We start from the raw sequence: 113,257 nt of genomic DNA, 5'->3' as shown, positions 1-113,257 counted from the left end.
ATCTTGATACTTATGGAACACAGCTTTTCCCTTGGAGTCCTGTGTTTTTCCTTGTAGTTTTTCAAAACTGTCTTAGACATCTTTGGCGCTTTTCCCTAAGATTTTTAGTGTTAAGTTTGTCCAAGTCCCTTAAAAGTAGTTTGCAAAAAAAAAAAAAAAAAGTAGTTTGCTTCTCTATGCCTCCATTTCCTTTACTATACAGTGGTGATCACAGGTCCTGTGCATCACAGGACTGCAGACTAAATGTAAGGCAGTGAACACACTGCTTGACATTAAGGCCTGAATCACAAGGACCACTCAGTAGATAGTACCATCTTCCCCTGATGCAGTCACTGCTCTTTTAAAACCTTTGTTGGCTTCCCAGTTATGTGGAGTAAAGTTCAAACAGCCTGCCAAGCCATCTGACCCCAGCTGACCTTTCCCATGGCACTTCCTGCTTCTCCGTCCCACCTGCCCACTGTTGTGGTCATGTTCCAGCCCCAGAAAATTTGCTGTTACCCGAGCACAGTGCCCTGTGTGTGCACGTGCTGCTCCCTTAGCAAGCATTCCTCCATCCCTCATGAATCCTCCTGTGATGGCTGCTCTGAGCATTAGTCAAGCCCTCAATGTCCCTTATTGCAGTTGATGCTTTGCATTGATTATTTGTGTCTATTGTGACTTGTCTTATCTGGTGAACTCAACACAGTCCTTGGTATTTCCCAAACAGGTGCTCACTCACAGTTACCATTTAATGATCACACACCAACTCGGCATCACATATGTCCTTCACTTACTTTTAACATGCACAATCCCGAGGTAGACTTCTCCCCCATTGACTAGGTGGTGGGAACAAGGACGGTAACCTGTTCAAGATCAGAGCTTGTCCACAGCTGAGCTGAGACCTTAACACTGCTCTAATTTCAATGTCCACACCTTCTACTGTCGCAGGCAGCCTTTTGATGGATGACCGTTTTCTCCCTTACCCCATCCCACTTTCCTGCCCAAGCTCTCTCCATTGACCCTTCCATCCCACCCCCAATAGCATACCTCCCCAGGTTGTCATCTCTCCCATTTCATGCCATCTGTCACTCAAGCAGGTGCCCCTGTGAGGACTGTTTGACCTAAATTTAGCACACTGCTGGTGTCAGGACATAGAATGTGGAGCCTCATGGCTGCATCCCCAGTTGCTGAGATATTAGCTGGGTGTCACAAAACCAAGATAAACCTCTCACACCACAAATGTGTCTGAAACTAGAAAGCAAACAAGTCTATGGTTTATAACACCAGGCTTTCTTGGGCATGATTATCAGATCTCTGGAGCGGATAGAAGCCAGCCTGGCTTGGGGATGAGCAAAGGAATTCTGCAACTCAAACTGTCTTGGATAGTGAGAATTGCCACCTAACTTAACAAAGGGTGTAGGAAGATCAATGCCTGTGTGGTACACTGTCCCCAGTGCTGGTTCCAGCAATGTCAGATCTGCACTGGTGTCCTTTGGGCCAACTTCCTCTCATCACCCATGCTCAAAGTTTTAGGGCATCTTTACATTTCTCTCACCCCAAGTTCTGCAGGCTGTCTGGGAGACGGCTGCTGCAAGATAATCCCAAAGTTTGTATTTGCCCGAGAATGAAAAACAATCACATGTAGTGGATTTGATGATAGGCTACCTGTAGTACGGCCCATCATGATCTGACATGGGCAAGTGGGGAGCTGCCAGAACCTCAGACTCCAACTGGAGGTGCCATCTGGTGGTTTCCTGAGTACAGTGTATCTCAGGCATCAGCGCTCATCAGTGCACAGCCTCATTATGCATGCCAAATCTGGCAGAAGAAAGAATCCTTTGATAGGGGAAGGGGTTATTGTTAAGATGGACAAGGAGGCCTGTAGAGTCAGGGGCAAAGGGCCCCCTCACCAGCTGATAAGGAATTTGTCCTGTGATGGAATGAAGTCATCAGGCTATTGCTATTCAGCAATCAACTTTCTGCCTATTTTTAGCTACCCGCAGAGCCAGCCAGTGTACTACCCAGGTAACTTGGTTTGACTTTTATCATCACATGAACAAGCCAACTGTCACCTAGGCACATACATCTCAGCCTCTTATGAGTTAGGTTTGTTTCTCATTCTGGTAGTGACCCTCTGGGAGCATTCACTACATCAGGTTTCTTAGCTTACAGAACTTGGCCAGGGGTGTTGCCACCAGTTTCAGGGGTGCCAGCCTGCCTCAGTGGATGGACATGTTTATCTGACTGTGATATGCTGTTTATTCTTGCTTCTGTATCTGTCTCTTCATCCCCAAGCCCACACCCTGAGTCCATATGGCCTCATGTATATTACAAGCTTTCAGACTGCTCCTCTCTAACCTTTCCTGCTGCCTTGTTCTCACACATGGCTGATATTTCATGACTGCCAGGCTCAACAATGCTTCCATGTACGAGTCAAACTCCCTGGCCTGGTCTGGTGCTTATGGTCTTCCATAATTTGCCTTCAGAATGTTTTTTCACTACAGCTCAGAATGCTCATTTGTCCTTGGGCTTCGGGAACACAGCTTCTTCAATGTTCTCCCAGTGATGATGCCTTGCTGTCTTTCTCTGCCTGCAAATCTTACACTACATTTTTTCAAAACATTGTTCCAGCCCTTCTTAACTCCACCACACCCACTCTTGCTCCTACGCAGGAAAGCAGCTTCTTGCTGTGCTCATGTTATCCCGGATGTAGCTCACCTCTGTCTCCTTTAGGCTCCTAGCAAAGCCTGGCTGGTTGGGGGTGAGGGGCAGGCCCTCTCCTTAGCACTGGCCACCAGCAGTCGGCCTGGGGGTCTCCCTGGCAAAAGGAAACAAAACACTGATTCTCATTGCTTGCCATGGGCTTCTCCAATTCATTCCTTACTTGAATTCCCTGAACAGCAATTCTTCCATGGGGCCACTTTTGACCTCAAGGGCAACTCCCAAGAACCCAGCAGCGAGTAGGAGTAAAATAAAAAAAAGACTGATGTGAAGGACTCAAGGAAAACCTCTGGAAAGAACAGACTGGACAGTAAGCAGGGGTGTGTGTGAAATACTGGTTTTTATTGGTTGGCACAAGGTTACAACCTACAGTTCCAATGCCCTTCCCTCCCACACAGCTCAAACGGAAGGAAACTGATTAACACATAGAAAGGAAGAGCACACTCACAGGTTTAAGCTTTTGTTTTTACACAAAGGAGTGGGACATAGGGATGGTGGAATTTTAGGGATAGTACAGAGCTCTCTATCTAGACTAAGGGGGAGGCCTTTGTCTGTCCTCTGTTGCTGGCACCAGATGAGCAGACATTTTAGTAAAGAAGGGGAATGGTTACACATGGCTGGCCTGCTATTAAAGGGGAGAAAAGTGGAATTCACAGCTGCTGAGCACTTGTCTTGGACCCAAACCTGGGGCTGGACCCAGGTCCTCTTTCTTTTCAGTTCTCTTTTATAACCAGACTGTACCCATGGGAAAGAGAGGTGTTGTAGGAAGCCTAGAACACCCTCCTTTAGAAATGGAAACAGGAAAACTCAATTTCCTGCTGTCTTTTCTGGATCAAGTTCCACTCCCCTCAGCTCCAAAGAGCACTGCGATGGCCTTCCTTACGAGCACTGTGGAGACACTGGGGAAGAGGCCAGGAGGGCAGGTGGCCCCAAGTGGGCAGGAAGGAAAAGCTGATTTTCCATGCAATACCAAGCAAGGTTGTTTTGGAAACAAAACAGCAAAAACAAGACCATATATCCATGGGTCAGAAACTCCTAAGTCCTGAAGCACATTTGGATGGGGCTAAGGGCGCTATTATTCTAAACCTGTTTTATAATGCAGCACCAGGCACCAAGAGGTTAAAGGACCATAAGCAGCTTCTCCTCCCATACAAATGCTATTGCTTGGATTTCCCAGTTTTGCTGAGTTCATTCAAGGTTATGTCTGCCAACCTCTCCAAGGATGTGAGTGCTCAGCACATTGGCTTTTCCACTTTCTACCCTTCCTACAAATACAAAGCACACTGCCTGAACAGCTATGTGCTCTCTGTAGAATGGTCACCAGGGGACTAGGTGACCAACGATGGGAACACCAAGTTGTTTGCTTTTCTGGATGGGCCTGACAGAAGGGGATAATGACAGAGTTCTGGTGGGATCAGAACAGTCTAGTTTGAGCCTGTATGATCCCGAGGGGACTGATCCCTGAGTGTACAGGCCCCTGGCTCAATTCTGAAGACATACTAGATTTGGTGATTTAAGCCTTAGCTAAAATGTATGAGCATTAGGGGGAAGGGACAAATACTTCTGTCCTTTGGGTAAAAACCCAATACATATTGCCTACTTTGCCTTAACTCAAAGGTTCCCTGGAAATACCTGTTGAATTTGGAGGCTGCATTTGGGGGATACATTCACAACAGGGGAGGAAGCCCATCTAGTTTATCTGTTTTACAACTGGAAAAGTTTCAGGCATTTTAAACTTTCTGATGCTGATGGTCAAGGAAGTGGAAGAGATGATAGGAAACCCCTGTAATAAGTCTGCTTGGAGACCATACCCTGCAGCCGAGCAAACAGAGCTGGGTCCTCACTGCCTCCTCAGAGCTCATCCCTACCAAAGTCACTGGATAGGATGGGAAACAAGATCCTTGAAAAAAGGCTGGGCTGGCAAGAGCAGATATGACGGTGCTACTAATGGGCTTCCACTTCCTCTCTGGTACTGACCGCCGTGTAGACTAGAGAGACAACTCCAGGGGAAGGACGAGGAAAAACTGTTCTGTGTGGAAATCTTTTCCTTCTAAAAATAAAAAGGAACTTTTTTCTTCTAAGCAAGTCTAAGAGACTACATGGGCTGACTTTCTAATATCAAAACTGAAAATTTTGCCACAAAGGAACTTGACTATATAGCTTTACTTTTACAACAGTTTCCAACATCCTCAAATGCTCCTGACTTCTTTAAGCACCTGACAAACTGGTGGCTATCTTTCTTAATAAATGCACTAACTGAAATTTCATTTATTCTATCCATCAACCTTTTGATTACATACCAGTTTACAAGTTTTCAGACCATGAAAAAATAAAGAGACCTGACATTTACAAAACTGTACCACAGACTATTTCTTTTACAATAGAGTGGACCAGTTGTTTTTATATACTCAGTGTAACACTATATCACTGGACCTTGGATTCACTCTGGCATCTGTGGCATGAGCAACACATCTATGTCCATCCACAGGTGAAAGTGAAAAGGTGAGGTTCTCAGAGGCTAAACAAAACAACTGAAGCAAATAAGATTTTGGAGCAGAGAGTCCCTTTAGATTCTAAGCAAAAAATGTTCAGAGCCACATAGGAAGAGGTAAGAGGGCAAATTCGTGTCTGTGTTCTGTGGCTTAGGTGCCATTCCCTTCAGAACTCCTTCATGTTCTTGGAAGTGACACAATCCACATGCTTGCTGAGCAAAGGCCCTCTAAGACCTCCCTTCGCTTCAGGGAACTCTCCAAGAGCTGACTTCACATCTGCCCTCTGTGGAGGCTAGATGTGGGCTGACCCACCCATTCTGGTTCCTTAGTAGCCAGCCTCTGTCTTCCCTGGCATAAGCTGGATCTGTTACGCTGTTGGAATCGAGTAATACTAGATGTCTTTGGGTCATTATTAGTGATACACTTTCTCTACAATAAACAGAGGTTAAAGAGGCTTGCATGGACCTGTTGATGCTTCAGATTAACAATTTCAGTTCAGCACAAAAGTGCTCAGAAAGGCTCATATCATTATTACTTCCTATAGGGATTTATAGGCAATCCTGATAGAAAAATGATTTCCTGAAGGTGACCTGCTTCACCCACACTAGAGCAAGGGGAGTGTAATTCTTAAGGCCCACTGTTGGGATTGAGGCATCGTGTTTTTTTCCTTAAAGAGTTCCAAAGATTTTGATCTAGATGCTTGATTGGGAGCTCAAGCCCAGAAAAGCAATTTTATTATACTGTTGAGATGTTCTCTTACAGGTACACCCCAAAGTGAACATCCACAGTTGGTAAGCAATTTAGTAAGTTAAGTATGGTTCCCTAACTCAATGAGTAACAGAATCCTCACATATGGACTGGCTGCAGTGGGAGGTGGAAGGATGGGTAGCATATCAGAATGGTGATGAACCTGGAAAATGAAAATGCTGCTGTTTTTGTATCTTTTAAAGCCTATCTCCAGGGTTTTAAATGCCTTTTTTTTGGTGTTCTAGTGGCCCCCCTGTTCAGTGTTAAGAACTAGGAATATAAACCAAAGGAAACAGAGTAATTAATTAAGCAACTGATTGATGGAGGAACAGAAGCAATGACTCTCCACCTTCTAGATACTTATCTCGCTTTTTCGGCCAAAATCACTTTCTTCAGTGAGTAACCCCTGGTTTGCTGAATTCTGAGTTAACACAGCCTCCTTTTGAGCTCCTTCTGCCAGATGGACGTTCTCATTTTCTAAGACAAACTCAAGCTCTCCAAATCATCACGATAAACAATGCTCTAGGGGAGAAACAAAGCTTCATATTGCAGAGATTCACAAAATCATGTGACTACTAGCCTCAGCTCAAGCAGTGTGTCTGATCAACAACAAAGGGAATTCTTTCTCTTTTTATTTACAAATTTTTAAGGGAACTAGGAAGGCACACTATCTGATTAATCTGAAGGTTGAGAGGTATCATTTTCTTAGTGTCCTGATTAAGCTTCTCACATCACTAAAAGGTTTTCAGCTAATGCAAAAATGTGGTCAAAATGTGAAGTTGCCCTTTTAGAGGCAGGAATAGAAGGCTGCTGGTCTCCAAAGAAGAGTCTACCTAAAATCTCCAGGTTCCCAGAACCTGGGGTGACCTTAAGTCAACTTGATGTATGGACAACAGTATCTTTTAAGGATTGCAGTCAAGGCTTCCAAATTTACAATTTGCATGAAAATTTCAAATGTCTCACTGTTTTAGGTGACATCTAAAGTGACACAGAAAAAATAGCTCTGGATGGTGGGGTATGTGTTGTAAGGCTTATTCCAGAGAGCAGAGGATGACTCTGGGATGCTTTCCCTCCTACTGAGTTGAGTACTGTGATGGAGAAGCAAGGCTTAGGCCACTAACATCAACAGCTGCCCAGCCTAGAAGCCCTTTATAGCCTTGGGAAAATAGTTCCATCCCAGCAGGGTTCAGAAGAAATCGCTGCCACCTCAACTGGACAATATGAATTGAAGAGCCTCACATCTGACCTCTTTTAGAGTCTTTAAGAATATGAACTAGGAAGGCCTTATTTGCATTATTTAAACACCACTAAATCATCTCCTCTCCCCAGAGCTGCTTGAGTTAACTGTCCCACATGTCTCCAATTTCTTAAAGATGTGGATTATTTCTGAAATGCAGATAGGATCAGAATGAAAGCTATATTATCAACTATAGCTAACTCTCATTTCTCTTAAAGCAGAAGTTCATCCCACTGTGGAGATTTCTCTAGGTATTTCTTCTAATTCTAAATCTACTCTTAACTAGGACAGGTTTAGAGAACACTCCAAAAATATTAAAAAACCACATGGTTGTGGCAAAAATCACATTGTGGTTATTAAATCCTTTTTGTGAACTAACAAAATGTGGCTCAGGTTAAGCTGTTTTCAACAAGATCCGGTGGGGAGACTGACAAAGGCATTTAGTACAGCACCAGACAGGAACAACAAATATGTAAAGTGCAACATGTGAAAAGCATACCCGGATCCAACAGAAGACTCACTACTCCTCTGCTTGCAAAGGTTTAGAAAGCGCCGCCCAGGAGTCTGGCAGTGGAGAGGAGAAAGGGGAAGGACGAAGAAGAACTGTTCTGTGTGGAAATCTTTTTCTTCTAAAAACGAAAAGGAACTTTTTTCTTCTAAGCAAGTCTAAGAGACTACATGGGCTGACTTCCTAACATCAAAACTGAAAATATTTTTTTGTCACAAAGGAACTTGACTATGTAGCAACATGCTTACAAAATGGCTGCAAGACACTCCCAGAGCGCAGTGACCTACCCTGCTCCCCAGAGGCTGCAAGAAGCAAGGCCTCCAGTGCCTCACTGTTCCACAGCACCACGAAGGGCAATGCAGAGGGCGGAAATCCTGCAGCGAAGCCACCTTCTAGGCTTGCCTCGGCCCCAGAGGGGGTGACACTCCCATATTCTTTGATCCCTCCAGATGGCCTCAGCTCAGCCTCAGCAGTGAGGGAGCCTTCCATGCAGGGCAGATGAGGCAGCAGATACTTGTAAAAACCAAACACAGCCAGTTCACTGACTTTTCCATCCTATCTTTACTAGGAGATAAATCAAGATTCCTCTTTCATGGGCTGCACTATTCTGGAACGCCACACACACACACAAAATCTAACAGCTGACGCCTGGTAGCCCTTGTCTCTTACTTTGTCTTATACACACACAGAAACACACACACACAGTCCTGTTCAAAAAAGATAGCATGACCTCACTTGGTGTTTTCCCAAAGGCTGCAATTTATAAAACCAAAAACAAATTTTAATTTAAAAAATCCATTGCTATCTTTCTCTATGGTGGACTGTGGTGCACACTCCAGTAATAACTGGAATCTAGGATGTTCAAATACATTGTAAGAAAGAGATTTTTTATGTGCCCTGAACACAGGAACATCCTTCTGTCAAGCCTGAAAAAGGTAAGTACCTGGCAGAATGGCAATCCATGTCAATGAAATGCTCAGCAAGGAGGATAATTTTTGTACTTTTCTTTGGTTTTCCTTTCTTTCCTTGGGGATATAAAAGTTACTGCCACCATGGATCTAAGTAATCTATCACAAAAGGGCTGTGACTACATACATGTCAGTGAAGACAGCCACGGTGTTTACAGTGCCAGGGAGGGGAAACACCAATCCCTGCTCATCAGGATCCCAGCCCAATAGAAAAACAGCACCGGTTTCAATAATTCTGGTGTTGGAAAAAAAAAAAAAAAATAATAATAATAATTCTGGTGTTGGACAAAGCCTCCTTTTGTCAGTTAAGAGAGCATCAGCAGAATCTCTCCAGGTAACTGCATTAATAGGATCCATTCATGTAACTGAAAAATACTTCTTGGCACAGTTAATTTTCCTGACCCAAAGACGCCAACCACAATCCAAACTGGACTTTGTAGTGTACTGTTACACCAGCCCAGTAAAAACATCTTCAGATCATTAAAAAAATGCACAAATTACTATGAACACTGCAGTTCCCTTTTTCTGGAGCACTGTTTTCCTGCAAAGCACTTTCAATCCAGATCATAAAGGTAGAATTTATTTGGAAGAATGTGTTTTGGGGATTCTACTTATTAGTTGAATTTATTTTATTTTCCTCCTTATTTATCTGGACAGAACCTTGGAATGCTCTCAATCAGGCAATCAGCAGCAGTGTGTTTTTTTTAAGTAGGACATGTGAATAGTGACTTGGCACTTAGACCCAAATCCCATGGGACCCTTACTTGGGGACAGAATTCCCCTCCCCGAGGTAAGATGGTATCCTATGGAAACTGCCGGCACAGCTGGTTAGTTCTGTTTTCAAGACTGGGAGAGATGAAAACCAAGAGCACACAGCAAAATTTAAAGTTCACCAACTGATGTCCCCCAAATATTAAACACTAAGTGACACAGGCCTACCAGATTTATACATTTCTTTGAGTGGGAGGGAAGAGCAAAAGCTTTTCAAAGTTTGAGTATTTATTAGATTTTTTTAAATAAAGAGAACTACGATGTAAATTTCACATCTTGGCTATGTTTTGACAGAGGAGATGCCACTAGGAGAAGAGCAACAAGCTCCTGTCCCAAGCCAGGGATTGATCAGTGTCCACCTTCCAAGGGCCCCTTGGTCCCCAATCTCAAGACCCTTCTGCTTACTTCCCAACTAAACAACACAATTGGCAAATGAAGCCAGCATAAAACCTGTATGAAAAATCAAGAAGACAGTGAGCCAATGCATTATATAGCTGTTTGAGTAAATGATTAAGCATTCTTCCATACCACTTCTGAGAAGATGGACCTTTTGTATCCCAGTGGGAATGGGAGACAAACTTAATATTTCTGAGCATGCTCCATGGTGCAACTACATGTGCTGTAACATTACAAAGACAAGCAAACACCTGAATTTTCCTCCTGTGTACTTTTCAGGAACTTAACATAGTTACCCAGGAAGAGGACAGGACTGTACAGCTGCAGACGCCACATACAGTTGGATGCTCCAGAGCACAGGATGATATCCAGTTCAGCTCGGTGTAAGGCATGTATGCACAAGGAGAGAGGTCGCTGTTGGCGATAAGTAGCATTATGGAAAAATTCCAAACCAGCAGGATAGAAAGTGTTTGATGTTCCAGTTTTTCAGATAGTAATCCCAAGAATCCAGTTCAAATCCCTATTGTCAACAAGTAGGGAGGATTTCAATTTCTATCATTGTTTCTCCAGATCTGAGCTGAGGCCATTTGCTCCTGGCTTGGTAATAAAAAAGAAAATAGGTTTCTTCCTGTTTCTTTCTTGGCATGGGTGGAAACAGAGCTTTAAGACAAGGCCATGAATCCTGGGAGCAGTATAATAAAAGTAGCTAAACTCTTCCCCATACCCCACATAACTAGAGTCAATGACTAGGGAAAAGAGAGAGGACAGGAAAACATACCTAGCCACTAGCATAAAAAACAAAAAGTAAATTAATTTCGAGGCTCTCCATTCCAGAAACACCCTGAATTTAAAAAACAAAACAAAACCTCAAAAAATTAAGCAGTTAAATTCTTCTTCTAAAACTCAGTCATTTACATATTATATGCCCAATATATAATGTGTAGATAAATGTAATGTACAGTGAAAGTGACCAACCCAGTGGACTGAACAGCACATTATAGGACAAATTCTTGAAAGGTTTCATCTCGTATTGGTATCTTTTAATAAAAAAAATTAAAAATCAAAGAAGAAAAAAGTATCTGGCCAGGGCTGGGATGAGATAATCAGGAACACTTCAGAGGGAAGGCTGCCTCTTTTTAATGAATTGTAAGGGTGTGAAAAGAGAGGGACAGATCATGCACAAAAGTACTTACAAATTACATACCCAACCCCCACCCCCTCAATAAAAAGAGAAGAAAAAGCCCCATCACTTAACACCAAACAGCAACATTATCAACAAACCCTTTTTCTGCTGCCCATCATGCCTTATTTCAAAGAGGCGGCCTGTGAGGAGAGGTGAAAAGAGCAAGGGTGAGAGGGAGGATCTGCACTTCAGTCTAGTTTCCCATTTCCATTTCTTTTACAGCAAATCTTCCGTCATCTGATGCCTGGCATCGAGCTCTGAGCCGAAACCGAGTATGTGGTAGCAGCGACCGGGGTGCCATTGTTGGCTGAGTAGCCTTGCCTCAACGTTTCAAAATATGACGCCTGCACAGGTTTGTGGTATTGTAGCACTTTTATGGCATCTTCTATTTTAAACCATTCCCTCTTCCTTCCTTATGGAGGCAGAGAGAAAAAGAAATTAGTACAACAGGGAAGCAATGGGAAGTTCTGACTTATAACTTTTGAGAAAATGTAGAAAGAAAGATGAAAGCACTGGTCATCAACATTTTCTTTACTTACAAGAGTGATACAAGCACACTTCATATGCTTCAAATACTATGTGAAAGCCTAATGCACAAAACAGGCAAGAAATCTGAAAACTGAAGAGCTAATAGTAATTGTGTGAAACCCACCCTCCAGAGAGAACCACTTTTAGTGGTTTCCTCTTGCACTGAACCTTCCTCAGCTTCCATGTAAGAGCCTGAAGCCCAGCCGGCGTCCCCATCTCCTGAAAAGATCAACATGAGCATAGGTTCTAGAATAGCCATGATGGCTTACTTGTAATCAGTTATTTATTTTAGAAAATTTGTATAAGCGTGATTCATCTACATAACAGAAAATTTTTTAAAAAAGAAAAAAAATCCTAACACAAACACTATTCCCTTTTCAGTCTATTTCCTTTTTTTAAGTAACCGTATTAAAATCCTTTACTATTTTTCCCCTTAAAAATAGAATATCATTGCTTATAATTGGGAAAATGGAGGAAAAGTATAAAGAATATGAAAATTACCCATGATCTTATAAACCAGGAACAACTACTTGCAATACCTTAGTGTACCTGCTTTTCTTTCATATTTGAAAAAGACACTGTTTGAACAGCTATAGCTGGGATCATGCTCTAAGGTGCTCCAAATCCTGAGGGGCTTGAACAGTGTTGTGGGCAGGAAAATGGACACCGAAGCTGATATGTGGGGCTACCCACCATGTTACTGGCTCCAGTGAGCTGCGTGGCTTTGGGCAAGGTACTAAATAAACCTCCCGGTGCCCCACTTTCCTCCTCTATAAAACAGAGATAATAGTACCCACCTCATGAGTCTGTTGGGATGATTAATATGTAAAGTGTTTGAACAATCCTGCACATAGTATGTGCTGTAAGAGTATTTATTATTACTATTATTGTTATTGCTTCTTTAACTTCAGTTTCTTAAGCATTCTTCTATACTATAAAAAGTAAGACAATTAATGGCTGCATTACACCATAACATCTAGCATGATATACTGTCATTCATTTAACCACTTCTCTAGCATTGGACATTAATAATATGCAATTTTAGTTACAAATAATGCTACAATTTTTAGAACTCTTTATCTCTTTTTTTTTCTTTCTAATCTTCCAGGAGAGAGCTCTAGGACTGAGACTATAACAACAAAACATTTAGACTCTACAGGTCTCACGATATATACTGCCAAAACTACTTTCCAGAAAGGCTATACGAATTCCTAATCTCTCTGTGTATGTTGGAATGTCTATCTCTAAACCCCTGTCAGCACTGTTACCTTTTCTTTATCACTGCCAGTTCTTCAGGTGAAAACCACATTTTTGTTTTCATTTCAAATTCCTATTTTAAAGGAGCTCTAATTAGTGTATATGTAATTCTACACCCTACTTTTTTCATTTACCAGCAACTGTATCATAAGCAGTTTCCCATGGTGAATACATTTCATAAGGATGTGTTTAATAGTTATATTAACATTCCCTCAGATGGTGTACCTTAAATCACTTATCATTCACTGAGTTGTACATTTAAAACCCAATTTTTCATCTGAAAAAGGCTCATCTGAAGGAAGACTTACAGGCTTATTCTCCATATTTAAATTATTTCATTAGAGTCAATTCTCAGAAGTGGGAGTAAAAAGGTGAAAGGCTTGTTTGAATGTTGACAGAGCAACAGTACCTTAAAAATTCCTACCACAAGGGTGACTCCAGCCCTACAGAGTGCTCTGAGGACAGGGCCATCCCACACTCAGCTCTACTTTTCAGGCCCTAGCACGAGCTGTTGAGGAATCATATTTTTTAGTAAACCCCCACTGAATTTATTTACTTAAGCATATTGTATTCTTGCCAGATAACAAAGCCATTCATCTCCAGGGCTATGAAATGCTCTGATCAGTGGTGTGAGGGGCATGATTGCAAAGCACATTCTAACAATAAAGGGAGAGGTTTGGGCAAGTGCATTTATCCGTTTGCCAATTCAGAACAGAAATTAAATTAATTATTACACTTTTCTAGGATATATTTTCCTTCAGAGGTAAAAGATTAAACCATGAACTATTAAATCACCTGTTTTTAGTTCAAAAGACATAACCCTGTAGTGATCTGAGAGATCAAAGAAAACAGCTCCTTAGGAGAAAAGTGGGGTGCACCAAATGGTAAATGACTAAAACTGGAAACTACTCCCACTTCTGCACCTACTAAACAACTCTGGAGGGAGGGGCTCACCCCACCAAACCAAGAGTTTTCCCCAACAACAGAAGTAAGCATCACAAAGAACAACCAGCCAAGGTCCTGTTCTCACCTGACGATCTATGGTCAGCAGAGGCCCCGGCATTGTGAAGGCCCTTGATCAGTATCTGCTGAAGAGGATCCAATTTGATTTTAGAAACATTTCCTATTTTTAATGGGTCATATTTCTATTTGTTGACCATTTGTCCAACTTCAGCTTCCTTTGGTACATTTCAAAATACTAACTTCTACAAGTTAAAAAATGGACATGCTTGTTTTACTAAACACATCCTTCTATTATTTCTTTTCTGTTGTTTCTGGTTCTGGGTATGACCTGTCATGCAGCAAGGGTGGAATGTGGGAGCATTTTGGAGGCTACCTGGGGATGACTTACCAATGTTAACTGAGTCTTCCCAGTCCTCCAGCACTTCTGTGACAATGAGCACATAGACATATGTTCTATGCTTCCTCTCCTGGTTCTGAAGCACAAAGAGAGAAGGACAGAGGAAGAGTTTTTCCATAAGAGAGTGGACTGCTTAAGTCAAACACACTCCTGTTGCATGCCCAGTGAGCTTCACAAGGATTCCTATCACTTTTTATTTTCCTGCAATCATACATGGAATAGTGCCAAGCAGCCTATTTAAAACATGCCACACTTGCATTTGAGGGTGTGCTGTCTGGTTGGGCTTCTAAAGCCAAGGTTTTACTCTTTTTCTTCTCCTTTCCCTAAATACAACTTCATAGGAATGCTGAGAGGAAGTACAAGACCTCTCAAGAAAAATTTTCCAAGTAAATTTAACTTGAATCCCAGAAAGAGAAGAGACTGTGGATGGATGGGAGTCCCATCAATGCAAGCATGCTGATTATCTTGCACAACTCCTTTCCTACCAACCTTGTTCATCTTTATACCAATTTTTCACTTCCACCTTCCTCCAGATCTCTATCCCACCCTATTTTGTTTCTTCTTCCTTTGCTGTGTAGTAACTTATCTTCTATTTTTCTGTCTTCTCTATACTTCTCTATCTATCCTCACATCTTGGAGGGAGAGGGAGAGGTAGTGATGGGATTAACAATATAGGCATACCTCATTTTATTGTGCTTCAAAATACTGCACTTTTTACAGACTGAAAGTTTGTGGCAACCCTGTGCTGAGCAGGTCTATTTACACCATTTTTCCAACACTATTTGCTCACTTCATGTCTCTGCATCACATTTTGTTAGTTCTCACAATATTTCAATTTTTTTTCATTATATTTGTTATGGTAATCTGTCATCAGTGATTTTTGATGTTACTATTGTGATTGTTTTAGCATGCCTTGATCTTTGCCCATGTGTAAGACAGAGAATTAAATCTATAAATGTGTGCTGATTGCTTCACAGGCTGGCTGTTTCCCCATCTTACTCCCTCTCCTCAGGCCTGAGACACAACAGTATAGAAATCAGAGCAATTAATAACCCTACAATGGCCTCTAAGGGTTCAAGCAAAACAAAGAGTTGCATATGTCTTACTTTACAAAAGAAGTGATTTAAAAAAATCTTAGTGGGGAAGGCATACTGAAAGCTGAGATAGGCTGAAAGCTAGGCCTCTTGTGCCAGTTGGCTAAGTTGCAAATGTAAAGCAAAAGTTCTGGCAGGAAATTAAAAGTGCTCCTCCAGTGAATACACAAACAATAAGAAAGTGAACATTCCAGCCACAACATTCCCTTAAGCCAAAAAGCCTAATCCAGAGCAAAGCCCTAACTCTCTTCAATTCTATGAAGGCTAGGGAGGTAAGGAAGCTGAGAAGATTGCAGAAGAAAGTTGGAAGCTAACACAGGTCGCTTCGTGAGGCCTAAGGGACTGTCTGCATAACACAGAAGTGCCAGGTGAAGCAGCAAGTTATCCACAAGTTCTAGCTAAGATAGTTCATGAAAGTGGCCACATTCAACAACAGATTTTCAATATTGACCAAACAGCCTTCTAGTGGAAGAAAGTAACAGCTAGAACTTTCACAGCTAGAGAGAAACCAATGCCTGACTTTAAAAGACAAGCTTACTCTCTTGTTAGGGACCAATGCAGCTGGTAACTTTAAGTTGAAGCCAATGCTCATTGACCATTCTGAAAATCCTAGGGCCCTTAAGAATTATGCTAACTCTACTGTCTGTGCTCTATAAATGGGACTACAAAGCCTAGATGATAGCATATCTATTTGCAACATTTTTTACTAAATGTTTTAAGCCCACAATTGAGACCTACTGCTTAGAAAAGAACTTTCTTTTCAAAATATTACTAGTCACTGCATATGCATCTGGTCACCCAAGAGCTCTGATGGCAGTATATGAGATTACTGTTGTTTTCATGCCTGCTCACAAAACTTCCATTCTGCAGCCCAAGGATCAAGGAGTCATTTTGATTTTCAGGTCTCATTATTTAGGAAATACATTTTATCAGGCTACAGTTGCCATAGACAGTAATTCCTCTGAGGGATCTGGGCAAAATAAATTGAAAACCCTCTGGAAAGGATTCATCACTCTAAGCACCATTAACAACATTCATGATTCATGGGAAAAGGTCAAAATATCAACATTAACAGGAGTTTGGAAGAAGTTGATTCCAACCTGCATGGATGACTTGGAGGTAATTCAAGACTTCAGTGGAGGAGGTAACTGCATAAGTGGTGGAAATAGCAAGAGAACTAGAATTAGAAGTGGGGCCTGAGGATGTGACTGAATTGCTCAATATCATGATCAAACATGAATGGATGAGAAGTTGTTTCTTATGGATAAAGCAAAGAAAGCAGTTTCTTGAGATGGAATCTACTTCTGGTGAAGATGCTATGAAGATTATTGAAATGACAGCAAAGGATTTAGAATGTTACATAAATACAGTTAACAAAGCAGTGGCAGAGCTGACTTCACTTTTGAGAGAAGTTCTATTGGGTAAAAAGCTATCAAACTGCATCACATGCTACTGTTTGTGAACAGAAGAATCAACTGATGTGGCAAACTTCACTCTTGTCCTATTTTAACAAACTGCCACAGTCACCCCAGCCTTCATTCAGCAACCACCATCCTCATCAGTCATTGAAGCAAATCCTCAACATTGAAGCAACACCCTCCGCCAGCACAAAGATTACCACTGGCTAAAAGTTCAGATGGTGGTTAGCATTTTTCAGCAGTATTTTAAAATCAAAGCATGTCTATCACTGTCTTTTAGACAAAATGCTTCTGCTGCACCCTTAATAGACTGTAATATCATGTAAACATGACTTTTTTTTTTGAGAGGGCATCTCTCATATTTATTGATCAAATGGTTGTTAACAACAATAAAATTCTGTATAGGGGAGTCAATGCTCAATGCACAATAATTAATCCATCTCAAGCCTGATTCTCGTCAGTCTCCAATCTTCTGAAGCATAACGAACAAGTTCTTACATGGTGAACGAATTCTTACATAGTGAATAAATTCTTACATGGTGAACAGTACAAGGGCATTCATCACAGAAACTTTCGGTTTTGATCACGCATTATGAACTATAAACAATCAGGTCAAATATGAATATTCGTTTGATTTTTATACTTGATTTATATGTGGATCCCACATTTCTCCCTTTATTATTATTATTTTTAATAAAATGCTGAAGTGGTAGGTAGATGCAAGATAAAGGTAGAAAACATAGTTTAGTGTTGTAAGAGAGCAACTGTAGATGATCATGTGTGTGCCTGTAGACTATGTGCTAATCCGAGCTAGACAAGGGCATTAAAACATCCACGGATGCAGAAGCTTTCTCTCAAAACGGGGGGTGGGGGGTGAGGTTCTAAGCTTCACCACTGTTGTTCCCCAATTTCTCACCTGATGGCCCCCCTGCGACTGTGCCTGTCTTAGGTTGTTCCTCCCTTGAGGAATCTTACCCGTCTCTGGCTAACCAGTCATCTTCCGGGGCCATACAGGGAGATGTAATGTTGGTAAGTGAGAGAGAAGCCATATTGGTAAACAAGACTTTTACATAGATTGGGAAACCAAAAAATTCATGTGACTTGCTTTATTGGGATATTTACTTTGTTGTATGATCCAGAATGGAACTTGTAATTATCTCTTAGGTGTGCCTGTACTTACAAATAATTCTAGTTGTTTGGAGGAGACTGGGATTTAAAAAGGAAAAGCAAGTTACTCTCTGTTGCTGCTTTGTTTTGAAAACTAGATGAATCAAAGATGGCCTCTTTCCTAGTTAAGTCTGTAGTAGAAATAAATGTTCCCCCACCCCAATCATATATAGAAAACCTAAATTTCTGACGTAAGGATATCGGGGGGGAGGCCTTTGGGAGATGATGAAGCTATGAGGGCTGACCCTCATTAATGGGATTAGTACCCTCATAAAAGAGACTCCAAAGAGCAAATTTCCCTCTTCTGCTATGTAAGAGAACAGAAAAACAGCTACAGGGATCTTCTACTTTTCCAAAGTTTGCCTTACACCATTTCATTTTTACAAAAGACCTACACTAGTACCTCTTTTTGCTAACTGAAAGAAATCTAAAGAGGATTTGCACTTTTATGAAAAGAGACAAAAACTGAAAATAGCTTTCAGATTTGTTTTGCAGACTGTGATTAAAGGCAGCATGCACTCCAAGCAGCAAAGAGTGTCACCACCAAACGTCTTCCCCAAGAACTACACTCAGCATCTCAGCATCCAGCTGCCATAACTTTGAATTGTGTCTGTGAGCATCTGTGCTTTATCTCCATATATTTTGTGTATCTGTTAGCAAAATGTAGCCTCAGGTATCAGGAATCCTAAGATAAGTTATTTTTTGGGTTTGGGAACGCTTAAAAATTTTCTATATAAACTAATAATAATTGTTTCTTTCCTTTATGCCATTTTGGCTTACAAAAGGTTTCATAAGAACACTCTACTTTTAGATGGCAGGGGAAACCTGTATCTACGAATCAGGAAGCAGTCCTCACCAGACACGGAGTCTGCTGACACCTTGATTTTGGACCTCCTACCCTCCAGCACCGTGAAAACTCAATTTTTATTGTTTCTATGCCACCAAGTTTGTGGTATTTTTTTATAGCTGCCTGAATGGACTAAGACAAAAATATAAGTGGTGATTACATGACACCCACTGCACAAAAGATTTTGACACTTACCTCGAAAATTCCAACTAATCTTCCCAATGTCCCTTTTACTCCAGCCTGTAAAGTGAAAAATAAAAATTAACATTTGATATTGTTTATACTGCTAGTTCCATTCTTTATCTTGAACAATTTGTAAAATAGAAATAAAAAACAAGAAGACACAGACTCAGATGGACTGCAGGTCTGTGGAGATCACACCAGGGTTTCTTTTGTGTCTTAGACTGGAAACAGCAGGTATGCTCTGGGGAGGGAGAAATCCTCCCTCCCCACTGCAAAGTTGGCCAAACAAAGAAGACCATGAAGCCACCCCAAAGATATTTTGAGGTATTAATTACTTCACTCACTTATTCATTCATTCAACAAATGCACACTGACAGAAGTATAGTGAAGAATAAGCTAGAATACAAGATACATGACAGCAAGACCCTTACTTGACTTATTCTGGGCTGTCTGTAAACAGTACACCCAGAACAGAGCTCAGCTCCTTGCAGGAGCTTAGTAAAGCATAAATCAACAAAAACATAAACCTGGTAATTCTGTTAGTGACAAGTATCAAGAGATGAACAGAATGACGTGAAGAACAGAGAATGACAACTTCACAGTGGTTAGGCCTTTGTGTATATACTTTATATCTCCCATCAACCCCTTGATTATTTTTTTTAGATCTGTGTCTTTCTGATGGATTATGGTGACTGTTTCAGTCTATTCCAATTTACTTATTTTCTTTTCAGCTGTATCCAAATCAGTTATCCCAGCTCTAGTCTATTTTTTATTTGATATTTTTCATTTCCACCTTTTCTTTACATATATACTCCCCTTTTCCATTATGTATGCCTTTGTTTCCAAGATATTTTGTTCTCTTAAAACATTATTCCTTCATTTACTTTTTGAACACCTGAACATAACTATCAGGCATGCTGTAAAATTCATTTCATTTGAAGTAAATTCATATTCCAATTGTTAAAGGGCTCCTTTCACCAGGTTCTCCAGAGCCAGGTCTTAAAAGTGATATTTAGACTCTTGCTCCAAGAAGATATGCGGAGTACTGCAGATAGAACCACAGAACCAGAGGGTGGCTTGGCTCCACCCTTTATTGTGCACTGAATCTGTGTCTTATCTGTACTTGGGTCCGAATCCTTCTAGAAGTCTCAGCTCCTGGTGTCTTTTCCACTGGGACCTGGGCTCCCCCTTACTCCAAGGGGTCCAACCATTAGCCACCCAAGGCCAGGCAAGCTGTAACTTTGCCATGTCATTCTGCTTTGTTTCAGATCTATGGAGGTGGTATCCACCTTGCTTATGAATCAGGCTATGGCTATTTAGCATCTGCTTTTTGTATTTTATAGCTGTCTCTGCTAGGAGCAGAAGGGGTGAGAGGTGAGAGAAAGATGAACCCTTAGAAATGCCTGGAGAATGCTGTAACTTGCTTTCTATTACTACTGCTGTGTTATTTGTATAATAAACTAAAAATTAAGACAAATACTTTCAAACACAGGTACTCAGTAAGTCTGTACATAATCAAATAATATTTTTAAAATAAGTACTATAAAAGTTAAGAGAGATTTAATAATGGAAACAATAGAAGGTGTATTCATATTCCAAATATGAAGGCTTATTTTCGAGGTAAGCTATATTCTTGGTGACACTCACTCTTGGGTGAGCTACACTTTGAAATTAATTTTTGCTAATTATCTGTCAAGGAATTATTTTCCTTTCTCTTGCCAACATGCCTGGTTCTTTCCCCATTCCCTTTCCACCCATTCTTTTCCCCACATGGCTTTTGGTCTACTTTAATGGAAGTGTCTACCTTTTCTTATGTAAAATGCTTCTCTACATTAAAAAAAAAAATTGCACTCCACAGCCAGCTAAGACTAGCTAGTTGTGCTTCATGAATTAACAAATGAAGCTGCCTGAGCAAGTGGAACAAGCTGGCAGGCCAGCCTGGACTGGAGGGCCAATTCTCTTCTCTGATCCCAGGGAGCCTGAACATACTCAGATCAACACCTGAAGGTGCACAGCAGTGCTCCTGCCACAGGTGTCCACTGCCAGAGCCTAGGCAAAAGCTGTCAGGCTGGGTGGAGTGGGAAGAAGGAAGGGAAGATTCAGAGTGACCAGCATTTACACATCTCTTCTGTAAAGGGGAGAAAGGATTCTCTTTAGCAGTTACTGTTCAATTAATTTTTTTTTCCTTAAATCATAAGTTTAGAAAATGAAACCATCTCCAAATTTTCAGGATACAAGTCAACTTAATATTATGAAAATTTAATATAGCTTATTTAAAACTTTTGTTTGATAATAATTCCTGTATTCAACACCAACATATATCTATGATTTACTCAAGAGTCACAGGCAGTTGGGAAATTGGCAAAAATATACATGCATTTTTTTAATGAAATAGATGCATTCTTATAAAGTCTAGTATAAATCAAATAATGTTGCCATCTGTACAATGAAAACCCATTGGCATTTATTAATCTTCAAGTTGTAGAAAGCTTTTTTTCAAGTTTTAAACTGATACTTAGGGAAGAATTCTATCTATGATGATCCTACCAATGATTCTATGGTAAGAAACAAAGAAATATTCTTATATTTACTAGTTTTTAAAACTGAGACTCAGCAGTTTTCTTAGGAGTCTGCTCCTCCTAAGTAAGAAACAGGATTTCAGCTCTTTAAAGTCACCGTGCTCATAAAGAGAAGATTCCTCATAGGGCAAACATCTTCTAAGACAGAGTTCACTGTAATTTTACTTATTCACATTTTCCATAGTCCAACTTACATCTCTCTGCTCTCTTTCAAATGCTGCCACAAGCAATCAAAGAGTTATTTTTATCTCTCACATGATTCTTGCATTCAGGCCAGGGTAGGGGTCAGGGTCGTATCTGACAGGGTCATATCTTGGCTCAAGACGTTTGGGGATAAGATTTGATGCAAGGTATATGTAAATTTGGTCTAGTCAGGGTGCTGGTATGGACCTCTTTTTCTCAAAATCATATGAGCACAATTCTAATTACCATCTATATGTTAAAAGCCCTTAATTCAAAGAAGATAGTCTTTATTTAAAGGCCCATCTTAGCTAGTAGTAAGAATTCTAAATAAAATATCTATGGCCCTTCCTTCATTATTCAATCATATGTAGGTGAATACTTTCTTGAACTTCAAAGAATACAGTATCAATTCTAGTACTTTAGGTATGGTTAACAAAATAATCTGAGCAATTGCCTACTTTCTTTTTTATTATGTAATATATTTTTTTTAATTTTGGTATCATTAATATAAAATCACATGGGCAATTGTGGTTACTAGATCCCCCCCATTATCAAGTCCTCACCACATACCCCATTACAGTCACTGTCCATTAGTGTAATAAGATGCTAGTGTCACTACTTGTCTTCTCTGTGCTATACTACCTTCCTTGTGCCCCCCTCTACGTTATGTGTGATAATGCTCCTTATTCCCCTTCTCCCTCCCTTCCCACCCACCCTCCCTAGTTTCTTTCCCTTTGGTAACTGTTAGTCCATTCTTGGGTTCTGTGAGTCTGCTGCTGTTTTGTTCCATTAGTTTTTGCTTTGTTTTCATGCTCCACAGATGAGTGAAATCATTTGGTACTTGTCTTTCTCTGCCTGGCTTATTTCACTGAGCATTATACCCTCTAGCTCCATCCATGTTGTTGCAAATGGTAAGATTTATTTTCTTCTTATGGCTGAGTAATATTCCATTGTGTATATGTACCACCTCTTCTTTATCCATTCACTTATTGATGGACATTTCCATTTCTTGGCTATTGTAAATAGTGCTGCGATAAACATAGGGGTGCATCTGTCTTTTTCAAACTGGGCTGCTGCATTCTTAGGGTAAATTCCTAGAAGTGAGATTCCTGGGTCATGGTATTTCTATTTTTAGTTTTTGAGGAACCTCCATACTGCTTTCCACAATGGCTGAACTAGTTTACATTCCCACCAGCAGTGTAGGAGGGTTCCCCTTTCTCCGCATCCTGGCCAGCATTTGTTGTTCCTAGTCTTTTCTATGTTGGCCATCCTAACTGGTGTGAGGTGATATCTCCTTGTGGTTTTAAGTTGCATTTCCCTGATAATTAGTGATGTGGAACATCTTTTCATGTGCCTATTGGCCATCTGAATTTCTTCTTCAGAGAAGTGTCTGGCCATTTTTTAATAGGGTTGCTTTTTGGGTGCTGAGGCGTGTGAGTTCATTATATATTTTGGATGTTAATCCCTTGTCGGATATGTCATTTACAAATATATTCTCCCATACTGTAGGATGTCTTTTTGTGTCCTCTGCTGTACAGAAGCTTTTTAGCATGATGTAGTACCATTTGTTCATTTTTCATTTTGTTTTCCTTGCCTGAGGAGATGCATTCAGGAAAAAGTTGCTCATGTTTATATTCGAGATTTTTGCCTATGTTTTCTTCTAAGAGTTTTATGGTTTCATGACTTACATTCAGGTCTTTGATCTATTTTGAGTTCACTTTTGTGTATGGGGTTAGACAATAATCCGGTTTCATTCTCTTGCATGTAGCTGTCCAGTTTTGACAACACCAGTTGTTGAAGAGGCTGTCTTTTCCCCATTGTATATCCATGGCTCCTTTATCGTATATTAATTGACCATATATGCTTGGGTTAATATCTGGTTCTCTAGTCTGTTCCATTGGTCTATGGGTCTGTTCTTGTGTCTATAACAGATTGTATTGATTACTGTGGCTTTGTAGTAGAGCTTGAAGTTGGGGAGCATAATCCCCCCTGCTTTATTCTTCCTTCTCAGGATTGCTTTGGCTATTTGGGGTTTTTTGTGGTTCCATATGAATTTTTAGAACTGTTTTCTCTAGTTCGTTGAGGAATGCTGTTGGTATTTTGATAGGGATTGCATTGAATCTGTAGATTGCTTTAGGCAGGATGGCCATTTTGACAATATTAATTCTTCCTATCCATGAGCATGGGATGTGCTTCCTTTTATTGGTATCTTCTTTAATTTCTCTCATGAGTGTCTTGTAGTTTTCAGAGTATATGTCTTTCACTTCCTTGGTTAGGTTTATTTCTAGGTATTTAGTTCTTTTCGATGGAATTGGGTATGGAATTGTTTTCCTGATTTCTCTTGCTGCTAGTTCATCATTAGTGTATAGGAATGACACCGATTTCTGTGTATTAGTCTTGTATCCTGCAACTTTACTGAATTCAGATATTAGTTCTAGTAGTTTGGGAGTGGATTCTTAAGGGTTTTTTATGTACAATATCATGTCATCTGCAAACAGGGACTTCTTCTTTACCAGTCTGGATGCCTTTTATTTCTTTGTGTTGTCTGATTGCTGTGGCTAGGACCTCCAGTGCTATGTTGAATAAAAGTGGGGAGAGTGGGCATCCTTGTCTTGTTCCTGACCTTAGAGGAAAAGCTTTCAGCTTCTCACTGTTAAGTATGATGTTTGCTGTCATATGTGGCCTCTATCATGTTGAGGTACTTGCCCTCTATACCCATTTTGTTGAGAGAGTTTTTATCATGAATGGATGTTGAATTTTGTCAAATGCTTTTATAGCATCTATGGAGATGATCATGTGGTTTGTTGTCCTTCTTTTTGTTGATGTGGTGGATGATGTTGATAGATTTTCGAATGTTGTAACATCCTTGCTTCCCTAGGTTGAATCCCACTTGATCATGGTGTATGATTCTCTTGATGTATTTTTTTATTCTGTTTGCTAATATTTTGTTGAGTATTTTTGCATCTATGTTCATCAGGGATATTGGTCTGTAATTTTCTTTTTTTGTGGTATCTTTTCCTGGTTTTGGTATTAGAGTGATGCTGGTTTCCTAGAATGAGTTTGGAAGTATTCCCTCCTCTTCTATTTTTTGGAAAACTTTAGGGAGAATAGGTATTATGTCTTCTCTAAATGTCTGATAAAACTCAGTGGTTAATCCACCTGGTCTGGGGGTTTTGTTCTTGGGTAGTTTTTTGATTACCTATTCAATTTCATTACTGGTAATGGGTCTGTTTAGATTTTCTGTTTCTTCCTGGGTAGTTCTAATAGTTTTTTGGTGGAGTCTTTAGTGTTTTCTATGTATAATTTCATATCACCTGCAAATAGTGCATTTCACTTCTTCCTTACCAATTTGGATGCCTTTGATCTCTCTGCTTTGTCTGATTGCCAGGGCTAGGTCCTCCAGTAGTATGTTGAATAAAAGTGGTGAGAGTGGACGTCCTTGTCTCATTCCTGATCTTAGCGGAAAAGCTCTCAGCTTTTGAATATGAGTATGAGGTTAGCAGTGGGTTTGTCATATATAGCCTTATTATGTTGAGGTATGTGCCCTCTATACCTATTTTTGTTGATGAATTTTTACCATGAATGGATGTTGAATTTTGTCAAATGCTTTTTCAGCATCTACTGAGATGATACTGTGGTTTTTATCCTTCTTTTTGTTAATGTGGTGTATATTAACATCGACTGATTTATGAACATGATACCATCCTTACATACCTAGAATAAATCCCACTTGTTTGTGATGGATGATCCTTTTCAATGTATTTTTGAATTTGGTTTGCCAATATTTGTTCAGGATTTTTGTGTCTATGTTCATCAGGGATATTGGTCTATATTTTCTTTTTTTTGGTAGTATCTTTGATTGGTTTTGGTACTACAGTGTTGCTGGCCTTATAGAATATTTCTTCTCTTCTACTTTTTGGAATACTTTAAGGCTGGGTATTAGCTCTTTCCTAAGTGTTTGGTAGAATTCAGCTGTGAAGCCATCTGGTTCTGGCATTTTGTTTTTTGGGGGGAGTTGTTTTTTTGATTACCAATTCGATTTCATTGCTTGTAATTGGTTTGTTCAGATTTTGTTTCTTTCTGGGTCTATCTTGGATGTTTTTATTTTTCTAGAAATGTGCCCATTTCTTCTAGGTTGTCCAATTTATAGGCATATAATTTTTCATAGAATTCTCTAATAATTCTTTTTATGTGGTATCTGTTGTAACTATTCCTTTCTTGTTTTTGATTTTGTTGTGCACTCTTTTTCTTGATAAGTTTGGCAAGGGATTTGTCTTTTTTCCTTATTTTCTCAAAGAATCAGCTACTGGTTTCAATGATTTTTTTCTATTGTTTTACTCTTCTCTATTTTATTTCTGCTCTGATCTTTATTATGTCCCTCTTTCTACTACTTTTGATTTCATTGTTCCTCTTTTTCTAGTTTCTTTAATTGTGAGGTTAGACTGTTTACTTGGGATTGTTCTTGTTTCTTGAGGTAAGCCTGTATTGCTATGTACTTCCCTCTTAGAATCACTTCTGCAGCGTCCCACAAATTTTGGACTTGTATTTTTGTTTTCATTTGTTTCCATGTATTGCATGATTTCTATTTTAATTTGTTCATTGATCCACTGATTATTGAGAAGCATGTGTTGGTAGGCTTTTTTGTTTTCTTTGTGTAATTTATTTCTAGTTTCATACCATTATAATCTTAGAAGTTGCTTGATACTTCAATCTTTCGAATTTTTTGAGGCTCTTTCTGTGGCCTATTATGTGATCTCTTCTGGAGAATGTCCGACGTACACTTGAGAAAAAGGTGTATCCTGCTGCTTTTGGGTGGAATGTTCTGTAGACATCTGTTAAGTTGATCTGATTTAATGTATTGTTCAGTGCCTATTTTCTTATTTATTTTTTGTCTGGTTGATCTGCCTATTGATGTGAGTGGTGTGTTAACATCTCCTAAAATGAAGGTATTGCAATCTTTTTCCCCCCTTTAATTGTTAGTGTTTCTTTTACATATTTAGGTGCTCCTATGTTGGGTGCATAGATATTTACAAAGGTTATATCCTCTTTATTCATTATGTAATGTCCTTCTTTGTCTCTTGTTACTTTCTTTGTTTTAAAGTCTCTTTTGTCTGATATAAGTACTGCTACTCCTGCCTTTTTCTTCTTATTAATTGTGTGAAATATCTTTTCCATCCCTTCACTTTTAGTCTGTGTAGGTTGTTTGGTCTGAAATGAGTCATAGGCAGCACATAGATGGGTCTTGTTTAATTACCCATCCTGCCACCCTATGTCTTTTAATTGGTGCATTCAGTCCATTTACATTTAAGGTAATTATTGATAGGTATGTACTTACTGCCATTTTATGAATTGTTTTGATTGTTTTTATAGTTTCTCTCTATTCCTTTATTCCTCTCTTATACTCTTATTATTTGATGGTTTTCTTTAGTGTTGTGATTGGATTTCTTTTTAGTTTTTCTTGTATCTATTATAGGCTTTAGGTTTTTCACTACCATAAGGTTCAAGGATAGCTTCCTGACCATGTAACAGTCTAACATTAAGTTGATGGTTGCTCTATTGCAAACACAGTCTGAAAGTACTTTTTTTATCTTCTTCCTCCTCCTCCTCCATACTTTATGTATTAGATATCACAATCTGCACTTTTTGTGTATCCCTTAACTGATTGTGTATGTAGTTGGTTTTACTACTTTTAATCTGTACTTGCTTGGTAAGTAATTGGTCTGCTACCTTTACTGTCAGTTTACTTTCACTGGTGAATGCTATTTAGGCTTAGGAACATTTCCATCTATAGAAATCCCTTAACATATCCTATAATGTTGGTTTTGTGGTTATAAATTCCTTCAGCCTTCGTTTATCTGGGAAATGTTTAATCTGTTCTTCAAATCTGAATAATAATCTTGCTGGGTAGAGGATTAATGGTTGAAGGTCCTTCTGTTTTAATACATTAAATATTCCATACCACTCCCTTTTAGCCTGTAAAGTTTCTGCTGAGAAATCTGCTGATTGCCTGATGAGGTTTCCCTTAGAAGTAATCTTTTTTCACTCTCTGGCTGCTTTCAATACTCTCTCCTTATCCTTAATGTTTGTTAATTATTATGTGGCTTGGTGTTGTCTTCCTGGGGTTCCTTTTGTTACAGGCTCTGTGCTTCCATGACCTGAATTTCCTTCCCCAGATTGGGAAGTTTTCAATAGTTATTTCCTCAAAGAGACTTTCTATCCCTTTGTCTCTCTCTTCTCCTTCTGGTACCCCATTATGCATATAATGTTTCCTTTGTATTGGTCACACAGCTCTCTTACCATTCTTTCATTCCTAGAGATTCTTTTCTCTCTGTTCCTCAGCTTTCATTGTATTCCTTTTCTCTAGTTTCCATCTCACTAATTGTGTCCTCTACTTGCAGCAATCTACTATTCATTTCCTCCATTGTATATTTTATTTCAGTTACAGTATTCTTTAGCTCTGAGTGACTCTTTTTCATTCTTCTATGTCTTCGTTGAAGTCTTCCCTGAGATCTTCAATACTTTCCCACAAATCAGTGAGCATATTTATGACTGTTATTTTGAAATCTTTATCAAGAAAATTGGTGACTTGTTTCATGTAGCCCTCTTTCTGTTGTCTTATCCTGTAGTTTTGTTTGAAACATATTCTCTGCCTTCTCATTTTGTTGGGCTCTCTGTGTTTCTTCCTTTTTATTGGGATCTGCTATGCTTCCTGGTGTAGAGACTAACATCTTTATGAAAAAGACACCCTGTGGTGCCCAGAAGCTCAAGACACTTTGTTCTCCAGTGCCTGGTTCTCCTTCATGGTGGAACCCCAGTTGCTGTTGGGCAACGGTTGGGGCTGATTTTCTGTCTGTTGTTAGTGGCCTATCTCAGCCCACTGCTGATGGCAGTTTGCCTCAGCTGGCCCTTTGTGATCAGAGCAGTGGCTTCTGTTGGGATTGTTGTGGGCAGGGCCACCGTCTGCCTGTCCTGCAGTAATGGCAGGGCTGCTGGGTTAAGGGGTGCAGCTCTGGGGCAGGTGCACGGTGGTGGCAGTCTGTATGGCACTGGGCTGAGCAGCCGGTGAGGATAAAGGGACTCATGCAGGTGCCTAACTGGACTGAGAGGGGGCCAAGAAAGCTGGGAAAGCCTCCTTCTGCCTGCTAGGCAGCAAAGACTGACACTGTTGGGCCCAGTAGATGGGCTCACAAATGGTGCACACAGGAAGTACCTTGGGGCTGAGCCATAAGTGAGTGTCCAGGACTCCTGAGAATCCCAACCTATTAGGGTGAAGGAGGACTGGGGAAGTGTTGTCCACATGCCCTTTCTTCTGCAAAGAGAGCTCAATTCAACCCATGACTCTCTGGCACCCCTCTCACTACTGGAAAATCTTTCAAACTGCTACCTCTGTGTTGGGTCTCAGCAGGTCCAGCAGAAGAGTACCTGTTTTCCACAAGTAGCTGGAATTTCAGCCACCCAGAGTGCTCCAACTCTACCTGGTGTCCAGTCCCACTATCACCAAAGCCTGCTATAATGTGGACTCATGTTACCACAGCAGATCTCCAGGGTCAAGTGTGAGTTCCTAAGTGCCTATCCCTTCCCTGCTCTGTTCCTCTTCCTCCCGCCTATGGGCTGTGATTGGGGAAGGGCTTGAGTCCCACTGGACTGTGGCTTTGTCACTTTATCCTTCTCTGTGTGGTCTTCTCTTCTTCACAAGGTGTAGGCAGTCTATTCTACAGTCTTAGGTCGTCTTCAGGTTTAGTTGTCTTTGCTGTAGTTGCTTCCTTGGTGAGTGTGGGAAGAGGTTTCGACCTTGCCATTCTTTTCCACCTCCAATCTGAAGCCATTTTTATGCCTTTATTCTTCAAATATCAGTTTTTCAGATCTCCTAAAAAATATTTTTACTATTGATTTTTAGATTAATTTGAGGAATAACACATCGATAAGATATTTACTTTTCTCATCCAAGAATAGACTGTACCTCTCCATTTACTCAGGGATTTTTTTTTTTCCAACAAAGTTTTACAGTTTTTACTGCAAAAATCCTGCGGCCTCTTAGTATATAGCAAGACATTTTAGTTTTAGTTCAGTTTTGTTGCTCTTGTGTATGGTATGTATTTCTGAAAGTTACATATTTTCTAATTGATTACTGCTAGTTTAAAGAAACATTGCTGTTTTATGCATAACTTTATGCCTGTATCACAACCTTTCTAAATGCTCATTAGTTCTAGTAGTTTTCTGCTCCTTTAGTTTTCTAAATTAATAATCACACCAATTGCAAATGATGACAATTTTGTCTCTTCCTTTTGAATCTTTATAATTTATGTTTAGTTTTTGTCTTACTGCAGTGGCTAGGACTTCAGTTCAATGTCAAATGGCAGCATGATAGCAAACAAAACTGTCTTCTTCCTGTCTGCCACTGAAAAACTTTGAAAATTTCAAAAATATGTTTGCTATAGGTTTTATTAAATACTCAATTAGGTGGCATTTCTTTTTATTTTTAGTTTGTTAACCGTTTTTAAGATGAACAGGTAGTGTATTTTTAAAATACATTTTCTTTATTTACTGAGATGACAATTGTTTCTATTTTAATCTCTTAATGAAATGAATTACATAAACATATTTTCTAAGACTGAATTATCCTTGTAGTTTTAGGATAATTTAGTTATGTGATATTTTGAGAAAGCTTTAAATTCTAATTGCTCTGACTTTACTTGGGATTTTTATATCTATATTCCTAAGTAAGCATTTATTGTTCTTTTCTGCTTTTAATTACCAAGATCCAGGGTCAGCAAACTATGGCCCATGGATCACATCTTGTCTTGTCACTGGTTTTTGTAAATAAAGTTTTACTGGAACATAACCATACTCATTAAGTATTGTCAATGGTACATTAACATTACAACAGCAGAGTCGAGTATTTATGATGGATATCAAATGGTTTCTAAAGTCTAAACTATTTATCTGGCCCTTTATAGAAAAAGTTTGCTGTTCAAGTTTATATACTGACCTTACAAAAGTGTGTAGTTATCTTTAAGATAAGAATATATATATTTTTCAAATTTTGGTAAAATTCATCTACTCTGACGTTGGCATTTTTTGTTAAGGAGAGGAGTGGTGCCTCCTAATTTCTATCAGGATTAATGATCTGTATATAGATTTTCCAATTTTTCTTAGGTCAATTTGGATAGCTTGTTTTCTGTTCTTCATAGTATTTTCTTAATTTAAAGGTATTATATCTCAACAACAAATGTTGGCAAGGTTGTGGAGAAAGGGGAACCCTCCTACACTGCTGGTGGGAATGTAAATTAGTTCAACCATTGTGGAAAGCAGTATGGAGGTTCCTCAAAAAACTAAAAATAGAAATATCGTTTGACCCAGGAATTGCACTCCTAGGAATTTACCCTAAGAATGCACTCCTATGTTTATCGCAGCACTATTTACAACAGCCAAGAAATGGAAGCAACCTAAGTGTCCATCAGTACATGAATGGATAAAGAAGATGTGGTACATATACACAATGAATATTACTCAGCCATAAGAAGAAAATAAATCCTACCATTTGCAACAACATGTATGGAGCTAGAGGGTATTATGCTCAGTGAAATAACCCAGGCAGACAAAGACAAGTATCAGATGATTTCACTCATCTGTGGAGTATAAGAACAAAGAAAAAAACTGAAGGAACAAAGCAGCAGCAAACTCACAGAACCCAAGAATGGACTAACAGTTACCAAAGGGAAAGGGACTGGGGAGGATGGGTGGGAAGGGAGGGATAAGGGGAAAAATAAAAAGGGGCATTACTATTAGCAGACATAATGTAGGGCAGGGGGCACGGGGAGGGCTGTACAACACAGAGAAGACAAGTAGTGATTCTATAGTATCTTACTATGCTGATGGACAGTGACTGTAATGGGGTATGTGGGGGAGACTTGGTGATGGGGGGAGTCTAATAAACATAATGTTCCTCATGTAATTGTAGATTAATGATACAAAAAAAATGGTATCTGTGATTATTTCCTTTTTGGTTCTTTATTTGTTGCTTCCTCTCATTTACTTTATTAGTCCTACAAGGTTTGTCTATTTTATTAGACAAATAAAAATAGCCCACTTTTGATTTTGTTTATCATTTCTATTTTCTCTATTAATTTCTGCCTTTTCTTTGTTATTTTCACCTTTTTACTTTCTTTGAACATACTGTTTTTTTTCTAGCTTCTTGAATTGATTATTTAGTTTATTTAATGTTTATTTTCCATTCTAGGAAAAGTCTCTAAAGACCAAAGAACTGAATGAGCTGCAGCCTATAAAATCATGGTATGTAGTGGTTTCATAGTTGTTCAGCTCTATTTACTTACCAATTTTTATTGCGATTCATGCCTTACATAAGGATTATTTAGAACACTGTTTTTGTTTTCGAAATATATGTTTCTTTGTCATATTAGCTCAAATGTTGCTTTCTAATTTTACTGCATTGTCTTACATAGTTGACCCTTGAACAATACAGGTTTGAACTGCGTGGGTCCACTTACATGTTTTTCAATAAATATACTAAAAAAGTTTTTGGAGATTTACAACAATTTGAAAAACACTTTCTTTTCTCTAGCATACTTTATTTTAAGAATACATCATATAATACATACAAAATATGTGTTAACTATGTTATGGTTAACAACAGTTAAGTTTTTGAAGAGTCAAAAGTTATATACAGATTGTCAAAAGTTATGTATGGATTTTGAACTGTGCAGGTGGTCAGTGCCCTTAACCCCTGCATTGTTCAAGGGTGAACTGTATATACAGAAAGTCCCCAACTTATGATACTTTGACTTACAAATTTTCAGTTTTACAATGGTGCAAAAACAATACATGTTTAATAGAAACTGTGTTTCAGATTTTTGATTTTGATATTTTCCTGGGCTAGTGATGGGCAGCATGTTATGCTGGGCGGCAGCAGTGAACTGCAGCTTTCAGTCAGTCATGTGGCCACAAGGGCAAACAACCAATGCACTAAGCCAGAGGCACCTAAACCACCATTCTGTTTTTCGCTCTCAATTCAATATCCAATAAATTACATGATATACTCGTTTATTATACAATAGGCTTTGTGTTAGATGATTCTGCCCCACTGTAGGCTAATACAAAGGAAAGCTATGCTAAACTACAATGTTTGCTAAGTTAGATGTATTAAATGCATTTTTTATTTAGGATGAGTTTATTGGGACATAACCCCACTGTAAGTTAAGGAAGATCTTATACTAAGTTAAGGAAGTTTATACTACTGATGTTTTGGGATTTTTAATTCTTATTTTATGGCTTAATATATGGTTAGTTTTTTATAACTCTTCCATGTATGCTAGAAAATTACACATTCTTTGTTGAATGCAAGGTTCTCTCTCAATATAGCTATTTGATTAACCTGTTAATGTGTTACTCATTTCTCCTACTTTTCTTATTGTTTGCACTTAGTTTCTAAATGAGATGTTTTAAAGTCTCCAGTATGGCTGTAGATTAGTCAGCTTTCCTCCATTACTCTGTCAATTTTGCTTTACACAGATGAAGAGTTTGCTGGGTCCACATAAGTTTGTGACTGCTTATACATATGGGTATAATATTCCTTTTATCAAGACTAAATGTCCTTTTGTCCCTTTGAATGTTTTTCACCTAAACTCCACTTTGTCTGATATTAAAATTAATATTTCTTTTGGTGAGTATTTGCCTGACACATTTTTTTCCATCCCTAATTCTTATTCAGTGTTATTATGTTTGAAAACAAAATATAGCAAGTTTTACTTTCTTTTTGATCTAAGGATGTGTCTATTAATTAGTAAGTTAATGTGTTATCAAGTTACATTTTTGTGATTTAACCCAGCAACTCAAATTTTTACTAAGCCACATAGGGACCCAGCAACTCAGATTTTTACTAAGCCACAAAGGGGTCCCTTCAAGATGAGTTAGAATCAGAGTCCTTAATTTTACTTCCTGTGTAGAAAGCTCTGTGCTCAACAGTTTATATTTGTAAATTCACTGAATTAAGAAGAAGCTGTTAAGTGGCACCTCAGCCAAGTAAATTAGACCTGCCCTGGCTCAGTGGATGATGGTAAAGACTGGGGGTCCCAGAGGCAAGGGTTGTGTTCAGTAATTGCTGAAACCACTGTGAATTGTATTGGGAGTCGCTGGGAAGCAAGCTATGGATATACTTTCAAATGACTAAAAATCCTTTCCTGGAATGTGGAGCTGGATGGAAAAGCAAGTGCAAATGTTTTAGAAGAGTCATCTGGACTCAATTCATTTAGCAGAAGGCTACTGGCTCCTATCCCAGGAACTCAGTCTCTATTCAGATTTTCCACACAAACCAGATAGAGTATAGTGCTATATTCTGTATCAGGGCAGATTCTAATCTCTACACTAACTCACTGAATTAACTATTCATCAGTGGGTAGCATTCAACTATGTGTGATAATGTAGACAGATAAATTGAGTAAGAAGACTTCTTTTACTCAAGTTTTTAGAAGATGATTTAGGTGCAGCTTTTTGCAGTAAGAGAGCTAAACCTTTAAAGTAGGTTCTCCTTGTAAGTTTAAAATAAATAAACAACAAATAAATACAATTTTAATTCTTTTACTAAAAAGTGGTTCTATTCAAAAGCTGCTAGTGTTCAGGATAAACCATGCATAAAGATGCTGCATTTATAAAAATGTGTCCTACTTGGAGTTTTTAGTCTGTTGAAAGCAAGATAGCCCCATTTAGTGTTTTAGATTAGCTTAGAGAAACAAAAATATTTACAGCACTACTTCAGAGTCAAAGAAAAAGACAGGAGATATAATTCTAAAAAAAGTCTATCCTCATGCATGGAAAATGGCCTAGAGCCAAGCATCCATAACCCAGACAAGTCTGAAGGCTCTAACCAAAACAGAAAAGCTGGGAAGAACTACAGTAGCTTATGTATCTATAAACATCCTCAGAATAAAGTCCTCCTATTGTGGCATTCTTTTAGAAGTACCCTGGCAAAACTGCTCCACTTCACTCCAGGTAGCCACCATTTACTCAGAGCTCCCATTCAGTACTGCTACTGACTCAATCCTAACAATGACTGGATAGCCACAGATCACCCAACATCCAAGGAGAGTCATTACAAGGAAAATAAGATCAAAACAAGCAAATGAAAACTGGCTCTGGTCAAAAGAAAAATTCAAGGAACAGAAGAAAGCTTGGGGAAATGTGTTATAATCCTTGAAGAAATTTGGAAAGTATGGCATCCTAAATAAATACAATATGTATGTCAAAGTAACCAAGAATAAGAAGGGTATTTTAGAATGTAAAAATATGATTGCTAAAATAAAACAGTCACTAAAAGGGTTAGAAAATAAAACAATTAAATGTCCTAAAACATTTAACAGAAAACAGATGAAAAATATAACTAGAAAAATGGAAGAGTAGGGGGTCTAATATCTAATTAATAGAAATTACAGATAAATCATTGAGAAATTTCAAAACCCCAGGAATAGAGAAGGAAAAAACAGGTTATCTCCAGAGGAATAAGAACCAAACTAGTATCAGAATTATCCACAACATTGATAATATTTTCAATTTTAAGGGAAAGAGATTTTCAATCAAAAATTCCATTTAGCAAAACTGTCCATGAGACTATGAAGCATGAGGCAATAAGATATTATCCACTGTGTATTTTTCTTTAGGGAATTACTTACATCCTTTGTATTCTAGGTTGTCCAGTCCTACTTTATTTTTGAACCACATACGATGTACAAAATTACTGATACAATTTTAGAACTCAGGAGAAAGGCTATCTTAAAAAAGAAACATTCTAGATGGGTAGGTGTATGCCCAAATATTTGACTCCCTGTTTAATTTCCTTCTGTAACAACTAACATACGTGAAATTGAACCTTGGCAGATGATTGGGCAGGTAAGAGTGGGATGAATGGAAAAGCATCAACAAGAACAAGTGAAACCTGTGAGAAAAGTAATCTGCCCTAGCCTCCCTGACACTGCCCTAATCACCCATGACACACACATACAGAGTTCTACTAAACTGCTTGTTTGAAGCTGGGATTGAATAGTTTGCAGAACTCTAACCCTGCAGTGTTATGTAGAATGGGGGGTCCTGCAAGACTGATCAGTTTATGAGAAGTAAGCTTAGCAGTCTGGTGGTGTATGGGTCACTGCTGAGGTAGATGAGCTGGAGATAAGCAAAGACAGGCACAAAAAAGAGGCTGTTCCTAAAGAAAAGACCCATAATTACTTAAAGTGTTTATTTCAGTTACAACTACTAAACAGACTTCATTCTAAGAATGAACACTTAGAAAAAAGTCAAACATATGAAAAGATGGTAGTTCAAAAATAGAGAATCAATCTGTAATAATTCAAGTAACAGGGTAATTACAAGAAAAAAATGAATTCTTAATAAGATTTTAGAAGACACTACAATTAGAAAACAATGGTAAGCTGTTACAAACAGGGAGCAATGTAAAAACAAAAAGTTCTTAAATAGCATCACCATTATTATTACAAACTAATAACCCCAGAGAAGGCAATTAAGTTAATTGAATACAGCAGAAAAGCAGAAATATAAAAGACCAAAATTTGAAGAATTCTCCCAGTATGAAAAAGTAGAGTTCAAAATTAAAGAAACACAGTATAGTAGGAATTTCAGCAGAAGAAAATGAAACTGCTGGTGGTGCAGCTAATAATTAAAAAAAAAAAAAAATTCCTGAAGCTAAGGAAAGATACAAATCTCCAACTAAAGGGATCACTGAATATGAGGCATAGTCCAGTGGTACTTCTCAGTTTCAATAAAGAGGAAAGTTTACATGTGTTCACACAGGGGGGAAAACTGGTACCAGACTTTTCTTCTACAATGCAAAATGTTTGACATCAAGAGTCCTGAGGAAAAGGATTATTTATTCAAGAAATCTATAATTAGACAAAGCATCATGAAGAAAACATTTTTCAAACGTGCAATGATTCTCTGCACTTTTCTTAATAATTATCCAATATAGTATACTCAACCCGTAATGAATGAAAAAGAAAAAAACACACAAAAAAGGATAATACATGATGAAGAAAAGGAGAAAAAAAGCTATGATCGATGAAAGCAGTAAAAATAACTGGCTTTAAGTTTAAATAATTATTGCTGATGTAGTATCATCAATATAACAAATGGTAACTTTCTCTATTTTCAAGAATATCTTAATAGCAATAATAATCTATACATACATAGTAACATATAATCTATACATATCTATACACATACACATAGTAACTTTATAAAGTTACTAATTAAAGCAAAATGAGATTGTACAGTAAGAGGATACCTGTTTTTACCTTTTAGATTGTGTGTTTATGTGTATGTGTGTGTGTGAGTAGACTGCTTTGTTTGGTTGGAAAAAGAAATACCTGTTCAAATAAGTCATTTAAAAGTAAAAGGAACCCTAGTTTCTTGCCCAACACGTACTCTACTTAAAAGTTGCCATATATCCTAATAACAAATAAAAATCTGAACTGAACAATGAACAACTCTTCTTACATTCCTGGGAAAAGTGAAGTCACAGGGCAAACGGCTATCCCCAAAACTGAACAGAAAGGTGGATACAAAGAATCACAATTTACAGGAGCAGAAACCACCAAGGGAACCGGGAGTGGGAGGCAAGGAGGAAAAAAAACTAAGCTATAATCGACAAATCACTGGCAGGCTCAGTAGATAAGTCTGAGAGTTAAAAACTCTCAGGAGCGGGAGGCATCACACTTCTGTGTGTTTTACCTCCGAAGTCCAGAAACAGACCTCCATCAATTTAGTCAACTGATCTCCGACAATGAGCGAAGGCAATACAATGTCAACAAAATGATGCTGCAGCAACTGGACATCTACACGCAAAAAAAATAAATAAATAGAAGAATCTAGACATAGTCCTTACATTCTTCACAAAATTTAATTCAAAATGGATCAGAACTAAATGTAAAAAACAAAACTACAGAACTTCTGGAAGAAAACATAGCTGAAAAGCTAGATGCCTTAGGTATGGTGATATACTTTATAAATAAAACACCAAAGACACAATCCGTGAAATAAAAAATTGGTAAGCTGGACTTCCTTAAAATTAAAAACTTCTGCTCTATGAAAGATAGTGCTCTATGAAAGAGAATAAGAAGACACGCCCAGATTGGGAGAAAATATTTGTAAAACATGTATCTTATAAAGGACTATCCCAAACTACACAAAAAACTCAAAACTCAGTAGCAAGAAAATGAAAAACCCAATTAAAAAATAGGCAAAAGACCTGGATATCTCACCAAAGAAGATACACAGATGGCAAATAAGCATATGAAAGATGCTCAACCTCACATGTCATTAGGGAATTGCAAATAAAACAAGATACCACTATACAGCTATCAGAATGGTAAAATCCACAACACTGACACCACCAAAAATGCTGAGGTTATGGAGCAACAAGAACTCTCATTCACTGCTGGTGGAAATATAAAATATGTAGCCTCTCTGGAAGATAGTCTGGAGTTTTCTTACAAAGCTAAACATACTCCTACCAGACAATAAACAGTTGTACTCCTTGATATTTACCCAAAGGAGTTGAAAACTATGTCCACACAAAAGCCTGCACATGAACATTTATAGCAGCTTTATTCATAATTGCCAAAAACTGGAAATTACTAAGGTGTTCAGCAGGTGGACAGATAAACTATGGCACCCTCAGAAATGGAATATTATTCAGCACTAACAAGAAATGAGAAATCAAGCCTTGGAAAGACTTGCAGGAACCTTAAAGGCATATATATTAATAAGTGAAAATAGCCAATCTGAACAGGCCACATATCCTATGCTTCCAACTATATGATATTCAGGAAAAGGCAAAACCATGAGACAGTAAAAAGATCAGCAGCTGTCAGAGGTTAGTGGGGAAAGAGGGATAAACAGGTTAAGCACAGAGGATTTTTAGTGATATATTGTAATGGTGGGTATATGTCATCATACACTTGTGAAAACCCATAAAATATATGACACCAAAAGTTATTCCTAATATAATCTATGGATTTGGGGTGATAATTATGTGTCAATCAATGTAGATAATCAATTAAAACAAATGCACCACTCAGGTGTGCAATGTTGATAATGGGACATGTTGCATATGACAACTCTACTTTTTGCTCAATTTTTCTGTGACCCTAAAAACTGCTCTAAAAAGATAAAATCTATTTTTAAAAAATTAATTAAAGATAAACACTAGTAGTGAAGAAATAGTATATATAACTTCCTAGTCACTAGAGAAAATAATGAAGAACAATCTATTTAGCAAAACAGACTACTCATAAGAAAAACAAAATAAGATAGAATAATACAGCATAATAAGAGATGACAGGAATACATTTTTAAAAAGCTATCATAACACAAAGAAATAAAAGGCATCCAGATTGGCAAGAAGTTAAACTGTCCCTGTTTGCAGATGACATGATATTGTACATAAAAAACCCGAAAGAATCCACTCCCTAACTACTAGATCTAATATCTGAATTCAGCAAAGTTGCAGGATATAAAATTAATACGCAGAAATCTGTGGCATTCCTATACACTAACGATGAACTAGCCTCAAGAGAAATCAGGAAAACAATTGCATTCACAATTGCATCAAAAAGAATAAAATACCTAGAAATAAACCTAACCAAGGAAGTGAAAGACCTATATTCTGAAAACTACAAGACACACATGAGAGAAATTAAAGAAGATATCAATAAATGGAAACACATCCCCTTCTCATGGATAGGAATAATTAATAGTCAAAATGGCCATCCTGCCTAAAACAATCTACAGATTCAATGCAATCCCTATCAAAATACCAACAGCATTCTTCAATGTGCTAGAGCAAATAGTTCTAAAATTCATATGGAACCACAAAAGACCTTGAATAGCCAAAGCAATCCTAAGAAGGAAGAATAAAGCAGCGGGGGGGAATTACCCTCCCCAACATCAAGCTCTACTACAAAGCCACAGTAATCAATACAATCTGTTATAGACACAAGAACAGACCCATTGACCAATGGAACAGACTAGAGAACCCAGATATAAACCCAAGCATATACAGTCAATTAATATATGATAAAGGAGCCACGGACAAACAATGGGGAAATGACAGCCTCTTCAACAACTGGTGTTGTCAAAACTGGACAGCTACATGCAAGAGAATGAAACTAGATTGTTGTCTAACCCCATGCACAAAAGTAAACTCAAAATGGATCAAAGACCTAAATGTAAGTCATGAAACCATAAAACTCTTAGAAGAAAACATAGGCAGAAATCTCCTGAATATAAACATGAGCAACTTTTTCTTGAACGCCATCTCCGTGGGCAAGGGAATCAACATAAAAAATGAACAAATGGGACTACATCATCCTAAAAAGCTTCTGTACAGCAGAGGACAACAAAAAGGCTTCCTACAGTATGGGAGAATATATTTGTAAATGACAGATCTGACAAGGGGTTAATATCCAAAATATATAAAGAACTCAAACACCTCAATACCCAAAAAGCAAGTAACCCTATTAAAAAATGGATGGAGAATATGAACAGACACTTCTCCAAAGAAATTCAGATGGCCAACAGGCACATGAAAAGATGCTCCACATTGCTAATTATCAGGGAAATGCAAATTAAAACCACAAGGAGATTCACCTCACACCAGTTAGAATGGTCAACACAGAAAAGACTATGAACAACAAATGCTGGTGAGGATGTGGAGAAAGGGGGACCCTCCTATGCTGCTAGTGGAAATGTAAACCGGTTCAACCATTGTGGAAAGCAGTATGGAGATTCCTCAAAAAATTAAAAATAGAAATACCGTTTGATCCAGGAATTCCACCCTTGAAATTTATCCAAAGAATACAACTTCTCAGATTCAAAGACATATGTACCCCTATGTTTATTACAGCAATATTTACAATAGCCAAGATATGGAAGCAACCTAAGTGTCCATCAGTAGACGAATGGATAAAGAAGATGTGGTACATATACACAATGGAATACTATTCTGCCATAAGAAAGAAACAAATTCTACCATTTGCAACAACATGGATGGAGCTGGAGGGCATTATGCTCAGTGAAATAAGTCAGGCAGAGAAAGACAAATACCAAATGATTTCCCTCATTTATAGAGTATAACAATAAAGCAAAACTGAAGGAACAAAACAACAGCATACTCACAGACTCCATTTGTCATTTACAAATATGTCATTTACAAATATATTCTCCCATACTGTAGGATGCCTTTTTGTTGTCCTCTGCTATACAGAAGCTTTTTAGGATGATGTACCCATTTGTTCATTTTTTTATGTTGATTCCCTTGCCCACTGAGATGGCGTTCAAGAAAAAGTTGCTCATGTTTATATTCAGGAGATTTCTGCCTATGTTTTCTTCTAAGAGTTTTATGGTTTCATGACTTACATTCAGGTCTTTGATCCATTTTGAGTTTACTTTTGTGTATGGGGTTAGACAATAACCCAATTTCATTCTCTTGCATGTAGCTGTCCAGTGGTTACCAAAGGGGAGGGGGAGGGGAAGATGGGTGGAGAGGAGGGAGAAGGCAATTGTGGGGGTATCATGACTGGTGTACATGGTATGTGTGGGGTCATGGGGAAGACATGTAGCTCAGAGCAGACAAATAGGGACTCTGTAGCATCTTACTACATTGATGGACAGTGACTGCAATGGGGTACAGGGAGGGACTTGATAATAAGAGTGAATGTAATAACCACATTGTTTTTCTTGTGAAACCTTCATAAGAGTGTATATCAATGATATCTTAATTAAAAAATAATAAATAAATAATAAAAATAAGCTATCATAATTAATGTTTAATAAAGTTATATTTCATTATTCAGGTCAAAGATTTTTAGATTGTGTGAAAAACAAAGTTACAAAAGACATACCTAAAACATAATGACACAGAAAAGTAGGAAAATAAATGGCTAAGTAATTACATACCAAGCAAATGACCATCCTTCACCACTCCTTAAAAAGCAGGAGAGGCTAAAATTCGATGCAAAAGGAATTAGACAAGATAATTTTATAGCATAAACAATAAGGCAACTTACAGTAGGGGAGAATAGATTCATAAGTGATTTATCTGATAAAGGGTTAACATCCAAATTATAGAAAGAACTCATATGACTCAACACCAAAATAAAATCAAATAACCCAATTAAAAAATGGGCAGACAAATGTAAATTAGTTCAACCATTGTGGAAAGCAGTATAGAGGTTCCTCAAAAAGCTCAAAATAGAAAATACCATTTGACCCAGGAATCTCACTTCTAGGAATTTACCCTAAGAATGCAGCTGCCCAGTTTGAAAAAGACATATGCACCCCTATATTTATCGCAGCACTATTTACAATAGCCAAGAAATGGAAGCAACTTAAGTATTCATCAGTAGACGAATGGATAAAGAAGATGTGGTACATATACACAATGGAATATTATTCAGCCATAAGAAGAAAACAAACCCTACCATTTGCAACAACATGGATGGAGCTAGAGGGTATTATGCTCAGTGAAATAAGCCAGGTGGAGAAAGACAAGAACCAAATGATTTCACTCATATGTGGAATATAAGAACAAAGGAAAAACTGAAGAACAAAACAGCAGCAGAATCACAGAACCCAAGAATGGACTAACAGTTACCAAAGGGAAAGGGACTGGGGAGGATGGGTGGGATGGGAGGGAGAAGCCGGGGGAAGAAGAAAGGGACCTTACGATTAGCATGTATAATGTGAGGGGGGTACAGGGAGGGCTGTGCAACACAGAGAAGACAAGTAGTGATTTTACAGTATCTTACTATGCTGATGGACAGTCACTAATGGGGTATGTGGAGGGGACTTGGTGATTGATACCAAAAAAAAAAGGGGGGGAGGGGGGCAGACAACCTGAACAGACATTTTGAAAAGAAGAAATACATTTGGTCAACAGGCATATGAAAAGATGCTTCACATCACTAATCATCAGGGAAATGGCAAATCAGAACCACAATGTGATTTTACCTCATACCAATTAGAATGGCCACTGTCCAAAAGACAAGAAGTAACAAGGATTGGCAAGAATGTGGTAAAAGGGAACCTTCCTATACTGTTGGTGGGAATGTAAATTGGTGTAGCCACTATGGAAAGCAGTATGGAGGTCCTCAAAAAATTAAAAATAGAAATACCATACCATCCAGTAACTTTACTTCTAGGAATTTAATCCAAAGAAAACAAAATCTGATTTAAAAAGATATACATACCCCTATGTTTATTACCACATTATTTACAATAGCCAAGATACAGAAGCAACCAAAATGTCCATCAATAGATGAATGGATAAAGATGTGGTACATATGCACAGTGTAATATATTCAGGTGTGAAAAAGAAATCTTACCATTTGCAACAACATGGATAGACCTAGAGGGTATTATGCTCAGTGAAATAAGTGAGGTGGAGAAAGACAAACACCATATGATTTCACTTATACGTAGAATCTAAAAACAAAACAATACAAAATGAACAAAACAGTAGTAGACTCTCAGACACTGAGAAGTGACTGGTGGTTACCATGGGGGAGCAGTTGGGGTGGGTAGGTGGGGGTAATGAAGAGGTATACAATATCAATTATACGTGCATCAAGGGGGATAAAATGCAACATGGAGAATATAGCCAATGGTTCTGTAACATCTTTCCATGTTGACCGATAGTAACTGCACAAGTAGTTTGGGTAAGGATTTAAGAATGGGTTTAACTGTTGAATCACTGTCTTGTATACTTCAAACTAATATAAAATTGTATATCAACTATACTTTAATTTTTAAAAAAGATGGCAATTTTATGCTGATACAGTATGATCTATCTGGTATGACTTATTATAGAAATCTAACAATCATAATTGCTTACAATCTAAATGACCTAAACAAAAAATACAAAGCAAAATGTATTTGAAATACAACAAACAGAAACCACAAAGAAAGAACATTGCAGAATTTAATAAACAATCAACAAAACACAGATATATAGGAATCGAATGATAAAAAGTCTATAATTTTATGTATGAACAAAGACTATATAACTTTTCAATGTTTATAAAAACTGGTAATATACTTGGCAAGAAAGGTTTTCTTAATACATTCCCTAAGAGAATTTTACAGGCCACATGCCATCATTCTCATCATGATTAATTATTGAATCATCTGAGATTGTAGTTTTTTCTTTTGGACTCAAGAGTTACTTAAAGGTGTGCAGTTTCCCAAATTAAATTTGGAAATCAGAAGAATAAGATACAACTTTTCATCTCCCAAATTGGCTAAGATGAAAAAGAAAAATAACTTGCAAATATTTAAGAAAAACTGGTATTTTTGTGGAGACAGGCTGTAAATAGGTACTCTCTTCCTAAAGAGCAAATGGATAATTAAACACAAAACTTAAACATATTACCCCAACAATTCTGCCTTAGGAAATAGATTCTAAAGAAATAACTGGGCAAGTGCAAAAAAAAAATACAAACCCTCAAAGGTCACAGGCATTCTTTCAATTTTGTCTAGAATAATGAAAAATTAGGATCAAACTAAATGCTCAACAAGAAATGAATGGTCAAATTATGGCACAATCACACATGGACTATTAAGAAGTCTTTCAAAATAATTACTTACCTGTATGCTATTACCACAAAAGGATGTCCACAACATAACAAGCTAATGAAATGGCTAAATTCCAGTATTATTTTAGAATAAATATATGCACACACACATACACACACAATTTAAGAATGTGCAAATGTATATGAAATTACCAAAATGTTAATGGAGGTTATCTTTAGTGCTGGCAATATAAATGACTTTTTGTTGTATATTGGTTATTTATTAAGCTTCAGTAGCAGATACAGGTTATGTGATACAGCAAGTACAATAGTGCTAATGATAGAATCTATGCATCAGGTATATGGATGTTTACAACAAAGTTCTTTTAGTGTGGCAGTAAGTTTGAAATATTTTTGTAATAAAATACTGTAAAATATTTCAATCATGAAAATTTTCAGGAAAAAAAATCGTTTTAGAATCTAAAAGTAAGGTATTCTCCTTCCCATTTCAATCATTGAGATTTCCCAAAATTTGCTACAGAAGACACTGCAACACTATGGAGGCAGTCTTTTTCAATTATGTGAGCATTTAAAAAAATGTACAACAAAAATTTACATAAACCCAATACTAAAAATATAAATCAAATTTCTTTCCTAACCTCCTATTTAAAGTACTTACCGTGCTCACACAGTTCATTAAGCTTACTATCATCCTCCTGATGAGGGTAACACAATGGGGTGGGAGACGGGTGATGAGTACTCAGGGCTTTCAGAGACACTCCTTAATGGTCAGGTCACGCTCCACTGTGGGATTCAGTGCAAATTACTCATCTTTTCTAGTAACAGTAATAATTAGTATTTCAGTTCTTACTAAATATCTACCTATGAAGCATGTATTATCATGGTTCTTATGTTCCAGATAACAAAACCATTGCTTTGCTTAACAGAGAAGACAAGTAGTGACTCTGCGGCATCTTACTACACTGATGGACAGTGACTGCAGTGGGGTATGAGCGGAGGACTCGATAATTGGGTGAATGTAGTAACCACACTTTTTTCATGTGAAACCTTCATAAGAGTGTATATCAATGATACCTTAATAAAAAATCAAAATAAAATGCAACTACTACATAAAAAAAAAAAAGAAAACCATTGCTTAGAGATGATAAATAATTTGCAAATACTATGCAGTTATGCAGCAGCACCAGGTTTTGAATGAAGGTGTCTGATTCCAAAGCTTGTGCACCTATCAAACGTGTCAATGTCCTCTTCTATGCGGCTGAGGTAATAAATTAGGATACCTTCTGGAGGGCAGGCAAATTTACATAAATTGAACCTTAAATTACTTCTTTAATTTGTAGCTACTGAAGGGATATTACATAAATCTGCCTTTTAGACTACCTGAGATTCTGAAAAATGAGTTTGAAGGACTAGCTTTAAAAAGGAAGAGGGAAGAGGGCAACAAAAGCTTAAGAAAAGCTGGTCTAGCAATCCTAAGTGGTTCTGGTACTCGTCACCTGACTGTCTGCCTCTCAATTTTCTTAACAATAATCTAGCTTATATTTTAAAGGCAGAACTGGCAATTTCAGTTTGAAATGACAAAAATTTCATTTCTGCCAAATATCAACATAAAGGTGGCCTTGCTCTTTCTGAAACATTTAATATTGCATATATTCAATTTCCAACAGAGATGAAGTTTATTTAAAAGCATCAAGGAACTACAATTATGCTTCTCTCAATCTCCTGTTGAATGGCATCACCTTTTTATTTTAGCTATTCTAATAGGTGGGTAGTGGTTGTCTCATTGTTGGAAGGCTTTATTAAACGTCATTAAAAAATTTTTAAGTGCTCATTTACATAACATACAAGTTAGTACATTTTATAAATACATACTCAAAAGAAAAAATAATGAAAGCTTGAATGTGTAAATGTTTAGTTCTGCTTGACCAAAAGTACAGATTTTGACCAGGTAACTTCTTGATACCCTTTTCAACTATGTGATTCTATGACTCTCTAAAAGTAAGTTCCACTAACATCAGAGTCCCTACATAGATAGGCACACTCCCTCAGGTTTCTCAAGTCTAAAGATCTTCTCAGAGATATCCTCATTCAGTTTTGCACCCAGAACTTTGCTGCTCACACAGCCATAGTTGATCATCTTTCCTTCAGCTCTCATAAATCTTACTGAAAGCATGTCACAGAGGAGCTTTTGGTTGAAAATGATACTCTTCCCTTAATTAACTAACTCACTCTCCATAATAAAAACACACTTCAAAAGCTTAGCCCTTTTGAGAGTTTTTATGGCCTGTTTTGAAACCAAAACCACATGTGTTCTAGGGAATGAAATGGAGCCCTACCAAGTCTCTCAACTGACACAACAGGCTGTTCAGACGGCATCCCAGCCTGCTTACTTATGCCCTCAAGTCACTTTTCAACTCCAGAGTAAAGAGGAACAAAAACTGAGCTAAAAGAAATGAACATTTTAGTGGCTTTCAAGGAACTTCTAACAGCTGTCACCTCATCTGAAGGAGAGGACTGTTTTGCATGGAGAAATCTAAATGAACAACAATGGCAGGTAGATGTTTGAAAAAGGCATTTCATTTGGCACAGATGCAAATGCTACTCTGCCTCCTTCTGACAGTGTAATACATTATATGTTTTTGAAAATTAATTTCCCATCTTCAGTACCATGGCATTTCTCTAGCAATAAAAGGCACTGTTATATAAACCATTAAAAAAACCAGCACAGCACAATGGTCTCTCAACTCCAAATTCAATGTCTAGGGACTGTGTCAATACCACAGTGATTCAGGAAGAAGGAACAGCCAGTACAAAGGCCCTGAAGGGGGAAAAAGGCCTGGCTTTTGAAGAGCAGCAAGGGGGCTACCAGTGTGGGCGGAGCACAGTGAACAAGAAACAGAAGTGAGAGATGAACTCCCAGAAGATATCAGATTATAGTCCATTCTAAAGGTTTCAGCTTAGAAAGCTTGGAGTAATGTGATCTCACCCAGTTTCTTTTCACAGGATCATTTTGCCTGTTGTGTTAAAAACAGACTTAAGTGGGTGAGAGTGTGGGGAGGGGCAGAGGAATCAAGGTGAGAGATGATGGACTTGGGCCAAGGTAGTAATGACAGAGACAGTGAAGGGTGGTTAGATTCTGGAAATACGTATTTTGAAGACAGGAGTGGCTGATAAACTATACTGGGTGTGAGAAAAGAAAGAAATCAGGGATAATGCCTCGTTTTTTGGGTTAAGCAAATCAAAGGACGGAGTTACCATTTCTGAGTTGGGAAAGACTGCTGGAGGAGCAGGTATGGGAGAAGATAGTGGAATAAAACAGTTTTTAGTTTTATACAAAGTTGCAGATGCCTAGTGGACATCCAAATGGGAATACCAAGCAGGCAGGTTAAGGAGGGCTGTGGTTGGGATGGATGGGTCCACCTACATACCCACTAACTCAGCCAACAACTACTTGTATTTAAAGCCTTGAGACTAAATGAGATCACCAAATAGTAAAAGAGAACGAGACAAGGAAAGAAACAAAGGACTGAACTACAGGATATTCAACCTTAAGGGAAGAATTCAGCAAGGAGAACTCAGACACAGGAGAAAAACTGGGGAAGTGTGGAGTCCTGGAAGCCTAGTAGAAAATGTCATTCAGGTTTTTTTCCAACAGTATTTTGCCCCCAGTCTGATTCTTTCAGCCAAGGCCCCAGACCCCACGGACAAGCCATTCCTGTAGTACCCTGTCTAAATTCGTATCTCACAAAAACTATGAGATAATACTATTTTTGTTTTAGGTTTTGTTAGAGAGCAATAAATTACTAACAGTTTCTAAATTCATAATTGTCACCAAAAAAAGAGATCACATATTATTATAAAGTGATCACAAATACATGATGAATACTCTTGTAGTTATTTAAAATGACATTCATATTCCCTCCAAAATGTAACCCACAATGCTGTTAACAAATATTAGAAGTTCACTAACCTCAAAAATTCTATGTGCCAGAAATATAAAGATGAATAAAACATCATCTCCAGCCTTGTGCTGTTCATTTATCTCATTTATTAGGCAATACTGAAAATCATGTGTTATTTTAAAAGATTTTTTTAAATGTGGTCATCATTTTCACTTTCTGATACTCCATGTATGTTTCACTATAAAAAGCATCCTAACCCCACTTAGCCTGTAGGGGCAATCCTAAACAATCAAAATTAAACTATACTATGTAAGAAGACTTAACAACAGTATCTTTCCCCAACATTATCGCATGTTTCATGTTTTCATTTCAAGGAGTAGCACATTAGAGGGTATGATTCTTAATCCTTCTTTCTCCTCTCAATAGAGCATTCATACTGGCTTAGTTATTTTTTTGTTTTTGTTTTTATGTTGTAAACCACCCCATATTTGTTCATCCCATAATACAGTTTTATGCGGAAAGATTAAAAACTATGTAAATGGTAAAAAAAAAAAAAAAAGAGAGAGATCACATAAATAAATCCAACAGCAATGTTTTTTAGTTTCCAGGCTGACTAGCACATTTGATGATTCTTCATGGACTGTTCTACTCATACTTCTTTACAGATTAATCTAGTCATCTGGAAACAAACTGTCTCAATGATCTCCACTGTGTGTCATCCATTTCCCAACTACTTTATCTTCATCAATCATTTTAATTTAAATGAAAAAAAAATGCTAAGAATCACATCAGGTTTCAAAGCTAAAAGTAAGCTTTCATCAAAAGTAAAACAAAAGCAAAATCCTAAGTGAAGCTTTGCCCTCTGCCCCCACAGATGGCTGCTGTATTTTCATGTCCTTGCACCCAAGGAGAAGACAATACAGAACAGAATTACAGCAATTCTACTTTAACCTTTCCAAGTTCAAATATCCCTTAAGAATTCCTTGGATTGTGGTTATACCTTTAAAGTACTTTCAATACTGATTTTTACAACCGTTTGATGGTTTCACATTTCTGCCCAGACTCTGGAAAAAATGATGGGGCTGTAAAAAACTTTAAAAATTAAGAATAAGCAGAATTTCCTATGGACTTCCTTCTAGTCCCACTCCTCTGTTCTTGAAGTAATCACTCTAAACAATTTAGTCTTTTTCTTTCCCTACTCCCACCTAAGAATTTACATATATACGACATATACACGTATGTTTTAGGACATTTTGTTTTACACAAATCAATCATACTTGCCATTTCATTTAACTAAATGTCTTCATCTTGGGATATGCAGACATCCTCCATTATTTTTAAACTGCTAGATTGTAACACATAATACAAATGTGCCATACTTGATGCATTCTCCTACTGATAGACACTTAGATTGTTTCCAATTTTTGCTATTATATAGAAAGCTGTGATGAACCTCTTACACATGCTTCTTTGTGCCCATGAATAAGCATTTCTTCACAGATACTTAGAAGTGAAAATAGGGGGCTCAGATATAAACCAGAGGCACACAGAATTACAAGACCTGGTCAAGCTCTCCAAGCCTTATGGCAACAAAGGAGGGAGAACAACTGGGGTAACAGAAAATAACAGCAATAGAGAAAAGTTGGAAAATCCCACCTCTTCTTTTTTATGAACTTCCCGGTTCACTTTCCTGTCTAATTAGTGGATACCACTGAGAAACCTATAGTCAAGAAGGAAGGCTGCAAGCAATAACACAGAAGGAAATACACCAAAATGTTACAGTAGGGAGTATTAAAGATTAAATTTGTTCTTTTTACAGTTTTCTGTTTTTCAAAATGTCCATGGTGAATAAAGATATACCAAAAAAAATACTTGAAACTTACATTATATTGGGATGGTATTAAAAGAATTATGTATTAGCCTGGAAAGTCATGAAAGTTTCCATAAAACATAGTGACAGCTGAAAACACAAAGAGGTGTGCCCAGGTAGCAAGGGGACAGGGCAGGCTTCTAACTGGAGGCAACCACAGGCATTGTGTGGAATGTGTGGCATGTGCTGAAATGAAAGGAGTTGCAATGACTGGTATACCGTATCCAAGATACTATAGACATTTTTAAGGCTCTTATACATGCTGCCTTCTTCATCATCATTGAGAGAATAAATTTTTTAAGTCTTGGCTTATTTGATAGGAGCAACATATCAGCTTATTTTAATTAGCGTTTATCTGATGACTAGTGACATGAAATACATATTTTTTTCACTTATCATTTCTTCTCCACTCAGAAGTAGGAAGGCCTAGGGAAGGGCAACCCTATTCATGTTCTTTCTCCATTCCATGAGTTTACAAGTCACTGAGCAATACTGCATACACACCAAGGTACTACGTTTTAGAACCTCCATAACTGTCAATTCCAAATTCAGGAGAGAGGCTGTTAGGTCTCCACCATCCTGCTGTACTCAGAATTTGTTTTTTCCCTCTACACCATCTGTCATGTTCATGACTTTAGCTCCAACCCTAATGTAGCCTATAGCAGGAGCTTGACAAAGTTACCAGTCAAGCTTGAGTATAAGCAACTAGGATCTGGGGGTCAAAAGGAACTCTCAGATCACTCAAAAGTTTTCCCACAAGCGTAACTACTCCCAAGGGCACTGTGGAAATGTATGAGAGTGTTTTTTGGCTGCCATGATGACTGGAGGGCAAAACTGACACTAAGGAAGGGACCAGGAAGGCTAGATCTCCTGCAACAGGAAGGATGGTCTTACCCAAGAACTGTCCTGCTTTACAAACTCCTGCCACACATTTACATGGGTGGGAAATTGGGTTTGAACTATCTGAGCCTAGAATCCAACCCCCTTCTAGTCTATGAATATTAATTCAAGACATTATGTATATAAAAACAATATATATACATATTATGGAAAGGAGGTGTTGAGTCTGACAATGTTGAAAACCACTATGATTTAAGCAATCATTTGTAAATGTAGGAGGAGAGGTAGAGAATGGTCAACCATGCATGTAAGAGTTCATCATATAATGCCTACATCCTCATCAACACATAATAAAGGGTACCTATAGGCCAAAGATCTACAGAGGAGCAATAAGAAACAAATCCCCCTAACCCAGGGCTTAGGTTATATTTCCTAACTTGTTTTACTAGCTCTATGCCTGAAAGTGGTCCTCAAATGGGGCAAATAAGGGATATACTATGTATACTGTATCTAATGTAAATAAAGGTATAATCCAGGTTTATGAAGAAAAGATGTGATACCTTCTGCTGGTGACAATTACTTTCTCTTTAATACTGTCTTCTCATTTACCACCAATTCAAAGCAACATAGTTCCAATCCCTAAATAATCCAAATTAACACTATGGGGATTCCATTCTGCTCTTATCAATACCCCTCCCTAAATCAACAGGTTCACATTAAATAGCTTAGAATACATTCTCAGGCTCTACAATGCTTCTCTCGATAATATTGACAGTGCAAATATTTATAATATGATAAAGCAATTAATGTTATTGGAAACTAATAATGTTATTAGAATGTTATTAAAATTAGTATCTTAAGAGTAGAAGAGATACAAATATAAGAAAAATCCTTGTAATAATAAATTTGAAATGGAAGTATTAACTTACAATTGTGATTTTTCTTTTTTAATGTGCTTTCTATTGCTGTCCACCAGAAGGCCCTAGAGCAATGATATCCCAGTAGCAGTGAGAACACCTAGCATCCTAACCTTGGTTTCTAAATAACATTCTCCACTAAAAGGAAACTCTCTGGAGAAATGGCTGACAACAGGTCTGGGACAGAAAAATTCATGGTGGTCCTGGAATGTCTTACTGTATTACAGGGCAAGTAAGTAATCAAACAAAGAGTCATGTCAAAAGTACATAGGAGACTGCATGAAAGGGTACACTCTGGCAAAATTTGAGACAAAGAGAGAGACTAAAGACTGTAACTTGATTGTAATAGACTGGGGGGAAAAATCAAGATCCATGAGTCCAGGGGGTTATTTAAAGTAAGAATTAAAAAGAGAGAGGAGAATTAAAAAGTTCTCCTTTACAGAAGAATTTTAGCTAATAAACAAACAAAATAACCAGTCTGCAGTCTCTACTATACTATCTGATTTGGTAAGGATCATTAGTAGATGTTTAAACTATTAGTCAAAAGATTGTTGGAGACAGGATATTCATACAGGGTAGAATTATTCAATAGATTACTTAACCAATTTTGCTGCATAGGGAAAGATGTACTTCTACAATGTAGAGATCAATTATGATCTGATCAAATATTTTATCACTAATGGTATAACAACCTGACGTTATGTACCTCCTGATGTTAAGTGTTACGAAGCACACAGCATCACCTATGCAGCAACCTGCTGAAAATATCTATCCTAAATTTAATTAAGACTTTAGATTTTTGCAGTTCAATATGGTGGCCATTATCTACATGTAGCTAATGAGCAGCTAGTATGACTGAGAACCTGAATTTAAAATTTTGCTTAATATTAATTAAGTTAAATGCCATATTGGTTAGTGGCTACCATACCAGACAATGCAGATATATAACATTTCCATTACTTCAGGAAATTCTACTGGAGAGCACTGTTCTAAACTAAGTTGCTGGAAATACAGGAGATAACAAGTTAAAAGGCACCAAGAAGAAAAGCAAACAAAACCAGAATGTGAGACATTCTATTAGGCAACCAAACACCTTGCACTCTATTAAAATGTTAGTATCATGAGGAGTGGGGGTGTAGAAAGGCTGAGGTTATGACTCTGTGATAAAATGGACTGAAAAATAATACAACCAGGTGTAATGTGTGTGAACCTAGATTAGGTCCTGTTTGAGAAAACAAACAGATATAATACATTTCATGATAAATGGGGACATTTGAATATGGAGTGAATATTAGATAATATTACGGAATCACAAATTTCCTTAGGTGTGACGATGTATGTGATTATGTAGGGGGCTGGTTATTCTAAGGAGATGTGGGCTAAAGAACAGAATTTAGAGGTGATGTGTCATGGTATCTACAATTCATTTTCAAATTATATAACCAAGTGGGAAAAAAAGGTATAGGTACAGAGAGAAATAAATCAAATATGCAAAAAGTCAACAGATATTACATCTAGAAGAAAGTATACAGTATTTGTTCTACTTAAGATTTTTTTCCTGTATTTTTGAAAAATTTCATGATTAAAAAGTTGGAGAAAAATAATCATGGAATTATGGTAATACACCATCTTCTTCGTGCCTTCTGGCATTCCATTCTAAGAACATGTATTACTTTTATAATCAGAAAAACGGCAAGCTATAGTCACCAATTTAATCAAGTGATCAAACTGGCTACACTAAGAGCATCACTATGTGCTAGAAGAACACTTAAAATCCTCAGAGTAAGCCCTTTTCAGATTATACTGTTTCTATTTTTGGGTTCAAAAAGTTGACAAACAACTCTAATGGGAATTCCTTGTCATAAGCACCTATATATTTAAGCTAAAATAGTCACTAAATACATAGTAACATCTGAATACCACTTTTTATAACACCAAGAGTATCCATTATTTTTGCAAAAGCCAAAGTGACAGTCGCTAAAAATTCTCAACCATTTTAAGGTTCACCTAGAAGTAATAATGGAAGTAATCCAGGAGTAGCCATTTACCATTTCCTAACAGCCTTGGAGCAGAAAGGAGCCCTCCTCTGAAAAAACAGAGGTCTCCTTGCTCTGGGGCCAGTGTTGAATTACACTCCCGGCCACGTGAGCACAGAGCAAAAGCAGGGCACAAGGATTAGCACAATGCACCTCTCTGCCAGGCCCTTCACTGGAGGTGGTGTCTATGCCAAGGTCTCCTTTCATCCCTGAACTGTAACTGAGAGGAAAGGCCCTTTCTAAGTTCTCAGCTGCCAGAAACAGGAGATTAAATACGGATTTACTTAAGGGCCTTTGCCAGAGATCCACAGGATTCATTCTTGCCTCTAAACATGAAACAGCCTCACACCAGTTTTCACACTAAAACATGGTATGATTTCTCTGTTCATTTTATATATTCAAAATTTTATTTTCTAAGGAGAGGTTCTTAACCTTTTTTTACTGCATTTTTCTGTACATGTTTTCCTAGAAGATGCTTTCAATCACAAAAATCTGTCCATGTTAGGTGAACAAAGGCTTTCCTAAAATTTTATCAATAAATCATAGTTCCCATTGAATTCTTTAAAAGGAATAAATTATCAGAATAAGATCATTATATTGTAATATCTTAAGAGACATAATTTCTACATTTTATAATGCTATAACCAAAGGAGCTAAAAACATCTGTCTTCTTACCAAGTAAAAATAAAGACATGGTAATACTTAACAAAACACAATTTGTCTTAGGGAAGTGGCATCCATCATATCATTGTGCTTTATAGTTTCCTTCTCAGAATCTTGAATACAGTTGGCACATGATAAATATTTATGCCCAACTTTTTATTTTGAAAAATTTCAAACATACAGAAAAATTCTGTGCCTATTTTTTAATCTAAGACGAATCTGTAGGTACATATAGCCACACATGTATATTATTACTCATAATTCATACTTGTGTGATTTTAAATTCCTTGAAACTTAACGGAAATTCAGAGAATGCTATCTAAATAAAGCCTGTTTTTCAACAAAAAATGGAGTTGTGGTCTATGGGCTCTTTTGATTTACAGTAATTTACATCTGTATTTCTTTTCTTTTCTTTTCTTTTCTATTTTATTTTATGTATGTATCAATCATTTGGATTTATTTTCTTATATCAACATTTCCATTAAATGAAAAATTCCCAAGTTTAAAAACCTTTATTTGCTTTCATTTATCACTTAGTGATAAGACTAAAAAATAAAACTCTTCTTCAAACAGGTTAAAGCTTTTCACTGTATAGTTCAAAATAAAGTAAAAATCTGTAACGTAGCTCATTCCCCTAATTATGAGCGCATCTTTTAGTTATTTTCATTATGAGTCTTTTAGTACTACTATTGTTTTAATCCATATGCATGGTATTTTTAATTAACACTGAAAATTAAATTGATTAATATTTTGAAAAGTTAATAATTAAAAATTATTTTAGTTAACATTAAAAAAAATTAGTTGCCTACACTTAAAGATCAGGAAATCTCACATGAGAATGCAGCTTTCAACTTCTCTTGAAACATTAGAGCCACACTGGGTCTTAATTGCTACATGACTACTGGCTGGGCCTGAGCAGAGGCCAATTGCTAACAAGGGCAGGTTTTCACCATTCTGTCAGAACTCCCTCCACTGTCAACTGCCTGTTCCCCTCCCTACAAGCTTCCAAGTTGGAGACCCCTGGTCTACAACATTACTGTTACCTGTTTTACTTATCATATTGAAATGACTGAAAATACTCTTAATATATTAGAGTATATATTTTGTGATTAAAGTTCAGGATTTAAAAAAAATAAAAAAAATAATTCTTAATAAATTATATGATACCCTATCCCCACTTCCCATTCACAACTGTTCAGGCTGGGCCAAAAAACAAAGATGAAAATAGAACAGTCATACAGAGACTTCACTTTTTTCTCCATAGAGTCACTTAGGAACAATAAAAAAATTGATAGTTACCTTAAATTATTCCCAAGCAGTCTTAAGCTTTTTAAATGGTCTACGTGTGTGTAACAAGAGATTTGAAATACTGTTTCCCTGTTACAAACAACTCTGAAGTACCATACGGTGCCTTCTGGTTGCTATGACATATGTATCAGAGAGTACAACCATTTTTTTGCAGAGAGAGGGAACACACAGAGCAGGAAGTAGGATAAAAAGATACAGATTTTTAAAATGAAGTTCATTATGGCATTTTCCATGCTCTTATTTGAAAATACAAATGAGATCAAGAAAGGCTGCAATACATCCTTGAGTCACTGACTTAAGATTAGAAAGGCTAGAGATGATTACTAAGCACCATCTCTTAATTTGAGGCAGCCGTGATCTTTGACACTATATTAAAAATCTTTCTTAAATGAAGGTGAATTAAGTCAAATGTGCTATGAAATTATTACTTTATATATAGTGCATCAAAAACTTGAGGAAGGGCAGCAAGGTATAGGGATGTTTAAGGAGAGACATCACTAACCTGAAGAAACTTCCAAGATGGTGAGTCTTATATGGCAAAGCAACAGGTCATAGGAGTCAGAGCAGCAGCAGAAGGGTGATATTAAAATACAAGTGAGGTGAGGAAGTCAGAGAACAAGCTATTTTTTTAAAGCTAGGCATATGTCACAGGTTAATTATCAGGCTATCTACAAATATTTTACAGTTTATATGCTAGAAATGGTTCATGGATATGGGCCTCGCCCAGAGCTGAAGCAGCAGATAAAAGGAACTGGTATTTGGTCATACATTCTCAATTATGACCAGTGACCACATTTCTCTAAAGGTAGAAGGCATCCATCTTTTCATCCCTGAAGAGAATGTAGTTGAAGGTATGCATATTATTTTCTCCTTCTGTTTGCTTTCAGCTGCTCTGTACCTTTGCAAAAATGCTCATGGTTTGTCTGGGATGAGAATGGGTGAAAAAATTGGAAGTGTAACAGATGAACAGAAGACAGAATGGTTTCAGATCCAGTTTCTCTTTTTCCCCGTCAGCCAACATTTTAACCTTTCCCATTGAATTAGCACTAAAGAGTATCTCTGAAAACAACACAAAGAGGTGCTTTTCTTGTTTATTACAGAGAGTGTCACATGGGCGGCTCACAGAAGCCCTTGCTGCCCTGAGCTAGAGATGCACGGTTCCTAAGGGCCCTGTGGCCAGCCCTGGCAGAAAACCTCATCCCTCTCACCTTTTGAAGGGTCACTATAATAGGACTCTGATGATATAAGCAGCTGAAAACTGGAGGCCAGTTTCCAAAAGAGAGTATTTTAGTCCTTTAAATGTGACTGCTAATGTTTCAAGTGCAACAGATTTATCTGTTTATAAAATTCAACCACTATGTTGGAATTTTTAAGCTAGCTTGAATAAAGCTACAGAACAGGTTGAGTTTAATGGTACCAGGCCTGACAATACCATGATAAACGATTTAATAATCCCATTCCATGTACATTTATATAGAAAACTTCTCTACTAAAAAAATAATGTATGTTCAATACAGAAAATTTGATCACCTATGACTAACCAAAAGATAACCACTGTGAGCATTTTGGTGGACGTTCTTTCAAGGAACAAAGTATTAGGAGTATGGGTGTTGAGGCTAGTTTGTGATTCAAAACTTACCTTGAGCATTTAATCATATTTAGCTGGACATAATTTGGACAAATTACTTAATCTCATTGAACCTCAGTTTTTAACTGATATATATACCCTATAAAATGTGGATAATAACAGTTCCTATTATTTATAAGGTCTGATGAGGATTAAATGAGGCAATATATGCAAAATGCTTAGAAGAAAGCTTGGCACATAGTTAAGTGTACAAGCAGTGTTATCTATTCTGCACAAAAAGATGCATTTCTTCCCCACTAAATGGTTTCATATAAAGACTGTTTCATAGCCTGGTTTAATCACTTAAGAATGTGTTGTACACATCTTCCTGTTAGTAAATATCTTTTTACTACATAAACAGGATCCTCAGTAAAGCTGCTGCAGGTGGTACTTAAGCATAGGTTGCCATGCTTTTATAGTGTATGACTTTATCACTCTGAGCACAGCTAGAGGAATAAGAAATCAGCAGCTGATGCAAAGGTAAGGCAGACATCTTCAAAATAGCCAGAAGCTGATGGCAGCTTTGCCCAAAGGTTGTAACTAAACAAAACCAATCCGATTCTCTTTTGAGAAGTCTGAATGTGAGACACAAAGAGTCAATGGACAGGTAAGTGAAGTACAAGGAAGGAAAAACACAAAACAAAAAGTGGTAAGAAGCCAGGAGACTGAGAAGAGATTAGAACAGCAGCTCCTTCACAGTGGAGCTACACGGCATTCGTATTGTCGTTCTACCCACCAGGAGTGAGGTCTGCCTGTACACCATGACCCAAGTATCCAGTTCTGCACAGCCTGGCTGGACAGATGCTGTGACATGGTCATGTTCTTCTTCATTTAACTGAGGGACCTATAGCTTTGCTTACTTTTAGTAACCCAAAAGGGCCTACCTTGGATTTATGTGGTTGCTCTAGTGGTCATTTCAATAACTGAAGCACTTACTTTGTTAAGCACCTGCTATTGTTAAGCGCTGGGGATTCAACAGTGAGCAAAAAAGAATAGTATCTGACTACACAGAGTGTAAAGTCTAGTATAGAAGGCAGAAAATTAAACAAGCAGTATCAATAAAGCATGATGAGTATCACGATACTAGAAGTATAGACTGCAATGGAAACATACACAAAGAACAAGTCCTTGCTACAGAGAGGAATCACAAAGACTCCATGGAGGAACTCACCTTCAGGTTGAAGCACAGAGCTAGCCAGGTGTGCCAGATACTGAAGATTATCACTCAGCACCCATCCCCACCCATGGGGGGACTCCACAACCACCAGTCTTTCGAAGTTATAGTCTTGACAGAGCAATAGTGAACTGGATCAGCCTTTTCTATCAGGCCACCCAAGATTCCTGGCCTCATTTAATAAGAAGGGCCTGGTTTCTTTGGTGGGTAAGCATCTTCTAATCCTTGAAATATTTAGAATGAAACAGAGAAATGCTTAAGAGAATCAAAATCATAGTGTAAATATTTCTGTTAAGGAGACATGGTTTTTGATTTTGTAACGTTTAAAAGACTTTGGTTAGATTGTAACCTCAACTTTGAAGGTACAATTGAGTAATTTATTTCTGACTTATGATTTTATTGAAAATCTTAACTTTACATATACATATGTATATAGATATATATGAATATGTAAAGATCTAAGACTAGTCTTATTTATAAGTTAAATACATGATATTCACAGGACTTTTTTGTTGAAGAGCTTCATAAGATTAATTTTTTTAATTCAAATCAAGTTCTTTAAAAGCAATCAGATATATTAAATTTACAAATGCGATTTGAAACATCTGAAGGTCTTCGATTAACTGGTCTAGGTATTATCACAAGGTCCCTTAAAACTGACTAGTAAAATCTCCTATGCTTATAAATAGATGTGGATAAAATGAGAGTTCCTGTGGCCAGGATTCTCACCTCACCCTGGTTGACTAGCTCCTGCACACCTGTGAGCAATACATGGCTGTTGACTCTATATAAAGAGCTCTGCCCAGTGCTCTGGGCATGACACAGTGGTAGGGCTGCAAGGCTGCAGAAGAGTAGAGCAGAGGCTGGAGTGGTGGCAGTGCCAAGTACAGAGGTCCAGAGGACGGCTGTGCGGGACGACTGTGCAGAGAGGCCCAGAGGACAGCTGTGCAGACAGAGGGGCACAGAGGCGGAGATGCTAGTGCTTGACCTACTGCCCAGAGAATAAACCCTTTCATCCCAAAGAACCTTTTTGCTGTCAATTTCTTTGGTCACACTGAATCCATAGTGAACTTGCCTGGGGCTGAAACCCATTGGCAAGACAATAGACCAATCAGATCTGTAATCGTTATTGAAGAACTAAGCTTTTGAATGTGTACTTAAAAAAAAAAACTCACAACATTTTGAAAACTAAATAAATTCCTGAACAGTGATTTCTGCTTACAAAAGCTACCCTTCAAGGGCAATAAGAAAACATCTACCTACATTCTCTCTGATTTCCAAGCCTTACTCTCTGTTGATGAACATGGAATTGGAAAAACCACCCCCTCCATTTCATTTATTTTTTACTGAAGTGTTGTTAATACAAAATCTTATGTTGGTTTCAAATGTCTAACACAGTGGTTCAACAGTTACCCATATTATTAAATCCTCACCCCCTCTAGTGCAGTTACTATTTATCAACACAGAAAGATGTTACGATGTTACAGAATCACCGACTATATTCTCCATGCTGTACTACCATCTCTATGATGCGCCTATTGCGCCCCTTTATCTCCCTCGCTCTCCCCCTCCACCTGCCCCAACCCCTCCCCCTTGGTAACCACTAGTCACTTTTTTTTTGGTATCATTAATATACAATTACATGAGCAACATTGTGGTTACTAGATTCCCCCCATTATCAAGTCCCCACCACATACCCCATTACAGTCACTGTCCATCAGTGTAGTAAGATGCTACAGAATCACTACTTGTCTTCTCTGTGTTATACTGTGCCGTGCCGCCCCCCAACCCTGCTACATTATGTGTGCTAATCGTAATGCCCCTTTGTCCCCTTCTCCCTTCCTTCCCAACCATCCTCCCCAGTCCATTTCCCTTTGGTAACCATTAGTCCATTCTTGGGTTCTGTGATTCTGCTGCTGTTTTGTTCCTTCAATTTTTGCTTTGTTCCTATACTCCACAGATGAGTGAAATCATTTGATACTTTTCTTTCTCCACCTGGCTTATTTCACAGAGCATAATACCCTCTAGCTCCATCCATGTTGTTGCAAATGGTAGGATTTGTTTTCTTCTTATGGCTGAATAATACTCCACTGTGTATATGTACCACATCTCCTTTATCCATTCATGTACTGATGGACACTTAGGTTGCTTCCATTTCTTGGCTATTGCAAATAGTGCTGCGATAAACATAGGGGTGCATAAGTATTTTTCAAACTGGGCTGCTGCATTCTTAGCGTAAATTCCTAGGAGTGGAATTCCTGGGTCAAATGGTATTTCTATTTTTAGTTTTTTGAGGAGCCTCCATACTGCTTTCCACAATGGTTGAACAATTTACATTCCCACCAGAAGTGTCAGAAGGTTCCCCTTTCTCCACATTATTGCCAACATTTGTTCTTTGTCTTTTGGATGGTGGCCATCCTAACTGCCTAACTGGTGTGAAATAATATGTCATGTGGTTTTCATTTGCACTTCTCTGATGATTAGCAATGTGGAGCATCTTTTCATGTGCCTGTTGGCCATCTGAATTTCTTCTTTGGAGAAGTGTCTGTTGAGCTCCTCTGCCCATTTTTTAATTGGGTTATTTGCTTTTTGTTTGTTGAAGTGCTTGAGCTCTTTATATATTTTGGATGTCAACCCTTTATTGGATCTGTCATTTAAGAATATATTCTCCCATACTGTAGGATGCCTTTTTGTTCTCTTGATGGTGTCCTTTGCTGTACAGAAGCTTTTTAGCTTGATATAGTCCCATTTGTTCATTTTTGCTTTTATTTCTCTTGCCTGGGGAGATATGTTCATGTCCAAAACAGTTTTGCCTGTGTTTTCTTCTAAGAATTTTATGGTTTCATGACTTACATTCAGGTCTTTGATCCGTTTCGAATTTACTTTTGTGTGTGGAGTTAAGCAGTAATCCAGTTTCATTCTCTTACATGTAGCTGTCCAGTTTTGAAAACACCAGCTGTTGAAGAGGCTGTCATTTCCCCACTGTATATCCATGGCTCCTTTATCGTATATTAATTGACCATATATGTTTGGGTTAATATCTGGAGTCTCTATTCTGTTCCACTGGCCTGTGGGTCTGTTCTTGTACCAGTACCAAACTGTCTTGATTACTGTGGCTTTGTAGTAGAGCTTGAAGTTAGGAAGCGAGATCCCCCCTGCTTTATTCTTCCTTCTCAGGATTGCTTTGGCTATTTGGGGTCTTTTGTGGTTCCATATGAATTTTAGAACTATTTAACTATTTGTTCTAGTTCGTTGAAGAATGCTGTTGGTATTTTGATAGGGATTGCATTGAATCTGTAAATTGCTTTAGGCAGGATGGCCATTTTGACAATATTAATTCTTCCTACCAAACAGCATGAGATGAATTTCCACTTGCTAGTGTCCTCTTTAATTTCTCTTAAGAGTGTCCTGTAGTTTTCAGGGTATAGGTCTTTCACTTCCTTGGTTAGGTTTCTTCCTAGGTATTTTATTCTTTTTGATGCAATTGTGAATGGAATTGTTTTCCTGATTTCCCTTTCTGCTAGTTCATCGTCACTAGTCATTTCTCAGTGTCTATGAGTTTAATGCTGTTTTGTTCGTTTGATTTTGTGTTGTTTTTATATTCCACAAATATGTGGAATCATATGGTATTTGTCTTTCTCTGCGTGGATTATTTCACTGAGCATAATACCCTCTAGATCCATGCATGTTGTTGCAAGTGGCAAGGTTTCTTTCTTTTTATGGCTGAATAATATTCTATCGTGTGTATGTACCACATCTTCTTTATCCATTCATCTAGTGATGGACACTTGGGTTGATTTCCCATCTTGGCTACTGCAAATAGTGCAGTGATAAATACAGGGGTACGTATATATTTTCAAATCAGGGATTTTTTTTTCTTTAGGCAAATTCCTAGAAGTGGAATTACTGGCCCAAATAGTATTTCTATTTTTAGTTTTCCAAGGAACCTTCATATTGCTTTCCACAGCAGTTGCACCAATTTACATTCCCACCAACACTGCAGGAGTATTCCCATTTCTCCATATCCCCACCAGCATTTGTTATTTCTTGTTTGTATAGTTTGTATAGTTTCTCATCATTCTGACTTATGGTATAAGCTAGTATCTCATTGTGGTTTTTTTTTTTGATGAGGAGGAGGATGAGGCTTTTGTTTTCCTATGCTTCCTCACTCTTGGCCATAAAACAGTGGCTAAAGCAATAATTCTATGGAGCAGAAGCTGTTAATAAAGAACATATCTTCTTTTTTATGTAATCACATGATATTTAGCATACATGTATTGAGTTCTGGGCCATGCCCATTATTTCATACTGAATACTCTAGAATAAACAGAAGAAATAAAATCTTATATCATTCTGACTTATGGTATAAGCTGGTATCTCATTGTGGTTTTGATTTGCATTTCCCTGATGATTACCGATGTGGAGCATCTTTTCATGTGCCTGTTGGCCATTTTTATTTATTCTTTCCCTCCATTTTATTTTGATAGAAGTCACTGAAACGTTTGTTTTATAATGACCTATTTCTCTAATTTTTATTGTTTATACAAACATTTTATTTATTTGGTACCTTATTCTAAAGCTCCAAGCAGTTTGTAGGTGTTTCTTTATCCTCTCAATAATGCTGGAATAAAGTACAGGGTGTAGCAGAAAAAAGTGCTCCAAGTCAGGCAGGGTTTAACTTCAAGCTCAGGATTCCCTTCAGGACAGGAGATAGGTTAAGATACTGAACCTCTGAGTATAGTTTCATTATCTGTGCTGTATCATTCATCTTCTTGTGGATTCCCTTCAGGACAGGAGATAGGTTAAGATACTGAACCTCTGAGTATAGTTTCATTATCTGTGCTGTACCATTCATCTTCTTGTGTCACAAGCACTTTATTCCCACTTCATTCTATTCTCCCTTTTACCTACTGAAGTATGATCCATAATTTCCAGGGAACAACAAGGTAAGCAAGGAACCCTATATCCTTTCCTACTCCCTTACTGCATTTCTACTGCAATCACAAGGAAGGAAAAATGCAAAAACAAAAGCTGCACTTGTACCAGGGATAATTCAACTTAACACTCAAAAACAAAACAATAATAACAACTGATATAAGCCTTCCTGAGACAGATGTCAAATCCAAATGTGTTCTACAAAGGTGGGACTGTTAAGAGTCTCCATTACAACTCCTAAAACTAAGTAGCAAGTTTTACACAATGTCTCTGAACTTCTTTTTTCTCTATTCTAGAGCCATCACTCTATTTCAGGTCTTTCAACAACTACTTTATTTAGGTCTGAATCCACAACTGCCAGGTAACTGTCAACCATCACTTTTGCCTTAGGTGCCTTGGAACCTACAGGAGCCAACTGGATTTAAATAAAAATTATACATATTATGTCCACCAGTTGGCCCTACAACACTTATCTGAATAATCAAACCTTTGGGATTCTCCAGAAAGAACCAGGCAAAGGTTCTGGCATCCTCAGGCCTAGGAAGCAAAGAATTACATTTGCCCCTCAAAACTGGTCTATATCCTATGTATTCCCTGTTATCCCATTATCCCAGATCTGATAAGAAAGTAGGATACCAATTCTTACTACTGTTAAGAATGCCTTCTCAAATCCCCTCTGTCAATATTTATCACTTCCTATACTCTGATAATTTCCATTTGGGGTATTTCTTTAGGACTTTTATTTTTCCTCCATTGTTCATCTGTCACAGACATATTAGTTATTTTCTATTCACCTAGCTGTGTACCAGGCAGGAAGGGAGGATTTAAGATAGGAAACAATCTTTGTAAATGTCCTCAGAGATTACAATCTAGTTATGGATGTCAGATATATGATAAAATGAGAGCTACATGAGTTAACCTAAGTTTGTAGGAGTTTGGAGTAAGGAAAGGATTCCACAAGTATTCGAAGGGTAAGATTAGTCTAAGAGAACCTCAGCAAGGACTGAACCAAAAGAAATGCAGAATTTAAATTTAGCCTTGTTCTAAGAATTACTATTTGTGTCCTTAGACTCAGTCTCACATCCCTTCTGGAACAAGGAAATGAACCTAGAAAGCACTATTTATGTGGCCAGGGCAAGTAAACAAAGGTGATATAACTTACATCATCAAATTAGGAGTCCTAAATGAAATAACATAAGCAGAGCAGATTACTATGCCACCACAGAGGATATGGGAAAACATTAGTACCTTCCTCATGGTTTCAAATTGCAGTCTGTTTCTCAGTTTCCTCAACCAAACTGTAAGCTCTTAAAGTAAGAGAACTAAGAGTTGAAGATTTTATTTCTTCTGTTTATTCTAGAGTATTCAGTATGAAATAATGGGCATGGCCCAGAACTCAATACATGTATGCTGAATACCATGTGATTACATAAAAAAGAAGATATGTTATTTATTAACAGCTTCTGGTCCATAGAATTATTGCTTTAGCCACTGTTTTATGGCCAAGAGTGAGGAAGCATAGGAGAACAAAAGCCTCCTCCTCCTCCTCATCATCAAAAGATTACTGAGAAGGAGCCATTTATACCAATACTGCCTTGTTCTCTTACTTCTTAGGGCTAATGAAACATTTGATCCTTGATCTTCTGCCACAGTAATAGCAAGAATGTTGGAAGAGAGCCATGGGCAATTGTAAAGGACTATCTGGTATAATTGGATAAAGTCACTACTGTTAGCCCTCTCCCTGCACAGAATGCCTGCTAGACATTACCATGTTACACCCTGATCACCCCTTTAATCAAGGAGGCACATGGTGGTTATTAAATGCCTTCTTCCTGCGATCATGAGTATGTCTGTTCAACAAAGGGTGATAAATTAAAAAACTATACAGACACGACAGGTTCACAGTTACAAGGTATGGCCGTGACCCTTCTCTGTGCATACCTCCTCACAGACTTCACGGACTGCTGCCACACTTGGTTCCTCCTCCGGCTCCATGCCTCCTCCAGGGACAATCCATCGGTCTGGATGGCGACTACTGCTCACAAGTAGCACCTGAAAGTCACAAAGGTTACATGGGTGGCTAAAAACTCAAAAAGATATATTCATTCAAACTCAGAGTTTAAACACCAGCAAAGTAAAAATACCTAATACCCACTCTTTGTTTAATACTTCTCCTTGTCATTTCTTCTAAGGTGGCTTTCAGTTGTTTGAAAATGTAGACAATCCGCCTCGTAAAGCAGAAGGGCATTACCACTACCCTCCCCTCATATTCTCAGTCATTTGTTTTACTTATTACTCTCCTTCATTATTTTCTTTGAAGCCCTTTGAACACAGAGCTGACAAGGACCTAAAAAAAAAAAAAAAAGTGCCTCTGGGCACTGTGTATGGCTGATCAGAAGGAAGTCCTACTCCTAGCTGGCACCATGGTCCCAGCACTTTCCATCCAAGGTTCTCACTCCTATGTATCCCAGCTCCTAACCCATCAGATGGCCACAGGCAAATGCAATCCATTAGCCTAGGCACTAAGTGTGCACTGAGAACCTAACTCGTGTACATGAAAAGCACAAAAAATTTTCATCATTCTTTCGGCTGAGAAAAAATTGAAAATTTTTTATTAGAAAATTCTGTTGAGATGAAAAGAAAACAAACTAAACATATATACACACACACCCCGAAATTGTCCAGTATTCTAGTCATGGTTGAAATAAAATCTCAATTTCCCTAGTTCCGTTTTCTTACCTGTCTCTAGGGCAAATGCTAAACAAAGGTAGCTGGACTCCTCATTTGGAGGTAGAGCTGGATTGGCATTATTTCCAAAACTAAAGGAATCCTCAACCTTTCCCATAATTATCATTTTCTGATGATGTATTTTAAGCCTGCACCCCTATTCCAAACATATTTCCCCTGAGCACTCCCCTTCTGCCTCGTAGTCAGTCATCCTTGTAGCATGAAGGAAAGTGCTAGTCCTTCCTCTCTAGCCCGTACAGATTCCACCACTGACTTCCAGTCATCTCCCCTTTCTACTTTTGCAGGTCTCTGCAAATATGGGCCCTTGGAAATTCTACCTTTTTCTTCATCTTTAATCCTTTTTCTTCCTGTCATGATAGATTCTTCTGATGTTCCTCTAGAAAATCTGTGAGCTGCAGACTAAAATAGGACCATGGAGTTATAAGAAGGTACTCTATCAATCCATATACAGTTACCATGGACAGAGAAAATAAGTCTTATACTTCCAAGTACTAATTTTTTAAATGTATATAAATTAGGCTTTAATGTAACACAAAACAATTTAAAATAATATGAAATCAACAGTAATTTTTGGTTGGTGTATACATATATGTTTAATCAAGGGGTATTACAAGTACAGTGTGGAGGTTCCATAAAATTTTGCTTTTAAACTAAGAGTCATCATGCAACTCTACATCAAGCCATATACAAAAATTAACTCAAATGGACCAATAACCCAAACATAAGAGCTAAAATAAAGCTATAAAATGGATGTAAGTGTTCATGACCTTTAGACTTGACACCAAAAGTATGAGCAAAAAAACAGATACATTGAACTTATCAAAATTTAAAACTTCTTCACATTAAAGGACACTATGAAGAATGTGAAAAGACCTACAGAATGGGAGAAAATATTTGCAAATCAACAATCTGATAAGGGTCTGGAACTCAAAGATATAAAAACTCCTACAACTCAACCACAAAAGGACAAATACATTTCTCCAAAGAAGATACACTAACAGCCAACAAGCACATGAAAAGATGCTCAACATCACTAGTTACTAGGGAAGTATAAAGCAAAACCACTGTGAGATACTACTTTATATCTCCTAGAATGTCTGTAGTTTAAAAAGTTATTTAACAAATACTGGCAAGGATATAGAGAAACTGGAATTATTAGTAAGAATGTGAAAATAGTTCAGGCACTGAGGGAGAGCTTTGTGGTTTTTCAAAAAGTTAAACCTAAAATTACCACATGATCTAGCAATTCCATTTTAAGGTATATATCCAAACAAATGAAAATAGATACTCAAATATTTACACACAACATTCATAACAGCATTATTAACAATAGCAAAAAATAGAAACAAATGTTTATCAATGGATGAATGGATAGACTGTGATATGTAGATACATGGAATATTATTCAGGCAAAGGAATGAAATACTGATATATGCAACACTGTGGATGAAGTTTGAAAACATCATGCTAAGTGAAAGTCAGACTCAAAACATCACATACTGTGTGATTCCATTTATATGAAATAGGCAGAACAGGTAAATCCACAGAGAAAGATTGGTGACTGTGAGGGATTGAGGGAAGACTGGGGAGTGAATGCCTAACAGGTACAAGATTTTACTCTGGGATGATTAAAGTGTTTTGAAACTAGACAGAAGTGATGGTTACTAAATGCCACTGAATTAATGGTACTAAATGCCAATGACTTGTACACTTTTAAATGGCTAATGTTATATAAACGTAAAACTAGTTTTAAGGTCACAGTAATTTTTCAAAAGCTAAAGGAGTTGGTGCCACTACTTTCTTTCTCAGAATCTACACTCCAGGACTGCAGCCTTCCAAATATTACCTTTAGTTTTATAATGTTAAGTTATAAAGCTAAAATAATATACTATTTCCATAAAAGAAAAAGGCAATCATTGCTACACCCATTTGTCACAGTAACTATAGCACTTTACATACAATCTTACATTTTTAAAAATTCCTCATAAATAAAAAATACATATACAATCAGGTTTGTTTAAGTTAAAAAGTTTTTTTTAAAAGCCCCCCAAAAACTTTCTACACAATGGCATTTAAGTCACATCTATCTAGTCTTCAAGGAAGATTCAAGAATAAAAAGTAGAAAAATGGGTTAATCCTTCACAGATTTGTTATACAAATAACAATATGCAGTCTTTCTTTCTAGAGTTCTCTCACTTCCAGGGCAAAGTGTTTACCAGATATTCTAAACCTAAGCATTTGCTTCAATCAAAGGCTGACTAGAGCCATCCAGTCAGGTTATGTTCCAAATGGAAGACCTTTACAGGGACATTTCAAAGCTGAAGCAAAGAAAAGGAAACCTTCAACATAAAGTATAACTTAATTTCTAAATTTCAGTGTGAAAGATTAATTACTAGATCCAGCAAGTATTGTTGCTTTGCACATTAAAAGCATGACTATATAAGGTAAGTGTGTGTAACACGGACAAGGGAGAAAGTAGTGACGCGTAAAAGCAAATGCTATTGCCAGTAAATAGTTCTCCTCAGTAAAGTTCTTTGACAACCCACTGAAAATTTACTGCAAAAAACAAGACAAAATATTCTTTAGCCAGAGGCTTTATTCCTTCCTCTCTTATTAAATAGTAGGTGGTATTCTGGTCAGTGAATTCTGATTCTGAAGTTTTGATTTTTAAATATAAAATTATCTGGAAAGAAATTAAATGGTTAAAGCTTCTGAGTTTGAAAATGACATACTACAAAAAAAAAAAAAAGACAGAATTTGACATTTTGACATTTACTCAACATCGTGAGTCAGGAACAGCAGACAGAGAGATTAAACCTCTGCAATTTTGAGGTGGATCCAAGTGCAAGACTGGCCAACTAGGTATCAGATCTTTTATGAAGCTCTTGTCATCAGGACAGGTGATATCTAGTGAGAAATGGACAGACACACCCATAGAATACATCTACCTACACAGGAACTCTTGGATTCATGATACAGGTGGCCCTGTAGAGCAGGGAGAAATCAACAGGTGGTGCTGGGAAAACATTGTTATCCACAGGGACACAGAGAAAAATCCTAATGTGTGTGCAGTGGAAGAGTAAAGAAATGCCTGGGGATGATAAACCAGCAGGGGACAGTTTACATAAAGGGCTTCAGCTGGTACAGTAATGTTTTATTTCTTACAGCCTTTTTCATTGCTTTAATATTGCTTAGTGCAAGTTCTCAAAAGAATATAAAAGAAAGCCACAGTCCCAACAGGCACATGAAAAGATACTCCACATGGCTAATTATCAGGGAAATGCAAATTAAAGCTACAATGAGGTATCACCTCACACAAGTTAGAATAGCCAACATCCAAAACACAAGGAACAAAAAATGCTGGCCGAGGTTCTGGAGAAAGGGGAACCCTCCTACACTTCTGGTGGGAATGTAAATTAGTTCAACCATTGTGGAAAGCAGTATGGAGGTTCCTCAAAAAGCTCAAAATAGACATACCATTTGACCCAGGAATTCCACTTCTGGGAATTTACCCTAAGAATGCAGTATCCCGGTTTGAAAAAGACAGATGCACCCCTATGTTTATCTCAGCACTATTTACAATAGCCAAGAAATCGAAGCAACCTAAGTGTCCATCAGTAGATGAATGGATAAAGATGTGGTACATATACACAATGGAATATTATTCAGCCATAAGAAGAAAACAAATCCTACCTTTTGTAACAACATGGATGAAGCTAGAGTGTATTATGTTCAGTCAAATAAGCCAGGTGGAGAAAGACAAGTATCAAATGATTTCACTCATACGTGGAGTATAGAATAAAGAAAAACTGAAGGAACAAAACAGCAGCAGAATCACAGAACCCAAGAATGGACTAACAGTTACCAAAGGGAAAGAGACTGAGGAGGATGGGTGGGAAGGGAGGGATAAGGGGGGGTGAAAGAAAGGGGGTACTATGATTAGCATGTATAATTAGCATGTAGGGGGGGCATGGGGAGGGCTGTGCAACACACGGAAAACAAGTTGTGATTCTACTACGCTGATGGATAGTGACTGTAATGGGGTGTGTGGGGGGGTACTTGGTGAAGGGGGGAGCCTAGTAAACATATGTTCTTCATATAATTGTAGATTAATGATAACAACAACAACAAAAAAAGTGGGTCTGCAGCTAAGATGAGGGAAAGAAAGAAAAACTTGGGGAAAAATGGCCTCAGATTATTCCAGCAGGGTCAGATTAACACAAGGGAGAATATGTGGGTTTGCAAAGCTCTAGTTGTAGCTGTACCCATTTCCCCCACATACTATCTACTTCTCTTGGTGTCAGGCAAATTTTCATTCCAACTGCCAAGAGTATAGTGGAGGTAAATATATTTCAGGTATCCCAAATTAAAAATTTGGGTATTATTTTCCTTAAAAATTACATTTCCTATGGTGATAACCTACATCATGGGAAATCCTGATTGGCAAGCTATGTATGTATCTTAGATTACTGATTTCCAGAAAACTGCATTCAGGAATGCACTTAATGTGATCTCACTTTCAACAATGCAATGCCCCTGGTATTCAGGAGCCCCTGAGCACTGCCATTACTGCCAGAAAGCTCTGCTGGTATACCAGATGGCACAGGGCTTCACCCAATCAAATCTGTGATATGCTCTACAAACTGCTTCTACAGACAAGCCCTTTCTAATTGTTTTGGTCTTCCTTCTTAAAAATAAGACCTGTTTACATCTTACTGCACTAATGGACAGGGCCTGCATTGGGGTATGGGTGGGGACTTGATAATATGGGTGAATGTACTAACCACATTGTTTTTCCTTTTTTTAAAAATTTTTTGTTAAGATATTATTGATAAACATTCTTATGAAGGTTTCACATGAATAAACAATGCATACCCCAATGCAGTCACTGTCCATCAGTGTAGTAAGATGCCACAGATTCACTATTTGCCTTCTCTGTGCTACACTGTTTTCTTCGTGATCCCCCACACCATGTGTACTAAACATAATACCCCTCAATCTCCTTCTCCCTCCCTCCCCACCCACCCTCCCATACCCCTCTCCTTTGATAACCACTAGTTCCTCCTTGGAGTCTCTGAGTCTGCCATTTTGTTCCTTCAGTTTTGCTTCATTGTTATACTCCACAAATGAGGGAAATCATTTGGCATTTGTCTTTCTCCGCCTAGCTTATTTCATTGAGCATAATGTCCTCCAGCTCCATCCATGTTGTTGCATATGGTAGGATTTGTTTCTTTCTTATGGCTGAATAGTATTCCATTGGATAAAGAAGAGATGGTATGTATATGTACCATCTCTTCTTTATCCATTCATCTACAGATGGACACTTAGGTTGTTTCCATATCTTGGCTATTGTAAAAAGTGCTGCAATAAACATAGGGGTGCACATGTCTTTTTGGATCTGAGAAGTTGTATTCTTTGGGTAAATTTCAAGGAGTGGGATTCCTGGGTCAAACATTATTTCTATTTTTAGTTTTTTGAGGAACCTCCATATTGCTTTCCACAATGGTTGAACTAGCTTACATTCCCACGAGCAGTGTTGGAGGGTTCCCCTTTCTCCACATCCTTGCCAGCATTTGTTATTCTTAGTCTTTTCGATGCTAGCCATCCTAACAGGTGTGAGGTGATATCTCATTGTGGTTTTAATTTGCATTTCCCTGATGCTTAGTGATGTGGAGCATCTTTTCATGTGTCTGTTGGCCATTTGAATTTCTTCTTTGGAGAACTGTCTCTTCATATCCTCTGCCCATTTTTTTAATCGGGTTATTTGCTTTTTGGGTATTGAGGCATGTTAGTTATGTATTTTGGATGTTATCCCCTTGTCAGATATGTCATTTACAAATATATTCTCCCATACTGTAGGATGCCTTTTTGTTCTGTTGACGGTGTCCTTTGCCGTACAGAAACTTTTTAGTTTGATGTAGTCCTGTGAGTTCATTTTTGCTTTTGTTTCCCTCGCTCAAGGAGATGCATTCAGGAAGAAGTTGCTCATGCTTATATTCAGGAGATTTTTGCCTATGTTGTCTTCTAAGAATTTTATGGTTTCATGACTTGCATTCAGGTCTTTGACCCATTTTGTGTTTACTTTTGTGTGTGGGTCAAACAATAATCTAGTTTCATTCTCTTGCATATTGGTCCAGTTTTGACAACACCAGCTGCTGAAGAGGCTGTCATTTCCCCATTGCATATCCATGGCTCCTTTATTGTAAATTAATTGACCATATATGCTTGGGTTAATATCTGGTTCTCTAGTCTGTTCCATTGGTCTATCAGTCTGTTCTTGTGCCAGTACCAAATTGTCTTGATTACTGTGGCTTTGCAGTACAGCTTGAAGTTGGGGAGCATAATCCCCCCTGCTTTATTCTTCCTTCTCAGGATTGCTTTGGCTATTCAGGGTCTTTTGTGGTTCCATATGAATTTTAGAATGATTTTCTCTAGTTCAATGAAGAATGCTGTTGGTATTTTGATAGGAATTGCACTGAATCTGTAGATTGCTTTAGGCAGGATGTCATTTTGACAATATTAATTCATCCTATTAATGCGCACGGGATGTGTTTCCCTTTATTGGTATCTTCTTTAATTTCTCTCATGAGTGTCTTGTAGTTTTCAGAGTATAGGTCTTTCACTTCCTCGGTTAGGTTTATTCCTAAGTATTTTATTCTTTTTGATGCAATTGTGAATGGAATTGTTTTCCTGATTTCTCTTTCTATTGGTTCATTGTTAGTGTATAGGAAAGCTACAGATATCTGTGTGTTAATTTTGTATCCTGCAACTTTGCTGTATTCCGACATCAGTTCTAGTAGTTTTGGAGTGGAGCCTTTAGGTTTTTTATGTATAGTATCATATCATCTGCAAATAGTGACAGTTTAACTTCTTCTTTACCAATCTGGATTCCTTGTATTTCTTTGTTTTGTCTGATTGTTGTGGCTAGGACCTCCAGTACTATGTTAAATAACAGTGGAGAAAGTGGGCATCCCTGTCTTGTTCCTGATCTCAGAGGAAAAGCTTTCAGCTTCTCGCTGTTCAGTATGATGTTGGCTGTGGGTTTATCGTATATGGCCTTTACTATGTTGAGGTATTTGCCCTCTATACCCATTTTGCTGAGAGTTTTTATCATGAATGGATGTTGAATTTTGTTGAATGCTTTTTTAGCATCTATGGAGATGATCATGTGGTTTTTGTCTTTCTTTTTGTTGATGTGGTGGATGATGTTGATGGATTTTCAAATGTTGTACCATCCTTGCATCCCTGGGATGAATCCCACTTGGTCATGGTGTATGATCCTTTTGATACACTGGTGAATTCTGTTTGCTAATATTTTATTGAGTATTTTTGCATCTACATTCATCAGGGATATTGGTCTGTAATTTTCTTTTTTGGTGGGGTCTTTGCCTGGTTTTGGTATTAGGGTGATGTTGGCTTCATACAATGAGTTTGGGAGTATTCCCTCCTCTTCTATATTTTGGAAAACTTCAAGGAGTATGGGTATTATATCTTCTCTGTATGTCTGATAAAATTCTGAGGTAAATCCATCTGGCCCGGGTGTTTTTTTCTTGGGTAGTTTTTTGATTACCGCTTCAATTTCTTTGCTGGTAATTGGTTTGTTTAGATTTTGTGTTTCTTTCTTGGTCAGTTTTGGAAGGTTGTATTTTTCTAGGAAGTTGTCCATTTCTTCTAGGTTTTCCAGCTTCTTAGCATATATAGGTTTTCATAGTAGTCTTTAATAATTCTTTGTATTTCTGTTGGGTCCGTCATGATGTTTCCTTTCTCGTTTCTGATTCAGTTGATGTGTGTTGATTCTCTTTTTCTCTTAATAACTCTGGCTAGAGGCTTATCTATTTTGTTTATTTTCTCAAAGAACCAGCTCTTGGTTTCATTGATTTTTTCTATTGTTTCATTCTTCTCAATTTTGTTTATTTCTTCTCTGATCTTTATTATGTCCCTCCTTCTGCTGACTTTAGGCCTCATTTGTTCTTCTTTCTCCAATTTTGATAATTGTGACATTAGACTATTCATTTGGGTTTGTTCTTCTTTCTTTAAACATGCCTGGATTGCTATATACTTTCCTCTTAAGACTGCTTTCGCTACGTCCCACAGAAGTTGGGGCTTTGTGTTGTTGTTGTCATTTGTTTTCATATATTGCTGGATCTCCATTCTAAATTTGGTCGTTGATCCATTGACTATTTGGAAGCGTGTTGTTAAGCCTCCATGTGTTTGTGAGCCTTTTTGTTTTCTTTGTAGAGTTTATTTCTAGTTTTATACCTTTGTGGTCTGAAAAGTTGGTTGGTAGGATTTCAGTCTTTTTGAATTTACTGAGGCTCTTTTTGTGGCCTACTATGTGGTCTATTCTGGAGAATGTTCCATGTGCACTTGAGAAGAATGTGTATCCTGTTGCTTTTGGGTGTAGAGTTCTATAGATGTCTATTAGGTCCATCTGTTCTAGTGTGTTGTTCAGTGCCTCTGTGTCCTTACTTATTTTCTGTCTGGTGGATCTGTCCTTTGGAGTGAATGGTGTGTTGAAGTCTCCTAAAATGAATGCATTGCGGTCTATTTCCTCCTTTAGTTTTGTTAGTATTTGTTTCACATATGCTGGTGCTCCTGTATTGGGTGCATATATATTTATAATGGTTATATCCTCTTGTTGGACTGAGCCCTTTATCATTAATGTAATGTCCTTCTTTATCTCTTGTTACTTTCTTTGTTTTGAAGTCTATTTTGTCTGATACTAGTACTGCAGCACCTGCTTTTTTCTCCCTATTGTTTGCATGAAATATCTTTTTCCATCCCTTGACGTTTAGTCTGTGCATGTCTTTGGGTTTGAGGTGAGTCTCTTGTAAGCAGCATATAGATGGGTCTTGTTTTTTATCCATTCAGTGACTCTATGTCTTTTGATTGGTGCTTTCAGTCCATTTACATTTAGGGTGATTATCGATAGGTATGTACTTATTGCCATTTCAGGCCTTAGATTCTTGGTTACCAAAGGTTCCAGGTTACTTTCCTTACTATCTAAGAGTCTAACTTAACTCACTTAGTATGCTGTTACAAACACAATCTAAAGGTTCTTTTCTATTTCTCCTCCTTTTTCTTCCTCCTTCATTCTTTATATATTTGGTATCAAATTCTGTACTTTTTGTCTATCCCTTGATTGACTTTGGGGATAGTAATTCAATTTTGCATTTGCCTCGCAATCAGCTGCTCCACCCTCCCTACCATGATTTTACTACCTCGGTGACAGCTATCCAACCCTAGGAACACTTCCATCTATAGCAGTCCCTCCAAAATAGACTGCAGAGATGGTTTGTGGGAGGTAAAGTCTCTCAGCTTTTGCTTATCTGAAAATTGTTTAATCCCTCCTTCAAATTTAAATGATAATCTTGCTGGATAAAGTAATCTTGGTTCCAGGCCCTTCTGCTTCATGGCATTTAATACATCATGCCACTCCCGTCTGGCCTGTAAAGTTTCTGCTGAGAAGTCTGATGTTAGTCTGATGGGCTTTCCTTTGTATGTGATCTTATTTCTGCCTCTGGCTGCTTTTAACAGTCTGTCCTTATCCTTGATCTTTCCCATTTTAATTAATATGGGTCTTGCTGTTGTCTTCCTTGGGTCCCTTGTGTGGGGGGATCTGTGGATCTCCATGGCCTGACAGACTATGTCCTTCCCCAGATTGGGGAAGTTTTCAGCACCTCCTCAAAGACACTTTCTATCCCTTTCTCTCTCTCCTCTTCTTCTGGTATCCCTATAATGCGAATATTGTTCCGCTTGGATTGGTCACACAGTTCTCTCAATATTCTTTCATTTTTAGAGATCCTTTTTTCTCTCTGTGGCTCAGCTTCTTTGTATTCCTCTTCTCTAGTTTCTGTTTCATTCACTGTCTCCTCCACCGTATCCAACCTGCTTTTAATACCCTCCATTGTGTTCTTTAATGATTGGATCTCTGACCTGAATTCATTCCTGAGTTCTTGGATGTCTTTCCCTACCTCCATTAGGATGTTGATGATTTTTATTTTGAACTCCCTTTCAGGAAGAGTCACGAGGTCCATATCATTTAAATCTTTCTCGGGAGTTGTATTAACAATTTTACTCTGGACAAGGTTCCTTTGGCATTTCATGTTTGTATATGGCGCCCTCTAGTGTCCAGAAGCTCTATTCTGGAGCTGCTGAGCCCCTGAAGCAATGTCGGGGGTCGCAGGGAGCAGTACTGGTGCCTGGGAGTAGGAAAGAGCTGTTCCCCACCTCCTGGCTGCTGTGCCTGTCTCCACTGCCTAAGCCAGTGGGCTGGTCACACAGGTATAAGTTTTTGTCCCTGAGCAGCCAGATATGGATCCCTGCTTTCCACAAGCAGCCGGAATCCCAGTCTCCCCAGGAACTCTGCCTGTATTAACTTTCCAACCCAGTAGTCATGTGAGTCTCATGAAAGCACCATGAAATGTAGGTTTGTGCTCCCAGTGCAGATCTCCGGAGCTAGGTATTCAGCAGTCCCAAGCCTTCCACTCCCTCCCTGCTTCGTCTGTCTTCCTCCCACTGGTGAGCTGGGGTTGGGGAGGGGCTCGGGACCCCTGGAGCCACAGCTCTGGTACGTTACCCCATTCGCTGAGGTCTGCTCTTTTCTCCAGGTGCGTGCAGTCTGATGCTGTCCTCTTTCCTGTTGCTCTCTCAGGATTAGGTGCGCCAATTAAATTTTCTTACTGTATCCAGTTTTAGGAGGAAGCCTCTGTCTCTATTCTCACGCCGCCATCTTTAATATGAATCTCATCCACATTGTTTAAGTGAAACATTCATAAGAGTGTATATCAATAATATCTTAATAAAAAAATAAGACCCGTTTATTTTTCAATAACTATTTGCACTTGCTTGGATCCCACACAAATAGAAGTTTACTTTTTTTTAATATAATTTTTTAAAGAACAGCTGCCACATATTCTTGTGCACAATGATGTTAGAAAATGTTTAAGATGAGTAAAGTTGAGTATGAGGTAAAACAACTTGTTCAAATTCAATCAATAAATTATCACAGGGCCAAGCTTTAGCAGTTTCAATTCCAAGAATTTTAAAGCCATTTTACCTTTTCCTACATAGAAGCTCAAAATACTGCTTAAAGGAGAAACAAGTAGTCATGAATAGTTCAGTTTATAAATGCCTTATAAACATCACTTCATTTTTGCTATTCAGGCTCTTTATTTAATAAGAGAGGAAATTCCCTGCCTTGTACAAAGAAACACCATACTGCGCTGTGAACACAGTCTAACAGTTTTTACTTTGGAAACTATGAGGTATTTTAAGGACAATATGAAAAGGTCATCACAGATACAAACTGTATTATACACAGATATCATTCTTAAGTATGAGTTCCAGGGTATAAAATGTAATAACAGACTTCAGAGTAAGAGCATCCTACCCTGCCTTTCTAAATTATCTTCTAAATGGTCAGATAACCACATGCAGCACTTTTTATTGCCTGGTATTCAGTAACTTCTTTTATTTCAAAAAAGAAGACTGAAAAAAACAGTAAACTTGGTTATATTTGCAGGATATGTAAAAATAAAAACAAAGACTGAGAGTTGCTGGATTACACTCTTTCAATGTACCTTTCTCAAATGTCCATGTTGTTTCTGTAAACCTTAAACCTTCCCACACCCTTTTAAGTACTGAAAGAAAACAGACTTATACTGAGGGGAAATAAATAACAGCAGGTAGTATTTATTCAGTGCCCACCACTTTGTGCCAGGTGCTGGCATTTTACATATTTGATTTAAGATATACTATTTCTAATTTTCAAACAATCATGCAATCTGGATATTCAATTCCTGCCATTACAGCAATAAGAAAACTGAGCCTTAGATGATGTGGTAAAGGACACATGCATGGTTACTGTTGAGCCAGGATTCAAACTACAATCTATATGCCTGACTCTGACCATAGGCCACTGAAGAGCTTGTCATATCCATGATACAGCTAGCCCTGTATGAAACCCTCTGAAAATTTAATTGCCACTGGATAAAAGACACGACATGACTTTCTCCAGGCCAGGTATAGGGCAAAGAAAAAGATGAAGAAGGCATTTTAATCAAATCTTGGATTCAGATTGAGGATTTGGAACAGTTTTCTATATTCTCTTCCATGAGCAGATAATATTTGCTTATTTATTACATCTTTCATAGCCAAAGCTACAGAGGGAGACTGTGAACTCCTCTATTTATGCAACTTTTTTGTACTCTCTTTTCAGAAAATGTTTATTAATCTAAAAAGTGATTACCAATTCTCAATATGAAGCCTCTACTACTTTTCACATTTGTTCAGGCACTATTATATCTGAAGTAATTACTTAAGCATTTATTCCAAAAACAACAGCTATCCAGTCATTATTTGCTTAGAAATGAACTAAGGCATGGAGGACAGGGAGAAAGACAGAGATGTTACAAAAATATCTAAAGCCTACCTTTAATGCAAAGATTGGCAAACTGAGGCCCAAGACCTAAGAATGGTCTTTACATTTCAGATGGTTGGGAAAGATCAAAATAAGAATATTTTGTGACATATGAATTTTTATGAAATTCAAATTACAGTGTCCGTAAAGTTTATTGGAACATAGCCATGCTCATTCACCTACCTACAGTCCATGGCTGCTTTTAAGCTGTAATGGCAAAGATGAGTAATCCTGACATCATGTGACCCACAAAGCCAAAAATATTTACTATCTGGTCCTTTATAGAAAAAGCTTGCTAGCCCCTGATGAAGGGCCTGAGCAGCCACATCTTGTTGATAAGGACTGTTATGGAGGAAAGAAGACTGAGAGGATCCCAAAGCACTTCTCAACAGGGAATATTTGAGCTGGGCCTAGAGGAGGAAATTTACTGAGCCTAGAAATGAGAGGTGTTCCAGGAAGGGGCATTGCAATTGCAAAGCCATAGATGGAGGAAACTGTGTACCATCCAGGGAATGCTGACAAATTCAAGTACAGATGACCCTTGAATAACATGGGATTTGAACTTTGTGGGTCTACTTCTATGCAGATTTTTTTCAATAAATATATTGGAAAATTTTTTTGAGATGTGACAATTTGAAATAATTTCTTTTCTCTAGCTTACTCTATTGTAAGACTATAATATATATTATGTATATCATATAAAATATGTGGTAATCGAGAATTCATGTTATCAGTAAGGTTTCTGGTCAACAGCAGGCTATTAGTAATTGAGTTTTTGGGGAGCCAAAAGTTATACGCAGATTTCTTACTGTGTGTGGAGGGGTCAGCACCCCTGATCCCCACATTGTTCAAAGGACAACTGTAGTCTGGTACAGCGCAGAGTGCATGAGAAAAAGTTCATACAGCAAGAACACCAAAGAGCTATGCAAATGAAAGCAACTGGAATCCTTTTTGGTTTTTGAAGAAAAAAATGTTGGTCTTGGTCTCATTTCTGTTTCAGAAGCCTGAATCTGGAGGCTGATGGGCTGGAGGTAGGACAGAGAGATCAGAAAGGATATGGAAACTGGATATAATCAACATCCCTGAAGATGGGGAACAACAAGTAGATTTAAGTCATACTTGAGAGAGAACAATGGCAGGGACTGGTAACTAGTAAGACAAGAGAGTGCTGTGAAAGGGATGTACTGGCTATGGCTTCTTACTGGGGTCAACAGGTGGAGAGAGATATCAATTTCTCAAGAGAAAGAAATACAGGAAGGGAGAGTAGGTGGAAAAGAAAAAATCAGTTTGAGGTTCCTGGAGGAGAAGATATGCTTCCTACACTCTCTATATATAATAGGAATTTCAAAACTTCAATTTAAAAGGTCCACTTGAAAGCATTCACCCAAGAAACAATGGCTGCCTCTGTCCAGCACAACTGGCAGCACTGAGGAGGCAGCATTTCACTTCAAAGCCCTGAGTAAAGCCTGGATTATGTTACAACAAGCATTTAAGACTTTTCTAACTGGCCAAGAAGAATGCCAAGCATTATTCCCTGGAAAATTTCTGAAAGCTAAATTGAGTGAATGAAATACTTAGAATGCTCAAGGACCTTAAAACAAACGAAGCCACAGCAACAGCTTTCCCGACACCCATAAAATGCATTATTTTCCCACACACAGTCTTAGAACTATAGGAATACACTGTAAAATCATTGCTTATCAATACACTGATTTTACCAAGCCGTGCACAAATGAAGTCCTCCAAAATACACGTTCACTGAGAAGACAGTTCTGAAGGCTCAAATGCAGGTTACCAGAACAATGTTAACATTTCTGTTGAACATATTATGTCAAAAGTTTAAGTTGTACAAAGTCTATTTTATAGGGGAAGACAGTCAGGAGACTAGGGTTATAGGTCTGCAGCCATACAAGTGAGAAAATATATTTTTCTCTCTTTAGACTTCAGCTTTCTCAGTTTTAAAACAAAGTGGTTTAAATAATCTCTACAATCCTTCCAGCATTAACATTTTCTTGTCCAAATTTCCACAGGTATACATGTCTAAAATTGTGATTCCTAATTCCACTCTCTCTTTAGAATCTACCTTTTCAATAGCACACACTGCACATGTTGAAAAGTACAAAAGAACAGTTAGTGAAAAGTAATTAAGCCTTCTCTCCTACCTCTGTCCCTACAGGTGCTTCTTATGAAGACTTCTTGAGCTATGGCTACCATAGCATATATGAGTATAAATACAAACATATTTATTCTTCTTCCCTCTTTTTTAACCGAAATAGTAACCATCATACACACAGTTCCACCTTACTTTTTCACTTAAATCACATAAATCATTTCATCAGTACATACCAAAGAGCATCCTCTTTTTTTTAAAATTACCATGTGGGTTTTTTTTTGACCATATGGTATTCTAAATAGCTTATTTTAGAAATTCCAAACATACACAAAAGTAGAGAGAATATATAATGAATCAGGTATTCATTCCCAGCTTCAATAATTATTAACATTTTGCCGGTCGTGATTTATTCACCTATACCCCTGGTTCCCAGAGTACTTTAAAGCAAATCCCAGACACCCATAAGTTACCACTAAATACTTAAGTTATGTATCATTAACATATAAAGACTTTAATAAAATTTAACCACAATGTCATTATTACACATAGCAAATTAACAATTCCTTAAAATTATCTAATAATAAGCAGGGTGTACTCAAATTTCTCCAACTGTTTCAAAAATGTTATTTTAAAACTGGTTTCTTTAAAATGAAAATCCAAACCAGGTTCACACATTGCATTTGGTTGCTATGACTCTTAAGCCTTAATCTAAAACAGTTATTAGCCCTCCTAGCAGTTTGTTTTCAAGCCAATTTATTTGTCGAAGAAAACAGATCATTTATCTTGTTAACATCTGCCACACTCTTGCATTTGCTAATACCTTCTCTTGTGGTAATATTCAACTTGCTCCTCTAGTTCCTGTATTTCCTGTACCCAAGTCATTAGACCTTGAAGTTTGATCAGGTTTGGATTTGGTGTTTGGGCAAGAAAACTTCACTGAAGGTGCTACTATGGCATTGTATCATGGTTTATAGAAGGACCTGATAACATTTTCAGTGACAAGAGGATGAAACTGTGGTTTCAAGTTCTGTCACATGACCTGTCCATTACAGAGCTATCTGCTTTCACTTAATGATTTTAGCATCTATTAATGCCATCCGTCTATATCCATGATTTCATTAGGGAACGCAAGGGGTGACTTTCTAATTGTACTATCCCTTCTCCATATATTATTTAACTCAGATTCTACAAAGCAGAAATTTCCCTCATTGTTTGATTACCCTTACAAAGGAAAGGCAAGAGAAATGCCTGATTTTTTGTCCCAATTTATTCGATTTTAGAATAATGATAGTGCCCTAGCAACCTCCAAATATTTTGTTATTGTTTGTATCATTATCTAGATTTTACACTTCATGTGTTTCACAACTGTAGTCATTGATCTTTTGATGCCCCCATCATTAATATCAAGAACCACTTCAGTATGGTTCCTGTCTCCTTTTTTCTCCAGTACTTTATTATACAACTTTTCAGGCATACAGCTAAATTAAAGGAACTAGATAATAACACCCATATCCTACCACCTAGATTCAGTAATGTTTTATAAATCTTGTTTATCTCATCTTTTTTATATAAATCTTTAGTTTTCGATAGTATTCTTGCTTTTTGTCATTGTAATATATCTCAGGCTCCCTTGAAGTATTTTCTCCCCCAGACCTAAATTAAATTCAGCTGTTTCCCTAAGGAGCACTGGTTCCTTTTAGTGGGAAGTGATATTTAGAGGTCACAATTTAAATACTGGCTGCTACTGTGCTGTCATTGCTTCTAAGGCTTTTCAATAGCAGATAGGAAATATGTATTACTGGAATGAAAATAATAGAATAATTACTGAAGAGAAAAATTAATTATGGGTCATACTAACATTTCCATTGTAGATTTAAAACTATTGAGCTTTTTAACTTCTTGGAATTATGCTTATATTTTTTATGCTGAAAACAATATAAATAATTATAATATTAATAATGAGCTGTCCTACAGTATGGTTTAATAGTTTCAAATTAACAGTACTATTAACCATAAAACTACTAAGTACAGTTTAAGATTCCTATGCAGTTCTCAGCCTAAGGGAAGATTCCACTAGAGATGTACAATCAAAACACTACTTTAAAGTCACATGGAAGATTTGTCTTCTGTATGATTCTGCCACTAGCTTGATATACAGTGAAGTTCATTTATTTATGTTTTTTATTTTCAGGAACTGCATTTTGTCTTAACTAAATTATAATTAATCTTCCCTGGAATACACTGTCAGGATACTATTTGATGAGTCTAATGCACACACCTGAACCTACACCCCTATAAAGATACATGTTTCCACCTCCCCAGGAAGTTCCTTCAGCCTCTTTCCTATCAATGGCCCTGACCCAGACACAATCACTGTTGTTATTTATACCATCACAGATTATTGCCTATTCTGGATCTTTATATAAATGAAATCTTACAGTAACCACTGGGCATTTTTATTATAGTAGTACAGTAATTTATTCAACCAAACCTTTTGATGGGCATTTTGGGCATTCCAATTTCTGCCCATATTGAAACAATGCTACAATAAACAGCCCTAAATATGAACCATTTCCCACATATACTAGGAGAATTCACACATTCTTTCACTCATTCAACTAATATTCATTGAATACCTACTTGGTGCCAATCACTGTTTCAGGCACTGTGGATTCAGTAATAGATATAACAAAGGCCCTGCTCTTGTGGAATGTACACTCTAATGGGAAAAGACAGATATTAAACAAACAAAAATAATCTCAGGCAGTCTTCAGTACTAATAAGAAAAAAAAAGGTCAAATAAGGAAGCAAAAATTAACAAGAGTACTTTTAAACAGGGAGGTCAAGGATGATCTGTCATAAGAGGTGATATTTGAGCATAGACCTGACTGAAGTGAAGAAATGAAACTGGCTTCCTAGGGAAAGGGCATCCAGGGAAAGGTACCCTCAGGTACAAGGGTCTTGCCCTGAGGCAACGAAGCCAAAGGAGGCCAGAGTGGCTAAAGGAGAATTAGTGAGAGCAAGACATCAAGTGAGAGAAGGACGAGGCCAAGTCACAAAGAGCTTCACAGAACAAGTTAACTTACCCTAAGTGAAGAACATTGTTTTAAAAAAACTGTAAAAAAACTGTAAAAAAAAAGAAAAGCAACAAAAAGCCTAAATGGAGTCATTATCATTTGCCCCTTAAACTAAGGCTTATTCACAGTTTCAATCTATTCCAAGAATGTGACCTTTTAACAGTGAACCAGTAATTTTTTTGGCTGCACTAATGATGTAACCTGTCACAAGGGCCCTTTCCTTCCTTCCCTTCCCTCAAAAGAAGATGAGGTAATCTGCATGATAGGACCTTTTTGCTCTTCCCCTTAAGAGTCACCCTTGCCTGAAACAAACCTTTTGTTTCTTTTGCAGTAACTTCTTGCCCACCCTCTTTCCTATAAAAACTTTCCATTTTGTACAATTCCTGGGAGCATCTACTTGCTCCCTGGAATTGGGATAATAAAGAAAACTAGATCTTCAAATTTACTCACTGTGGTGCAGTACAGGGAACAGACTGTACGGTGGGAACAAGGATGGGATAAAAAGACCAGTCAGGAGAAATAAATTAAAGATGGTGGTGTGAGAGGTGAAACAGAGGTTTCTTCCTAAAACCGCATGTAATACGAAAATACAATTAATATGACTAATCCTGAAAGAGCAACAGGAAAAGAGGGCTGTGCCAAACTGCATACACCTGGAGAAAAGAATAAACCTCATGGAACAGGGTAATGTACCAAAGCTGTGGCCCAGCTGCACCCAAGCCCTTCCCTCACCCCAGCTCACTGGCGGGAGGAAGAGAAATGGAATGGGGAGGGAGTGGAGGCCTGGGACTGCTGAATATCAAACTCCAGAGATCTGCACTGGGAGCACAAACCTACATTTCATGGTGCTTTCATGGAACTCTTGTGATTAGAGGGTTGAAAAGCTAAGACAGGCAGAATATTTGCAGAGACTGAGATTCCAGCCACTTGCGGAAAGCAGGGATCCATATCCGGCTGCTCTGGGACAAAAGAAAGGCGGGCAGTCTGAGAAACTTCCTAACAGCAAGAGGGCTTCTAAAGGGGCAAGGATTGCACAGACCTTACTGCTCAGGAGAAAGGAAAGGTGGACAAAATTATCCGGAAACACTGCCAGGCAGGTTGGGAACTTTCTGGATCTTCTGGTGCTCCAGCTCCCTGGCTGGCTAGACAGCTCGAATGATCCCCTCCGTGATACACACGCTACTGCGCCTTTCTCCCGGGCAGCCCCATCTGGCTCGCAAATCGGCAAACCCTACCCTGGCTTTAGGCCAGTCAGAGGGAAGCCCCATCTACAGCAACTAAAAATGCAAAGCATAGAGGCTTATACCTGTGTGCTCAGCCCACTGGTGCTGGCAGTGGAGGCAGGCATAGCAGCCGGGAAGCAGCAAACAGTTCATTCCTCCCCCCAGGCCCCAATACCACTCCCCTGCAACCCCTGACATTGCTTCAGGGGCTGAACAGCTCCAGAGAGTAGAGCTTTTGTGCACTAGAGGGCACCATATACAAATATGAAACTCCAAAGAAATCTGGTTCAAAGTAAAATTATGAATACCACACCTGAAGAAAGATTCAAATGAAATCAACCTCATGAATCTTCCTGAAAGGGATTTCAAAATAAAAATCATTAACATGCTCATGGAGGTACACAAAAATATTCAAGAACTCTGGAATGAATTCCAGTCAGAGATCCAAATCTTGAAGAGCACAATGGAGGGTATTAAAAGCATATTTGATATGGTGGAGATGATACATGAAACAGAAATTAAAGAAGAGGAATACAAAGAAGCTGAGGCAGAGAGAGAAAAAAGGGTCTCTAAGAATGAAAGAATATTGAGAGAACTGTGTGACCAATCCAAACGGAACAATACTCGCATTATAGGGGTACCAGAAGAAGAAGAGAGAGAAAGGAATAGAAAGTGTCTGACGAGGTATTTGCTGAAAACTTCCCCAATCTGGGGAAGGAGATAGTCTCTCAGGCCATGGAGGTGCACAGATCTCCCAACAAAAGGGACCCAAGGAAGACAACACCAAGACATATAGTAATTAAAATGGCAAAGATCAAGGATAAGGACAGACTACTAAAAGCAGCCAGAGACAGAAATAAAATCATATACAAAGGAAAGCCCATCAGGCTATCATCAGACTTCTCAGCAGAAATCTTACAAGCCAGAAGGGAGTGGCATGATGCATTTAATACAATGAAGCAGAAGGGCCTTGAATCAAGAATACTTTATCTGGCAAGATTATCATTTAAATTTGAAGGTGGGATTAAACAATTTCCAGATAAGCAAAAGCTGAGAGAATTTACCTCCCACAAACTGTCTCTACAGTATATTTTGGAGAGACTGTTATAAATGGAAGTGTTCCTAAGGATTAATAGCTGTCACCAGAGGCAATAAAACCACAGTTAAGAAAGTAGAAGTTTATTACTAAGCAAATGCAAAATTAAATCAACTATCCCCAAAGTGAATCAAGGAATAGACAAAGACTAAAGAATATGATACCTAATATATAAAGAATGGAGGAGGAAGAAAAAGGAGGAGAAAAAAAGAACCTTTAGGTTGTATTTGTAATAGCATACTAAGTGAGTTAAGTTAGACTCTTAGACAGTAAGAAAGTTAACCTTGAACCTTTGGTAAAGATGAATCTAAAGCCTGCAATGGCAATAGGTACATACCTATCGATAATCACCCTGAATGTAAATGGTCTGAATGAACCAATCGAAAGACACAGAGTCTCTGAATGGATAAAAAAATAATACCTATCTATATGCTGCCTACAAGATATTCACTTTAAACCCAAAGACATACACAGACAAAAAGTGAAGGGATGGAAAAAAGTATTTCATGCAAACTAATATGGAGAAAAAAGCAGGAGTTGAGGTATTTGTATCAGACAAAACAGACTTTAAAACAAGGAAAGTCATAATAGACAAAGAAGGACATTACATAATGATAAAGGGGTCACTCCAATAAGATATAATTATCTATGCACCCAACACAGGAGCACCTACATATGTGAAACAAATACTAACAGAATTAAAAGGGGAAATAGAATGCAATGCATTCATTCTAGGAGACTTCAACACTCCACTTACTCCAAAGGACAGATCAACCAGACGGAATATAACTAAGGAGACAGAGGCACTGAACAACACATAGAACAGATGGACCTAACAGACATCTACAGAACTCTACACCCAAAAGCAGCAGAATACACATTCTTCTAAAGTGCACATGGAACATTTTCAAGAATAGATCGTATACTAGGCCACAAAAAGAGCCTCGGTAAATTAAAAAAGATTGAAATTCTACCAAGCAGATTCGCAGACCACAAAGATATGAAACTAGAAATAAATTACACAAAGAAAATGAAAAATGCCACAAACACATGGAGGCTTCACAACATGCTCCTAAATAACCAATGGATCAATGACCAAATAAAAACAGAGATCAAGCAATATATGGAGACAAATGACAACAATAATTCAATACCACAAAATCTGTGGGACACAGCAAAGGCCATGCTAACAGAAAAGTATATTGCAATACAGGCCTACCACAGGAGAGAACAATCCCACATGAACAATGTAAACTCACAATTAACGAAACTAGAAAAAGAAGAACAAACAAGGCCCAAAGTCAGTAGAAGGAGGGATATAATTAAAGATTAGAGCAGAAATAAATAAAATCAAGAAGAATATAACAACAGAAAGAATCAATGAAAGCAAGAGCTGGTTCTTTGAGAAAATAAACAAAATAGATGAACTCCTAGCCAGATTTATCAAGAAAAAAAGAGTCTACACACATAAACAGAATCAGAAACCAGAAAGGAAAAATCACTACAGACACCACAGAAATACAAAGAATTATGAAAGAATACTATGAAAAATTATATGCCAACAAACTAAATAACCTAGAAGAAATGGACAACTCTCTAGAAAAATATAACCTACCAAGGCTGACCCAGAAAGAGAAAATCTAAACAGACCAATTACAAGCAACAAAATTGAATTGGTAATCAAAAAACTACCTAAGAACAAAACACTTGGACCAGATGGCTTCACTGTTGAATTTTATAAAACATTCAGTGAAAACCTAGTACCCATCCTCCTTAAAGTATTCCAAAGAACAGAAGAAGAGGAAATACTTCCAAGCTCATTCTATGAGGCCAGCATCACTCTAATATCAAAACCAGGCAAAGACACCACAAAAAAATAAAATTACAGACCAATATCCCTGATGAACATAGATGCAAAAATACTCAACAAAATATGAGCAAACCAAATTCAAAAAGATCATCCATCACGATCAAGTAGGATTTATTCCAGAGATGCAAGGATGGTAAAACATTCGAAAAATCTATCAACATCATCTACCACATCAACAAAAAGAAGGTCAAAAACCACATGATCATCTCCATAGATGTTGAAAAAGCATTCGACAAAATTCAGTATCCATTCATTAGAAAAACTCTCAACCAAATGGATATAGAGGGCAAGTGCCTCAACATAATAAAGGCCATATATGATAAACCCACAGCCAACATCATACTGAACACAGAGAAGCTGAAAGCTTTTCCGTTAAGATCAGGAACAAGACAGGGATGCCCACTCTCCCCAGTGTTATTCAACATAATACTGGAGGTCCTAGCCACGGCAATCAGACAAAAAAAGAAATACAAGGCATCCAGATGGTAAAGAAGTTAAACTGTCACTATTTGCAGATGACATGATATTGTACATAAAAAACCCTAAGGCTCCACTCCAAAACTATCAGAACTAATAACAGAATTCAGCAAAGTTGCAAGATACAAAATTAAGACACAGAAATCTGTTGCTTTCCTATACACTAACAATGGGCTAGCAGAAAGAAAAATCAGGAAAACAATTCCATTCACAACTGCATCAAAAAGAATAAAATACCTAGGAATAAACCTAACCAAGGAAGTGAAAGACCTATACCCTGAAAACTACAAGACACTCTTAAGAGAAATTAAAGAGAACACTAACAAATGAAAACTCATCCCATGCTCTTGGCTAGGAAGAATTAATATTGTCAAAATGGCCATCCCTGCCCAACGCAATCTACAGATTCAATGCAATCCCTATCAAATTACCAACAGCATTCTTCAATGAAATGGAACAAATAGTTCAAAACTTCATATGGAACCTCCAAAGACCCCGAATAGCCAAAGCAATCCTGAGAAGCAAGAATAAAGTGGGGGGATCTCGCTCCCCAACTTCAAGCTCTACTACAAAGCCACAGAAATCAAGACAGTTTGGTACTGGCACAAGAACAGACCCACAGACAGGTGGAACAGAATAAGGAGTCCAGATTTTAACCCAAACATATATGGTCAATTAATATACAATAAAGGAGCTATGGACATATAGTGGGGAAATGACGGACTCTTCAACAACTGGTTTTGACAAAACTAGACAGCTACATGCAAGAGAATGAAACTGGATTATTGTTTAACCCCATACACAAAAGTAAACTCGAAATGGATCAAAGACCTGAATGTAAGTAATGAAACTGTAAAACTCTAAGAAGACAACATAGGCAAAAATCTCCTGAATATAAGCATGAGCAACTTCTTCCTGAACGCATCTCCTTGAGCAAGGAAAACAAAAGCAAAAATAAACTCATGGGACTACATCAAACTAAAAAGTTTCTGTATGGCAGAGGACACCATCAACAGAACAAAAAGGTATCCTACAGTAGGAGAACATATTTGTAAATGACATATCCCACAAGGGGTTAACATCCAAAATACATAAAGAACTCACACACCTCAACACCCAAAAAGCAAATAACCCAATTAAAGAATGGGCAGATTGACGCCCCTATACAGAATTTTATTGTTGTTAACAACCATTTGATCAATAAATATGAGAGATGCCCTCTCAAAAAATAAATAAATAAATAATAAAAAATAAATTTAAAAAAACATTAAAAAAAAAAGCAGACCTTCAGCTCTCCAACTGTAGTGCAATAACTAGGTTGAGGTTGGGTGTTTGTAATCATTCTCTAATAAAGCTGACTGTGCAAAAAAAAAAAAGGGCAGAGAATATAAACAGACAATTCTCCAAAGAAGAAATTCAGATGGCCAACAGACACATGAAAAGATGCTGCACATACATCACTAGTTATCAGGGAAATGCAAATTAAAACCAAAAAGAGGTATCACCTCATACCCGTTAGGATGGCCAGCATCGAAAATACTAAGAACAACAAATGCTGGCGAGGATGCGGAGAAAGCGGAACCCTCCTACACTGCTGGTGGGAATGTAAGCTAGTTGTGGAAAGTGATATGCAGGTTCCTCAAAAAACTAAAAATAGAAATACAATTTGACCCAGGAATCCCACTCCTTGGAATTTACCCGAAGAAAACAACTTCTCTGATTCAAAGAGACATATGCACCCCTATGTTTATTGGAGCAATATTTACAATAGCCAAGATATGGAGGCAATCTAAGTATTCATCAGTAGATGAATGGATAAAGAAGATGTGGTACATATACACAATGGAATATTATTCCGCCATAAGAAACAAATCCTACCATTTGCAACAACATGGATGGAGCTAGAGGGTATTATGCTCAGTGAAATAAGCCAGGCGGAGAAAGACAAGTACCAAATGATTTCCCTCATTATTATAGAGTATAATAACAAAGCAAAACTGAAGGAACAAAACAGCAGCAGATTCACAGACTCCAAGAAGGGACTAGCAGTTACCAAAGAGGATGGGTGTGGGAGGGCAGGTTGGGAGGTAGGGAGAAGGGGATTGAGGAGTATCATGTTTAGTACACATGGTGTGGGGGGGATCACAAAGAAGACAGTGTAGCACAGAGAAGGCCAATAGTGAATCTGTGGCATCTTACTACACTGATGGACAGTGACTGCAATGAGGTATAGACAGGGACTCGATAATATGGGTGAATGTAGTAACCACATTGTTTTTTCATGTGAAACTTTCATAAGAGTGTCTATCAATAATACCTTTAAAAAAAAGCACTCAGGGCAAGAAAAAAAAATTAACTATGCTATAGTGGAGAAACTACATATCTCACTTTAACCAATTAAGGTTAACATTCAGTAATAAGACACACTGACATCATATACCCTTTGATATGATGCACTGACAAGGGCACATCACTTCTGTAACATTACTGCAAAAAATGTATGACCTCAATCTAATCAGAGAAACCAACAGACCCAAATTAAGGAACATTTTACAAAACGAATCACTACCTATTCTGTGAGAGGCTCAATTTTCTTCAGATACCTCAAAACAATGTGTCAGAAGACACTGAATGCAGAAGCAGATAGGAAAACCCAAGTATCTTCAAATCTAGACATGAAAGAGAAATGTTAGAAAATGTAAAATACCATCGCTCATCTTTAAACTCACACTTGCTTCTTATTAATGAGCATGCAGGGGAAGAGGTTGCAAATGGAGGGTGGTAATGCCTTAATATGATTGTCAGAATAAAAAAGAGTATGTACTTTGTGAAACTGGAGAAAAATAAACCAGTAAAATAATTACTGTGGTTCCCAATACTATCTTCTTTTGTAATTTAACAATATCATTTACAACACAGGAGTATTTTGATAAATTATTTCATTACTTAATGGACATATAACCATTAAAATGTGTATGCAGAGTTCAGATTAGGAAAAAATGCTTATTATTCCTGAAAAAAACAATTACAAAATCGTATTAAATCAATCACCATGTTCGCAAAATCTAAAAATCATAATGATTAAAGAATTTCCTCCATATGTTTTGAAGTAAGTTATTTGGAGGTTGAATATTATTTATCCTCAGAACAACTCTGGTCCTACTATGTATAGAGAACTATGTAGGTATCATGGAAGATGAAACTATGAGCAAGACAGACGATAGAATTTTGGTGACCTATAGGTTACTGGGCTCAAAAGAGGGAATGTTTTCCATATTTGCTATAATGAGTGTGAAATTTTTTTGTAACAGAAGACTAATAAAACTACCTTCAAAAATATTTGTTTTGGGTATTCAAAATTTGCCAACATCTATGTTTCTGATAAACCAGCTTCTTCTCACAACCTATATGTGCTGGCTCCAGGATATGTGGTCAACTGCAGCTAACAGAGACACAAACATTAACTGTATCACAGTCTCTCATTCTACCTGCTTTGTTCTTTTTGTTTTAATGCTAGTACCAGGAGTCAGTTTTACAAATACATTTTTATTCAGACTTCTTCCATTCCATTCACTTAAATCATTTTATGGATCTGTCATAAGAAATTTGTGCTCTTTCTTTTCTGCCTTTGGGCACACTATTTTACCATATCACAGTAGACAGATTTGAATACCCTTTTCATTTCAATATCCCACTGACGTAGCTAGTTAGAGCATGTCTAAGGTTACTTTCAGGCTTACAAATTTAAAGATTCTGTATTTCCTTCCATAAAGCTCATTCAAAGTAAACTCACACAACTCTATTTACTGCATTAAATCCTTTCTTTCTCAGTTTCTGTATTTTTGGATCACATGCCACATTGAAGTCTATCTTTATGCAGCTGTTAGGCTGTTATGATCAGAACCTGATTTTTTTAAATGTCTGCTGCACAATCTGTATTAATGTAGTGGCAGCAAACTTCTATTCACCCTTCCATACCCATATACCCCTTTCCCGTTGTTTCCAACTTCTCAATTCAGCAACAGTCACTTTTTCATTCTGAAAGCATTTTGGACAGGCTCCTTTTACAATGCTTAACTCACTATGTCATAATTATTTGTTGACCATTCCTTCAATGGTTCCTGTCTTAGTAACAATAGCTAACAATTCCTCAGTGCTCAGTATGTACCTAGAAGACACTTTCTTCTTTCACATTTCATAGTAGGTACTATTTATTTCCATTTTTAGAGATGAAAAGACTAAGTCTCAGTCAACTTCCCACTATTCTGACCTTACATGATGCTTATGAATCAGTCCGTAACCTTGAAACATCTCCACTGCCCTTTCCCCTCCTCCAGCTCCTACAGTCAAAGGGATAAGGAAATACACAAAATATAAACACTACAAAGTCTATCCTCTCTCTTGAGCCACTAGATTAAAAGTTACCAGAAATCTAATATTGCCTGTCCTGCTTTATCTTCCATGGTGGACTGTACACAGAAGGCCTATACTGTGAAGACACATAACCATTCAACCTTCAACCTTACAAAACTATCGTTTCAATCCCAACCATACCACAACTCTGCCAGACTTTTCATGCCTCTCAAACTCCTTTCACCAGACCACTTCCAGTAAATACACTTTACTACTCCTCAGAAAGGTGGAACCATCTGGAAAGGAGTTTTCTCACATTCACATCAATATAATTCAGGCTCTAGGTTTTTTCTTTTATCCACTCTCCAATCTCAGAAAAAAATGCACTCCTTTCCTAAAACCTTTGTAATCAACCCAAATCCAGGTGAACACCTTACCATTCTATTAGAACCACTGTCTAACATCATTGCTCATTCCATTACTCCATCTCCATTCTAACTGACTGCTCTAGGTCTGACAGTATCACCCACCACTCCTTTTTGCAATGTTCTTCTCCCTCAGCTTGTGTGATAACCACCTCTCTAACCACTATGGTGCCCTGGGCTCAGGCCCTGCTCTCATCTTTTCTCTTAGGGCATCTGCTCTCAAGCTGACTTTACATTTTCCCCATCTAGGTCCCTGACACTCAACTTTCTACCTATAGTCACGATTTCTCTCTCCATGGCTCTCTCCACATCATTTCAATTAAGCTCATCACTTCAAAGTCAGCATAACAAAAACGAAAGTCCCATCTTCTTTTCAAAACTAACCTCTTTTCTAAATTTCCATTTTTCCCGTCATCCAGGATCTAAATTAAAAAATCATCTTTAACCACAACCCCCATTATCTTTAACATACCATCTGTCACCAAATCTGTGCACTCCTTTTATTGCAACAACTCTTAATTCACTCCTTCACTCCACTCCCCTGACTGCCATGGCTTTCAATTCCAGAACAGAGTTAACATTCTCCCCACCTTTCTTTCTGGTGAAAAGCCCACTGAGTTTATCATGTACTCCACTGTCGAACAAGCCTTCCACAACATCCCTCTGAAGGATAATCATAGTTGCCCACTGTGAGATGGAACTCAAACTCATCCTCTGAAATCAAGGTTCTGTGACTTGAAACACCCCCCACTTACACCATCCCTGCCACACCACCAGCCACAATCTAGGCTCATGGGCTCAGTGTCTCTGGCATGCAACAAGCTCATTCTGACTCCCTTCTCCTAACATACCCTTTTCCCTCCTTCCTACCTATCTAAATTATATCCATTTCCTAAAGCCCATTACTGATGTCACTATTTTGCCTCCAACATGAAGTACCTGCAAAGCACAGCCTCTACATTTTTTTAATGCTCCATGTGAGTCCTGCCTCTTCAATTTTTCTGACCCCACACAAGACTCATCGTAGCCACTTGTTCAACTGTATTGAAATGGCTAAAGGAAATGTAATTCATCAATTTAGAAAAGCATTCTCCTGGAGACCTGGGAACATGCCCAGTTTTAAAAAATCATCATCACATCTAGACCAGTGTTTTGTATAAAGACTCAACAAATTCTTTTTTTTAATTTTTTATTAAGGTATTATTGATATACACTCTTATGAAGGTTTCACATGAAAAAACGATGTGGTTACTACATTTACCAATATCCTAAAGTCCCCACCCATACCCCAATGCAGTCACTGTCCATCAGTGTAGTAAGATGCCACAGATTCACTATTTGCCTTCTCTGTGCTACACTGTTTTCCCTGTGACCCCCCACACCATGTGTACTAAACATAATACTCCTCAATCCCCTTCTCCCTCCCTCCCCACCCACCCTCCCACTCCCCTCCTCTTTGGTAACCGCTAGTCCCTTCTTGGAGTCTCTGAGTCTGCTGCTGTTTTGTTCCTTCAGTTTTGCTTCATTGTTATACTCCATAATGATGGAAATCATTTGGTACTTGTCTTTCTCCACCTGGCTTACTCACTGAGCATTATATCCTCCAGTTCCATCCATGTCGTTGCAAATGGTAGGATTTTTTTCTTTCTTATGGCTGAATAGTATTCCATTGTATGTGTACCACCTCTTCTTTATCCATTCATCTACTTATGGACACTTAGGTTGCTTCCGTATCTTGGCTATTGTAAATATTGCTGCAATAAACATAGGGGTGCATATGTCTTTCTGAATCTGAGAACTTGTATTCTTCAGGTAAATTCCCTGACCTAATTTCTTATTTGAAAATTTCAATATTAAAATGTTGGCAACTAATTTTCTAAAATTCTTCAATCATCTTGCAACCCAAACACAGTCATATTTGTGGTCCTTACAATACCTTAGGGTCAATACACCTCCAAAGGATATATACCCAGGCCTCTGACTGTGGCCTATCTGGCCAGTGCCCTCCACCTGGAATATTCCTCATCCCGTACCCAAATCCAAGCAAGACATTCAGGTGTGGCCTTATACATATTGTAAAATTGTCCCTGACACTCCAGCTCATCTTCATGGTCTCCTCCAAATTCCTAACAACACTCTTCTCTATCACTTCTCTAAGTATTTTATATTTTACAATCTAAACTGCATCTTGTCAACAGTTTAAAGTTTCTCAAGAGTTCAGGTTCTATATTTGACACCTTAAATTCCTCAGTTTGAGGTATTCTTTATGGATACCACAATTTTTGCAATTAAAAAAAATTTTTTTAAGGAAAAATCACTCATAGTGCCTGCAAAAAGGCTAAGTCCCATAAGTTATTGGACCTATGAAAATACCATAGAAATTCAATTTTCACACACAGAAATACAGGTTTTTTTAAACTCATTTTACCAATAAAATCTAAAAGTTTTGTCTTACTATTATTAAAAGCAGTCTACCCAAACTGCAAAACTTCACAGGAGGAAATCAGCACTGCTGTGAGAGGTATAAAATGCCCTGAGCCAGGTTCAGCACATTCAGTAACTAATGATTGAATAAGAAGTCCAGCTAGCAACTAAGTCATTTCTGCAAAGGGTAAGAAAATGAAAACACTATATAATCAAAGTTCCAATTATTTAAGTATATTAGTTCAAGTTTACTTATCTATAAAGAATGTTTTTATATACACACACAACTTCTCTTAAAGCATATTAGGATTCCCAAATATTCAAAGAAAAATTATCCTTTCCTCCGTTTAATAGAAGCACTGTATGTCTGAGTTCACAACCATTTCTGTTCTTCACTGCTAAGCTGCTCTCATAAAGCACATCAGAAAAGTGTTAAATAACTGCCTCAAAGAAAAGATTTTCTAGGCAGTTCTTTAAAAGGACTATTATTTTATAAACAAAGAGATCAGCTAACTGTATATAAAGAATGTCTATTTAAGGAATCGTATCTCCTTTATGTTTATAATACTCTTGTTTTTTCTTTATAAGTTTGTTTCTACTTGCTTTAGATTTGAATTTTTATTCTTTTTCTAATAACTTTTTTTACATGGAGAGAAATTCATTCTCATTTTGAAAGTGTTCACAAAATACACTAACATAAAATAATGTTTTATGACACTTGAGTTATTAAGTTCCCATTTTGAAAATGAGTTAAGAAGTGTCCTAAACTGTCTAAGAATTATTTAATGTTTGGATTAAGTACACAAAAAGGCCTTTCTTACCCTGCCTCAGATACATAACCAGATTTGCAGAAACAGCCCACGTTTGGTTAACTGCAATGAGCAGCAGTAGCACACACAGTATAAATGACAAAACTTTCTATAGAAGAAAAAATATACTCTTGTTTACCTTGCAAATACTTTTGGTGCTCACATTTGAATATAGATGTATCATTTTAGTTTTTTCCTATTCAAACTGAGTAAGAAGGTTGCACTGTGGTGATCTTCTCAGACAGGTTTTCCCGTACGGCCCTGAGCTGAAACTATGGGGGAATACCTGGAAGAATGGGCTGTGAAAAAATTCTGTTTTCTTCCTTCTTGAGTAGGGGAAAAACCCTGTTATTTCCTATTGTGTTACCTTCCCATGAGTCTTCATTACTACTCACACAGCACGCCACTTCTAACACTACTTGGTCACCGAAAGCATGGGTTTTTTTCCCTCATACCAAGCAAGTCACTATGACATCTATGACACCAGCAGGGTATCCTACAGTTTAACTCAGTTCTGACACTGCATATCCAGAGAGAGCATCAGACTCCACAGGCTGAGGGCTAGTCCCATAGGACTGGCCCCCACCCAACACTGCAGATGCCAGTCATAACCCAGGTTATCACCGGTGCTTGTGACCAACCAGCTAATAGCTGGGAGGTTCCAGCAACCTTCTCCTTGGGTTCAATTTGCCAGAGAAGCTCACAGAACTCAGGGAAACACTGAGTGTTTACCAATTTACTAAAGGATATGGTAAAGGATGCAAATGAACAGCAGAAATGAAGAGATACACACAAGCTCTGGAAGGGTCCTGGGTGAAGGAGCTTATGCCCCCATGGAGTTAGGGTGCATCACCCTCCCAGTGTCCCAGTTGGATGTGTTCACCAACCGGGAAGCTCTCCAATATTAGAACAAGAGCTGCTTCTTCGTGTTCTTATCACTTAGGAAATTACAAGGGTTTTAGAAGCTCTGTGCCAGAAACCAGAGGCAGAGACCAGTATACATTTTCTATTAGCTCACAGTCTGTCTCAAGAGAAGCTCAAAAGTCACAATTCCATTCAGAAGTCTACCTGCTCCCCATTCCACAGCTGAGGTCAAAGGCATATGGCTAAAGTGAACAGCTTCCTACCAGGCTCAGGCTCATATATCACCTTGAGAAGTAAAGTACTTCAGCTTAAAAGGTCAACTCTGAATAGTCTAAACAGTAAGTTTAAGAATCAGCAGACCCAGTCCAACTCAGACAACTGCTGAGCTGTTTTTCAGAGGCTTGAAGGCCAGTTAGGCAAGTAGCTTCCACACCACAGCACTACCCTGTCACACACATAGCCCCACTGCCAACACATCTTCAGCCTCACAAGCACTGATCCTACACACTCACCACTCCATTATCAGCAGTTCCCCACTCTAGAAGGATCCCTAGCACTTAAGGTAACCAAGCCTCAATAAAACTAGGCAAGTATTCAAAAACCATAGGTATTCAAGCAGCCTGGATTCAAATACATTTCTAAAAAAAAAAAATGTAAACCTTTCTTCTATTAAACAAAAAAATACCCCGAATCTTTTATTTGCAATGCACCACAATTCTTTTATAAGCTAACTACTTGCCTGCTATACACACACAGGATCTTGGAAACAAGAACCTAGAGTGAGGGACTGGGTGGCTAGAGAATGAAAGAAAAAGAGGGGATAGATGAAAGGAAAAGAAGGGATGCAAACTTAATAGTCCACAGAGGTTTATTGCTAAACCTAAGAGGGACCCCTCGGTTCTGGCCAGCAGAACAAAGGAAAAGGGGTCTCTAACAGGCAAAGGGGCTTTTTATGGTCAGGTTTTTTGGCGGGCTTTTTGAGGGGAGGGGTCAGGGGAAAAGTGGGCTTGTGGTTTGCTGACGTGTCCTCTGGAGAATGCTTGTAGCCTGGGTAAGATGACACCTAGATCTCTCTGAGATGGTGGGTGGGCTTATTTGAAAGGTGGTACTCAGGTCGGGATTCTATCAGAGAAGACAGGTGGGAAGATTTACCTTTCACTCCATATTCTTTGAACCTTTGAATACTATACTGTGTGTATTCTTTTCTACCCCTCACATTCAAAGGAAAGATGATTTTACAGGATATTGCTGGTTTGTTTGCTAGCTTGCTTTAAGTAATAGAGGCAGGACAGAGTAAAAGGAGAACCAGCAAAACTGGAAGGGTAACAAAGCCCCACAAGATCTGCTTCCCCCTGCCTGTCCAACATCTCCCACGTCTCTCCCAGACTTGGGCCTGCAGCCCCACCAGCTGCTTCTTGTTTCACCTCCTTGTCAAGTTCATCCCTCACTTGGAGTCTTTGTAACTGTCTTCCCTCAGCCTTGCCATGCAGGGACAACCCAACTTTGCCACCCTCCCCCACTCTCAGTCACATCACACACTTATTTCCTGCCTAGTACCAACCACTGCCTAAAATCAAGTTTACTGGTATTTTGCTCTCTTACTGTTCCCCTGCATTTATATCAGATGCTTCACAAGAGCAAGGGGCTTATGTTCTGCCTTGTTCACAACTGTGTCCCCAAAACAGTGTCCAGCCTGGAAGTAGGTACTCAATGAAAGTTTGCAGAACGAATGAGTGAATGAATGAATGAATGAATGAATATAAGAATCAACACTTTTCCTTATTCAAAGAGTTAGGAAGCAAAAACTTCAAGAAGGTTGGGGATAAGATTGTGGATATTCTTGAGCAGCTTCCATGTTACTTTAGGGCAGAAATTCTCAAACTGGATTCAAGGAAGATCTCTTGGGTGTCGAAAGGATTTTACACAGAAAGTTGACTTCAGGTACATATGTTTTATTACTAAATTTTATTACTAAATTATTACTAAATTACAAAATAAGTAAATTTTGAGGACTTTACTTCCAAATTCAATTTCTTATTCTTCTTTCATCCACATATTGTTTTTTGCTTATGATGGCTCCTTTGTTCATTCAATTTCATAACTTAACCACCATAGATTAAATGCTTCAAGACACAGCATCCACAAACTTTAAATCGTATTTCTTTGACTTGGAGCTAGATAAAGAACAAAATGATGATGAGAGGGAATTTTTATGACCATCCCTAACAATACTCATCTTCAAATTAACTAATATTAGCTAACCTTTAAAATCCAGATTTGATATATGTTGCTGGCTCTGAGTCACTATTGATAATCATTAAAACAGTATCTAATACTTGATTGCAGTTTGTTAGTATATTTATTTGTTAATAAAAGATTCCAGGCTAGGTGCAAAATGAAAACCCTTTTCCCTCAGGTATTGCACCACTAGGTTTAGGGGTCAGTACATTTTATCAACTACCCAACACAAATCCTGTGAGATGGCTGAACTTGAACTGAACTTGAACAGTCAAGTTCAACATCTGAAAGGATGTCTGTCAAGGAATGATTCAATAAGATTCACAACCAAATACACATTCACTCCCATTGGGCTGACAGGATTATCAGACATCCTGTCACTGAGACACTGGACATAAGGAATGAGCTGGGAGACTTCTCTGAAACATATTTATCAACACATTACTGGTTAGATACTAGCATTCAGTGTATTTTAGCTACTGAAAGTTCCTCCACTAGAACGCAAGCTTCTTGAAAGCAGGGCCTAAGCGTTTGTTCGTTCATTTGTTCGTTCACTCACTCACACAGACAATTGACAGTACTGAGCTACACCCTAAACACTGAGGATATAGGAGTGAATAGAACAAGTAAATATATACTATGTCTTGGTGGTGATATGTGCTGCCAAGAAAAAAGGAAGCATTAGAGACCCAGTGACAATGGACCGATGTTATTTTATATAGAATAACCATTAAGCACTTACTTGAATAGGTGAAAATTAAGCAAACACCTGAAGCAAGGGAGTGAGCCATACAAATAAGATGGGGGAGAAACAGCACAGAGGACAGTGTAGCTGGAGAGAAGAACAAGTAAGAGGAAGAGTTGTAAGAAATAAGATCAAAGCCATCGGAGGGGACCAGATCTTCTAGAGTCTTAAGAGATCATGGTTAAGACTTCAGGTTTACTGAGAGAACACCACTGGAGCGTAGGAGTAATGTGACCTGAATTCTGTGCTGTAAGAGTCACTCTAGGAGCTGGGTAGAGAAGGCTAGAGGAGTGAGGGCAAACGCAAAGAGGCCAGTTAGGAAGAAACAGCAATACAGTCCAGGCAAAAGGCAATAATGGGTTAAGCTAAAATAGCAAAGTGGAAATTGAAGAGAGAAAAGTATTAGGAGTTTGCTGTCAGGTTAGATGTGGGTATAAGAAAGGGATAAGTCAAGGATGACTCCAAGGTTTCTTCAACTGAGCAAAAGGTAGTGCGGAGATTTTATTTACTGAAGAGGGATAACTGCAGAAGAAGCTGGATTATGTTGCTGTTTGTGTTTTGGGAGATGGAATCAAGAATTCAGTTTGGGCCTTTCAAGTCTGAAATGCCTATCAATATCCAAATAGAAATACCATTAGATTGCAGGATATGCAGAACTTGATTTCAGGACAGAGGTCAGGGCTAAAAACAGAAATCTGAAAGTAATCAGTACAAATATGGTAAAGATGGGTATAGATGAGATTACCTACTGTATGAATATGTCTGGGGGTGCAGGTGGGTTCAAAGATTGTACCTTTGTGTACCGTAATAAAAAGAAGTCAGGAAAATGAGGAGGAAAACAACAACACTAAGAAGCAGCAATCAGAAAAGGAGGGAAGAATTAGAGAGATGCCCTAGAGGCAAGGTGAAGAAAGTGTTTCAAGAGGAAAGGAATGATCTGAGAACTGAGAACTAGTCACTGGATTTGTTACATTGTAGGTTATCTTTAAAAATGTCTTCAACAGAATCACAGAAAAGAGTGCCTAACTGGAATGAGTTCAGGAGAGAATGGGAAAAGGAGAAGTGGAGACAGAGAGTAGAGAAAGGTTTGCTGTGAAAGGGAAGGGAGAGATGGGGTGGTAGCTAGAGGGAATACGGGGCAAGGGAGAAATTTTTTAAAAGATGGTGTAAGTCTGGGGAGAGGAAATCCTGGAGAAAAATACCTCTAAAAACCAAAATCAATCAAAGGGAGAAATAAAGTTTAAAACCCATTTACTGCTTACAAACTGCAATCCAGCACCATCTCTCTCCCCTGTTCTGGAAGCAAGCAAGCAAGCAAACAAGCCCCTCCCCTTAACCTCTCAGGTTCAGACACGCCCTCGGTTGCCTAGGTTATTACCCACTGACAGGGAGATGAACTCCTTTCCACCCCTGAGGATATGCAAATGAACCAAAGCCAGGCTAGACATTTCGGAAATGTTACAATTTTACCCACAGGCCACCCCTCCAGAAATCTCGCTTTATAATCTACTCATTCCCCTTCTATCGCAATGATCCCTGGGCAAGAAAACTGGAGCATTGTGACCAGACTAATGACATAACAATAGCAACAGCAATAAAATCATGACAATCCTCAAACCAGAGGACTCAGCTAGGTTCAAAGTCTTATGCAGATTAAGTCCATAGCTCATCCATTCCATAGGCAGGCAGTAGCTGAGGGTTCAGAGCAATAATCATGCAGCACCTGAAGCCAGGGGGCGCATTCAGGCCACAAGGGAGATAACATACATGTTTTAATGACACCAGCATAGGCAAATATCGTCCATCAGGTAGGATACATACAAGAGAGTGATCTTGTGATAAAACAGTGGCAGGAATGGGATCTCATCCTGGTCTAGTATACCAGACTTTTATCCCCCTCCCTGTGGGAGTTACAGATGAGTCAATATATAGGGCTATGGGAGGTACATGCACTGGCCATAAAGATAAAACTTCTCCGCAAGATGCTCTTACCTCCTGGACATTTTGGGTACACTACCGTGACCTTTGGGGGGCCATTCAGCTGTTATTCCAGGAATACACAGGAGGCCAGCTTCCAGGCCTTTTCCCCAAGGTGCCAGAAGGGCCAGCCATTGCTGGTCCATGTGTTGAAATGTCCGGGGCCAGGTCCATTCTACAGTGTTCCCAGGGCTTAAAGCAGTAGGGGCTGGCAGCAGGCTGTTGCTCTGCTGGCCATATCCTGGCTTCAATAACGCTTCTTTGGTTTGGACATACAATTATACAGGAGAGGCAACAAGTTGTGTGAGCATATCCACAGGGCTCAAAGCTCCTTTACGTGGCTCCTCATTCAAACATCCCAGCACTGTCCATAGGTTAACTAACCAACCCCGTAGACTATTGGTGTATGACTTCAGGCCAGATTTCAACCGTTGTACCTCTCTATCATGCCTGCCCTAGTAGCATTATATTGTATGTGAAATTTCCATTTTATTCCTAATTGCTGCACCCATTCTGTACCACATGTCCAGTAAAGTGGGTGCTTTGATCGCTTTCAATCACCTGTGGCCGGCCATAGGCCGCAAAGAGATGCTCCAGGTCTCTCGGTGGTTTGCTGATCTGCACGATATACAGAAAAGCAACCAATAGTCCAGTAGCCATGTCCATATAAGTCATGACATACCGATATACTTCTGATATGCCCTAAGGCCCAATATAGTCTATCTGTCACCTGACAAGGGGTATTGGCTCCCTTACTATTGTTCCCTGTTACTGTGGGACTCGGTGTAAGTCCCTCTTTAGAGCACACAAGGCACTCCTTTTGGGCTCTGCTGACTTCTTCAAAGGTCAATGGCAAGCCCCACCAACGGGCTACAGCCCACACTGTGTTTTGCCCCACGTGCAACAAACACTGGTGTAGCCATTGGGCCACATCAGAGGCAGGCTTTCCTTCTAAGCCAGTGTGTCTGCTTCATCATTCCCTGGGGATGCCAAAGGCAAATGGCCAGTTACATGATATACAATAAGAGTCTTAGTCTGACCAGAGGCCCATAGGTCTTGTCACAACTCTTGCCCCCAAAGGGGCCAGTGACCAACCATCCAGTTGGCATGATACCACGTCAGTAGCCACAGGGTCAAGCCCCAACAGACGGCCCAGTTGTCAGTGCAGACAACTACAGGGTAAGGCTCTTGGGTGATCACAAGCCATACTGCCCACAACTCAGCCCATTGACTGCTTTTCCCCTCTCCATCCTCCATCCATATTGTCTCAGTCTTAGGATGGAAAGCCACAGCCCTCCACTTTGGGGGCTGCCCACAACTAGAGCCGTCTGTGTGCCAAGCATCTTCACGTATAGGGGCTTTTCCCTCCTGATAAGGCTCAAAAGCAAGTTCTTCCTGCTTTCCACTGCTGTACGTCACTGGCTCCAATAAGCATTGGAGTTCTCCACTTAAGGGGTGGGCTAGTAGAGAGGGTACTGTGCTGCTGTAAATATGCTCTGCCCCATCTAGCCAGTGTAGGTATCTGTGGCATGCCACTCCATGGCCTTTGGGTCCAGTCTCGCACCCACCCTGCAATGGGATAGGTGGTTATTACCTTGGTCAGAGCTATTCTGGCAATGGGCTCCATAGCCAGCAAGGCATGGTACACAGCAGCCAGTTGCTTCTCTGTCAAGGTGTACTGGACCTCTGCTCCTTTCCATAGTTGTGACCAGAATCCAATAGGTTGGTGTGTCTGTTCAAGCCACTGCCAAAGACCCCATCCATAACCATCTTCGGTTACAAGAACATCTAGTTCACAAGGCCTTGATGAGTCCATTACATTTAAGACCTGTACGACACTGACTACCTGCTTGGCAGCAGTAAAAGCAGCTGCAAATGTCTCATCCCAGTCCCACCTGATGCCCTTCCGTACCAACCGGTATAAGGGCTTCAGAATTTGTGCCAAGTGTAGGATAAACACTCTCCAGTAGCCCCAAAGACCCAAAAACTCTTGTTATACTGCCACAGTGGTAGGGATGAGGAAAGTCTGAACCTTGTCTGTAACTGCTTCAAGAACAACTTCAGTTTTACCAGACCAGACAACCCCCAAGAATTTCACAGACAAACCAGGTCCCTGAACCTTGGTGCTGTTCACAGCCCATCCTTTTTCCTGTAGATGTTGCAAAAGTCTAGGAACTGCCCCATCTAAATCTGCAAGAGAATCAGATGTGAGCATAATATCATCAATGTAGTGATACAACCGCACTGTTTGTGGTTTCTTCCATGTGGCCAAGTCCTGCGCTACAATTCCATTACAGATGGTGGGGCTGTGGAGGTATCCCTGTGGAAGGACAGTGAATGTCCTCTGCTGGCCTTCCCACATGAAGGCAAACTGTTCCTGGCTTTCCTGTGCTATGTCAATAGAGAAGAAAGCTTTAGCAAGGTCTACTACATAATGATACACTCCCAGTTCACAGCTGAGGGTGTCCAGAATGTCTGCTATAGAGGGGACAGCAGCATGCAAAGGGAGTGTGACTTTATTTAATTCTCTGTACTCCACAGTCATATGCCAGGAGCCATCTGGCTTTCTCACTGGCCACACTGGGGAATTTAAAGGACTATGAGTGGACTTTATGATGCCCACCCTCTCCAACTCCTGTAGAGTTTCTCCAATTTCCTTGTGCCCCCTAGGCAATTTATACTGCTTAGTATTTGTCACCCACGGAGATACAGGCAGAGCTAAAGGTGGGTGCTTAGCATGTCCCCTCAGAACTGCCTTTACCACATGTACCCTCAGTCTGAACTCACCTGCAGTGGTCTGTAACCACAGGCCCTGCAGGATATCTACCCCCAAAATACATTCAGGAATGGGAGAAATGTACAGTATACTCCTTTGGGGGTAAACGCCCTATCCCCAATGAGATCTGGGCTTTCTCCACTCTAATTGCCTTACCCCTATAGCCATCTATTACAGCAGGCATCCTGGGAAAATGCTCAGGGTTGCCACAAATCAGAGAACACTCAGCTCCTGTGTCCACCAGTGCAAGGACACATTGTACATTCACAGGGGACCAGTGAATTGCTAATTCTACATGTGGCCTCTGGTCCCCACCATGTCCCCCAAGGTGGGGACTTTGAACCCCCCATCAGTCGAACAACAATGCCCAATCATCCTCCTGTGGGGGTGAGGGCTCAGGCGAATCCTGAGTACTGTCTCCCCTGAAGTTTTGCAGGGACACAGGCCAGGCATGAGGCCTTGACTCTGGTTTCCATGTCCTGGACCTCAGTGGCTGGAACTGCTGCTCTGGCTTTAATTGGTGCCACAGTTCTAACAATATTCTATTGGGCTGCCCATTGAGTTTTTGTTTCACTAACCTGGCCTTTATCAAATCAACCCACATCTGGGTCCTCAAGACCTTCACAGGGCCTTTTGCACTTCTCCTTTCAGTCGTGGCCCGTACTTCCCTCCGTGCCCTTATTGTTCCAATCTCCCTCGGATCTGCTAAAACACGAGTAGCCTCACTTATGAGTTGCCCTAGGTGGGGGCAAGGGTATTCACTAGGGACCCAAAGAGAGAAGTGGGAGCTGTATGCAGAAGCAGATTTCTCATCCTATAGTGAACACCTCCTCATCAGGGCCCTGGGGGTCCATATTATAGATGATGTTTTTCATACCCAATTCCCGCAGTACCAGGTGGAGATCTGCATGTTTTCCAGCTACTGGGAAAATATGGTAAATCACCTTGATTAGGCCAAACTATCCTGATGGCAGTTGTCAGCCATTCCAGGAGTGTTTGATTTCCTGAGGCATGATGGGCATTTTGCAACCGCTGCCGGAGAGAAGGGTGAGTAGTCAGGGAAGCCACTCTACTCATCTCAGTACCCGACTTAACAATGTTCTCCACCCCCATATCCCAGAGACCTAAAAGTCATGTAGGCAGAGATTCCGATGGCCTCTGCCTATACCAGATGCTCATGTCCACCAGCTCATCCTGGGTATAGGGGTGGAGCATGGAGTGCTGCACAACCTGGGGAGGGACTGCCCCTCCCCATGAGGAGCCCATGGTTGTTTCGTTTTTATTTTAATTACAGCTGGGCAGGCCTTTAAAACAGGAGAAGATGGTACCACCAGCGGTGGCCAAGGTAGAAGATCCACCAGTGGCCCTGCCTCCTCCTCTTCTCCCTCAGGCTCCTCCACCAACTGCTCATCCTCCACCATTTCCAGGGCTGAAGACACCACTCTTCCCTCCCCCTCCCCATGGCCTGCAACATGGCTTTTCCTCCTGCCTCCCCTCTTGCCACTAAGGAGTCTTTTAGGAGCGTGATCTGTCTTTTCAATAACTGTCTCTCTTCTTTAATAGCATCCCATAGGTTATCTCCCAGCTCCTCCAAGAAATGCTGAAGTGTGTCTCTCTCCCACCTAAGTCCCTCTCTTTCCTTGCTAACCCTTTCGATAATCCTCTTTCTCCTGTATAACATTTTCCACAATCTCCATGAAAAGAGACCCTACAATGCCAGATGCTACATGGACCCCCTAAGGTCTCCAAGCAGTCTTCCAACTTACGGAGGGCTAATTCTTCAGCTTCTGGGTGTTTCCAGCCTTCCCCAGTTCTGGGGAAAGACCCACCCCTCTAGGAGGTACTTTACCCTAGACCAATTCCCCACTAGGGGTTCCCAAGTTGGGAGCCCCACAGCTGGGGGGATAACAGCAGGGGAAGCTACATCCTTTGCCACTGCATCCACTGGGGCCTCCCCACCATCCACAGGGGGGCTTCCAGGCATTTCCCCACCATTTCTAGAGGCAGCCCTCCCAAAGGTTGCACCCATTATGACAGATTTCTGGTTCAGAGGGACCCTGCCGACTGCCACCAGATTAAGTCCGGGAAGAGGAAATCCCGGGGCAAAATACCTCTAAAAATTGAAATCAGTCAAAGGGAGAAATGAACTTTAAAACCCGTGTACTGCTTACAAACTGCAGTCCAGCACGGTCTCTCTCCCCTGCTCCGCAAGCAGCAAGCAAGCAAACAAGCCCCTCCCCTTAACCTCTCAGGTTCAGACACACCTAGGTTATTACCCACTGACATGGAGATGAACTTCTCTCCACTCCGGAGCATATGCAAATGCAGCAAAGCCAGGCAAGATATTCTGGAAATGTTACAATTTTACCCATAGATGGGAAATACAGACTGCCTTGGGAATGATAAAGAAGGAAAGGAAATGAAGCAGGAAAGACAGGTAAAATATAGGAGTGAGGTCACTGGGTAGGCAGGAGGGGGTGGGTACAAATGCACAGGGCCCAGAAGGGTTGGCCTTATGAGAGACCAGTCTTATTTATCTGTGTATTCCCAGGATCTTGTGGAAACTAGTCCACAGTAGGGCTTTCAAAAGACATATGCTGAAGAGATGAATAAATGATGGCATTCTTGAACAAGGACCCTTCCACTGTGTATCAGGTTTTGAAAAAGAATACAGATTGCTCCACACACAGTAGATAGGCAACACTGTACTTATTGAGAAATGAGAATTACCCAACAGCAAAAAAGATGAGGGCATGGAGTGGAATGAAGAATGGAGATTAGAATTCACATCTCAGGAAGTAGGTAGAAGAGGAAAGAGGTAATGGAAGAAATGCCTAACTGACCAATCGCTATTAATAGGCAGGCACAAGGGAAATCACACACAAAAGCCTCCAGGAAAGACTGAGAGAAATGAGGATCAGAAATGTCCACCTATCATGACCTTAGAGCAATGTAACACTGGACAATGACCAAGATATATGCCACAAAAGGCCTCCCCAGTCAGCCTGAGATCTACTGGAAGCTCCCCCTTCCTCCCCACCTGCCATGGTTTCACCTCTGGCATTGCCACCTGTGCCTTAATGTGCTCTCTAGAGCCTGGTGCAAGGTGTAGTCTTCAGGACTCCTTCCACCTGATCCTCTGGGGCATTTTCACTGACAAACACTCAGGCCACCAGTCTCTGCCCACTGAGGATCTTCAATATCAGTCATTTCTCTGTCCAATCTAGTGGACTCAAGGAGCTGAGAAAATGAGAAGCAGCAGCCCCTTGCCAAGACATGCAGGGCTCCTAATGGAAAAGCTCAACTAACAACCCCAAGACCCGGAAGGACAGTTTTGTCCTTTCTTTTTTAAAACAGGGAAACCTAACAGAGGCGATGCTATCAGTACTCATCATCATAGTATCTATCCCCACACCCAGAACAGACCCTTTAGAAATAGCTTTAATTTTCCCAGGTTATTTGTGATGTCATCTGGATTGAAGACTGTATTACTGGCCTTTCTGAGGGAGTATTTCACAGTGCTAGATATTTCCACTGTCTAAAATGCCTGTTACACTCCTCCACTCAACCGGGGAGGGTGCACAGAGCACAAGCAAGTCTACCAGTAGTATCTCTCACTTCCTGTCATTACAGAGTCTCCAAAAAAAGGAAAGGAGCGGGGAAGAGGGAAAATCTCAAAGTACTTAGGAGGACCAAAGTTGAATAATATGACAAAGATGTGTATCATATTACCCAATCCAGAATAATAAAATCTGATCCAAAAATTAGTTTCAGTCTTCTATACTGTTCATATTGTGTTAATTAGAAGATATGGCATATTAAAATATAAATGTATATTTATTTGCTATTTGCTAATCTTTGTAGACAACATTGTTGTGAGTCTATTGTTGAATTGCAAATTCCTTCATTTATATACCATAACCACATTGCATGAACTGTTTTCCAGTTCTAGTTTCTATAAAGAAAACAAAAACCTGAAAACATTCCTGAAGTGATCTATGTGCAGAGTCCTTCTAAACTTTTAAGATTCCCTCCCATCTTTTTCAGTTTGCTTATCCATATAACTGAGCAGCAATTTCTTTTGCTGACTTGAAATTAATTGAGCCATTCCAAAGCTTGAAATACTTCTCACAAAACCATTCTTTTTGAAATCAAATTACACTGAACTCAAATTTCACTGGCTCACAGTCATATTTAATTACATTGAATAATTACAGTAACAAATACAACAAACATAAACAGAGGAATAAATACAACTGTCCAGGAATACAACTGTAAGCACAGGACTGATTGAGGCCACATGGTCAGAGGTCTATCGGGCCCAGTGGCTCCCAGAGTTAACAGCAAGTGCTCAGTGCACCAAGTTGGTTAAAATGTAGGTTGGATAAGGTACTTCCACTGTACATCAGGTTCAAAATACTGTTATTAATGTTAGCTGTCATGAATACCCCAAATTTAGATTTTAATTTACCAAAATGTCAATACAATTACTAAAACTTGTGAGTGGCAGATTTTCCTGCTACCTAGATTCTTCTTTATCAACAGGAAGAGCAGCCAGAGGTTTGAAGGAAAGGGAACTCATTTTCAATACCTTTGTTAGGTCTGTTTGTTCTTCCATCTCTTCCACCAGACTCTAAGCTCCCTGGCATATGTCTCCTTTGTAACTGTATCACAGAATTTAACACTCAGTGAATGCCCAATAAACTTGGTCAGTAAACTTGTTTAATGTGTTCACACATCCTAACCTGGATCAGTATTTCAGCTGCTATCAATGATGACCTATAAATAAAATTATCTGGGGCTGGAAAAACAGAACATTTGGAAGGTTTGATTCATTGTCTTCTAATTGCTAGTATTTTCCATCTCTTTTTCTTTACATTGTATGTATCTTTCCTGACACTGGTTAACTGAATTTATAAATTAGAGTCCTATTTATACTTACCTTAGGATTGCATTAATGCTAATAACATTCTGTAAACTATTCTGATTAAAGCCATTAGTGCCTATTAAAAAATAAAATCGGGTTGAATGTCCTATTGAGTTTGAATTTCACATTCCCACAATGTGTGGCAGCTAATACTTCCTGTTTCTGGCACTTCTATTGAGAACATAAAAGTTCTCCCGGAACTAACAAATTACTTCCCTTCCAACACAATTATATAATCTGAGAGTTGAATGGCACCCTAGGGATTATTTTGTGGTCCAAACTCCCTCCCAATTAAGGGATCCCATCAAAAACTACTCAACCTTTCTGGGCAGGGAGGGATATTTCTCTCTAAGTCCCACATTAGAGTGCTGCACCCTTAGTAGGTAATACATACTTGTTTAATTGAATTGCACAAGTCTAAAATGGGCCCGTTTCATTAATTTTGGTTTTCCTAGGCTTAGGCTGTAACATCCACTGAATCTATAATTAAAAATTTGCATGACTCTTCTGCTCATTAACCAATGTTCAAAAAGAAATTCAGTACAGGAAACTCCAGTCAAATGCTTTAACATTAATGCTGCTAATGTCAGTACATAAAAAACTCTAGCAACAAAAAATCAAGTCTTTGTTCGTTTTATTTATGATTTGTAACGGGTTTCAATTTCTCCAAAACATTCACATATTCTCAATTCCTAGTATCATTCACACAATTAAATTATACACCTTTACTTATAATTTGGGTGCTCACAGACTTAACCATAGTACTGTAGTAAGACATGTTACTATGCTAATTAGTTTTCCCTCCAGTTAAAACAGCCTGTGTTCCCATTTGATTTCCCCTGATATGACATAATAATGAAAAAAGCAAAGCCTCTGGAGCAGTAAACACCACCAATGATTTTACTTTACTCAAGTATGCATTCCAAAACAGTATTACAGCACGGCCCTGCTTAGTACTCCTATTGGGGGCTTTTACAATACATGTTAGGACACAAAGTATACTTTCCAAATTCCATTTCCTTCTGTTTTGCTGAAAGGGCGCGCGCGCACACACACACACACACACACACACACACTCTCTCTCTCTCTCTCTCTCTCTCTCTCTCTCTCTCTCTCTCTCTCCCTCTCTCTCTCTCTCCCTCTCTCTCTCTCTCCCCGCCCCCAATCGCACAACAGTGCTTCGCTAATTTTTTGTCAGGCAATGATTTAAAGTCCCACTTCCTCCTAAGTATCTCTATACAGCAACTCCTGGCAATCCATCTGTCTCTTTCATCATAGTTTCTTTTCATAACTAACGGGTCAAGTTCCTTTCCCCCATTTCAACATGATGCCCTGCCACCATAGCCCATTGCTGACTGCCGGTAGCCCATTGCTGACTGCCGGAATATATAGTATATTGAATTTCACTGGCCCTCATTGTTCCCAGTTTAACTGCCATTTTACCACGATCTGCACAAGTGGGACGTGTTCCCACAGGAATCATGAATTTCCAAAGCAGCAGCTCTTTGTGGATTTACAAAATATTTGCCTCCTCTGAATTTCCTTTACACCACAGAAACGTCTTGTGGATTTACAAAACATTTGCCTCCTCTGAATTTCCTTTACACCACAGAAACGTCTTTGGGAGGCTGAGATTTTTTTAAGTACCCTGAGCAAAAAACAAAACAAAACAAAAAAACATTGTAAGCACTTCTATTTTCCTAGCAAATTTAATCCTAAGGGCCTTCCCATAAAGCATGTCAGGGCAAAGATACTAAATGCCCTGTTTGGCTTTCTCAATTAAAATGAGAAATTTTCAGCCTACAAAGATCATCCTATCTAATGTCCTTGCTTCCATAAGGACCACCCAGAGCACTGTAAAATAAACTCACTTTGGCTTTTGCACAACGCCCTAAAATCTTCCCAAGAAACACACACACACACACTCACACACTGCAAACCCCAAACCTACGAATGAAGTGGACTATTTCTCTGCCACAAAGGGCCGGCGTGCGCCTCGTGCACAGCGGCCTCTGCACACATGTGCTGGGCTGACAAGTGCAGGGCTGACCTTCGTGGATCCAAAAGCCTGGAGGCCTGGACCGAAAGCCACACATTTTCCCCACGCATCGCCTCCTCTCCGTGGTCACTCTCCCCAGTGGCAGGAGGCCGGCTCTGAAGTGCCCCGGCCGCAAGCTGGCCTACCCCTCAGCCAGGCCGGTATGGCTACGCTCAAACCCACTTCCCCTCCGCCCACCGTCCTTTTTCCTTCCCTCTTCTTCGCCTCAGGAAATTGGGTCGGAACTTCACTGGGCAGAGTGGTGCAGCCCTGCCTGGAGCCAAACACACACTCCCTAAAAGCCCGCGCCCCCCAAGCCTCGGCCCGAGGCGGCGGCCGATCCCGGCGCCCACCGGCTGGCCCGGCGTCTCACCTCCTCCTCGCTCTCGCTGCGGAAACACAGGCATGCGGCCCGTTTCTTGTAGCCGTCGCCGTCGTAGGTGCGGGTCTGGTTCGACTTGAGCTTCATCATCCTCCAGGCGCGGGTGGGGGTGCGGTGCGGGTCGCGGGAGTCGAGGGTGGGGAGCCCGCTCTGGCGGCCGCGCGCGTACGCGCGCCCCCGACTCGGCCAAGGGAAGCAGGGAGGAGCCTCCTCTCCGCTACACGGCTCCGCCGCAGGCCCGCCACGACCGCCTCATTCCTCGCGGCCCAGGCTCCGCACTGCCGCCGCCTTCACGGCTGCCGTCGCCGCTACCGCCACGGCCGCGCCGCCGCCCTCTGTCACCGCCACCCCCGAAGACGACCGCGCCGCCATCTTGGGCGCGCTGCGTCAGCGGCGTAAAGCCGCGCTGGTCTGCGGGAAGGCCGCGCGCTCGCAGCGCAGGCCATTCGGGAATCGTGCCCTCCCAGTCCGCGCGGCGTAAAAGAGCCTCTGGAAGGAGAGGGCCGCGCGACTCAAGGCCGCCGCTACGCCAGGAGCGTAGGGGTGGCGCGCGCGAAGGAAGTCAGGGGAGGAAGGGGTGCGGGTACAGGGCTGCCCTGCTCTGCTGGGTAGCGGCTAGGGCGGAGACCTGGCTAGCCAGCCCTGTGGCTCGACGGAGGGGGAAACGGGTACTTGCCCAAGGTCACGCCGCAAGTCTGCAGCGAAAGACCTACCCCAAGGTCAGGCCGCCCGGGCTTGGCCCCGCCGGTCTTTCGGGAAGGGTGAGCG

At 38.9% G+C, this 113,257-nt stretch overlaps 1 protein-coding gene across 2 annotated transcripts; it reads right to left on the bottom strand.

Annotated features, from left to right (window-relative positions):
- Positions 1-3,021: 3,021 nt before the first annotated feature.
- On the bottom strand, positions 3,022-112,913 carry NUDT3 (nudix hydrolase 3). Of its 2 annotated transcripts, XM_037000727.2 has the most exons (6): positions 112,481-112,913; positions 65,448-65,558; positions 18,869-18,913; positions 14,139-14,223; positions 11,655-11,749; positions 3,022-11,414 (listed from the first exon to the last, which is right to left on the bottom strand). In XM_037000727.2, the coding sequence occupies exons 1-6, from the start codon at positions 112,577-112,579 to the stop codon at positions 11,388-11,390; spliced, it is 462 nt and encodes a 153-aa protein (XP_036856622.1). In that variant the 5' UTR covers positions 112,580-112,913; the 3' UTR covers positions 3,022-11,387. The 2 variants fall into 2 exon arrangements, with proteins under 2 accessions (XP_036856622.1, XP_036856621.1); XM_037000726.2 differs by lacking the exon at positions 11,655-11,749 and having other exon boundaries at positions 112,481-112,897.
- Positions 112,914-113,257: the final 344 nt, after the last annotated feature.

The sequence above is a fragment of the Manis javanica genome, chromosome 16, assembly GCF_040802235.1.
Source record: "Manis javanica isolate MJ-LG chromosome 16, MJ_LKY, whole genome shotgun sequence".
Classification (NCBI taxonomy): domain Eukaryota; kingdom Metazoa; phylum Chordata; class Mammalia; order Pholidota; family Manidae; genus Manis; species Manis javanica.
The sequence above is the reverse complement of the archived record's forward strand: the minus strand, read 5'-3'. Positions and strand labels throughout refer to the sequence as shown.

Coding starts and splice junctions, on each gene's coding strand:
- NUDT3 (XM_037000726.2), bottom strand. CDS start 112,579: ATGATGAAGCTCAAGTCGAACCAGACCCGCACCTACGACGGCGACGGC. Junction 65,559..112,480: donor GCAGCGAGAGCGAGGAGGAG/GTGAGACGCCGG, acceptor TGTGACTTTCAG/GTGCTACTTGTGAGCAGTAG. Junction 18,914..65,447: donor TCCGTGAAGTCTGTGAGGAG/GTATGCACAGAG, acceptor TTCACTTTACAG/GCTGGAGTAAAAGGGACATT.